This window comes from Falco punctatus (genome assembly GCF_963210335.1).
Source record: "Falco punctatus genome assembly, chromosome: 1".
NCBI classification, from domain to species: Eukaryota; Metazoa; Chordata; class Aves; order Falconiformes; family Falconidae; genus Falco; species Falco punctatus.
The window spans coordinates 91,904,290-92,018,839 of record NC_137580.1 but is presented as its reverse complement, the minus strand read 5'-3'; the positions used below and the strand labels follow the sequence as shown (position 1 = coordinate 92,018,839).

The following is a 114,550-nucleotide window of genomic DNA, read 5'->3' as shown; positions in this document are numbered from 1 at the left end:
AACCCCATGCCGTGACCTGCAGCCCCACAGTGTCCCTGCAGCCCCACACTGTCCCTCCATCCCCGCAGTCCCCTGCAGCCAGCCCCACGCTGTGACCTGCAGCCCCACACTGGCCCTCCATCCCCGCAGTCACCTGCAGCCCCACTATGTCCCCTGCAGCCCCACGCCGTGACCTGCAGCCCCACGCTGTCCCTGCAGCCCTATGCTGTCACCTGCAGCCCCACGCTGCCCCCTCGTCCCCACACCGTCAGCTGCGTCCCCACACTGTCCCTCCATCCCCGTGCTGTCCCACCAAACTCCCACACGACCCCTAGACACCGGAACGTCCCACCACACACACACACACGGTTCCCTCCGCGTCCCCCCATCCACCCTCCGCGCCTCCCCCCCCCAAACTGTCCCCCACCCCCGCCCGCTGCTCCCCCCCCAACTGCCCCCCTTCCCCGCCCGCCCCCCCGCCCGCTCCCCGCGGCCGAGCGCCGCCCCGCGGGGGATGATGTAACCCCCCCGTCCCCCGCCCTCCGCCGCCCCGGCCCGCCCGCCCGCACACGCCGCGGCACTCGGCGGCGAGCGGCGGCGCAGCCATGTGCCCCTGCGCGCTGCACGGCGGCCCCCCCGCGCCCTGCCCCTGCAGCCCCGGCCGCGCCGCACGGCCCTCGGCCGCCGCCCGCCTGGTCGCCGCCCGCCTGCGCCGCCTGGGCGATGAGCTGGAGCAGCGGGCGGCGCGGCGCAAGGCTCGGGGCCGCGGCCCCTGGGCCGGCCGCCGCCTGGCCGCCGTGCTGTGCCTGCTGTGCGCCCTCACGCCCGCGGCCGCGCTGGCCTGGCTGAGCCGCAGGAGGAGCCTCTAGGCGAGAGGGGCGCTGGCCGGAGCGGGGAGCAGGCGGGACGCGCAACAGGTCGGCACCGCGCCGGGGCACGGGGAGCGGGCGCGGCGGCGGGGCCGGGGGCGGCGGGGCGGCCGGGGGGGGCTCGGCGCGGCGCCCGGGGCCGGCAGCGGGGCCCGGCACGGCGGAGCGCGCTGTCCGCGGTACTCGCCGGGCTGCGGCGGGTGATGGCGGCAGCGCACGGAGCCCCGGGCTGCCGGTACCGCCGGGCTGGCAGCCACATCACCTTTCCCTGCTCCTCTCCTCCTCTCCTCTCTTCTCTCCTTCTCCCCTCTTCTTCTCCCCTCTTCTTCTCCCCTCTCCTTCTCCCCTCTCCTTCTCCCCTCTCCTTCTCCTCTACCTCTCCCCTCTCTCCTTCTCCTTTCCCCTTTCCCAGGACTCCCCAAACGCCCCCTTTCCCCTTCTCCAAACTTTCAGGGCTTCCAGCCCTGTGCCTTTCCTTCACCCCAGTCATCCGTACTCTCAGGGGGCACTTTAAGCTCCATGCCCACACTGAGCAAGCCTACCGTCCCCGTGGGCCAGCGGCAGCAGCATGGGGTGGCCCACAAGGGTTGCAGCAGGTCCAGCGTTGCCCTGACTGCCGGCCCTGGGAGGTGGAGGATGCTTGCCCCACACACCCATGCCTGCCAAGCCTTCTCCAGCCCTCTTGTGAGTGGAGGAACTTCCCCTGTGTCCTGCCATCCCCTGGCAAGCTTTAGACCCATAGGTGCTGTGGGCACCCATCACTAAGGTCCCTGGGTGGTGGGATTTCCCCACAGGACCATCTGGCAGGGCAGGCTGGGGCTTTGGCTGGCTGTGCCTGGTTCTGTGTTTTGGATAATTCCTTACCCAGTGCCGGAGGCTTTTCCCAAGGGGAGTCCCAAGCCACCAGCCAGGGAAAAGCATCCAAGCCCCGTTACTGCTGGTTCTCAGAGCCCCTACTGTGCTCCAGAGACACCGAGCAAACCAGCAGTGGGGAAATGGGATATACCTGGGCCCGCAACCCTTGTTGTCAGCGTGGTGACACCTCCTGGGCTGGTGGGACAGCTCTGCACCTTCAGCTTTGGGAGCATGCAGGGATACTGAGCATATGTGGGGTCAGATCAGGGATTTTGGGCCCTCTGAAGTGCTCTTTGGGACATGAATTTCTCCCCACAGACATGAGGGGCAAGGGCTGCTATTTTGGGTGCTTTAAATGATACCTATGCATGTCCCCTGGTGTTTGTCTGTGTTCAGGGAAGACTTTTAAGTGCCTGTCTAACTTTCAGCATGCACTTGTATCCCGCTAGCTCGGACAGGGTTTAGAAGAGAGCTTAAAGTCAGTTGAAAGATGTCACTGATAGTGCACTGACCTTGCACAATTTCAGCTTAACAGGGCTCTTTGGAACTCTTGGGCCAGACCTTGGCTGTCAGGTATCAGGTCTTACATTGCAAAATGTCTCACGTGCTTTTTAGGTGCATGAAATTCCATTAAATATGTATAGTGGGGAGAAGAAGTATGGTTATCACAAGAGTTTAAAAATAAGGTTTTCCAGCAGGTCTGTGTGTTTGCACTGCATGTGTGTGTGTACACATGGGGGGGGGGGGGGGGGGGAGCATTGTTGTTGTCTGTCTCTCTGAGCTGCAACTGGTGCATCTGTCAGGAGGTTCAGCTGGCTACCTTTGGAAAGGTTTCTTTGAAAACAAAAGCAGAACAAAACTGCTTTTTTGATGAATCAAAGCCTCAATTTCTATAAAATCACCAGCTCAGAGGTATGAGGCTCTGGGATGGTGCCTGCAGAGCTGTGCCCAGCAAAGCCCTGGCAGAGGGTAGTGTGAGTGGTGTGGGGAAGCGGTTATTGCTGTGGGACTGTGGTCAGGAGCAGAGCTTACAGATCTTCTTACCCTTCCTGTCAGTTTGTGGCAAGTTTGATTGCAGTGTTTGGAAGAAAACCCACCTGTTTTCTTGCTTGCCTCTCTGAGCTCAAAAAAAGTCAAAATCCAAGGGGGAACTGCAGTGATCTCCCTTATGTAGTGTCTCAAGTGTCCTTTTCTTTCTTAACACGCTGGGGAATTTCCTGCCTGCCCAGTCTGGGACTTCATCCTGCACAGAGAAGGTGGCAGGTGAGAAGGGCTGACAGAGAGAGCCTGTTCGCTGGCCCCGTGGATCTGTGCACACGTTCAGCCCAGGCAATCCCGTGAGGCCAAAGCTGTTTGGATTTTTAGTTTTTGTGAAGATTTGCATAGCTTTGCTTAGGCAGATATTAAATTTTATTCCCATCTCTTCTGCTGTTGACTCTGTGGAGCCCTCACCTCCATCCTGCTTTCTGCACTTCAGGCCCAACAATAACCAGTTGCTTATAAATTGCTTTGATAAAGACACTGTAGAAGAGGAAAGCATTATCCTCAACACAGCTGAGGCGAGCTCCTTCAGCATGCACAGTCCTTCCTCACAGCTTCAAAGGCTGCCACAGACAGGACATGCTGAGCTGCCTCCAAATGCTCAGGGGCTTCATGGACACAAATACAAATGTAAGTCTCTGAAAAGAAGATCCTTGTGTGTGATGTGAAGCAGTTTCAGGGATAAAGAGGCCAGATGTGGGAGAATAACAAGCTAGGAACAGTCTCCTTGTTGCCTCGATGTGCAGCAGGCTGGCCTGTCTGACTCCTGGCAAGCTTCTGAGGCACAAGTGACCAAGCTGCAGATGAAAATACAGTGCAGCCCCAGAATAATTACTTTCTGGGTTATTTTTGCCATTAGAATCTTTTCTATTATATTTCTATTCATCCTGAATAATAATTTGCTCGCACCAGTTGAGGAACCTGATTATCTGCAGTGTCTCAGAGCCCAAGTGATAGTGCAGTGAGCTGGGTTAGTCTTGGAGATGTGGTAAGACAGCAGTGTTTTATTAACTCAGCAGAGTATTTATGAACAAAAGCTGTCTACCTGCCATCCTCAGAGACGCTCTGCAGTGATAATAACATTGTTCTGCAACAAGATGGAAAGTCCAGGCTCTGAGCACTTGTGAACTTGGGATTTCATAGAACAGCTCATAAGAGGAGAGTAACTTGTACACTTAATAAATGTGCTGCAAAGTCAGCATTTGTCTTGTGATCTGGTGGTTGCAGAAGGAATAGAGGAAAAGGTCGGTTTCGGCCTGGCTTACTACTCAAGTTCCCCTCCTGCTCTTTTCAAGCGGTAGTAGCATTTTGCATCGGCTGCTGTGAGCGTATGTACTACTTCTGAGGAAGAAAGTTGGTAGTTGTTCCCTCAGGTCCTTGTGGCTTTACACAACAATGCAGCTCAGGGAATAATCCTGTGTACCAGGGAACTTCGCCTGCTCTCTCAGCCCCTAGGTGATGGCAGTGAAAGCAGGATTAGGACCGCTGCATGTGACCAACTTGTATCTGTGGACCATGCTTGGGATCTGGGGATGAATGCGTTACAAATGGCAGTTTTATAATATATAATCTGACATCACCTTGAAATATCCAACCAGGGCGTGAAGTATAGTTGTCATGTGCCAGTTTGGCATACAGTGTCACTTGTATTTCGCTCTATTAGTTCAGAAGTGGCAGTGTATTAAAATCAAACCCTACTTGTCCCTGCCAGCTTCGCCAGCCTGGTTCTGTGCCCACTGTGTTGCCAGTAATTTCCCCCACTGTTTGCTGCAAGGTTCATGCAGAGCCACTCTGTCCAAAGCCTCAGTGCAGTTAATTATCTGTATTAAAATTGGGTTGATAAGATTTCTGGAGATGTCACACTGAGCTGTGCAGGAGTGCAAAGAAAATTAAGGACCAGAGGCAGTACAGCTAGCACAGGGCTAAGCTGACTAGCTCAGCAGTGAGTTGCAGTTTTGCATGAGGATAAACATTCAGCATGTTGCACCCTGTATGCATCCCTGACACAAAGAGGCAAACACTGTTGTTTATCCTCCTGGATAACTAAGGAAGGAGGAGTCTGCTCTTCCTGGTGGCAAGCATCCTACTCAAAAATGCCAAAGGTCCCCACCACCCTAGCCCCAGCTTCACAGTTAAATTGCACAAGGAAAACCTTCAACATTAACTTTAATAATAAACAAGCAGCAGAGTTTTAAAAAATAAACAGCAGTCCAGAAACACCTCTTTCTGCAGGTAGGCTATGTCCAAGCAGGCCACTTTCTGGAAAGACTGGAGCCCCAACATATTTCTTTACTGTGTCTGGTTCCTTGATCTTCCTGTGCTAAAATATCCGGGACACACCGTTCTTCCGAGTTCTTCCCTAGTAGTTCTGCTCTTCTTTCATCTTACCTCTTGACCCCCCTGCTAATTGTTTTTTGGTCTTCCAAGTTACCCTTTCATCTCCCACAGAGATGCTAATGAAGTGTGAGTGTACATGGATGCAGGCTGCTTGGGAATTTGACAGGGCTGTTGCCCAGCCCTTGTTTTCTCATTAACCTGCTGCTGCGTGAGGAAGTGACGGTGCCTTGTTTTGTCCCTGCCTCGAGCTTTCCCTTAGCAATCCAAGCACTTGATTTTTTTTTTTCTTTAAATATATCAATAACTGTTATTTTGTTTATTAGGAGTGGAATGTGTGCCAGCTGAATCGCCTGTGTAATCCATTTAAATCAAGAAGTTACATGCTGACATGTTAGCCGTGAGCAGGACTCCTTTTGCCAACTGCTTTAGGGGACATGAGCTCAGATTCTCCTATGGCTTTATGCAGGTGGCACCCGAGCATGGCTTTGCGTCCTGTCTCTGAATAAAGATTAGTCAAAGAAATGCTGAGATGAGACTAGGGACCCCCCTACCTGAGTCATTTCATGTTCATCCTACTTAGTATCCCAGGGAAGAGCAGCTTTCCTTTTGTTGGTAAACGCCAGCCTAGCAAGCGACGTGATAAAACTGTAGGATTTAAGGCTGGAAAGCTCAAGTCAAGATGCCTTATCTATTAAAAGCGATGGGATGTGTCAAGGCTGGCTGAGATGGTTTTGCAAGTATCAGCCAACATCATTTGTCATCTCACAACCTTATGGCTTAATAGGTTCAATGGGTAAGAGCAACTTCCTGAGCAAAATCTGCATCTCCCTCAATGACAAGGAAGAAAGGGATACATCACCAAAGGGAATGTTGGTTTCCATGAAAAATTCCAAAGCAAGTGATTTTTTTTTTCATCACTTCAATCCATGTTTTCAATAGACACCACATTTTCCATATAGGAACTCAGCTATAACTACCTTTTTTTTTTAATAAGTGAATGAAAAATCTTGATAATAGTGGACAATCCCCTCTCCCCGAAGTTTCAACGTTGTACGAATGGCACGTAAAATAAATCATTTTTCAGCAGCTCTACAGAGGGAATATGCTGGCACTCTTTCCAACTTACTATCCACCCCAGTATTACAAATGGGATGTTGTTTGGCTTTCCTCAGCCTTTTTCAGACCCAAATTACCAAATTTTGATCTATCTGCTGAGTGCCTATTGTGGGAAATTTGGAGTAACTCCACTGAAGTCAATTGGGTTGCCCTGGATTTACAGTGCTGTAAATGAGATCAGAATTTGGCTCAAAGTATATTCCATTAATGAGTCAGATACTGGCAATGCAGCCAATATGCACCCAGAAATGGCTTTAACACAGCCTAGGATATTCAAAATTGTTTTATTGAAAGATGGGCTGAAGGCCAGGATTCTGGGGTTCTCTTTTATTCTTTCCATGAAATTCACCTTTATGCAGAAGGCCAGCACGAGACTGATGCAAAACTTAAGAACCATTTAAGCTGTTAGAATAGGGTAGGGCTCGTGAGATGCATGAACATTGTGCTGAGCTCTTTGCCTGCCCCAGAGCAGATTTATCACTCAGAGTTCAAGACATTCCAGGATTTATCAACTTTTACAGGTTTTTATAGATTTTCTATACGTTAAGCGACACAGAGAGACAGTTTGTAAAATATAATGACACCGAGGATGACCTGTTGCAGGCCATAGATGGCACAGTAGGACAAGGGTTCATAGCTGGCGATCGGAAGTACTGCTACAGGAGAAATAATAAATAAGCATTAAATGTTTCTGCTTTGGAGGAAATCCTTTAATCAGCTCCTGAAGTCTTTATTCCGGTGTAACTTGTGTAAATATCTCACCTCTTTGAGTGTGAGCAACCACATCGCAGGCTCTCCCTCCATATCGCCAGCCCGTTTCTCAGTACCCTACACGCCGCTCAGGCTGTGCCCTGCCTTCTCACCCCAACAGCACCCATGTGGTTGATTTTGAAGACCTCTCTGTAAAGCCATCTTGTGTGAGAAGTGCAGATGCCCAGAATCTCCTCCTCGTGGTGTTTCACAAGTCTAGAGAAACCCGTGGCGCTGTCTGTCTGCCTGTGCTTGGCGCTTGCCTAGACCTGAGTGTGCAGTGGTGCTGAGATGCCAGGAGGCCCGTGTAGGAGCGGGGGCTGCGGGGAGGTCTGTCTCCTGTGCAGGCAGGCCAGGAGGCTGAGCGGGGGGGTGCATTTCAACCTCTGGGCTACTTATTGACAGCTGATTACTGACAGTCTGTGCTCTGTTGTCTTTGTGTAGCCGGTATTATGTTCGTACTCTCTCAAGTAGTGAACACCTTTCCTATTTTCCCTCTGCCAAAACACTAAGTCGCTCTGCAAAAAACCTTTGAAAATACCTCCAGTACTTCCAGAGAGCGGGTGCGTCTGTGAAAGTCTGTGTGCATGCAGATACAGAAGCCACAGAAACTGCGTGGCTAGCTAGTAGCCTTGATCACAGCAAGACAAATGAAAACGTGCTTCAAGTCTGGATGATTCATTCTGGCATTAAGTCCTCCAAGCTATTTGCACTGTTGCTCCAGATTCCTCAAAACTAGAAAACAAGACTGTAGACTGAGGGAAGGAGAGGTTGTAATTGCCACATCCTGTGCACAGCAGCAGCTTGAGCAGCTGACAGTAACTGCGATAAAGCAGATACAGTTGCACCTTTTGAGGCTGAACCAGAGACGTTCTAGGTTACTCAGAGTTGGTTGCAGCACCAGAATTTGCCCGCTTTTCTCACAGTGGAGGTTTCGTCTCAGAGGCAGTGCCACTGGACTGTGATAACCTTCACGCTCGCAGGAACAGGGTAGTGCTACAGAAGGAAGGGAAGCAATTCTGGGTTTACATCAGAGTAATGCAGATCAGAATCTGCCCACAAGCTGTTTGCCAGCCCTAATTACACTCTGACTTCATAGCTGATGCAGTTGCATAGTCAGCTACTCCCCCCTCCTTTCTCCCACCCGGGTGAAATCACCTCATCCAGAAGGCCAGCAGAGATTTCTCCACTGAGGTTTTTATAAGATCGCTCATTGTCGCAGTCTCTGCGAACTAGACAACACAGTCTGAAAGATGGGATCTATCCCAGCAAATGCTGGTATCAACAAACCTAGGTATAAATGCGGGAAATGGGAATTTCATAGTAGATGCCCCTTGGGCACATCTCCTGCTAATTTGCACTTAGATAGGTGCCTTTCTCTGAGCACTTTATTAATTAAGGCTTGCAGCCCACCTGTGAGGCAAATAAGTTATTACTGCCCTCATTTTACAGTAGCAACTGAAAGGAGTGGTTTGCCCAAGGCCACAAATGTAATCAGTAGCAGTACCAGGAATGAGTGAGTTCTTCCAGTCTCCTGTGATCCTCAGTGCGCCCCGTTGCATACCTGTAACAAAATTAATGGCTTCTCCAAAAGTTAACATTTTTGTTAACATGATGTAAATGAAGATGGAGCACCCAAAAGAACGAGCCTTGCAAAATGAGAGCTCGCCAGAAATCCTGCGGTAGCACAGGGATAAAGGCGTAATCTCCTGTGTTGAACCACAAAACCATCCTCCCCATAAATTATATACCTCTTCTTGTCAGTAAATTTAGCAGGAGGGTTCAAGCATAAATTTAAAAGAAGCTTTTATTGTAACCAATGCATCAATATAATTAAAACCAAACACAATTCTTTTGCTTTCTTAGGCTGGAGAAAACCCTGTGCCCTTGGAGAAAATTGTTTCCCCTTTTCCTACAGGGAATCCAGAGCCTGAGCAGCAGCTGTGAAGAGTGGAGATAAAGAAAGAAGTGGAAGATGTTGGAAGTGCTTTGGGCAATGTGAAGAAGGATTTGCACGGAAGGAGCTGTTCAAGGGCCCAGCAGCAAAACAGAGACACATACATGCTTATATATAGAAGAATGTAAACCCTCCTGTATGCATACGTTAAAACGTGCATGCCTTGTTGAGAACGTAAGCAACATTCCTTGTAGATGATGGTGGTCTGAGCATTAATGCTCCTGCAGTCTGAGTCAAAAGATTAGTGATGTCCTTGCTGTAATGCTAGCATTTTCTCCACTGCACCTTGTTTATGGCAACATAAACATTCCTTTCAATGCAGCGGGATGAAAAATAATGTATACATCCAGAGTTAAGTAGTATCTTGAGAGACCAAACTTGCTGCCAAATGGGCATGCCCTAGCCGTGGTGGGGGGAACAGGTGCTTAGCAGCTTGGACAACAGACAGTTTGTGTGTGTATATATTAAGCGCTATAGCACCAGGTGAGATAAGCTTTTCTTACGACTTTAGTTTCTCTGGTGCTACATTTAATATTTGTCTGGGGCTAAACTGCCTCTCTGTGGTGCTACAGTTTCCCCAAGAGGATGTTCTGAAACATGGGACAAGGAAAAATCTATTTTGGTTATTAATATTTATACACAAGATGACAAAATTAATACTTCTTGAGAAGGTGCTATTTTTTTTCTTTCTTTCAATCTCTGCATAAATTAAGACAAAACAAATAATCTAGCCCAGAACTTTCTAAAACTAATTTTCTTTGGGGCAGTTCTTTTTCTTTTGATGGTTCGGAGCTTGGGAAGCAGCGTTCCCTGAGGTGGCAAAGACACACCAGCTCTTTTCACTGCAGTGTACATGTCAAAGTCTGCTAGTGCAGAAATTCCTACAGCTCCGGAGCTGGGCATTCTCCTAGATGGTGATTTAAGCAGTCTCGAATCCTATGAACCAGGGAAGAGAACTGTATCTAGGCTAACCAATGGACTGGGGGACAACAGAACTTGTCCTTCGAAGTCAAAGGGCTTTTTTCAGTCTAGTACTGAGCACTTTTTTCCTTGCAGCCAAAACTACCTGTCAGATTTAGGATACCTTCCGGATGCTCTTTACAGTAATTATTATGCACAGTTTTTTAGAAACATTTTTCCCAGCTTCAGATATTTGCACCAGAAAATCGATACCCCACCAAGGGGGGAATGTTAAGAACCAGATTTCCAAAGGAAGTTTGGCTCCTTGTCTTTTTAAAATACTTCCTCACCCTCACCCGGTCAGGGAACAAGCCGAGTGGCCACTGTGTCCCAGTCAAACCTTTCATTTTTCATTACTGCAGGAGAAATGTTTCTAAGCAATCTAAAAGCAAAATTCTCCCTTTATCAAATATTCACCAATGTGTTTTGGGCCCCTGCACACATATATTCATGGGTATTATTGATCCAAGTCAATTCACAAACAGCAGAAAGGGCTATGCTGAAAGAGCAAATTGTTCCTAATGAAGAACCTTGCCCTACTTTATATTATGTGCAGTGTTGGGAGGGATCATGTAGCTAAGTGTAGTTTGTCTGTTGATAGAGTTTGGATGGTCTCAGAACCACAGGGACCGATAAAACAATTTTCCTACAATTTTTGGTCTGATGCTTAATAATAACTCGGCATCTTGTACTCCTTCCTGGCTCAGTCTCTTACTGAAATAAGTAAGAATTCTGTCAAAAGGAGGAGCCTCAGCTGGTTTCAGCAGTGTTGCAAGTGCTGGATTAGTGACTGCTGGATCAGGCATAGCCTTAAAAATACAACTTTCTACAAATTGCTCACATGAGGAAGTGAAATTGTGCGTATGGTATTGCACAAGTCAAATTTGAACAGAAAATAATTGATCAGGAGGACTGGATGCGTAACTTTGCTACACAAGACACGCAGTCCGCAGGTCTTCCCTCCACCCCTATGCTACCTTCCCCCACCCTGTGTGTGTACCCCACATACACAGAGGCAGGCTTGTGAAAACCCGTCCGGCATAGGAGCTGGCTTACATTTCTCGGTGCAAGAGAGAGGGCTCTCCCGCATACTCCTCCCCTTTAGCAATTATTAGCTCCCGAGTTCTGAATGTTTGATAAACTCCTCACCTGGAATAGGCATTATTCCCATCTTCCCTTGCATCTTCTGTGCATGCAGTTTGCACTGTCATCGGTTCTCCTGCCACACCGGCTATTTGGGTCTGCAGCCCTGAGACTTCTCGTAGCATTTTTTCCCAAAGAGGCATTTCCCCTGAAACAGCACAGCAAAGGAAAAGGGAAGAAAGTTCTGTCCTTACCGTAGAGTAAGCCCCTTAAATCAGGGTTCAACCTCAGCAGCAAAGCGATTGGTTGATCTCCCTCAGTCCTAACCCTCCAGGGACAGGCTTTTCTGTCAAAAAAAAACAAAAAGAACTCCCAGGGGACCAGTCTCCTCCTTGGTGGTTCCTAATATTCAGCAAAAATGTTAGAAGACACATGCTGTCCATTGGTATTCTCATGAAACAACAACCAAATCAATCGTGTTTCCCGAGTGTAAACAACAGCAGGTCCAGTACCCCAAATCCTACTTTAGTCCTGATTTACTTCACTTTTGTAGTTCTAAACTGGATGGTTAGTGTAAACCGAGGGTTAAGTTTTGGAGACTTTCATCTATTAGTTGCTGGGTCAAGCAAGCTTTGCTGGAGCAGCAGCTTGCCAGCGCTTTATAGCCAGCATTCACTGTACATAAATCGAATTACTGACTAGAGGATATGTATTTGTCAAAGCCTTACATTTTCTGGTATAATTGCTATTCTTGAATGCCTCCATTTTTGACAAGGGGTGTTTTTATCCTTTTTAAAATACCTGATTTAACCCTGGTTGATGTTTGTATTGGTAAAACATGCTGTATACTCCCCTAGTGCTGTTTGTACTGTATTACAACAGCTGTGTGAGATGGTGGGCGGTTTCCGTACCGTACTAACGGGTAAGAAACCAGCACAGTTCCTCTCTCTCGCTCCTCTTTTTCTTTTTCACAGCAGCCAAGAAGTCATTGATTTTGATTAGCTTCGCAGTTGCGACTCTGTGAAGACTGGGGAGTGCTCTCTAAATGAAAAAAAAAACCCTCATCTTAGGTTTCAGCAGACGGTGCGTGTGCAAGCCAGAGGAGGAGGTTATGAGATCATAGTCTATATAGAACGCCGCATAATGTGGCTGTGAGGAAAGTCTTTATTAATTTTTAAAGCAGCACTCCACCAAGATAGCTCCCATCACATATTGGAACTTCGTATTTCAAGTAAAAAAACAGCCTAGTGTGGACTACTAATCAGCTTCTCTCCTCCTGCCTGTTAAAATAAGTCCTTTGACTTAACTAATTCTAGGATAGCACCGCTGCCTGCATGGAGACAGCTGGTTACACCCAGGACAGAATTTAGCCCGTTAATTCCAGATTCCTTCCTCTTCTCTCTTCAATTTATTTTCAGTACGTAAAAAAATACAGAATGGGAACAAGCCTCCTGTCATACACTTCCATGTGCCCAGGAGAGGCATCACCCAATAATAACATACAGCAAATCACCAAAATCAATGAGTTGTCAGTGATGAGGAATGAGAAACCCACCATACTTCTGGTTTAGAGCATGTAGGCATGCAGAAATTGCCCTAATTTAGCTAAGCCCATTACTAAAGCAATTTACTTAAATCAGAAACTCTTGTTAAATCAGTTTAATCTGATTTGTGAATTTGCTTTGTCTCTATACCACGCTAAAATTATAAGGGTCTTAAATGCACTGCAAAAGCAGAAGCAATCCTTTCTAATGGAATTTATTATGAACACATTTGGGTAAAGTGGTGTCATTTCTATGTCCATGTACCCCTTGGAATCAGGCACTTTTCCCTGCTGCCTCCTAAGATGAAACAGTTTGGTTAAATGCTGCTATTGCTGTAATCTCGTAGGTTGAGCAGGGAGAGGAGAATCTCACTTGGAGGTGGTGAGGACACAGGACACGGGAGAATGGGGAGGCAAGACAGAAGGAGGTATTTCCCTTCTGAAAAACTGCGCTACCATGTACAAAGTGGTTCATTATGTGGACAGAATAGTACGTCTGGTTTAATATTTAATTTTAATTTTCCTACAAATGGTTTTAAAACATCTGCCCGTGATCTTGACAGAAGTCTGAGATATATGTAATAAACTATCTGTGGCTCCAAATTAAATCCTGGACCCACAGGTTTTGTCCATGTCAAAACCTCCTGGCTATATTCTACCACCACAACAGGTGAACAATATCTCCACAACTTTTCTTAGAGCGGCTTTGCTTGCAGCAAATTTAATTTTGAATCCAAGCTTCCAAATCAGCCTCATTCTTGTGTAACACTTTGCAAGCCACTGGTTGCTGTGTGCTGAGCTGAACTTGTTCGGCTCGGTACAGAAGGTCAGGAGACACGGGCTGTGTTAATTCAAACTCCAGAAGCCTAGGGAAGTCTGAGTAACATGGGACTTGAACTCCCTTAGGAAAACACTAGTATATCAGCTAGTCTGAACAGAAGAGAGGAATTCTCGCATGCTGGTTCTCCTAATTCTGTCCTGGGCTGAATGCACAAGCCCTTTCATCCCAAAAGCTATCTTTGCCCCGAGTACAGGTATATATCCCTGTTCCCAGCGTAAGACACTCCTGTGCTTCTTCCCTCTGCCAATCCTGCTGGCTTGAACCACGCGCCATCTGCGTAACAGGAATCTCCATCAGCACATACCCAAACACACTCCCCCACTCAGGTCTTCCAAACAACAGCTCTGCCCTTAGCAGTTGCGGGAAAAAGCTGACTGTTCCAGTTAAAGCTGCAGAATTTCCATTCCCCATCTGCAAGAGAAACTTAAAAACTCCAAAATACAACACAAGTGAATATTTTTTTCTGACAAGATTTGAATACAAGAGTGAATTTTCATGTAACTCCGATGAGACTTTGTCAGTGTTCACTACATGAATACTTGAGTACTTGAATTTCACAAGTTTTTTTAATATTTACAGAAAGTTACTTTGGAGCTTGATAAATATTCACTGAAAGCATCTGGGTATTGAACTGCCATTTTTAGTTACATCCATTATTAGTTACAGATGCCACCTAAGTAGAGAGCAAAACCAACTACAATGGGATTTAGTTTTCATGGGTATTCACAGCATAACCTTTCCAATCAATTCACAGTTTATCACAAGAAAAAATCTTCCCATCACCTTTAGTCCTTAGGACTAAATTTTCCAGTCTGCTCCCAGATGCATTGCTAACAGAATAAAACAGATGAAATGCAGTGAACACACAATTCCTTGCACATTACTGATTTAGTACTATTTGGATGTAAACTCTTGCAGAGTCGCTGTGCAAGTTTCCACCCTCACCAAAGCAAGAGCAAAGCATACGCTCACTGCTGATATGAGTTCATGAAGGCTCCTGTTTATGGTTGGATGTGGCTTCTCTCTTTTGTAAAAGGAATTTCATATGCTGAGACTCTTTGTACATATTTATAATGACTTTATTAAAAAAAAGAAAAATAACTGTTCAATGGTGAAAAAAGGCTCCGGTTTTTATTTCCTTTCTGAAATTCGAAAGAATAATTTCTTTGCACAACCCTAGCTGTTTTCCCATGGAAACCCACAGAAGTTTCTCATCAGTTGTCATTAGAACTGGAATTTCCCCTGCATGTTTTCTGGCCCAAATGTCATGTTCTAGGAGAGGGTAGCACTGTCCTGCCTCACAAAGCCATCACTGTACCATACCCGAGGAGGATGGGTGGGACAGATGGCTCGCAGCACCGAGCTGTTTCTTCCACAGCATCCAGGCCAGAAGAATAGGGACTGAAGGATGTTTTAATTCAACGGCTGTATAATAGCAGCCTGTAGTAAATTCTTTCTCTTGCAGGACTGAAGATGATCTTTGTTATGCTTCCAGTTGAATAAATATCCACAGCATAAAATTTCACCTTCTCTTTAGCACTAATTAGCAATAACAGAGAAGTGTGGCACGGGATGGCCCACCAAATCCGAGGCACCCATGCCCTCTCAGATAAAAGGCTGTGCCTGCAGTGAAGGCCTTCGCGTATGGATTGCAGTGCTGCATTTTGTCACTGAGGGATCTGAGTAGCATGTCACGCTGCCAACTCGTAAAGAACTTTTGATAAAGAAAAAAAGAAAAAAAAAGGACTATAAGAACATAACAAATACTCCCCATACTTTCCCTTTGACTGCCTTCCTTCCTTATAACCAAATTAAAAAAGAAATAATTGTGAAACAGTGTATCTTAATGCTAGCTGTAGTGTTAGGCTCATGTTGACCTTTTCATATACTTCTCCATAGGTATTTTCCAGGAGCATTTAGAAAAACAATCAGGAGTGGCTTTTCAAACATTCTGAAAGCAGATACAACTAACCCTTTAATCAATTGGCATTGCACTGAAAACTGATACTGAAACCCTTCATAAATTGCCTGCCCACAGAATCAGTAATTTTCCCTTTTCCTGGAGAATATACCAGACTATTTTTAGCACATACAACATTTTTACGCCCACTGAAAACCTTGCTTCCTTCCTTACTGAACTGCCTTCCCCCATCCCAAAATGGCTATTCCCATTGGAGATAGCCACTGGATTCCTTGGCTTAGTTCTCCACTTTCATGGGATCCATTTGACAAGAATCAAGTCACTTTGTTCTGGAAAGTAAAGATTTTCCTCCTGTACTTCCCTGTCCCTCTCCAGCCAGATTTGGACTATCTTCCCTGCTCAGGCTCTGCCTCTCATCATTTCTCCTCTAGCCATACTGAACTATTATTTCCAAAGAAATGTTGAGCCTTAATCTTGTTACCATTAGCTCCTGTTTGCTTTAATTCTTCTCCCTGTGGAGTTTCACAGCAGGAGGGGAAGGCGGCAGTCAGTACATACACATAGGCTCATTTCCCCCAGGTACAGTTCTTCCTGATTATCCACTCAAGTGGGATTGTAACCTTACGGCCATTTCCATAGTAATGAGCATGGAAGATGCCACAGTTGCCTAATGAGGCACTTTCTCTGGGTGCACAGCAAAAAGCGGAGGTTGTTTAGTGAAAGAAAAAGCTCCAGAGAACAAACAGCAACTCCATTTGCATGCAAGTGCCTCTGCAGCACCCTCAGCAGAGATGGAAATTGTGGCAATATGAAGTGTGTTAATTCTCCTGTTAGCCATACAAGGTGTCTCCTGGAAGAGATTTTTTGGAAGCAGAAGTGTTACAATAAAGCCTCCACCATCACAGGTGGATTTTCCATTTTGTGTATAAACCAGGCTGGCTCTTCAAGCAATGCAGCTGCTTCTGTGCAATTCTGCCCTCAAGCTGTTAAATCTCACTAAACCCAGGCTCTCCAGGAGGCCCTGTATGCTGATGCCCCACCGTTCCTGTTATCAGCAGTGCTGTCTGGGCTCAGTGCTGAGTGAGCACATTTCTTCTGGTTTTGGATGCAGGCAGGTACTGGATGCTGAGTGGCACTGGTTTTTGAAGCCAGTAAGCCTTGCCTCGAGTGGCTGCACTGAAGAGCATATTGCAGAGGTACCCGAATCTGTGAGATGCTCTTGACTTTTCACCTAGACAAACCAAACCTGACTTTAATCTCTCCCTGCCTCCCACTGTTTTCCCCATATGCTATAAAATCAGAAAGTCTGGTCATGAAAGTTAAAGAGGAAAAACGTTCCCAAGAAAAGCAAGTGTCATTTCCAGCTTCACTATCATGGTCTTTCCCAGGTTCTAGAGATTTTATTAAGATGACAACACATGCAATTTGTGGAATCAATTGCAAAAAAAATGGCTGCTGGGAGATGACATTGCTCCAGCCGCAAATAAACTGCAGGCACGAGGTTCTGAAGCACTGTTCTGGGAGAGTTCTCCAAGGTAGTATAACAGCAACAACATAATTCTATGATGTTACCGATTCAGGGAAGCTAGGGCCATTTAATGTGAAAAATCTCACCAGTGGTCTGAGCCAGAGGAAAACAGCTTTTTTCCAGTGTATCAGGTTATACACATGCAATTCATGGTACACTTGCCTTATACATGCAGTATTTATCTATTCTAAAATGACAGAAAAAAAGGAAACATCTCAAGCAGTTTATAACTATGTAAGTTCAAGAAAAAATCTTGGCTGTAGCTTAGCCATGGAGTTTGCCATAATATAAAACACATCTTTCTTGCCTTTGAGGATAAAGTTTTTGGCTACTAACAATTGTTCTGTTGGCTCCTGCAGAAATAGCACTGGAAGAAAGACTAAGACAACAAATCCACAGGCAACTAAATAGGGGCGTGGGATCACCAGATTTTCCAGCTTTTTCTTCTCTCTGCATGTGTTAATCCATTTGTCAGCATGTATTGGTTTTAATACACCTGGAAATGAGCAGAGGTGGTGCCATCTTTCCAGCAACGCAGGGTTTCTACTGTGACAGAACGACAAAGAGGACAGGTCTTCTCTCTGTCAAACCAGAGGCAGAGGCATTCTTCACAAAACACATGCTGTGGAGAGAAAAGGGCATCATCCTGATGAGGGAAGGAGGTCTAGTCTTGCCACCAAGCGTGCACACTCAATAGGACAGCCATGGGAGCAAGTCACGATTCAAGTTCAGGTGGAGAATGCAGCTGATTAGCAGTACTTATGTGATATGAAATATCCCAGCATCACTAGTATATCAGTTTGCCAAGGCTAATGATATATTACTCTGTCTCTTAATATAGCAATAGAAAGAAACATTAAAAAGGCCTACAACATTTGGGCTAACAAAGTACTTGAGAGGGTTTTCTCTACCATGCTTCCATCCTCAATTCCCTGGGTTATTTTAAAATTCCTTACTTTGCTCAGACAACCCCCTTTCTTCCCCGTACTTTTAACTTCATTTGCTTTTTTCTGCTCACATCACCCAGTCCCAGTCACTAGCTTCAGTGTCCCAGTTTCCCCTTCTCTGTAAATGTCACTTTTCACCCCTTATCTTCTCCTCTTGTTTCTATGCTGAGCCACGACAGGATTCTCCCTCCAGCCTGCCTTGGGTACAAACAGAGATGAGGAAGGACGGCTGCCCAGCACACACCACCATCTAGCCCCAGAATCGAAGAACAGGAATAGGGCAAGAAGGGAATATTAGAAGCCCTAAGAAGCTGAGATGTCCTCAGCACATGTGGAGTCAGCAGAAATGTTACTCATAAAAATCTCAACTCTGATCAGCACATACAAAGATAGCTTCTCTGGGGCTTACAGCTTGGTAGTACCTGCACAGATGTTCACAGGCATAGTAAAAGGCACTTTTGATGCGTAGGTGACATACTTGCTTTAATTTGATAACCCTGTTACAAAGCACGGGAATGTTAAGGCTCTCCAAAAAAAGGCTCTCGAGCTTTATTTTGATATCACAAGAGATTATATATCCCACCAATTCCCACAATTATTCTGCCTAAGGTTTTCCTGCACGCACCCGCATATCAGCCAGAGACAGTCTCCAGGATTTCAACCACAACAGACAAAGCTTGACCCAAGTTACAAGCAACTAAAGAGAAAATCTTGATGCAGCATCACCAGCCTTGCTACAAGGCAATGCCTTCAGCTGGCCTCTGATAGATATAGCAACAGAACCCATGGCAGTGTGGCATGTTAGGATCTACCGCACTGCTTGGAGCATGCTGTTCTTAAGCTCTAGGTTTTGCCAGTGTTTGCCAAATGAGAAACAGGACAATTCCCAGTGACTGGCAGTGGTGACCAACTCTGACATGCAGAACTACTTTTATTCCTGGCCAGGTGTTCAGAGGCCAGACCTTGATTACATGGTGCTGCACCAGTCTTCACGCACCCTGTCAGGCTCATTCTGGACCCATGCCCCTCTCACAGCACTTGCTCGTGATTCGGTTGGCCTATTGACTAGCCAGTCTCCCCAGGGGTCAGATAAAAATGTCTCGCATTCTAGATTCAAGATCTGGACTGCCAACTGGCAGTCCGTGAACTACAGGGCTGGTCTTTTCCATCTTAATAGCTGTGACCAGCCCCTGAAGGGTGGCTCAGCTATCATGAATCACTGGCTATCTGGAAGAAAGCCATAAATATCCACTAGGACCTAGATCAAGACCCAGCAAAGGATTTTAGAAGTACCTAGGCTAACTGTGCCTCTTCCCAGCTGCAGAAGTTAACCAAATGAATGCCAGTGGGGGAATCTGGCGTGGTCTTACCTGGCACATAAGGATCAAAGGTTCCCTGAATTCTGCTTGGCAAATGGCACAGATGTCACCTGCCTCACTGCACTGCTGGCTGGTAGCACGAACACCATACGTCTGTTAAGTAGAGATGGAAAAAACCCCCAGTGTCAAAGGTTTGAAGATACTCTAGTTTGTGGCTAAGCATGCATACAGACACTTTTTCACACCCAGATTCCCTGCACGGCCTGGGAAGGACAGTAGTATTATGTCACTGTGTATGGGGAAGGGAGATTTGGGCACCTGCACACAGAACAGAGGGAGTCTGGAGCTGTGTTCTCTGTTTTGTTTTACCCTCGAGCTGACTCCATCTTTTAGTGCCTCCACTTGTGGAGCAATGATAATGAAATTTAATGAGCTCAACAGGGAGCTGAAAGGATTAATTCAGCATCATTTGAAGAGGTGTTTAGATAGTGGGAGGTATTATTATTAGCAACTTAGACAATAGAAGAAAGAATAACAGCAGCAGCACCCACAGGCTTCCCAGTTTTCTTTTTAAATATGTGGAAGGTAAATGTTGCTTCTCCTATTATAAGAGTAATAGGGGAAATGGAAACATGCTGAGGAAAAATGACCCGCCCAAGCCCACAGAATAAGCAAGGCAAGCTCTAACAGACTTCTATGATGATATGTTCCTTTCCTCTACAGTCGTTGATTTTATCATTTTACAATATAAGTCACAGTATTTCATTGCAACAGATCTAACTATCAGTACTGTATAATGCTGTATCTGGGATAATTTCTGTGCACTGTAGGGTGTCTTTCAATGTCACTGCACATCAGGCACTACATACTTCTATTTAAAGTCTTTTCACACTCTGTACTACAAAGTTTTGTCAGCTTCTTGCTGTTTTGGCCTCAATGGATTAGTGCATATTACACAGGGCTTCCAATCAGACAAAACAATCCAGACTAGCAACAATCTCTTACCATAGCTGGGACAGGGCAGACATCAGAAAAGGTTCCTAACATCCCTGACAAGGGACACCAGCTTGCCCAGCCATGGAACAACACATTTTATTCTGTGATCCTGATACACTGAGGAACTTCCAACTCCATCATTCAATAGTAACAAGATTCCACCTATGAAACTGCTGTAATATGTATGGCTACTTACCTGTGGGGTGCAAAGGACCTTCAGTGCCTTCCGGACACTTCCCAAACGACCACAGATATCAAAAGACTGCAATAAAGACACTCCATTTTACATATTTTTCACAAAATGTGTGTGTGTATGCATGTGCCAGAAACTGAGGAAACGGTGTCTCCAAATGGATAGTTGGAGGAAACAAGGATCCTACGTAACAATTGTGCCAAAAAAGATTTCATGGAGATCATGAAATATGTAATAAATGTGAATTGACAGTGGAAAAGGGCAGCCAAAAAAGCTCTAGTAACAATGGACTGCAAACCAGGGACTTTACAGGACAGAAAGAGGAGCAGACATCAAGGGGTTGTGGTAGGGTAATTCCCCAGCCCCACTACATTGGAAAGGGCTAAAATGGACCCATTCCCACCCTGAGAACCAAGTGCATGAGATCATCAGACGTGAGGTTAGAAAACACTGTGGCCAGCTTGAGAAAGGGGGAAGGGCAGTCTTTTCACATGGGAGAGGCAGAAAACAGGTTTCCTCAGCCTCTGGGGAAAAGGGGGATTTCCGGGTCTGTGTGGCTCTGTCACACAGCTTTACACTTCAGAGCCCAGACGGTATTATGAAAGAAGGAGTGGGAATTGCCTGTCCGGCTGCAGAGAGTGATTTAACAGAGTTCAGTGATTAAATGCTACTGAGAAGAACGGCCTGAGGACTCAGAAGCAGGACTGCGGCCAGGTTGCTCCCATCTGTCTGAAGCGTGGGGAACTTCACATGCCATGAAGGGAGTGAGTTTTCAGCACTTGGTACTTTGCAGATGCCCAAAAATGGCCAACAGCAGGGGCAACACCAGGTCCTTTTCTTCCCCGCTTCTCCCTATTGCCCAGCAATCATGATGTAACTGCATCTGGTGAGCAGCACTCATTCTGGGCTCCTCATTAAAGACTAAAAGCAGTTCAGAGAAGGGCAGAATACGAGCCTGCAGAAAATGATTTCTGAAAAGAGGCTAAAAGACATAAATATTTACAGCTTGGCTGAGCAGAATACAAAAGTGGGGGGAAAAGATGATAAACTGCCTACAAATATCAAGGGACTGAGCAAGAGAGGAGACACTCAGCATTCTTAAAGTGAAGACAGAGTACTACTAATAAAAGAGAAAACATCTTGAAAACCTAATTTGGTTCACCTTCTCTATTTTCTGGTAGAACACAGGGAAAAAAACCACTATGAACTAGACAAGATATGAAGAAATGATTGTGCAAAGAACAGCCCTGCATTAGCTGGGAGAAGGGCCAGATGACATAACAGGACCTTTCCATTTCTAACCCATCTAAGTGAGAAGCAGCTAGGAGGGCAGGGCAAGATGTGATGCGAAATATGCAGAGCTGCAGTGGACAATTGGTACAAAGGCACCAGAATGCCTGGAGTTGGCTTTCTTTTTTTTTTTTTTTTGGTTAGCATGATTAAGTGGGCTCACTGCAGGGAATGCCAATGAGATCATCGTGCAATAGATGTGGAATCAAATGAAGGCACCAATAATGCTTCCAGTCAGCACGTAAAAAGGCTCCCAGGGTCCTTCCAGTAATGCTTCCAGTCAGCAACTAGCACTTGAGGTTGCCGACTACTACAGACTTTTTATCTTCTCATAAGGATAGAGATCAGCTCTTTTCCACAGTCCAATTCACAGCTTTCCCTGGTTGCTTTGCTTACAGTGTAACTTGTAATGCATTTGCTCTGGCTTTGATGTCTCCTCTTCTCCCACCGTGTTGATTTCCCCCCTTCAATTTCGCTTACTCTGGAGTTTCCTGTACCCCCAAAAGATATATGTTTCAGTAGACTAACATCCATTTGTCACCCCATGCACTGAAGTCTACATTGCATCAGTCATCTTTCTAGCAATATGATTGCAACAACTGGGTTCACAGACAGTGAGTGCTTCTGTTCAGGATAGGGAAAAAAATAGGACCTGGATGCCCTTATTGATGAAAATCTGGGATTTCTTTGCCAAAATCAGAGGTTCATGTTTATGAAGTCCAGAGACAGCAAGATGGCTCCCATCAGCTGCACTATATACAACCTTCTGAAAGTGGAGCCTGCCCTTTGTGTAGAGAAAGGGGATGCAGCCCTAGCTGAGCCCTGGATTTTTTCCAGGAGCACAGAAGGCCTGAGTGCCAAATTGGCTTCTGTGGTTTTTCTAATGTGGTTTGTGGCTTTGCTAATGTGGACTCCTTTGGGTATATTTTCAGTGTCTCACGCAAGGAATTAGACCTGCAGCTCTTGTGATCGTAAATGGGATGCACACACCTAGTATTTCATGAACTGTACTGAAACAGTGTGCTCCCACTTCCGTACAAAGTCTCTAGCATGCAGAGGTCTAATCCTAACCTGGACACATCTGAGATACTAAGTAGTTGCCACACAATGACCTGGGACATGTTCCTGAGCCTATCACCCTTCAGCTGGCCTGTCCCTCCATTTACACCTCTGATGAACTAGATGAATTAAAGAAAGAAACATGTATGTTGAAGGTACAGGCTGGAGCCAAGGTACTTTCACAAAAGTATGCCCCAGTCCTGGTCCTAAGTTATACTCAAGGTCAGTAAATAGCGGTCCTCTTCTCATGGAACTTCTAAATAACAGATAAACAGAACTTTTCAAAACATGCTTGCTTTTCTAATCTAGATCATCATCACAACACTACCTATAAAGATACTAAACTTCATAGTACAGAAATGTCAAGTTAACCCAGAAAGAACTGCTTGCAGCTGTATGTCAGGGCTCCAAGTACATTAATAGGCCTTCATGGTCCTGATGAGCCTCACCTGGGGTCTCTACCCACAATCTGTGCCCATGGGCCCAGGAACTCTATTTATACTCAGCTGTGGAGGCCTCTTGTTTCTGAGCTGTACTATACAATCGCTGGTTTCCAGTTTGGTCACAGCCATGCTTGTGCCTAGCTATAGATCCTACTGATACAGATACCCCAGTGCATGGAGTGACCTCCTACTCTTGCCTTGAGCCTGTCTCACTATGGCTATACTCTGCAACTGTTAGGCTGTGTTTGGCCCTGGCTGCCTTCATGAGACTTGGTTGTGACCTGTGGATTGATGTTCTGGCTTTATCTTGGACCTGCCTCGCCACCTGAGGATCTGGACTCTTTGAACCTGGCTACTGCCTCCAGACTCGCCCTGCTTGCCTTGTTTGGGTGCTGCAGGGCTGGGCACTGCTAGCTGTGTTTTTGTGCTTGGCTCCCCTTCCTCCAAGGAGCAGACAGCCCCACTGCTTCCCCATGCTCTGAGGACTTGTCCAGATGTAAGAAATGGCATGTGGAACTGCAAGTGAGCATCCCTTTTCCAGGTGTTCAGTAACTTTTGTAAGAAGGGATACTAGAAAGATCACTTGAAATCTGTCCTTGTAATAGTGATCTGTATACCTGACCTCCAAAGCCAGAAGGGCGTGGAAGGGTTGGATACTGTTGTCTAGAGCAGATCCAGACAATGATGTCTCTGAAAGGGGCAACAATTCTCTCCCACAGCAAAGAGCAGGAAACATACAGCTGAGAGAATGGATGGGTGTGCAGGGAACTATACTGGTCTCATATGCCTTCTAACCTGGCACCGTTTGCTCTATTTCTGGCTTGATGACAGACCTGCTGTGACCAAGTCATTTCACTTCCCGTGACCTCCTCTGCCTATCTTGCTTGAAAAAAAGCCTGTAAATTCCTTGACAGCAGGGGTTGTATTGCCCCGTTTCTATATAACATACAGCTGCAACTGCAGCCATGTGTCACATAAGAGCTATAGTTTAGCATTGCTCAGCAATCCATTAGCCCCTTTCAGCTGTTTTCAGCTCGGATATATTCTCTTCCCTGTTTTTCAGTCTGCTTCTGCAAAGCCATAGCCCCTTTCTCCTAGGTAGAGACAAGTATCAGGGCTGCAGCAAGCTTGACTTGCTTGGCCTTCCTTGGAGGGATGGATAACATGGGTGGATCATTGTTTACTTCAGCTACTACTCTGCCCCTAGGCAGGGTTCAATACACACTATTAGAAGTTCAACTATTTCTAGATCTCAGACTTGGGACTCTTCTAATTAAGTCATAGATATTCATTTACAATTGTACAGGCAGACTTTGTGCTCTTAACACTCTTATTTTTGAGTAAACATTAATTATTCCTGTCTCTACCACTGAGATCCTGGACTTGTATCAGCCAGACCAGGACCTAGGATAGGGCCAGAACTAACCTGTTTTATCTAGGCAGGACTTGGGATGACCTTCTTTCCCCCTGCTGCACTCAGTACTGTGAGTGACAGAGTACCTACCCTGCCTTGAAAGACAGAAGAAGGCTGAGAGAAACACTCTGCTGTCTGCAACCTTCCTTTCAGTGCTGCATCTAGAAGTCTGGAGACAGCTAACATCTCTTCCCAGTACTGGTCCCCCAAGACTCCACTCCAATTCTCCTCTAGCCCTTACAGAAAGGTATTAAAAAGCAGCAATGACCTCATAAACCTGATGCAACACTACATGAGTAGTCACAGATCTTCCTCTAGCTCATTAATGCAACATACTGGTGAAGCAAAATGCTTCTGGCAACTAAAGCACATGGTGTCCCCAGCTGCTGCAGCTTCCCTTCCTGGGTAGTGATAGCAACAATCAAAAAGTGTATTTGTTCCCTTCAGCTGTGCTTCTTCCTCTGCTGTTGCTACAGCTCCATTAGAGGTTACTGAATGAGGTGGTACTTGCCTTGCAAAGACTATACAGGATGATCAGGATGCCACCTAGGAAGTAGCTGCTGGATGGATCATCTCCCATGATGTATTTATACCATAGCTGGATGGGCACAAGGGAGCGGAACAGCTGGCTCAGCTCCTCAATAACCAGATAGAACTTTCCCTGTAGAACAACCAAATAAGCAATACGTGATTACTGTCAGGAAATCAAAAGAAGAGGACTTAATGGGTGCAGGGCATGAAGCTTATAGGGCTTGTGTTCGCTGTCCACCTGCGCACTCTGTTAAATGGTGCAAAGACCAATATTCATGAGACACAGCTTTCTTTGCAGCCATTTACCTTGGTACCTTGAAAGCATAATTATCGCTTTGCTTCATAGTGTTCCTCATGCTCTGTCACTTATCCAGGTATTCTACACTTCTGTATCTTGAACTTTTAGAGCAGGTTATAGATTACACCTTGTTGCATATCTGGAGAATGCTACAGGACACTAGCAGCAGCGGTTAAGGCTTACTGAGGTTAATATGATGTAAATTGTAGATACTATTAATAATGAGAAAAGGAATGCAAGGTAGGTCTCTGATTTTATACCCCTTCTGAAGGTACAGGGATTAAATGTAAGGTGACATTGGTCTTCCTGACAACTTTCTAGATAATCCCAAAGAATCAAATTAATTATCTATTTGACAGTATCCCCCTCCTTCCACTCAGGTGTGTGTTGGCTCTTGTACAGTACAGATAAAAAGACTGGTGCTGGAAAAATAAAAGAAAACCCTCAAGGCATTTGAAACTCAAAGATACCAAACCTTCCTGAGGAGGCTAAGGAAGGGAAGGGAAGGGAAGGGGGGAAGCATGCTGGTTGAAACACTTCTCTCTCAAAAGAGACTCAAAGAATGGGCAACATCCTTTGTAAACCTTCACCAAAGCTGCCCTTGCCATTCTGGTATTTATTCCAATGAGAAAGTTTTCCTTCATTGAAGGACACCTGCAAGGTAACAAACTCTCTCCTGGCTTACTACAACCATGGAGTGCAACAACTGAAATTTCTACTTTAAAGCACCTGAGACTAGGGAAGCTGGCTAAAGGCAGCTATCTAATTTAGCTCCCTTCTTAACGAGGACCTGTTTGTGTTCTGTCCTGCCCTGTTTGGAAGGGAGAAGTGGTGACAGGGCACTAGGTCAGGGCAAGCTGTGAGCCCAGAGCTATGCTTAATCTGCAACAGCATTATCTGGACTGAAAGATTTGTTTTACACATGTCAAAATTCTTTTATTTGATAAGATCATGGAGACAGGGAAATTCCCCTGGAATTTTGCTGTGCTGTCCCAGTTAGCTTTGTCATCAGTGATGTCATCACAGGTCAATCGTTAATTGGTGAGATTTGGAGTGGGGATTAAGTTCTCTGCAGTCCATGAGGCTAGCAGCAGCTAGTGCCCTTCCCTAGGGTCTCAGAGATGAGATCACTCGGCAGGCCATCCTGCCGTACCGAACAAATCGAATCCTTCAGAGAGCTCTGGCATTCTCATGATCTCATATCCCCCCTGGGACAAGGAGTGAGGTCACACCAGCAGTTGCTAACAGACCTGGGCTGCTTTCTTCCTCTCCCCCCATTCCCTCCTCCTTGTTAATCCCAGGTGGCATCACATAGCAAAAATGTAACAGCAACAATCTGGGGTCCTAAATGCAAGCAATTTATTAAATTAGCACAGAGGTCTCTATCCTGCCTCATGCTTCAATACAATCATCATTTATTTCAGGAGCCCCCGTGACAGAGGGTCGCAGTCTGCTAATGACTATGCTGTCACTTCCTTCCCCTCTCTGCCTCCCCCTCCTCAGCAAGCTCTGATGAAAGCTACCAGTAAGCTAAGGGCAGCAAACTGTTTGCTTTTCCTCGACTTGTTCCTCCCACCAGGCTCCTGCTCATCTTCTTTTATTTAGCCTTGCTTCCCTAGCAGGCTGAGCTGGGACAGGTCATTGCTTGCTTTCTCATTGCATCAGATGAAACTTCTGGATCCAGCATTTGGGACATCAGAGCTGAAATTCTTCTACAACAGATGCTTTTGAGGCACTAAAACACTAGAGCCCACAGCAAAACATAAGGAAAGATGGGTCCCAAACAGCTCTAGAGGTCCAGACAGGTTGTGAAATTGGAAGTGGCAGAGTGGCTCTAAAATGAACATGCAGCAAGTGACAAATCTCAATTTTCTAACCACAGTATCTCAATCGTTTACAAATCTTTCAGTACTCCTTTACCTAATGTAAATCTTCATTTTTCAATGGTAACTGCAGGGTATTAAGATTTCTTAGCAGCTAGATACTTGTTAACACCCTCACAAGAGTGAAGTTTTAAATGGATGCATCTCTTCATCCAGCCCACTAACACCACCCACTTGACCATTTAAGAGAGCCCTGTTGATGAGCTTAGAGTGATTACAGCTGGGAGGAGGAAAGCAATACAAGGACAGCTGAGCATCATTTAGAAGAGAACTAGCGCTACAGTAAATGCTTACAGAAATAAGTTTTGTCAGGCATCTCAGTACAACACACCAGCCGTTTTTTAAACTAGGAAAAGTGCCTATAAAATAAGAAATTTGATTAAGGGCTGCAGAAGTGGGGGTCTTCCTTCTGAGCCAGAATCTTAGAAAACAAGGATTGTTCCCTACAATTTCAGCACTAAAATTTAGCCTTCTGATAACAGTAATTTACTGCAGACAGCACCTATCACTTGTAAGCACACTCAACATACCTGTCTTCTGCTTTTCAGCTTTGTTATACCTTTCAAAGCCTAATATTTGTCTGAAGCTATATTTTTTCTGAAAACTTCAGCTAAAGTATTGCAGCTATGTCTCATCAAGATTAGGAAGAACTGTGTTTTATGTTAAGCACAAATGCAATCATTTTTCCTGTGCATCTTTCTGGGAACAACAGCCTGAAATAAAGCAAGGCCTGTCTCTCTTAGGTGACTCTTCCTATTTCATAAAAACCCAATGTAGATCTGGGAACCTTTTTATGAATATGCTCTATAGGGATCGACAGCTTTCTAAGATCAGCAAAAGCTGATGAGCCTGTAAGCCAGCCCCAGTACATGACTGGGCTGTGCAGAAGCCAGCCCTCCAGAGCAAGCATATCTACCTTGCTGGACTGCAGAGGTTATATAGGATATTACCTGAAATTATGGCTCCTGGTTAGGGTAGAATCAGCTACCAGAAAAAGAGTCTCTGCTCTGCTTTCATCAAGCCCTTGCAACAGGTTGTAGTTAAGCCTGATTAAAAAGTTAGTACCTTGTTTAAGCTGCTTCCTCTGTAGGGTCAGTTACTGTAAAAACTGACGGTCTACTACTACTGTTATCAAACACCTCATTAGCAAAAGCGGCAAAGGACTGTGCTGTGGATCTAATTACAGCAACTCTGCTGATGAGCCTTGTGATACCACATGGTGAAATTTTGATATTTCTCTTCCTCCAGAATGCTTTGTCAATGACTCATATACAACCCTCCATTTTCCTCTACCTCTTTCAACATGCAGAGAGACCATTTTTATACTTTAAATCAAGCACTTATTTTGAAAGCACAGAATTCAAGATTTTCTTACAATTGCAGTCTTCCTTCTGTACATGCAGTATGATACAGTCTGTAATAATGTGAACACATACTATTTTTTCACAGAGGGTGGGTGGTACTCATTGAGCATGTAACTTTTTAGTATTTTGTTATATCCTCATTACTTGATGGCAGTTCTGCATCCTATCACTTCATGTTAATTGAGCTCTGCCCAGAAAATTACTAAAACCCCTTCAGTCTCTTTATGACATCACCACTAAAATAAAAACACTTTAAAAAGCCCCTTATTTTCACATTGCTGGCTGACATAAGGGACAGCTGTTCTCTGCTTTTTCTAAATGAAAACGTGAGACACAGAAAGACTAAGGTGAAGGTAAGGTGGCTTTGATGACCAAGGTGAAATGACTGGGATTAGACTCTTTATAAAACACTTAATTTTATTGATCACATTACCATTAAAAGCTAAACTGCTGGCTTCAGTTTGCAGCTGCACATGACATTTCTAGAATCACATAGGAATTATTTGGCAAAATGAAGGATGGGATTTAATTCTCCAGTGTAGTATTTAACTTAAACCTGTAGAACATTCTTCACCCAATGGTCTCTTTGTTCTTTATGCACTTCCCAGGTTCTACAACAGCTTCTTTCAATACCTCGCCTTGCTTCATTTGTGGGGCACAGTATACGCTGCTGATGGATGGAAGAAGTCTTACAGAAAAATAACATGGAATCATATAATTAAAAATTGAATCACAATATATACACACCAAAACAGGAATATTACAGCTGCAGAAGCAATGCTAATTCTCACATAGCCTAACCAAGCATTGACTTTGTAGTTTCTTTTGACATAAGGTTTTGTATAAGTGTGCATGTGTGCTTCCACAGAAGAAAACAGAAAGGCATATAAAGGTTTTACACAGTGGAATTAAAATGGGATGTAAGAGAACTGAGAGAAGTTGCAATGAGGCAACTGTAAGTTGTGATTAGCACTCAAGGGAAGTTCCAAGTCTCACTTATTCTGTTGCCAGCAGCATTAGGACATATTCTGAAACAGGAAGATGCTAGAAAAAACTTTTGAGACCTGCTGGCAATTTGGATCAGAGGAGAGCAGGCTCTGCTGAGATTTCTGGTCATATTGCCAATATAAGAGTGTTGGGTAGGAGCATAAACAGGATTGTGGCACAGAGGACGCTGGTGAAAATCCATGCAATAATAATGAGGAGTAATTCCAAGGTGGGACTAGAGGGGAAAATGAGATATTTCTTTTGTCAGTGAACAGCATTTCTGAAAGACACATCTTGGATATCTTAAACTGGAAAGTTGAAACTTGAAAGGCACTTAAAAGCAATGATGCCTTTGAAGCTTAGTAGCAGTGACTTTCAAAGTGTGTTAAGGAGAGGGACAGAAAAGAGTCCCAGTTCCTCAGCACCTAGTCTTATGCTTTAGTTAGTCTTTTAAAGCAGTAAATCCTGCACTGCTGACTCTGGAACACCACATGTGTTCCAGGCTGCAATAGGGAAAAGCCTTTGCAGAACCATCACATAGCTCCTGTGACTCTAGAGGATCAAAGCTCAGATTGTTGTCCGAGAAGAGTGAATCTGAATGGGTTCCCCCAAACAGTATCAAAGATCCTCAAGGCAAGGGTAATGAAGGATAGGCTAGCACCTATCTGAAAACACCACTTTAGCCACACTATTAGAGAAACACTAGGATTAGCTTGCTTATCACACAGACAAGGAATGGGAAGATCTTAACCCAGATTTTTTTGGTAACATCGTCTATATGTTTGCTCCCAGGACTTGTTTTAATGCTTCCATGGTTTTTTGATCAGCATCTAGAGGGCTCAAATGCTCCAAGAGACCTTGTTTTTCTCAGGACAAAAAGAAATGTACACATACTTCATGTTAAATGATTGATAAATATCTGGCCCCCTGATGAAAGAGAGGCTGCAGGGACATTAGAAGGCTGCTGCCGTTACCATCACAATTAATAAAACTTCCCTCTAGCACCTTCTCTCCTAATGTGAGCCTTCTGGATGAGGCTGTGGCTTAGAGAAAATGCTTTGGCAGGAGGAAACTGTTCCAACTTGCCCCCTTTCCCCCAGTGCAGAAGGATGGACATTGTTTTATGCCATGGGTTGTTCTACATGAATGACTAGTGCAAGAAGGAGCTTGCTGCTCAAGCAGCATAAAATGTCTGCACATGCAAGTCATTTGTGCAACTAATCACGGGATAGAGCAAGGGTCAGCCTGCCCAGTGAGGCTGGGAACCAGGATTTTGGACCATGGTATCACACAAGATGGAGGCAGGGTGCAGAATAAATTTAATCATAAGGTAAGTGCTTGTTTTCCTTAAAATAACTGTTTAATTATACATGGCTGTGCACAGAAACAGGCGGTGGCATGACAACCAGAGCAACCATGGACATGTTTGTGCTCCATTGAACATGGAAGACCATTAGGGCTACTCAAAATCAAGTCTTACTGGCTTCAAACTCACAAAATACACAGATCAGCTGACACTGTAACATGTCACCTTTAGATAATTTGCTTCAGTTGAATGATCCAAATCAAACTACTTTGTGCAAAAGATATTCTAATATTTTTATGTCCAAGGTGCAGCTTCAGAAGGAATATGGGAAGCTTAATGTGCCAGTGTACATGGCAGAGCTGCAACCATCTATACTAGGAAACGTGGTATGCACCTGAAAAAAGGTACCTGGTCCAAAGTCCAAGTGCAAAACTATGTAAAGAATGGCTGCCACACACAGGTCAAGTTTTCTCCAACCAGGTTTGATGGGATAATATTTTAAAAAAACCAACAAAATAAAAAGAGCCCAACTAACCACTACCATAAAAGCACCAAAAAAAAAAAAAAATCAACAAAAAAACCCACCAAGCAAATATTTTGAAAGCTGCAGCGAGGACACTGCAGTGCTAGTGTGGACTAGTATTTGTACACTTGCCACTGACACCATTTAAACAGCATAAAGCAAAAACTTCACAGGTAATGCCAGTCTTGCCACAAAAAGCTCATTTGCAATGTCTAGATCCAGCTTTCAAACAAAACTGACAAGTATTTACTCAATTGTTTCAATGCTATGTTTTCAACAAACAAATGTTAGTTTCCCTTTTCAATTTTCAGTCTTCTGGAAATGCAGCCTCTGTTAACTTGGCTGCACATCTGTACCGAGCATGCAAAGAAAATTCTTACTTGGGGCCTTTCTTATACGCCAGTCATTAAGACTGTTGGCAAAAAAGTGTCCTTGGTATCTTTCTCCCCTATAGAGATAAGTATCTCTCTCTCTCTCTAAAAGAACCTGGGATACCAGTTTGTTACAATTCCTTGGTTTGGTTTTCTTTCTTCCCCCCTCCCCCAAATGCTTTAGTCCATGCTCCAGGATACCAGCTTAGATTGCTGACAACAGCATGAGGAGGGGATGGGAGACTTGCAGGCACCTGGGATTTCCTGAACGAAATCTTTGGCAACTGTGTCTTTTTATTATTTATTTCCTGATTTTTAATTCCACCCCCCTCAAGCTGTCATTCCTTAGCAGTGAAAATGAAAAGCTGCCATTTATGTGTGTACAACAATGAAGGCCTCGGCAGGCCACATGGCTCCTGCAGTTTAATTTACTTTAATTCATTTTATATTGAACCAAATGATCTTATCTGCCTTTTTAAATGGAGAGCCTTCAGCATGCAGGGTGGGAGCCAAGCCCCCCTTCCAAAGAAATTATGAGCCCAGCTGCTATTAAAACTTGTACTAAGCTTGATGTGCCCATCACAGCTCATGGGGGAGGAAGGGACATCTTTAGCTACAGGTATGCTCCTTCTCCCACAAACTCCCCCTAATTACTGAGGTGTAAGACTGGAGTCTGATGTTGAGGTTCTCTTCCTTTTTTTCTGCTTCTCTCCTACTTACAAGCTCTCCTTTCCCTGCCTTCCAGCCTGATTGTAGACTCACAGCCTCTCTTGGCACCTTTGTTTTCTGGGCTGGTTTGTAACCTGGGAAAGTGTGGGACCATTTTGTCAAATTTTCAGTTTTCCCCTCATTCTTTGGAGGGGTTTCTTGCAGAGATGTTCCACTTCTGCGTTATTCAAGCTTGGAGTACTGTGGCTAGTTGTATCCTGGCAAGTCCACATGCTTCACATTTCAAGCACTCACGACCATGTTTACTGCCTCTGTATTCTGATTGCAAAGACAAACAACTTTTTCTGCCTTTTAATTCTTGTTTTCTTTTTCTCAGTTAAATCATGAACTGATTCCATAAATCCAACATGGTTCTTGACATCATCTTAAACCAAATATTGCCCTTCCTGTGATGGGGTCATCCTAGGAATACATGACCCAGGTACTTCACATTGGGAGAACTGAGTGCTCTAGCCCAAATTTTTAATGTGTTTACTACCAAAATGAAAAGATGCATCCAAGGTAAGCAGTTTTGTACCGTTCACTATTTTCATTAATGATCTTGATGTACAGAGTAGGCTTATCAAATATCCACTTGACACTAAACTGGGAAAGGCTGTAAACATGCCAGAAAGAATTATAATCCAAATTAATCTTGACAAACTGGAGAAATGGTCTGGTAAACAGGGAACTGAAGACAGCCTAGAAGAGAATAATAAGATCTGGAATGAATGATCTCTGAGAAAAGACTTAAAAATGGTATTCTTCAGTTTACAGAGAAGACTAAGGAGAGATGAAGACTGTGTAAAAAAAACCCCAATCATCCGCTCTTGCTCCAATCAAATGATATGGAGAAGTAAGTCTTAAAAGAAGGACATTCAGAGGAGATGCCTTGTACTAGAAAGGCTATGCATCAGTGTAAACAACATAGTATTTAGAGAAGACTAGAATCTCAAGGAGCCATGTAAAAAGCCAGACTAGCCTTGGAAGTGCCTTTGAATTTCCAAAATGAAGAAAATCTGAAGAGCCTGCTCAGAGGTTGAGTGCAGAATGATCAAAGTTCCTGATATCCCATCCATGGGCAAGTTTTATAATCTCTTACTGACTGCCAGCAAGAAGATACTGCAAGGAAGCTCAAGATTAAATACCTCTATCCCATTCACAGCTGTGCTGAACTCATCCCTGACAGTGAAGCAATCTCCACTTCAGGTCCTGTATCATGGAGAGCTAGAGACTGCTGTTCTGACTAGTTATATAGGCAGAAAAATTCTCAGTCTATATATATCCTGAAAAAGTCTTCTAGCTCTACTCTGTGAGTTTATATTTTTCCAGCAGCTTCCTACCTGCTACCATCAACAACCGTCCAGAAGTTCATAAACTACAAGCTAGGCTTCAAGCAGAAACACTACTACAAGCATATAGGGAGGAAGAGAGTAACTTTCTTTTTGGCAAGTATTAAGACAAGCAGAGAGCAAATAACTTGGTAAGAATTTGGTCAATGGAACTGTTCTAAATCAGGAAAAGCTTATATTTTTTTTAAAACCCAACAACTTATCTGCAAAATTAAGACATGTAGCACTGTGCTGGCCTGTAGAAGTAAGCTGGGTCATCAAGCTCAGGGAAAGAGCTCAGCTATGTGGTTACCAATTACACTTTCTACAGCATCCTGCAGTTCTCTTGGAGCTATCCCATCCCGGTTTGATCTTGCTTAATTTGTTACACCAGATCTTATCCCTGGTTGGCTTAACGGATGCAGTGTAGAGTGGGGGATAAAAATAAATCCAGATCCATAGTGGTAGGTAATAGCAGCCTCAGATGTCAAGGGACAGTGAGACTATCAACAACACCCTAAGACAAAAAGGGACTTTAAAAAAGTGAGAAATATTGCTATCCAGAAAAAGGTATTAAAAATGAAGCATCTGTGCTCTGAGTCATTATAGGCCCTTGACAGATGTGATCTTACCAGCCTCCCACTGTAGCTGCAAATAAAGACCCCTTCTCTTTCTTCTCTCCCGACAAGGATTAATGAGTACTTGGGATAGCTCTCAGACAAGCAAGCAAAGGCTGTGAACCTTTTCCAACACTGCAATTTATCTTGGAAAGACTATTCACATCACTTTTCCCTCCCTCCCCAGGCTGGATTATGCTCTGACCTAGCACATTAATCTCCCAAAATACAATAATAATAATAGAAGAAGGAAAAAAAAAGCTGGACAATTGCCAGAAATAAATTAATAACTATCTCAAATAGCCCTGCTGTGCAGGAAAAAACTGCCCAACTCCCCTGTCACCCATGTCATTTCTAAGCAAAACTATTCTCAGTTTAGAGATCCCCTTAAGTGCCCTGCCTGAGACTTTCAGCGATTAGTGATAGTATCTTGCAACTATATGGTACCTTTCATCCCAACAGATGCCAGAAAGTTTCTTTACCAAATGCAAATAATACACATTACTACATTTGCCACTGAAACGTAGACACTAGTAAGTGGAGGAAGAGGCAGCATGACAGACTTGTAAAAGTAAAAAAGAAAATATAAAAAGGTATTTCAAGAGAATCTAGTGAGAAAGTTTCAAAAGTTAGGCCCAGTATACATATGATTTCATCAACGTTTAAGTTTGTTAACCATTTAGTCAAAATCTTCACCCATGGTTAGAACCGGTGCTGCCTTTTGTGGTAGCAGTAGCTTCAATTTAATACTGTTATTACTTTGACCCAAGTGAAACTCCAAAGAGAGAAATACTTGCAATTTCTTTCCATTAAATGAAGACATTTCTGCTTCAGAAATATCTATTTACAGAGATTACTCAAAAAACAAGACTTAGAACAAAATCAACCAGGAAAGCAGTTATCTTACTGCTAGTACCTAGTCCTCAAGCAATGCTTATCCCTCTCTTTCTGGACTTGACCTGATGGTCTTACCAAACCCTTGCTCAGGCCTGTGATGGCTCAAAACCCAAAAAACCTCACTACCCAGGTGACTTTCAGCCAACCTTTTATCAGATTTTTATGATTTCCTATACTTCTACCCATATTTCATGCTGCAAACATGTTGTAAAGGTATCAGATTATCAAAGACAAACATCTGTAGATCAAGAAGAGAGGCTCTTACCTTTGACTTGATGGCTAGGATGATCTTAGGCAAGGCAACAATTAGGCATTTCAACGCAATGGTGAGGTACTTCAGCACAAAGTCTGCAATCCCTACAATCCACATCAGGTCGAAGAAGTCCAGCCTCTCAAGGTTGGGTTTCAGAAATATAAGGCTGAAAGGCATGACACCAAGGATCAAATACCAATGAGAAGAACTTCACTTAAGCTTCTTGATACCAGCTGTATCCGTTGCTGACTAGAGAAAGCCTAGAAACTCCGTTGAACTTTGGTGAAGTTCTCAAGGGTCATAGGAATCAGACATGCAAATTAGTCCCATGGTTCCTCTGAGACTCTCCAGTCTGTCTGTTCTTGCCCATTTCTACTGAGGTCAGCAGGTTTGCCCACCGTCAGAAAACAGGACCCTACCATATACAAAATCTCTTTTGGAAGACTGCGATTTCCATAACCTGCAAATCCACACTGTAAAAGAGCCTTTGGTCTAATGACAGTGCCTTTAGTTCACAGGCTTGCTTTATCAGATCTGATTGAAAAAGCTTATCCTTTGAAGTCCAAGTGAGCAGTAGTTACGATTCCTTGGGGAAGTCATGGCCAAGTCAAGACCACTATGTCTTCTGAGGCTGGCTTGCCACAGGGTAGAACTATTGCAGGGGCAGCAGTTTCTAAAGCTACTTGCGCATGTGAAACAAACTGGTGACAAAGAAAGTACTGTATTAGACAAGTCAGAAAGGTCAGAACTTCAGGTGTGTCATGCTCTGACAGTGGCTTGCCACTGTCTGAAGCAGAACAAGAGCTGGGCTGTGTCAATTAGCAACTCTTACCTAAAACAAAGATCCAAAAACTTAGTGCCCCTTAAATGTCATTGACTGGGCTGAACATTTGCCCTTTAAAGGAGGGGAGTCCAGGACAGCAGAACTTCATATAGCAATGGGCAGGAGCTACTGATGTGACAGCAATGAAGACTGGACCCTACTCAGACTGCAAAATCAGGATTTGTCTTCAGGATATTTAGCTACTAAAGCCTCATGGTAGAAAGCAAAAACTTAACAAAAAGAAACAACAAAAAAAGAAGCAAAAGTAAAATAACCAACCCAGAATTAAAAGCCTGAACATGAATTTAAAATACTCACAACATTGGCACAGCACAACAGGTAAAATTACACCCTAAAAACAGAAACAGAATCAGATACTTTACTACTATTCATGCACTAGAAACAGGCAAAAAGTAAATAAATCAGGAAATGAAAAATAAGCCAGAAAGGAAGAAAACCAAACCAGCTATTTCTAATTTTACAAGCCTGCCTGTGAACAGTCACCAGTCCCCACACAGCAAGCAATAGATACAGTAGCCCAAGCATGACAGCAGGTACCACTGCAATACTCGCAGGAATAAGGCTCTTCAGTTAAGCTGTTGCCCAGTCTACTCGCTGTTAATAAACCACACCCTAAACTGTGTAGGATGGCCCCGGTTTGCCAAAACCCCTTTATTTTAGATGATCTATCCTTTATTTTAAATTAGTCCTATTCATGCGTCTAAGCTTATCCTTCTTAGAGACACACTGTTGCTCTGAGATGCAAACAAATTTATTAATGCTTTCACATCTTTCTGCCACACCTGCTTCTTATCTTCCATTCCTTCCCACAAGCCCTACACAGAGTATCCCATGGTTTCCCATGTCACATTTGAACCCACACATACAAGACTTCTCATCTCTCCCCCTTTCTAGAAGCATTTTCATACACAGCTGTCCAATGATCAAACCCAAATACATCAGGCTAATTCCAAATGATACCAGGGTTGTGGTAGACCTTGACTCTTCCACTGCATAGATAGTATTGGCAGGAAGAAGCAAGAAAGCAGTGAAATAAAAGACAGAAAAAACATACCCAAGAGCCATCTAGCCATAACCCAACTGATGCATGTTACACACATTGTATTTTCAGTCTGAAGTTCTAAGTCCCCTTCAGTGGGACAAATCAAATTTTCATTGGGAAAACAGTTTGTATGGTTTTAGCTACTAATATCAAAACTACTTTCTCAAGTAACTAGGTTTGGTATTGCTCCATTTCTTCCTATTTGTTCTACGAACATCCCCTTGCTTAAGTTCTGCATTTGCTTCCTGTCATTTAATCCCTGCTTTATAATAAGCAGACATAGTACTGAACCAAATCCACGCGTACTAACTTTTCTGTATTTGAGAACCGCTTTAGTCAGAATTTGAAATTGGAGGCTATCTTAATTACCTCAGATCCAAATGCCTCCAAGCCCTGAGGACACTGAAATAAAACACTACTATTTCATCTCCATTTTATCTCCTGTAATAGACTCAAAGCTTGATTGACTGAAGAGAAAAGAAAACATAGGAAGAGGAAAATCAGTAGGTCAATTTTGTATCTGTTTCCAACACCTGCTCTTCATGTTCAGCCACAGCAGTCAAAATGGAAATTCAGAAGCTCCACTATAAGAAGGTATCCACTCTGCTTCAATATATAAGAAAATTGCAAGTGTACATGTTTCAAGCAGTAACACTGTAGTATATCATCACTGGCCTGATTCACTAACCCTGGCCCATTTAGACCCTGGTTATTGTAATTTATTGACAGGAGCATAGTCCACTGGTAGAAGCAATGCACATATTCTTTTCCTCCATTGAAAGGTTATCACAAAGATACAACAAAGATAGCAAATACCTTAGGTATGCACACTTCCTCCCAAAGTGTGGGTAAAAGTGGGCTTCCCTCTTTTCCTCCCTGGCAATTATCACCTGCTTCTATCATGTACAATGGAAATTTTACCCACCTGTTGTAAAGCTGCTGAGAGCTGAACGTGTAAAGCAAGTACAAGGTGTTTCCAGTGAGGAAGGCCAGAATCCAGAAGACAACCAACACTGATCTCTTCTCCTGAGCAAGAAAAAGAAGCAGAGACGATAAATTCAAAGTCCCAAGGGTTGCACTGAGCCTTTGACTGCTGAAAAATGCAAGACCATCTCAGGGGACACAAATATGCAACCAAGTGTTCAGTAATTAGTTTATTTACATAGGACTGAGACTCAGAAATAGGCTGCTAGGTAAAGACGTATGAACACAAACAGAAATGGCTCTCACCCAGCTAACCTTTTCAAATAAAGTAACTTTAGAGAAATTAATCGAAAAATGCTGGTGAAAATGACAGCCTTACTTGAAGAACACAAGTTTCAAAGCTGGGATCTTAGGATGTTTAAATTCTCCTGATATTTAAAATGCAGTTCAACAAGCGATTAAAAAAAAGTCAGTTCCATATATTGTCCTATAATTCTGGACTGTCACCTGTTTGGAATGACACTTCATCAAAGGGGTGTTTTACAAATAGATCCAAAGTCACTTAGAATAAGGCTTAGCTAAATCAAATATAACATAACCCATCACTACATGCAGCACATATGAATGTTATCTGAATGCACGGAGGTTCTAGAAGGTGCATTTTTGACTGAAGAAGTAATTAAAGGTCAAAAGACATGCAAATTTTGCATTTCAAAAGACATGGAACATTATAGACAGAAGCTGGATGGCATAAGATCTTGTCCTGGGTCTTGGCCTTGTATAATTTTGGAGAGTAAATTTTACTCCTGGGAGTGAAAAAACACAGCATTTTTCTTGTGAGCTGATTTATTAACAAAATAGCTCTCTGTAGCTATTCAACAGCCAGGGACGTTAGGTTGAGATTTAAAGCAGGCAGATTAAGGGGCACACTGCTGGAAAGACAGAGGTACAAAGTGCAAGGCACCAGCAATGTATTACATGATTGTGCAATTTATCTGTTCATTCAGTATTGTATCACTTTTATTCCACTGCTGCTGGTAGATATAAGTATACACTTGTGCCACCCATGTAATTTTTACAAAAAAGCAATTCTAGTCTTGTGCTTTTAGTGCTGTTGAAGTATTCTGCTGACACTGAAGATCATAAGACCTGAAAAGATCTGCTGGTTTCTTTATATTCTAAGCATATTATTAACAGAGCATTATAAGATACTAACAAGTGGTACATCTACAAAATCCTTCAGCTGAACATCCCAAAACATCAATAAATGCTAATAAATTAAATCTCATTATTAACTAGTGAAATAAATAGGTTCCATTGTACATAATGGGAAACTAAGTTGCAGAGAAGTGCTTGAAGATGCACTGCCAGTCAATGGCAGAGTCAGAAGCAGATTACAGTATCCCTGACCTTTCCTCTCTTCGTTTTATTATGCCACAGTTTCACAATAAAGCAGGATAAAAACTGTGGGAGAGCATCAATGGGGAGAAGTAAGAAAAGGAAGTGAGGATTACGGCACGGCATTCTTATTCTGACCAATCTGCATGCATATAACGGCATTCAGCCCTACACTGCAAAACACGGTTTGGCGTAGACATTGTTTTGTATAGAAAGGGTGATGTTGCTTGGGAATGTGAGTGAGTAAGATGCCGTACTCACCTTCAGAGCAACCTGTTCTCTGAGTGTTGAGTTGGCGTATGCAAATGTGCTGGCCATACCAATGCACACAGCAATCCCTGCAGGGAAAGACACTGTCAAAGCATGTAGGGCTGAGCAGGAGGATCTTCAGTCCTAAGCCATTTGATGTCAGCATCTCAAGTTTAGAAAAAAATTTACTGGGTGATACTCTGGATGCACTGGGAATTAAAATATATAGGCAACTAAAACAGGGCAGTCTGGACTCATATAAAGTTGAAATCCAATCTGCATGAAAATGAAACTAGTGCAGTGAGCACTTGCCACCCAGCCCAATACCGACACTCTGTCCTAATGTCAGGTTCTGTGCTGCAGGACAGCAGAGTGCTGCAAGTTGTGGATGCATTGTGCAAAAAAAATTCAGCTAGGTGACAGTATTACAATAGCAGTTCAGCAGCTCATGGAGGACAGGGTACGCAATCAAAACCATATAGGGTATCAGGTCGAAAGAGCAAGATGTTGCGGACATGAATCAATACCTGGTTTTGGGAATACTGGCAGAGCTGTAAGTGGACTAAACCCAAGCATTATTGGCTTCCCTGTGATGATAAACTCAGCATAGTACTCCCAGAATGACTGAAGATCCTCAGGCATACCACACATGATTTCTTAGTAAGAGGAGGATGAGATGAACAGATTTTACATAATCACTGAGGGGCTGAAATACTTAGGTACCATCAAGAAACCTGGATGGAGGTATTCTTTAGGGAACTTTTAATATCTTAACTACAAGATGTAACTGCTGTTGCTGTTTGGCTTGATTTCAGAACTACCATCCTTCCAGCTGTACTACAGCCTTATCCCTCTGAACCCTTCTGCATTACACAGAAGCCTTTGCTAGTGACTAATGTAAGCTCCCCCCATCTCTCCTGGAGAGAAGGCTGAGGGAGAAGCCTCGGTAACATCCTCAACCTGTACAGGAATATCAAGGAGAGATTAGGAAAAGGAACAGAAGTGGTCTCCCATAGGTCAGGACAGGAAACAGATGGGACTGACACAGATGAAAACAGCTTGGACTGAAAGTAGGGTGAATTTATCAGATGCATTATCCCACACATTTGAATGTGTTCCCTTCATGCTAGACCACCTCTAGACACTGTCACGCAGATAAATGTATCAGACACCACAGCATGATAAAGCTTCCTAACCACTCTCTAATGCTTACAATCCAAAAAAAGATAGATGCTTACCAAGCTTGTGCTGGAAACAAACTTTAGCCAGGAGGATCAAGATGAAGGGAAGTCCCTTCTGCAGCCAACCGATGACAGCTTTTAATTCTGAAAGAGCTGGGGCTGGAGTTCCAGCTTGTTCATCACTGCCTTCCTCAGCATGCCCGTGGCGATCCCCTCCTGCCATGTGCAGTAGAGATGAGCCCCGGTGATGGCCATGGTGGAAATGATGGGATGATTGCCGGTGGTGAAACGGGGCTCCTTCTGTACGACTGGTCCCTTCCTCCCTTGGGGCTGGCATCTGAATGAAAACTTCCCCACCTCCTGCTGAAGAGCCCAGAACCAAACCTGACTGGAACGGCGTGGCTGTGATGGTGCCTGACGGGATACCTGCCAGGCCTGAGAACAGCTGTTGTGGTGAGGAAGCTTCAGCCTTTAGACTTTCGAAAACTCCACTTTCATCCACGCTAGTTTCAGAACTGACTGTTTGGCTCCGGTTTCTGCAGCAGAGATTAGAGCAAAGTGATTAAACAAAAAGAAGTGCTACAGAACTTTTCGGTCTTCTAGCCTAATCTTGACTGTAGTCATTTAACAGCTCCTCACACACTACCAGAATTTGTAGGTCTCCAGATGACAGATGCTTTTCCCACTATTGGCTGCTGGAAAGTCACAGCTGCAGAACTAGAGGCCAGTAACCAGACTTCTAAGATAAGATCAGAATACTTTTAAAGAACTGGCCAAAATGCACCAGTTCCTTCATCTAAGGAACAGAGTTCCCAAACACACCCTTTACTTTTGGAGGACCCAAAGAAATAACACATCCAATAGCAAATTCAACATCTATAATGGTTGTAATATTCAAAGACAAGCATACAAAACCCTGTGTAACTTGACACAGCACAACCAAGACAGGTCACATTATATACAAACAAATTAATCAAGCTAGCTCAAAGAAATGACCTACCCCCAGAATCTTCTCTCTTTATTAAGGGATGATTACTACTTGATCATGGATGAATAACACCAACAAGAGACAAAGTCAGCTGGAGAAGAGAAGCGCTGAGAGCTGCTTGTGTGTCCCTGACCCAACAGATATTGTAAGTGAAGGATGTGCTCATGGGTCAAGATAAATTGTTTTATTTTTGTATTCTCAGCAAATTCGACATGGATGTACCAAAATTACTGGGCACTGGACAGAATTAGATCTGGCACTGATTCTTTCCTGGGCTTGCTGGATTATAGCCAGATTCCAAAAAGAAAGTCTTAAATATCCTTATCCTAATCCCAAAAGAAAATAGGCTTTCTGCACCTGAACTCAATACTGTGGTACTGAAATAAACTCAAAGTTTAGATGACAGGGAACAATACAGGTAACAAGTAGAACAATCATTAGGCAGTAAACCGTTGGCAAACAGCAAATACCTCTCTAACTTGCAAAAAGAGAGTAAAGAATAAATAAAGCTTAGCAAGAGGCAAAGCCCTGAAATAAGGCATGTTGCAGAGCTTTGGTCTCTCCTGATTTTAATCCTTGGAGATCTCTAACTTTAGAAATAGTGGTCACAAGCTGAGAGAGCACATGCAGGCACATACAGGGTCCTTAACCCTCTCTCTCCCATGGGTTCAAAAGCCTCCCCAGGCATCTTACAGAGCACAGAGCACTGCCTTTCATCTCACTCTTGAGACAGCTTCAAACCTCTCTGGGCATACCTACCCACTAAGTAAACTCCTAATAAGGCTTTTTATAGCTACACCTCATTCCCAGTGTCTCTCCACAGGCTCCACCAAGGAATCAAGTCAACAAGACATTGCACACCTCTTTTTGGATCAAAATATTTGTCAATCAGACCTTGGATTTTACACCTAACATTACAGTTCAGGGATGTATACACAAGACAGGGACATGTGACGGTCCTTACGTCTGGAACGTAACAGACAAACTGGGTGGAACCCAGTGTTACAGATAATGACACAACTATTGTTTGGAACAATACTACCAGGATACATAACTATGCTTTCAGCAGGAAGGAATTAATCGGGGACATATTTAAAAACAAATAAACAAGGATGAAATCGTGAGTCTTCTGAAGTTAACAGAAGTGAAGACCAGTGGCAACAGTGTTTCATTCTACAGTTAAAAAAACTTTCAGCCTATGTTACTGACAACATGTATTTACCCCGTTAAAAACCAGAAGCATCTATAAAAACTAACTGACATTACTCTGCTTATCTTTTGCACTCAATAATAGACACCTATCTTGAATAATTTTCAACCATTCAAATAGATCCTGAAGTGCCTTACAAGGTTGTACAGACTCAGAGAGCTCTACGCTATAGATGAGAGGGCCCATACAACATCTTATGGGCCACTCAAGCCCCAGCCTTGCTTGCTGATATAAAATCTACAGACTGCACTGAGGCTTGGGCAGCATCATTCAAACAAAAGTTGAAGATGACTTTCTTTTCCCCTGAAATTAAGAAAGGTACCAAGCTAAAAGTGGTCATGACATCAAGCTTCACCTCTACTTGCAAAACCACTATGAAATACTTAGTAATGATGTTTCGCTTACAATCTGAGCTCAGCCAGAGCAATGAAATTCGTAAGTTCCATCCTTGTCTTAGAGTAATTAGATTAGTTTCTTCTTTAGAAAAAAAAAATATGTCAAGCTCTAGCTCTGGGAAAGCACAAGGGAATATTTAGTAGCAGAACAACAACAGTGGCAAGTCTCCCTTCCTGATGTTATAATTACAGAAATGAATTGAGGTATTCACATACATGAAGCTACATACAGATTCTGGAATGATGTAAAGGCTCACCCAAACTCTTTACAGAATACTAAGTCATAGTAGTTGGGAGCTTCAGACCAGCAGACTTTGTAAAAACCTAATGACAGAAGTATAATTAGCCTCTGTTCATACAGACTGATCCTTTCAGATTGGTGGTGCTCAGGATCCCCACAGGACTGTGCCATGAATCGCTCTTCAAGAGCTCAGAAACATCCTGCCTGTGCTAAGCCAACTGTCTCCATATGTGCCATACTGGATCATGCAACGTGAAACACTGTAGTTGGCAGCAGTCAGTAACTGACATGAAGGAGAAAAGTAAATCTTCGTAAACCCTCTAAACTTGAGCAGAAAGTCTGGCCACACTACATGCACAGGAAGTATATGCCTTTCTCAGTCTTGAGCTTTCAGCTTCTAAAACACACAATACACTTAAATCATAACATAGACCTCTGGAGAGGAAAACAGAGGAAAAAAGAAGGGAAAATATTTACCTTTCAGGAGGAACGTTATCAGTGTTGCTGCTATGCCGTCTCTGCATTTTCCTCAAAACCTTAAAACACAACACGCTCAACATTAACGTTGTAGGTCAACAAATCCCGGTGAGACTACTAACAAAGGCCCACAGAGTCAGAGGGTAGTGAAACCCATTCAGCTGGTGACATGGCTGGCATAAATCATTTGCTTCTCTGAAAAAGCACCTCAAGCTTGCATTTTTTTCTTAGTACACTTGCGAAGAAACTGGCAAATGGAAGCACACATACACAGGTCTCCAAGCAGGGCAGGAACTAGTCAGATCCCCTTTTGCAGTCTGTGGTAGTCACAAGGAGTGTACAGCTGTGTGATGACATGTTCTGATAAAGAACTTGAGGACAACTAAGAGATTAGCTCTCAGTGTGACATGTGATTCAACATACGCTCTTTGGAAATGAAATCCCTTCTTCTTCTGAAGAAGAAACTTGCTTTGTAAAGCAAAACTGAGAGGGAGGAAAAAAAGAAAATGTCTAAACATCCCTTATGAAAAAATACAATCAAGCCATCACAATATTCTTTTAAATAAGCAACCCATTCCTTTTAACCCACATAAATGTCATTAGCAAACTCTGCACAATGGTCACAAATAATACACACATATGCAAAAGATCTCATGTTTCTACTCCACTCATTCTAGAATTGTCAGCACAAATAAAGTAAGGTTTGGTGTGGGAAATGAAAAGACATTGAAATTGTATTAACTTCAGGAACTTTTTCTAGAACAAGGAGATAAGCTATCTATTTATTTATCTATCTACTCTGCTTTCAAGCATCTAATTTTAAGGGAACAACCTCAAACACACTACACTTTTTAAGAATGCTTAATTCAAAACCAAAGAAGAACACAACCTTCATCATCATCAAGGCACAGCACAGAGTACCTGGCAAATAGTCTTATACTGCTTACTGTTACATTAGTTATACAAAACCTGAGGAATAGGCTACTTTTACAAGTGGTTTGTCCAGGTTCTCACAGGCATTTCATAAAAGATTTAGAGAGACATCCTTTAAATACTAAAGTCTGATCCTACTCAGCCCTAGACCAGCATAGCTACTGAATAAAATGTAAAAGGCTCTAAATACTTTTGAGTATCAAAACTTTAACATTATTTATAACATTTCATACTGCATGAATATATGTAAATAGATATGTAGCCCTATATCTGTATTCTGTAAAGGCACAATGGCTCCGAGAACATTTCCTAGCTGTCTGTAAGCAGAGGTATGGAAGCTGAGAAGTAGAAAATACAGAATTTTCTTCCCCCCTATATTTTCACTTTTTCATTCATATTCTTTACTTTCAGTGACCCAACAGCCCATGAGAAATTGCATTAAATTCAATTTTTATCCCTTAATAAAGTCCAAAATCATACAGTTCACAACACATGAACAGTTGTGTTTAGCACATACATTGCAATAAAAATACATGTAGTTTGCCCAGCCCTGAAAGTTATGAAACAGTGAAAGAAGAAAGGGTGTTTCAGTTAAATCACACAGGTAAGGGTATCAAATTTGTAATGAGGTAACAAAAAAAAAAAGTTATCATTTAAAAAACCAGAGACAGACTCTTGGTTTGTAACATCCACTCTTGAAGAACCCCACCAGCCAGGCTGAGACAACATTGAGAGAACACAGAGGTTTTAATATGAGATGCCAACTTTGGACACTCCCTTGAAATATAAATACAGACATATCTATGTAAATAAAATTTGGCATTATCACATATGGCAGGAAAAAAACAGCTTTTAACACAGTTTATGGACTGGATGCAGGAAGCCATCATGAGTACCAGAAATGTAATTTTGAGTTTTCTGATACCCTGAGTTACCAACATTTTCTTAAGTACAAATTTTGATCTTGTAACTCCCTGCAGTTTTTTATTTCTAGCTATACATCTCAGTTTGCATTGTGTTTTCAGGGCCAAAATTAATTTTATAAGGATCTGCAAGTTTTATACAGTAAAAAATACAAATTAAAGTTATGGGGGTTTCCCCAGAATTTTTAAAGCTGCATTTGTAATAACAACATTTAGTACTTCAGGAATCTTTTATGCTTTCCCTGCAGTAAATGTTGTTTAATCCTAACCTGACAGTATCTCTGTCAACTTAATATATAATGTTACCCTACTTTAAGCCTAAACAGTAATTAAGATATGATGAAAAGGCCAAGACAGGCTGACCCACGCAGGGAGAGCTGTCCTACCTGTGAACAGCTTTGGGGTCACTGCTTATAAAGAAATCTGTCCATCTTCCGATGCCACAAGCTGAGCTAGAGTCAGTGTGGAGATAACTCTGATACTGGAAAATCCTTTGCTCTCTTCTAGACCATTAGAAGTCTACTAGATTGTAGTGTGCGGTGAAATCATGTTCCAAAATGACACGCAGTTCTATGTAGAGACACTTTCTCTTTTGGCATCAGCCATGAAGGAGACAGTGACATGCATGCTAAGAACTGAGGACACAGAACTTCATGAGATTTAATCCCCTGTTCTGCCCAGAGTCCTAAAGATTTAAGATCAGATAGAATTTAAATGGACTTTGTTCCAAAAGGCACACAGCTTCAATACTGATTGGTCCTGCCTTTTCTGGATTAGGGGTTTTCATTTTGCAACACTTGGACATTTTTTTAACGGTACCTGAACAACAGGTTTAATCAGAGATGCAAGCTGCCACAGTTGAAGAGAGGTAAGCTCAAGATGGTGCAGACATCTTACACATGGAGTCCTTCAGGTAATCCAAGACGGTCCAAATTTCAAACTCATCACAAGTCCTTCAAGCCGGATGATTTGTAGAGCACCTGGATCACAGTGCTCAAACAGGCGTATCTGTAAGAAGCACATGCACAGAGTCATTTTCACTGTAGCACAGTGAATTTCACCTCTCCACCTCCTTGAGGAAGACACAGGAGTGTGAACCCTTGGTGCTTCAACCCCTACGCTAGCACAGGATTCAACAAGGCCATTTTCCCCTGGGAATGGCACCTGCAGTGCACAGGCATTCCCGGGCACCTGCTGGGCTGTGCTCCATTACACACACACACGAGTGTAATAAATAAATATATACATAAATGTATTTATAGATAAACACACGTATATACAAATATATACATACATACATATGTATACACACAGAGAGTCACGGGTGAGGCCTTGTTTCCCCAGTTAGGTCGGGGAAGGAGATTCCCGCTGGAATACGTGGCCAAGCGCCCCAGCGCGGGCGGCAGCCGCCCGGATGCAGGAGCAGCAGGCCGGGCCCGCAGGCCGGCGCGCCCCGTACCTACCGTGCGGGCCGCGGTACCGGCACCGCCCCCCGCGCCGCACGCACCGCCGCGGCTTCCGCCTCCCCCGCCCCGCGGCCGGCGGAAGCGGCTGGGCTGCGCTCGCTGCGGGAGGCCGGGTCCACCGGCAGCGCCCGGGGCGGCTGCGCCGAGGCTCCTTCCCTCCCTCCGCCGCAGCCGGTGATGCCGGCCCTGGGGCAGCGCTGCCCCCGCCGTTCCTCTCCCTCCCTGCGGCGGGCGAGCGCGGCGGCGGGGGGCTGAGGGCCCAGCCCGCGGCCCCGGGGCCGCGCCGCCATGGTGCCCTGGGGAGCGGTGCTGTGGCGGCGGCTGCTGAGGAAGCGCTGGGTCCTCGGCGTCGTCTTTGGGCTCTCCCTCGTCTACTTCCTCACCAGCACCTTCAAGCAGGTCAGTGTCCCCCGAGCCCCCGGCCCGCTGGGGGAGGTGCGGGCCCGGGCCCCCCACGGCGCGGGGTGGGTTAAAACATCCCGAATCCCGGGGTGACTTCTGGTCTTCAAGCGCTGACCCTGAGCTCCTGGGATATGTTGCCGTAAAATTTACATCGTAATTGTCAAATTAAAACAGGGAGTTAAAAAAGTAATGTCTGGGACAGCATTTGACAGCGATAGTGGTTTGAACCAGACCTTGAGGGGGGGAAAAACTAATCTTGGAGGGACTCGATTATTCTGTTGTAATATCTCTAGTAAATTGAGCTAACAACACAATATCTCCTGTGAACTTTCCATTAACAAAGAACTTGGAAAAGTGAAATGTGTGCACCTATGGTTATTTAATATAATCGATGCTGCTTCTGTGGTTGTAGTAACCGAGTTGAGCTGTGTTAGCTGATCCTTCGGCGAAATCCCACACCCCCAAACACCAACACAGTTTTACAGGACTGTGTTGCTTTTATGCTGTGTCTAGCAAAAAGTAAGCCACTGCAAGTATTATGTTGCTTATTCCATTGACACTTGAGTTTCCTGTGCTGTGGAATTTACAACTACTAGGTGTTTTAATTGTGGGAGAAGCACATGGATTGGAAAGGCAGAAGGCATTTGTATTTGGTTGCATTACTGTCTTGCCTTGCAGGAAGAGAGGACAGTGAGAGACCGGAATCTTCTCCAAGTGCAAGAGCATGAGCAGCCGATCATGTGGAAGGTGAAGTTCAGTTCGGGAAACAGCAGTCAGCTGAGTAACCAGTGCAGGAATTCTGTGCAGGGGAAGCTCCTCATTACAGATGAACTGGGTATACCTGATACTAAGAACTTATTCTGCATATTGCAGTGCTGAATGCTGCTTTGCCTGTCTGGTCATTGATGGCACTTCCAAGTAACAACTGCTCCTTATTAAGGCATTCTTACTGCACAACCTCAGCTGTTGGTATTTCATCCTCAGACAATTAATTTTGCCGTGGCTGCAGACACTGCTGACTTGACTGTGTGCACAGCTCAGGCACAGTACCTTATGAGTGCAGCTGTGCTGTTTCCAGGGCCACTGTAGGTTCAAAGAACTCCGGTTTACCTTTGAGCAGAACCCAGACATTGAGTTCTGCTCAATTTAGAGTGGTTGCTTGCAGAGCTGTTTGCATCTCCCTGCAGCATATTCCTACTGTCAGATATATTAGGGAATGTAATCAGGGAAACCTGACTGACCTTGTATGGAGGCAGCTGAGGACAGGTATAATTAGTGCTCAGTCACTGTTAACAAGCTCATCTGGCCCTTGTAAACCCAAGAATATTAACCAATTGTTTTAAGTGTATGGAACCTTTTCTGCCCTGCACACATGCTCCCCCAGTGTGCTTGTTGCTCAGGTACTGAACCTCTCTTGACTAGAGATCAAGGCTGTAGAAACCCCCCCACATCTTCTGTGATTTGCATCAGTATTTAGCACTTTCTGAATTATGCTTACCACTGATTCACTAAGGTCTCTAAAATCAGATATCTTTCAGTCTAACACTGTAGTAGTACAGTTTCCATAAGGACATATACTGTGGTTCTATACTATTAAGGATTCCACTCAACTATGACAGCTATCCTGCATGGATAGATCTATATCTCTTCGTATTGAACTGTAAAGAAAGTTATCCAGAGATAGACCAGTTGAAAGAACATAAGTTGTATTTTTTCCAGTACAGTCATCGCCAATCACCTTTCCCCTTCCAATCACAACAGTGAATTATGCCAAAAGGAAATCAGAACTTAAATATTCTGCATTTAAATACTCATACTGTATGCAGCATATTAGAGTAGGTACTTAATAATTGCGCAGATAACACCAGGCTGTTGTGAAACTCAGCTCTATGTCCAAGTGTTATTTCAAAGAATTGCTAGTTAGGACTTGTCAATTTGAGTGGGGTCATAATCTACTACCTGATAAACCTGTTGTTAAGTAATGTGTTACTGTAGATTTCTATAGAACATACAAAGGAGTACATCTTGCCAGTTGTTACTACTGGTTTTGTTTTTTCAGGCTACATCTGTGAGAGGAAGGACCTACTGGTAAATGGCTGTTGTAATGTCAACGTGGCCAGCACAAAGCTGTACAGCTGTGACAGCTGCCTTCCCAATGGCTGCTGCAGTGTGTACGAGTACTGTGTCTCCTGTTGCCTGCAGCCCAGCAAGGTGCATAGACTTTCTCCTGCTTTTCAGATGTTCTCAGCTGCTCAGGTTTCTCTGTGGCTAAAAGTACTTGTTGTGAGGAGCTTCTTCCTTAGAGGGGACAGTTCCTTTTCTTGGAAGGATGAGGAAAGCCTGCAAGGACTATGTGACAAGCTATAAATAAAGCTTTAAAAAAGAAATCCATCCTTCCCAACTTTTAAGAGAAAATATTGGGAACCTTGCAGAATGTTTCAGCTTCAGTGGAATTCCATTTGCTGAAGGGAAATGATTGCCCAAAAGCTATTCCAGCCAGCATCAGTTTTGCAATTAGCACTTCCCTGTGTTCTATTAGTTCTCTAGATTATCTTCTTACTGCTGGGGTTTGTGATGTGTTAACCTTTCAGTGCTTGCTAGAAATTCTAAGTGGAGTTGCTTACTATTCCTCTGATACTTGAGCTGTGTATGTTAAGGTGGGCTTTGACTAGTTCTTGTTGAACTACTGTGTGTGTGGTTTTGTTTTTTTTTTTGTTTGTTTGTTTTGTCATCTCTTTTGCTAAACACTTTAGCAACATCTTCTGGAACGTTTCTTGAACCGGGCAGCTATTGCTTTCCAAAACCTCTTCATGGCAGTGGAAGATCACTTTGAGTTGTGTCTGGCAAAATGTAGGACTTCATCACAGGTAAGACACAAGTGCATGTCCAGGGCTTGAAAATGGAAAAATATCCGAAAAGTGCCTTTGGAAAATGGGGCTTGGGCCTATGAATGGCTTGTCTGTTGTGCTTGCATGCATGTGGGCATTTTCATAAATTCTCAAGCTGTGGCTGAGAGCTAATTTGAAGGCAGTCCTCTGATTTGTAAGATGAAGTAATAACATCAGTCAGTGAAGGGCAAAGTGCATATTTAGAGCAGGGTGAGTTGTAGATGCTTTTTAGAAAAGGGGTACTGAACTAAAAAGAGACTAGCTAAGGTCAGTGACTGGTGAAGTTCTCTGTTGGGTTCTGAGGAACGTCTCATAAGCATGAGAACAGTGAGAGTTGTTCCCAGTAGCTTCAGAATGGTTTACTTTATGGTACAGTTTTAGACTTCTATATACTGACAATCGTCTGCATTGTAACTCAAAAAGTATGTTGTAGTTTTTTTATTTTTAAGAACAGAGGTGAACTTGTGTTACCCATGTGATTTTATTAGAAGTTTTGACCTAAGCAAACATTGGCTCTCTTAGAAAGTCCTTGGAGATGTCATGCAGCTTGAGTATTTAATATAGCAATGGGGTGGACTACAGACAAAGGACATATTTCCCAATGTCTCCAGAGTTGGTTGTTGGTGGTTTGTTTGTTTGGGTTTTTTTACTCATAGTGTCTGAGCCCTGGCCTTATCAAGAAACATGCACAAATCTCAAGTGGCAATTTTATTATGCCTTGCTTGCTTAGGACACTTGGTGATACTACCTAAGCATATGTAATATTATTTTTTTATATTGAATCTGTTCCCACCAACTTGGGTAGTCCCCTGAAAAGGAGGTTCTGAGTACAGTCGAATATCAAAGTGCTTTAATATAGTAACTGTCTTTTATATGTTGGGAGTGCGGTGGTGTTTGTCTCCAGGTGATATTCTAATGTGTAGAAGAATTTGAGAAACCTTTTGCATATGTACAAATGCTCTGGGTTTCGGCCCTAAGTGAAGGGATGTATTGTTTCAATATGTGTTTATTGTTAAAGCTTCTCCTCCTCTTCCTGACAGAGTGTGCAGCATGAAAACACCTATAGAGATCCAATTGCAAAATACTGCTACGGTGAATATCCCCCAGAGCTTCTGCCTGTTTGAAAGCTGCATGATCTAAGCAACAAAGGGAAGGAACTGGAGACTAGAATCCAAAAGAGCAAGACAACAGCTGTTGCTTTACAAGAGCCTCAGTGTAAATGGTTTATGTTGTTTCTGGGGACAAACCCAGAGGTGTACAGTGTAAGCGAGGGACTTAAGTTCTCTGGGATTGAATCTTGCTTTCTTCAGTTTATTATGCACCTGCTTTAGAGTACTAGTACATTCTTTGAATGCTTCCTCCAAACTTTAGGATGTATGGAGACAATCCAGGCTATAAAACATCGTAAGAAAAATATCTAATGTAGCTTTGCAGCTGTACTTGGAGGTTCAGCTGTGTGTCTGCAGTCCAGACGCTTTCCACAGTGACAGTAATAATTTTTGCGTTTAGAGAGTAAAGCGTGCCTGTTGTGCTTATCTCTGGAGCACTTCTTGAGATGCATGGTGTACGCTACATATGTAATTATGAATTATTTATTCATTTTATATGGATTACTAGCTGAAAGTATTGATGCTTTGCATAGCTAGTTGTTGATGCCTTTCAGTCCCTAGGTTTTTTTGTGTCAGGTAGAAAGGATATTTTAGGTCCTGACTAAAATTGGTTGGTTTTCTTCCTCCTTAGTCTAAAGGAATTGTGTTGAGATTTGTCACTATAGTGCTTATGTTCCTCTTAGTGAGTTTAAAGCATTCAGAACTCCAATGGAGTTGTTATTTCGTCAAAGTCCCATAGCATTAGAGAAAAGCAGGGATCTGCCTAGGATGGGATGTTTATTGTCTGTAAACTCTTTCCTTGTTACTCTGCAACAGTTTCCTCGAAGAGGAGTCTTAGTTCTGTAAACAGCTCTCTGCTAGTCCATTTTCTGACAGGGAGCACTGAAGATTTGTTTGCTTGAACTTCTTCAGGCCTTGGTAATTCAAATGTACTTCACTCCTGGTTGTGCAGGAGGCAAATGGGTGGAGTTGTTCTAGGATTTCAGTTTAATGATGTCCTTGTGCATAAAGTAATTAGAATGTCAGAACACGGCACAAGCCCTCCTCTGAGGACAACTGTGTTGCATGAGTTCGCTTGAACAGTCATGATGTTTTTGATTTGCTGTTTGATAATACTTGCTACTCTGGAATTTTGGTCTGATCAGAATGGCACTGGAGCAGGGTTGGTTCTACAATTTTTCCTAGCTCTCTGAAGCTGCAATTTAAATTGTTTCCCTCTTAAGGCCACACAACACAGAAAAGATGGGTAGAGAACCTGTTAAATGCTGACTAAATTTGTGCTCCCCCTGCATACCACTGGGCAAAGTCCAAGTGCTAGACAGTTGGGCTGTTCTTTTCTATATGCAGAGCCTGTTTCTCTTGTCTTTACCCTATCCCATCTCCCCTGTGATTTTGACTTTGTGTATGCTTGTTTAAACTGATACTTCCTATTCTCTGACTAAAATAAAACAATCTACCAAGGCTTTAAAAAAAAAAGCAGCAGCACATTGCTGGAGTATCCTGGTGCAAAAGGTCTGTAGAATGCTATTGCAATTGCATATGATATAAAGAAGTAGTGTTACCAGCCATCTGATAAAATCCACTTGCGTTGTTTTCATTGTTCTTTCCCAGAAGTCATCAAGTGAGATAATGGTTCCGTCAGCAGATTCTCTTGAAAATCTTGTTTTTCCAAAAGCTTAAAAGCTTTAGCATTAGCAGTTTATCCAGCTGAAAATCTGTCACCCCTTTGCTGCCATCCTATGGCAACTTGCTGCAGCACACATGATACAGTGTGAAGATGCAGTGTGAAATCCTGTCTTCAGAGGGTAGCAGAGGTTACTTCTCTTTTTGGTGTTAAACAGGTTCTTCACCCCTGTTCCAGCACTTCATAACTGCTTTCTTCAGGGAAAGCCATCAGGTCGGTCTATTATATCATTCCTGCTGAGATGTATTCCAGCACTTCATGTTTTTGCAGCGTGACTGGTGAGATCAAGATACTGATGGCTCGCTTTTGCTTACTTTTCCAACGTGGTATTAATTCCTGTAGTAGGTGATACCACTGCTTGGAGCAGTAACTCTTAAGAAAGCTAAAGAACCAACCTAATTTGGACAACATTCGCAGGAATTCCTGGCCTCTTTCTCTCCTAGAAAAACAGGATGTGACCATTGTCCATTCAATGGGACAGAAACTGCATCCTTCCTCCCTGGTTGTTGAGCTGGTCAACTAGTGTCTATGCTATATGTCAAATCATTAAAAATATATCTGTGTTCCAAAACACCGCCTGTTCTCATGTCTTTCCTTGAACTACAAGGCAACTGTACCAAAATAAGTTTGAAGAATGCAGTGCAGCAGAGAGGGATGTTAACTTGAATATGTGTAATAAAGGCAAGCAAGTAGAGGCAAACAGGAAATCTGTTTCATTTCAGCCGAGGGAAAGACTATGCTTTTCTCAATGGTGTGCAGAAAGATCTGGGCCCTTTGCAAAAGTGAAATGAGCAGGGAAAAGAAATGCAAATGATTGCTTCATGTGGTGGAGATACAGTAAGAAATGTTAAGTCTATGCTTCCTGGTAATACTTCTGTGTAGTTTAAGTGATGTCTGTCCCTCTAGCAAAAAAATCCTGGTGATTCTGTGGTTGTTGGTGGCTGCCTGATACCTCCTTTCTATTTGTCAGCTAAGAGACTGGGGTTGTTGACTTGTGTTTGGCAGCAGATTTAATGAGAGCACTTGATGGAGCTCTGCTTATCTGCACTGAGGTCAATGATAGGGATAATTGAATAGGTCTGTGCTCCTTGATTCCTGTAGTTTACAAGAATATTAATGCTAGTGAAAAATGGTAGCAGTTGACAATGAGGAACAGGTATAGTATTTAGTTGTACTGATTTGGAAACTAATCTATGGTGGAAGGGCAAAACATTAACTGCTGTCTTCATTGAATTTAAACTTGAGCCACTGGCCTTGAAAGAACCTGATGTACTGCTCCATTGGGATGGTACATGGAGAGCTGGATAAAAATTCTTATTGTGATGGGCTGGAGTTTGGAAAGGCAAAAGCACATTTTGGGATTGAGGCCAACACTAAACAGTTGATGAGTTGGGGTCATGCTTTCCGCATTCTCAGAATCTTGTTGTAGTGGCAATTCTTCACTCTCCCCTGTGTGTGTTCAGGCTCTAATCACTTGCAGAGCTTTCTAACAAACTATATTAGGACTCAATTTCTGAATAAAAAGCACTAAGCACAGCAAATCCTAAATATGAGTCTTTGTTCTGGTAATGCTTTTAAAAAGCAAATGCTTTTTTTACTTCCCTTGTCATTTAGCTGGACAGGCTTGAGCTTTAGGATTTGTTTTGTCTTGTGCTAGTCACTTAAACTGCAAACACACCAGATCCTTTTACCTAGCACCATAATGTGATATTTGTTCTTCAGTTATTATAGTCAAGGAGAGGTGGGGGAGGAGGTGAAAAGGAATTTTCTAACTCAGCAAGTTCCACAAAAGATGGAGTTCAGCAAATTATTGGTGCTTTAATAACAGCCCTCTGCATTTCTTTACAACCCGAGGCAAACAACTAACTAAACTATATGCAGAGGGAGGAAAAATGCCAACTTCAAAACCTGCAGGGAATGATGGGAAAGTACTTAGTCCTTCATTTTTTGATCCATGTCTAATTAAACAGGCAGGTCTATCTAATATTTTTGGTGAAATAAGGTCTGACTTGTAGCAACATGCATATTGTCTACATGTTTTTCATTTTTGAGGCAGTCATAGGGCCACAAATTTTTCTTAGAAATCATGATTCCTAGTAGACTAAAAGTATAGGTCTTAAGCAAGAATTCTCAGGATGCCTTAACATTGAAGCATATTTGTTGCTGTGGTCTGCTGTTTTGCCTATGGTGAAATAACAGGAAGTTGCAGAGTAGAGAAAATTAAGAAATTAATTCTGGCTAACAGCTTGCCTCATAGAAGCTTTTCTAGTATGTATTTCCATTAAGGGAATAGAAGAACACAAGCTATAGTTGCAAATGGATTGGGAGGCAAATCGTATTTTTTCCATAGAATACAATTAATCTGTTTCTGCTGTATAATAGTTGAAATGAGGGCTAGCACATAATTTCTTACCAATTTAAAGGAAGCTTCTAATAAAATCCAGTTTTCATTTATCATGTATGTTTTCTGTCTCCGCATGCAACTACAGAGTAAGGCACAATATAGGAATCAAGGTGAATGGGAAACATATGTCAACTGTCTGCATTCTGTTCCTGTCTTGCACAAAAATTGTTCAGATTTTAAACTCTCAGAGCAAAAAAAGTTCTATAGTTGTAATTCCTATGACTTCTCACCTTGCCTCACCTGGACCCTTTAATGGACCTGTTGGTATGAATAATACCTGTTTTACACAGATATGAAATATTGCCATTTGAAGAAATGGGATAAGGTTCGGTATGTCACAGGTGTAATGTTTATTTTAACAACAAAAAAAGTAGCAGCTTAAGCTATTGATGTTATGGTATGCATAAAAATGCATGTATCAGCTGTGTAAGATGACACTGGGTATGCTGTAGCCAATCTACAAACTGAAAAATGTAGATTAGTTGCAAACTACAGTTACAGACCTGCTTAGTAATAAAAGTTCTGCAGTCTGAGGAAATAAACATGTTCACACGTGGATGAACGGGTGTCCTAATTTATCTAAATCGCTGATGCCGTAAAAATACACGTTAAATAAAAAAAACTCCACAATCCTCTGTAGTAGCAAATGCATACAGAAGTATGAGTAAGCAAATGTGATATACCTCTTCTGATGTCTTTTTGTCTGCTCAACATCCCGTGTCAGCCCACAAGCATGCTTCCAGTAGCGTGTCCGGAGCGGTGTAACAGCGAGGAGAAGCCAGCAGAGGTTGCCACAGCATTTGGATAAGAGCTGCTCTCCTCCCTGCCTCGCCAAGCTGGCAGATGGCCCTTGGAGCTGAATTTTGCCATCAAAAGGCAGTCAAACCTGCAAGTACAGAAGGCAATTCTTTACGCTGCTCTGGGAAAATACACGGAGTGTCGGGTTGGAATTACTCCTGCACCTTTGGCCTAGCCACCCAAACCCACAAGATAAACTTACCTCTGAGGGCTGCCTGGGTTTTTCAACCTGTTCAGCAGTTACGGGTGCTGTGTGAAAATAGCCATGGGACTGGGGCAAGTTGATTGGCAACTGTTGTACTGAAATAATAATTACAAACCCCTGAGCCTCACAGCAGGGGGAGAAACGGGAGAGATTAGCCCAACTGCTGCTGTGTGCTGCTCCATCATGGTGACTTTCCTCATGCCGCAGGGGGGCTGTGCTGCGGCAACGCAGTGACAAAGGGTCATCAGCGCGGGGCTGCAGAGGGGAGAAGGGGCGGCTCTGCGGCCAGGGCCGGGTTTCTCCAGGGCCCGGGCTTGCTGAGGGGGCTGGTCAGGGGCAGGGTGAGCCCTTGCGCCGCCTGCCGGCCGGCTCTGCCCCGTTTCCCGCCTTTTTTACCCTCACGCTACACCCCCCCTCCCCCTCCCTTCGCCATTAGCTGCCTGAGGCGAGGGAAGCCCAGAGCTGAGGCGACCACTGTGGTGACGAACCAGGCCCTGGGACAAGGCTTTCGGACAGGACGGGGTTTCGTCACTCTCAGATTGCTCTCCTGCTGTTCGTGGAGCTCCATAATGGTGTCCGGTCCGTGGCCTTCGGCTGGAGCGTCCTCTCCCCAGTTGTGGTGGCTCTGACAGGGAAAAACGAGGTAAGGCAACGGCTTGGCCCGTGAGGTGTTGTGGTGAGGCCCATCGGTGAGGTGCTGCTTTGTTTCAGCAGTAGTTTTGTTGATACCTGCTTAGAAGCTTCCCCTGACTGACTACAGCCACATGAGCCTGCTGTGGTATGGTTTTTTTTTGTTGTTGTTGTTTCTTTTTGTTTGTTTTTTTACACACAAGGCCATATTTTAATGTGTAATTTAGTCTTAACCTCACTGCTACCCCATTGTTTCTCTGGTACTTAGAGGCTGTGGCTGCTTGCTGTGTGAGGTGTGGGACAGCAGAGCAGTTCAGCCCCTCAGAGCCATGTTGTCCTTTTTCCAGCCTCTCACCACAGAACGTGTGGTTCTGCTTTTTAACCTCCCGCCACCCCTAAACCTGCTTTTAATTTTCTTCTCAGCTCCCTGACTGCTCTGGTCCCATCCACCCACCCCCTTTCTCAAGCCCTTATGTCTTTTCTCCCATCCCCTGCTTTGCCTTGGATCTCTCAGCTGCAGTTAATGGAGATTGAAATAGGATAGTGGGAGTTCTTCCTCCTAGAGGAAGTGTTGCTTTTTAAAGTAGGGAGAGGTAGTGTAACGCTCCCCCTTGCTTTTCAGGTAAGAGGGCATGTCTCTGCTCTTTTCTCCCCTTTTTAATCTCTCTTCACTCCCACTTTAATCTGGTGCTAGCTATAGCATTCGATTGTCTCAATCCACCTTCGCTTTGAGTATTTATGCAAAATTTCGTACTATCACGGTTGCAGTGTGTGTTAAAAGGCATACAAATCCAAAGTTTCTGGAGAGAAAACCAGTGTTTCTTGGCACCTGTGCTGTCAGTTGGGTTAGGAAGCAGAGTATGAATTTTCCCGTTTACACTGCATTTGTCACGAAGAACTCAGATCTTGGACCTGGATACCTCTAGTCAGATGCATCTTAAATATATGAGTTTTGCTTTGATAATCATACATTTAGAACTCTTGTTGCTGAAAAAGTAAATCTCTTCGAAAGTTACTGAAAACCTCTAGGATGCCGAAGAAAGCATTTGTCCTAATTACAATATCCTAGCTTGCTGCCAACCACAGAGAAGGCTTGCAGGAGAAAGATGGCGTATGAAAAAGAAAGGGGTGCTATCTGTTCTCAATCTTTCCTTGTGAAAAGTTTATATTTAGAATTTGTTGTAATACCAAAATAGCACCAGCATCAGTTAAACTTTTTTTTTTTAGTAGTTACTTGAAAGTTTGTTATGTCAAAATGATCCCACATGAGTTGTGCTCGTGAACCTTCATTTTGCTGTATAGAAACCCAGCCCTGTGCTGAAAAGTAACTAAAAAAAAGATATGAACAGTGATCTCTTCCTTTGCTTAGTGACACATGGGAAGACTAGTTCTCAGTGTTCAACATGCTTTTTTCCTGCCCTGCTAGTTTGTAAATTCAAGCTGGTTTCTACCTCTGTCATACATATTCCTATCTATAAAGGCTTTGCCAGTTGGAAGTGAGATGATTTATTGATGCTACATGAACCCTAGCAGCAGTGTTGAATGCTGAGAGTTCTAACTCTAAGTGTTCAGCAATCACAAGTCAGGTCCACTTCTAACACCTTAATAAATTTAAAAATCAGAACTGTGCTTGTTTATCATCTGAAGATGGACTAATGAAGTTTCAAAGTTCCGAGTTCCTCTCTTACAGCTGTAGAGATTATTTTTTTTTCTTTCTTGTGTAAAAACTGAGGTTTCTATGTGGCCACCTTACTCTAGCACCTGCAACTGGAAGAAAAGCAACAAATAGTATGAGACCCATGAAAACATTGTGGGAGTTGGCAACAGACAGCCCTGTTATTTCTGCAAGATGAGTGAAATAAAAATCCAAATTCACCCTATAAGGACTTAGTTGCCTCTATATAAAATGGAAATTCATTTAGGGTCTTTTTGGTACACAAGTAATACTCAGCTACAGAAGATCTGTGAAGGAGCTGTAACTTCTATAAAGTCAACTCTTCTGATCCCAAGTCCTACAACTAAAAAAAAATTGTGGTAATGGGGGTGGAATGCCATTGGAATTTATTAAGTGCTGTAAGCTGGGTAAAGACTGAGGGCTTTGAACCTCATTGGGATTCTCCCTGGCTTCCTGCCAGCTGGCTTTCAGGTAGGTTCCCTATAAAGAGCTGATATATTCTGTCCTCAAAACCACAGTTTGCAGTGGAAATGCTGCAAGGGACGAGGCTATTAAAACAAATTAAGCTATCTATTTGTGAGCATCAGTGAAACATTTTGTGATGTTACACTATATGCACTTGTCACAGTCCTGCCACATCAAGGTTAGAGTGAGAAGGTGACTAGCTGGCAGTCACTTAATCAAACGGAGATGCTGATTTCTCAGGTAACCCAGGCAGGGTGAGGCTTGCATGCTCTGTTGCTTTTAACAGCCAGATAATGAATATGCTTTCCAGAATTCGTGTTTCTCATAGTGGAAGCAGCAGCTGCATGTGATCTGTGTCGCTGTCAAAGGGAAGTGAGATGTAGTTAATTCAGGTCTACACAACAAAGACATATTGATCAGGGCTGTTCTTGTTATGGTTGGATATCTGCAATAACAATGACTAGGACAATGCAGCAAGCCAGGATGGCAAAACCAAATATCCTTTGTCTTAATCCAAAAAGTAAGAGGGCTTACCACCTAGATTCACTGAGCAATTCTGCTCCAGTCTTCGAATGGTCAGTAAGATACTGAAATCAAGTGAAAAGGGCACGTCTTGTTCACGTCATTATAAATACACTGGGTTTTATAGCTATAAGGTTAAGATAATGGATTCAGTACAAACAGCTTGCAGTGGATTAGTTCCACATGATTTAAAAAAACCCCTCTGTTTGTGGTATCTGGATAAAGTCATACTGAGCTGCTTATGGAGGTACTGAATGTTGCAAGAATTATATAGAGAGGGTGTATACATTATGTTTCCTCTGTTCCTTCTCTACTAGTAGTACTTGGATGTGGATGATTACATGCCATGTATTTAGTAGAGTATTGCAGTGTATTTTTTTAGTGCTAAGCTAAAAATCCTCATATACTTTTTTGTAATAAAAAATGTAATTATTATTTTTATTTCTGCAGAGGTACCCAACTCATTGTCTCTCTTCCCATTTTTCCTTGCTGTCAGTTTCCCTTAATAGCTGTGGCTGCTTTTCTTTTGTTCATGTGTTGTGCAGAAGAAAAATGGGCACTAACAGGTTTGCTAATTACTATAAAATTCTTCCCAGCCTTGTTCTGTTCAGATCATTCTATTAGCTAAAGTAATGGAGTGCAGTGGCACGATGGCTCTCACACTTTTCATTATATAAGGTCGGTCTTGTGCAATATATTACTGGGATTGTCTTCTGGGGCTGTCACCAATAGCTGTTGATTTTCGACACCTGCTGTTTTCTTTTATCTCAACATTCCTTTTTTGCTACTACATTAATCCTCATTATCTTTCGTAAATGACTTTTAGGGGCACAGGACTGTTAGCCTCCTGCTTCTTCTGTTTTTGCTAGGAACTAGCAAAGCTGAGAACTGGCATGCTCAGTATCTTGCCAGACAGTCCTCTGATCAGTGTCAGTACATTCACATCAGTGCAACAGTTCTGTCAGTTTTTAAGTTTTACTACTATACTTAAAGGCAAGGTCTTTACCCTCACTGCATCATTTTCCTACTGATACCTATTTTTCCTTACCTATCAGTATTGTCAATGTCTTCTTCTTCAGCAGTGTTTATGGCAGCAGACTTTTGTCTCATCACTGATTATATTAGCTCCAGTGATTGTACTTTCACCTCATTACTGAAATAAAGTTAACATTAATGAGAGTCGTGCAGCTAAACCTCTGCTCACCTCTCTGGAAATTTATTCTAATGATCAAAAGGAGATGCATGTGGATCTATGTAAAAGCAAGCTAGCTTTTTTCCCCACCCCCACCTAGCCACCTACCAAATTCACTGCTAAATAAAGTCTTTTGTTATTAAGAGCTGATGATGCAAAAAAAATATTAAAAAAATAATCCAAATATATTATACAATATTAACAGGGACAAATGATGTTGGTTAAACACTGATCTATGTACCAGTCTGCTACAGTGTTCCCTTATGACCCAAATTTCTGTGTTGCTGCTGCTTCTGGAAAGGGTTTCTCATGTTTGACTCTCACAATAAATCAGCCATAAAGCACTTGAAAGTCCTAGGGGGTATGCTAGGAAAGCGCAAGATATTATCAAGTGTAGCAGTAATCACACCTATAAATGAGAGAAAACGTAGAGAGAGATGGGGAAATTGTTTACAGAAGACACAGCAAGGCTATGAGCTGAAAAAAGAAATATAATTCAGATAAGCAAAGTTAATGAGATAAAACAAATGTACATGGTGCATGTGCCAAGCAAAGAGGCTCAAGAGATCTTTTACTCTTCAGAATTTGGATTTACAGTAAAAGCAGTTATTTTGTTGCCAGTCACTGCTAGGGAAGCCATACCAGTGAGAGGTGGTTGGGGGCGGGAGGTGGGGTGGGGAGTCGGGGGTTTGGTTGTTAGTGAAAGGTTAGAGAGTAAGAATTCTCTTTTTATTAAATCTTCTTACAAGCGGTTACCATGATGTGGCCTCAGTTCTGTGTGAGGCCACTGTCTGCTATAACAACACAGGTTAACTAGAAGGATAGTAATACTGACTAAAAGGAATACATCCTCTGAGTCAACCTTATTGTTTGATATTTTCCTTAAATGTTACCGCTTCATGTATGAAACTAGAGTGAGCCGGGGTAGTTTAAGAGGTCCAAAATGATTCTTGCTACAGTTGTGCATATATTTCAAAGAGCTTTTGTAAAAAAAGGTTAAAAAAATTAAAAAAGTTCATCTCACAATGTTGTGAGCAAACTAACCTTCTTTGTGTTCAAGAATATAAAGATATGTCTTACTAAAAAATGCCACTGTCCTGTACAGTAAGTGGAATGATTTAGACCCTAAGTATTCTAAAATGCTTGCTTTAGGCTTTCAAAGAAAAAAGTGATCCAAGGATTACCAAAGTGTGGTTGACTCAGAAGAGGGAGTGAAATATTACTGTAATGATAGTTGCTTTGATCTATTTTGGATTCTGGGGTGTAGAATTCTTTTTCCCTTGTGCAGGTTTGTGATTTTGACCACAGAGTTCACAAGGAAGAATATGTAGACTTGTCACCAAAAGAAAAGCTTTCTAATAGGAAGACTGTTTAAGTTAGCCTTTTCAAATGTCAAAATCCTAAACAAAGTAGATGAAGTTGGATAAAGGTAACCCTTTACAAAGGTTGCTGAAATAACATTATTGCCCTTGGGCAGAGGGAGAAATTGAAACGCAGTGTTTAGGAGATACCAGTCTTGTCATATGACGCAGCAGGAACAGGCTGGGGCATAGCATCTAAAACTGCCCCCTGGACTGCTGTCCTGCTCTGCCTTCTGGAGATTTCTACCGTCTCTTTCTGAGATTGCTGCAGTTGCGCCTGAAGATAGCACTGACTCATGTCTATTGTCACTCAGTATGTCAGGTTGAAATGTGCCTTATGAAGTAATTCATATTATGTTTAATTTAAGGTATTTTTACAAGCCTCTGTCCTAAGGCAGCTTTTCTTATAGATGCAGACAAAATGAAATACTGTTTATATAAGCAATGTGAAGGAAATGATTTTCAGCTCATGTTTCATGACTATTCCTACCACTCCTGTAAGCACTGTTTTGAAAATAGTCTCTATCAGCACTGTTTTGAAAATAGTCTCTATCAGCTACAGGTATTTACTTCACAGTTTGTTCTTTTTCCTTTACGTGCACATCCCCTCTTTTCCCACCTGCTTCCCAGCTTGGCTTTTTCCTTATCAAGGTGCCCAGGAAATGCCAGTGTCTAGTTGAATGAGCTCTGCTATAAATCAAAGTGTCATCACTTAGCTGGTAGAAGTGATTTAATTAATGTGTCATGCCATCCCCAGAGCCTCTCCCCACCTGACTGCTAATCAGCCTTCATCAGCAGGAGGAAAACGTAGCCCTTCTTAGACCTGTTCAGGAGAGACTGAAGAAAAGACAGTTAACTGCAGCTGCAGAGATCAGCCTTGTCACTTGTCTCTAATCTGTTTGCTTCTTGAAATACTGCTGTCCTGGTCTCTTACAAGCCATGCTTAACTTCATTCATGCAGAAATTATCTAGTATCATATCAGGAATCACTTTCTGTCAGAAAATGTATTTGGCAGATGACACGTTTAAAAGCAGCCTATTGTACACATGAGTATTATAGCAACTTTTACAGCCTGAGTACTCTTTTAATGGGAACAAACAGTTTATAGATAAACGTTTCTGCACACTGTGGGTGCCCTTCATAGGTGGTGCTGTGCAGTTAACAACCAAAACTGGTTGTGCCAGTATGGAAGTATAGGGCAGATATTGTTAGCAAGTGGTACCTTTTGTCAGCTGGTGAATAAATAGTTGGTGATTTTTATCTCAGCTATGTATGTATCAGAATGATAACTTCTGTGCAAGCCAGAGTACTTGTCCATTGCCATTTGGTGGCTTCTACCACTTAGGGCAGGATCTGTGCTAATGGGAGTCTCGACCTCCATCTGTTGGATAACTTCAGCATAAGAAGAATGTAGGGAGTGTTGTATTTGTTAGCTATTTATAGTTATATAGGCAATCAAGATAAATATGGAAAATAGCACCTGTGCGAAGCAGGTTTTTTCTGGTAGCTAGAACAGAAAAATGAGAGTCAGGATTTTGTGCTTTCCAGGCTTGACCACTCCCAAGTTGCCAGATGACCATGAGAAAGACACTTGACTAGTTTTTATCTAAGTATGCCCCAACTATAGTGCTTGCTAAAGAAGGACAAATTGTAGTTATGACAGAACACACTCTGCTTGCTCTCTAAATAACCCCAGTGCTACTGAAGCAGATGGGCCTGCATTGCCTTCTGTGGAGATCAGTGGGACTCATCAGTGAGAACAGCAGGGCACCCATAGTTGCTTCAAGGTCCACAGGCTGTTGGGATGACAGAAGTGCAATAATGATAATTTCAGCCTTAATGCTGCAGGTATTAGGGGAGTACCTTTCTGCTTTTGGAGCCTAAGATGGTGTCTCAATGTGGCTTTTGGGTGAACTTCAGAGGGTGGCGGGAGAAGAACTTGGCCCCCACTAGCTCTCAGTGTGGGCTAAAATCTGCCACAAGCTGTAGGATGTATGAGCTGGGCCACAATGGGTCACTCCTGACACACCACACCACCTTATGATGGTGCCACCTGGCCTATATCAAGCACACTCCTGGCCTTTAACCATTCCTGGGAGGGCCTGCCACACAGTGAGGCGAACACACTGCTTCATCCTGTTCCTCAACTTGTCTTGTGACAATATGGTTGAGTCAGCTACAAGCTCCGTGCAATGACACTAATTCAGTTCCATATCTGTGTCATTGCGTCTTGCACGAGACAGGTGCCTTGAGCCACAGCCTCAAGGTTGGGTGCTCTGCAATCTGACCACGGTAATTACCATTACGGTTAAGCAGCTGTTTCCTTTGTAAGTCCATAATTTTGAGGGTTCATTACATGGACATAAAAGTCCTCTCCAGGCAGAGATTTGGCAGACAAAGCCCAGCCAGGGAGCTGTTTAATCATTTGCTGGTTTGTTTACTTTTGCATCTGTTGGGCAATTCTTTTGCATACAAGGCAGCAAAAGATACAACTGCAGTGGTTTTCAGTTGCTTACCATTAAGGTCTTCATTGATCTTTATTTTGCTGTTGGTCACTTATGATTTATTTGAGGAAATCAATTTGTATTACTATATTGAAGGTGTTTACTGTGCAGTATTCGAAAAACAGCTTTTTCTGACTCTTCACCAGTTTCCTTGTTTAATCTGTGTGCTTTGTGTCCCACAAACTCTGCTACTCTGCAATTGCTTATTACTGGTTCTGTTGTTTTATACTAGGGTACTCTGTAGAGTATTAGACAGTGCTCACTGTATAGCTTTGCTGCTATTTTTATTCTTTCTGCAGCTTTTTTTGATAGAACTGAAAATTTGGAACCAAGCTACATAAATCTCTCTCTTTTTGGTGATTTAAATTGAGGAGAACTTTTAAGATAGTGGAATTACTGTGATTTTATCCCAATGCAACTAGTAACAGAGTTTGTGCCTACTGAGGGATTCTTTTTTAGGAAATGCTGTCAAATATAACATCTGTAAATTTGATATCTGAAGAAAACTCTGTCTTCAGGCTTTCTAAAATTCCACAACATCCTTTATTTTTACTGTTTAAACCACACCTGAGCTAATTTAAAAGCAAGATGCACTGATACCCATAGCACCCAATGCCAAGTGAAACTGTCTTCCTTTGTAGGATTTTGCTTGGGGCACAAGGCTGAATAGCTGGCCTTGTAAGGATTATGCTGCAGGTGAGTGAATGGAGCCATTCTTTAGCCGATAGCTGGATACTAGTGTATCTTGTTGCTGGCAAGATGCTGAGCTTCTAAGTGCTACACCTGTGGTTATTTCCTTTTTAAGAAGCCTTGACAGTATCTGGTGACTTAAATCTGAGTTGTCATCTGGCCAGTTTTCATCTTGCATTGAAAAATATTTTAATGAACTCCTTCACAGAGGGGAAAGGAGCTGTGAGTATGTTTTCATTTCACACTTCTAGTTCATTTTAGCACTCTTTTAACAGTCCTGTGTGCACTGAGTAGGTCACAGAATCAGGAGATATATACTATGCCACCCTCTAAACTGGGAATATCATCTTTTGTGAGCCTGGACAATGTCATAAGGAAAGTTTGTACTTTCTGTCCAAGTGCTAGGTGCTGAGAAGAGGAAAAGTTAGTAATTCTTGTACATCCTTACCCTTACTGTCTTTAGACAGGAACAGTGTGACTAGACTTGTGTGACCAGAGGACAGTGTGTGAAGGATTGCAGAGCTGCGGGTATGCGTGCCTCAGCCTTCTGCATGCTGTCAGACCTCTTCAGCTGGGTCTGGTCCTCCTCTGCTAACACCTCGTGAAAATTGGCTGCTACATGGGAGAGCAGAGCTTGTGTTTCTAGAACAGGCAGACCAAAATTCTGTTAGTGCTATCATGACAAATACAGTGTTAGCCAGGAAGTTCATAAGGACTTACTAATTCATTTTGTTTTATGTAAAAATGTATCATCAAAAGCTTTCTGTCCTTCTTTCCCCAAAGAAAATTACCTTTTGATGAAATGAAAATGGTAAAAGAAAAAGTCAGTTTTAGTTGAAGAGTATTAATTTCAGGGGGGGAAAGGGTAGCCAGATGTTTCCATTTTGGTTTAATTAGAAACCTAAACTTTTAGAATATTTGGTATTTTTTTCTTCAGAGTTTTACATGATACTTTTTTTTTTTACTTACCCTGAATAAAAAACAAACATAAGAGAATAAGTCCTTTTCAATGAAAAAGATTCAGTTAAATGAGTAACGCGAAATTGACAAAGGATTGGATTGGGACCCTGGTGAGAAAGCTACCTTTTTTGTTGGGAATGGAGGAGGACTGTCGTTTCTGAAAGTATCAGGAATGCAAGTTTTTGTATTCTCTTCTGTGTTCTGCCTCTCATTCTCATTTTTGCATGTGTATTAAGTGGCTCTTGCTGAGCTGTGCATTGAGATGTGTCACTGTGATAAATCACTTTTACTAGAGATTATATTTTGCCTCCAAATGAAGCTGCCAGCAAGACACACTGTAACTGCTGCAAGTGACTGCAATGTTTTCTGTCACCTTTTCTCTCTCTCTCTCTCTCTCCCCTCAAAATATTATTAAAAAATTTCTGACTAAATTCTGTTGAGGACCATGTTTTCTAATGGGAGGGAAAAAAATCACAGAGGTGGCAATTAACAGCTGTCAGCACTGGTCAAGCGTCTTTATACATGTAAGTAAATCTCATTTTCTCCCACATTTCTTACACTCAAGTATTAAGATTAAGTCACTTGGTAGAATGAATGGTGTTGCTGCTCAAGCTGCACAAGCAATATGGACAAATGGGATACAAGTTTTTCAGTCTCCTCAGCTGGTTTCCCTCTCTTGGGACTTCTGTGCTTGTTGACATGCATTTTCTTTGCTCTGAAATTTTTTAACTCACTCCCATTTTTGTTTTCTCTCCAATTTTTCCTTTCAGATGAATTCCACATCATTTTGCCTTTGATTGCAATTTGTAGAAACTGGTTGTGAGTGAAAAATCTGTGATACCATATTCCTTTGTGTAAGTCAGTTTCAGAGTGTTAGTACTTCATTCTATTCTCCCTTCCTTTTAAACTTTACATTGCTGGTGGATACTCAAAAGCCATCTTGATTTATGATTTTCTGTGGGATTTTTTTTTTTTCTTGGAAGAGATCTGAGAAAACACCAATGTTACAATAGGGCCCATAGAACCTTCTTTCCTGCATATGACCTGGACAGGCATGCTGTTCTGTTTTTCTAGCTGAAGCTTTCATCTTTCAGAAGTGAATTTCTTTAGAAAAGGAGGGAGAAATAGGCTGTATTTTGAAAGCTGATTTCCAAATATTAAATGCCAAATTGCGAATGCCAAACCCCTTTATTTTGTCATCATTCTATAAAATTCAGTCATATCTTAGAAAAATCTGACTGTAAACCAGTGTCTTGGATAACTACTAAAACAGTTGTAGCAAAGATAACAGGTAGATGTATTATATAGTCCCACAATGATGCATAGTGCAGCTTGGTCATGGAGGAGAACGCTGTTCCTCTGCGGTTACTTGATAAACGCTTTTAATTATCAGCAATGTCATTTGCATAATGGAATTGTACAGCTGGTAACATGCAGCGCAAGGAGTTACCACATGCTCTGTCAGTACTCATGTACAGGAAGAATTGCTGGAAGAATGCAAGCTCTGAGCAGAGGGAAGTAAATAATTGTGCATCACAAATATAGGGACTGCCTGCATAGGAAGATGGTTAACTGTGCTAGATTATGGAACTCCTTGGCAGCTTGAGCAGTATTCAGAAAGGCAGCAGTTTTCTGGCCTGTATCAAGAACCACTTTCTGTTGGTTGTAGGAAGCTACTTTAAGATAAACTGTTTTTTTTGTTTTTTTTTTTTTTTTCTGGTCATGATTCAAAGCTGTAAGCCTATGGAACAGCTTTTTGACAGAGATCCAAGCATCTCGATGTAATGGTCAGCTGCACTTTGATATCCTGTGGTTTTGGCTTTGGCTTGACTGTAGCATACATGACTAGACACTGCTGTTCATATTCTCATGTACTAGTGTACGCTGAAATAAGAACAGGCTGTGAGAAAAGATGGATGACTGCTTTACCTTGAAGGCTATAAACACAGCTGTGTAGATCAGCAGATGGCAGACTACTGCTAGCGATGGGCCACAAACAATATGAACTGTTCCTCTTCCCTGTACTGTTCCAGATGGGAGGCCTCTAAAGGGAAAATGGAATATGCTTGTTTTGTGGTGGTCTTTCCAATTCTGCCTTCCGTGCACTTGCTTTGCTCTTTTCTTCTGAGGGACACTTTCTCCCCAGTGACACACGATTCAAGATGAGCACAGCCAGCCTCATCTATTGTATTGTTTTATGATTCTCTTTGACCTTGTAACATATATAACCCTACTCTTTAAGCTATCACCAATCTTAAATGTAGAATGAGTTTTAATAAATAAGATAGTTTCTGACACTTGATGGAGTTACAAGTGAAGCTTTTGGACTGCAGAGCCATGGTCAGTGAATGACATTCAGAGAGGAGGAATGCATCAAAAGTAATCTGCTCCACCTGGGGCAGCGGGAGCTTGGCTGCCAGTGCAGTAAGAGTAAATGGGATTGCATCTTTCAGAATGACATAGTATTTGGCATAAATAAGTTTTAATTTTATCCCATTGCTGAGGTAGTTAACCCTGTCCATCAGCAAAAACTGTACCTTAGGTGCTGTTGTTCTGTGTGAATGGGAAGTTGTAGAATACCTGTGCATGGGGCAGCTTAAGATGATGGAGTGTAAGAGAATTAAATTAATTTTTTTATTATAAAAATTGACCATTTACTGTTGTCTTCATGGCATCAGATACCAAGAATTTCCCAGTGGGAATCACTTTCTCAGTGAAGCAAAGAAAGAGAAGTACTGTCTGTCAGCATGTGCTAACCTCTGCCATCAACAGGCCAAGAGTGCTCTGTGAAACATCTTGGTAATATCCTGCTAGTAGTGTTGCTAGTAATGTAATGAGTTGTCTGAATGTCTTCAGTTTCTGACTAAGGGCTCACAGATATGAATCGTAAACTCTGAGGAAGGATTTGGGAAGTCAGTCATCTCAACAACAAATCTCTTTCCCAAAGAGCTGCTGTTATTTTCCAGGTACAACATTTTTATAGGACTATCAGAGCATTGTACAGAAAAAAATTCCTCTCTTGCACATGAAATAGTAGGAATTGGTTTTGGTTTACATATTTTTCTCTGCTTCCCAAGTGCTTAGTAAATGAAACAAGCAGCAGAGGATGAATATTCTCATCAATCATCTTTTGTTTGTATATGCTAGTCAAGACCTCAAAATCCTCTTGGAGGGAAAGAGGAAAAACTCTGAAGAAGGCTTTCTTTTATGTTACTTCAAAAGTAAATGCTTTCAGTTAAAGCCCCAAACCCCATAAAGTAACTTTTTCAACTGGCTGCATGGTAACATGAAGCCAGGAGAGTCTGCCCGTGTGGAAGGTTGTCTCTTCCATGGCCAACTAGGTTCATAATTCTGACTTTGCAGCATGGACTGACCCCAGCAGACATTCAGTTCAGGGCTCTCTTACGAATTTCGGAGGGAACACTAAGCATCCACTCAGAGTTGTTTAGAGTTTTTTATGTCACGTAAGCAATTGCAAACATCCTATTTCTAACCACAGCCAACGAAGACGCTTTGGTGTAAGAATGCTACAGCAAACCACTCAATGTATTACTTTCCATAGAAAATTTCATGCTAACCCTCCCTTGCTAGATAAAACCCACAGTTTATCATGGTTTTCTTTTCATTAAATGATTTCCAAGTTTGACCAGCAGCAATTTTTTGTGAACACATCTTCAGATGACCTCTTGGAGCCAGAATGACAACAAATAGTGAGGATGACTCTTTAACACTAATTTACATATTATCTGGAATCTTCACTGTTTTGATGCAGATAACACCTTGATGCAGATAGTACTTAGAACAGGAGGTTAAATCTGTGCTTTCCACGCAAAACGTAGTAATAAGGAAAATGGTTGTTAGGAATGACTCTGTCTTGCACTGAAACAAAAATAATAATTAAGCATTCTAGGGTTTGCTGTTGAGATTGACATCTTAACTTTATTAATGACCTGGAAAAAATAGACCATAATCTTTCAAGATTTGTGGATAAAAGCTGTGGAGCTTGTAAAGTCCATGCTAAGATAAGTAAATCACTGGGACAATCATTATTACAGTAGATGAAATTTCATTTGGCTACATGTCAAGTACTACATGCAGGCCAAAATAATCTAGACATTTGCTGTGTAGTATTCTGATGGACTTCAAGCTTCCCATATCCTCTAAGGAAATATTGGGCATTCTGTGTAAATATTTAATTCAGAAAGATGTCTACCCAATGAGCAGAAACTGTAGCAAAACAGTTAGGACACCTAGGAGCGTGGTACATGGGACAGGGTGAAAGAGAACAGGTGGATAGCGTATTGCCATATCAAGTGTTCATTTTTATCTTCTGTGACCTATAGTTTCCCATAAGTCTGGCGTTTGCCTCTGTCTTACTCAGCCTGCGTATCAGAGCATTATTGCTCTGCCTACTATCTCATCTTTTACATTACTAATGCTTTTGGCACCTAAGTAGCTATAAATGCTACAAAAATTTAAGTTTCCAGTGGGCAAAAGGATGTATCACAACAAATGGATGTTTGCTGTGTGCATTTGTGACCTTCAGTTCCTGCCTTGTGTATAAAAAGCAGCCATGTATCTACTGACAGCATCTTACTGCCTTGCTGTGTTGATTTCCCAGGTTCACTAGCAGAGCTCAAGGTCTCTTCCTCCTATTCAACATGGCTGATGTTATGCTTCAGCTGCTGGGCGTCACCTTTATAGGATCATAGAATCTCACTGCCCCAGTGGTATACAGCTGTTCTAGAATTATATAGGAGAAGCAGCTTTCCCAGGAGCTGGCAAAACCCAGATTTGTTCCTGGTGAGATGATGACTCTGAACTTTCAGTTTCTTAGAACACAGTAAAAAAATGGTTTACATTGCTCAATTTGTCATCAGTTGCTCATCCATACTGTCACATCCATGCTTAGTTTTCTCTTTTTCCCTTACATGCTGCTGAAACTCTGGCATTTTAGCCTTTTAGGGACATGGGAATTGCACAAGATGCAAGTGTACCAGTTAACTCTGCATTAAATACAAACTTACAACATAGTGGATGTTCCATAGACTGTATAAAATTTCTAGTGAGCACAGAAGTTGTCCTTTCATTTCTATAACTTCCTTTTTTTTTCTGTTGTGTTATTCTTAGGTTACTTTATGGCTGATGAAATATGTTTCAGAAAATGTATTTGTGTACCAATATCACAAACCACTAAGGCTTCATAACTTGTGATCTACTTGTGAATAAGTATTTAAGCAGAGCTCTCAAAACTCTGTAAAAGTTTGTTCCTTCTTCATTTCCCTTAGTCTGTGCCACCCTGGCTTAAAGCAGTTTCTTTTTTGGTGGTATCTCAGATGAACAGTGATACCAGTGCCCCAGGGTAACAGGCACTGAGCTATACTAAAGTTGCAAGCATGGGAAGTGCTCAAATCACTAAACAGCTATGATCTATGCCATCTAGGGAGGCAGACTCAGAAATATTTCCATGCCTCTCTAGCATTTATTTGTTTAATCAGAGAAGAAATGCAAATTTTTCTGTGTTCATTTGGAAAATGATCTGTAATGACTACCTTAGATCACAAAAAGGAACCCATGAGAAGTGATTGGTATGTGCCTAAAGATATTGCTATCGAGGAGTAGATGGTGGAAAGAAAAGCAGAAAACATGGATACACTTTAATATTGTTTCATTTTGCAAAGATGAACATCAAATAAAGGTGACATCAGAAGATCAGGAAGGAGTCTTAAACAGGAACACACATTCTTATCGCTAAATTCACCTTGCAATAAGCATGGCAGTAGTAGTCCTACAAATTTAGACTCACTGTTATAAATCCATACTTTTGCACTTAGAAAGACAATTCTTCAAACACTAAGATTCAGAAATACTTATAAAAAATAGCATGCAAGACACTAATGAAACCTGCAGGTGTTGCCCAAGCATGCCAGACAATATCCTTTTAAAGTATTGAACTAGCTAATGATGATATAACACAATACATGACAGCAAGGGTGAGGCATTCCTAGGGCAAAGACTGCTTTAAAGGTATATAAGCTATTCTTAAAAAACTGAGCTTGCTTTGCAATGCCTGCAGCTTGACCATTGATTTGCAGGACCCAGAAATATAATATAAAATGGGATTAATTTTAATTTCTGTAAATAAGCTGACTTTGGAAAGTTAATTGAGGGACTTGGCTTGAAGTTTTATAGCTGCACTTCTCTAAAAGAAAATGAGCAACTTACAGCTAGCCAGATGTGGTTTAGGGATCTGGAGATCTGTAGGTTTAGCTACAGGCATACTGATTTTGGGGAAGATCCCAAATGAGTTCATTGCTATAGGGATTCCGGCCTAGGCCATAGCTGATGGCAGGGCACCATCCGAAAGTTTCCTACCAGCTGGCAGCCTGAAGCTGAAACAGCTTCTCTGTTGAGCAGCCAGCTGCCTGCAGCCAGAAAGGAGGTCTCTCTCCCTAGCAGGCAGGTAGCACATTGTGGAATGAGATCTGCTCTCATTATCAGTTAGCACTTGTGATGTTCAGACCATTAGTCCCTGCAAACAGCTGCAACTTCACCTAGTTAAAAAGTCTTCCTCCAGAAATCCCTACCCAGGCACTGCAGAAGAGTTGATATTGCTCTAAGTGTGTTTATTATGAACCTAAGGCTTAGCTTTCTAAGCAATCTTCACCTCCCTCATTCACCCAGCAGGCAAGCACATAATTTCCCCATACAGAATCTTAACACCAGTTAATCCAGTGTCCTCGGTTATTTTATGCTGCTTGACTTCAAGTGCTCTTGGCTTTACTGAACATGTCTATACCGTTTTAAGTGTCTGCATAGTACGAAGGCTAAATTCCAAAAGCTGTTTTGCTGTGCCTGCTGCAAACGCTTGGATATGTTCCAAGTCCTAGTCTGGCATTGAAAAGGGATTTTCCAGGATGTTACAATTCATCCAGCACTATAACTGTGCCAATCCAAAAGCTTTGCTGCCTTCAAAGATACACTACTGCATGTAGTAAAAGTGTGTTCCAAGGCACACAAAAGCATTAAAAACACCAGCTCAGCCAATGGCTTTATTGGTGTAAACATTAAACTACCCAGAAATGCTTTCTCTAGGCTACTTTCAGGCTGTGTGAGCTATTCAAAGTTTCAGTGCTGCTGTTTATGTAGAAGTTTATGTGACAAAGCATATTCCTGTGTCTGCTCCCACATGTATGTGGCCTGCCTGGAGAATTTCACACAAGGGAGGAATGCCCACTTCCTTTTTTTCCCAGTCAATCACAACATCCAAACCCAAACATACAGATCCTCCCCACTGCTTCCACAGAAGAGAGTGGCACAGAAAATGTGGCATTACAGGGAGCAGCTCTTTGAGGAAAAGGTGGGTCCGTTTATTATGAAAGTGGGAAAGTGGGGTGTCCATAGTAGCTGTAGCATCACATTGTTAAAAACTGAACTACTGAATGTTTAAAAAAAAGGGTGAATGTGAGAAAATATTTTTAGGAATTAATAATTTAAGTAGTCATGCCCTGGACTGCGTGCTTTACTGTGTCTAATTTAAACTGAATCATTTGTAATGAACAGATTGACCCTATCTCTATGTATAGGACAAAACTGTGCCAAAAGTGAAGTGAAATAGTTACTGTTGAAAAGCTTATACAAACCAAATCAGAATAATTGTGCAAAACAACACATATGTTTTAAACTGCATTGTTGCAGCCGCTGAAAAATTAATGTTATTTGAATGAAGTTGCCTTGTACTGATTCTCAAGATCCCAAAGCTGACACTTTGTTATGAATCTATAAGCTACCAGCCTTTCTGGAAAGATGTGCTTTAGCCAAATGCAAGTTACTAGGATCAAATATAAGGCAAGTGGCTGAGATACAGCTGTCTGATTTTAAAAGGTCAGATAAAGCTACTTAAAGATATATACTGGCCTTAAACTACATTAATTTTGGTAAGCCTGAATGTTTTAAACATGCAAGCCTATGTGTGTATGTATTGGTGTGAATACAATTTCCAGCTTAACAGTCGGGGGGGGGAGAATTTTGCCTGGCTAGCTGAGCGTTTACCTGAACTGAAGGTTCAGGTCCCAGCTGCCACTGTTATTAAGGAATGCTGAAGGTGGCTGCAGAGACCAGACCTCATGCTCCGTTTGGATGGCACAGCTCTAGCTTCCAGGAGGCTGCAGTCCATCCTGAGCTGATTTGCTGTTGCATTTACTGCTTATATAATGTTAAGCTACAAGTGTTCCATGTCCTAATAAGAACAGCAACATAGAGAGCAGTAGTTTGTCAGGAAAGATGATCCAGTTCTCTAGGATATAATTAAGTGCTGATAAGCTCAGACATAAGACACATGTAATAAATTAGTTATAGTACCTGACTAAGAAGGATGAACTCTGCCGCAAAGGCAATTATATAGAATTTCAGCCTTGGGACCATTTCCACACATTCATGTGTGTTGGGAAATCACATATAAATTTTATGTGTCTTCAGAAAAACTGAGAAATTATTAACATAAACAGTTATAGATTTTAAAGTCCAAGTGAAGTCTAGGAAGGTTGTTGCATTAGCACCTGTTTTTGAAAGTGTTGTCATTCTTCTGGCTTTAAAAGAAAAGCAGGAAGTGTGGAAATGCTCTTAATCTGCTCCTATATAAAACAACTAGACTCTTTACTACTGGTCTGATACTTAAAAAACTCAGCAATCTGCTATTAAAAAACTGCCAGACCTGGATTTCACAAAATTGCTTCTTCAGAGGTGCTAAACATTCTGGCTGTATTCACGTGGTTTTCAAGCTCTGCAATCACCACAGGAGATATTTTAAGTTATATTTGCTAGTTCCCCATTTTCCCACTTGCTCTTATTCTAAATTGTTTCTTTGTCGTCCCTTCTGGTCACATTCAACTTGTATTTAACACATCTGTGTGTTTATGTTGGAGGATAATTTTGCTCATGCAAGCAAGACAAATTATTGGATTTTTATATCTTCTGTTTTAAAATCCATTTCATGGAGGGTGGAGCGAGGTGGGAAGGGCCCTAAAAGAGGTGCTGTCCCTTTAAAGAAGAGTTATCATTTCACTAGCTATAACTTGCAACTTGTCTCCTGAAAGGAATTGCCTGCTATGCTTCAAATAAAGAGGAGCAGTTTTATTTGCTTTCATATAAGCTGCTGAACTGCTAAGATACCAAATAATTTATTTTTTCTTATTATACAAGGTCTGGAGCTATTTTCCATATTGGCTTGCACTGTAGTTTAGTTTGGATTATTGGAGTTAAAGTAAGAAAGCTATGTAAACGGTAGAGATCTGAAAGACCTGAAAGAACAGGCATAGAAGATGTGTCAAGAATAGCAGTGTATCATATTTGATAGTGTCACTGAAGTGCACCAATGTCTAGGGGGAAGAAGGTGATGATGGAACTAGCATGCTATGAATGTTATCCATGGGCAGAATCTTAATCAAGAATTTTGAGCAAGTAGCTATTTGAAATTAAATGTCCTGTTGGATCTTCAATATCAGAGCAGATGGGGCTTTAGCTTTTCAAATCCCAGCCAAATAATATATAAGCTAAGCAAAAGTGTAAGTGGCAGAGAAGATTCAAGATGGAGAAAGATAATATCAAATACAAAGCACATCTTTGTAAACCTGAGCCATCCACATTTTGACTGAGGAAAAACAATGATGTAATCAAAATTAAGTGGAGTCCATGACATTATTAGAATTAACATCTCCATTGATTAAATGAATTGCTGACAGCAGCAGCAGCATTGCTGGACTATCAGTCTTGCACACTCGTTTGACATTTTAAAAGAAAATGATGAATGTCACTAAGTTTTTTTGCTATTATTTGTATGATGTAAGAGTTTGCCTGATGGATTTCAGATCTCCTAGTTCAGTGGGATCTTGAGCACATCAAAATATTTACCACTTACCTTACTTGGAGGCAAGTTCAATTTGTTTCTTCTACTGTGCTGTCAAAAGCAATGGCTTTTCTACTTACACCTTGAACTAAATTAACGAAAACCTGTTTTGATTTATTCTGACAATTATTTCAATGCAAGTCTGTGCATACATACCTCCTTTGGCTGTAGTATCTTAAAACTGACTTAATCCTAGTTAGTGTGTAAAATGAGCTTTAATTGCCATCTTCCACAGTGCTTTTCTAACACTACATGTTTTTCATACATTTTGAAGGCAGTGCAGCTGGACACTTGGCTGTAGCTCGCCTTTCAGGAAGTGATCTTCTGTTTTGTGTCTGGCATAATGATGCTTCTTCTGGTGCCAAAGAGTAGACAGCGGCCCCTCTCTGCTGCATCCTGGCAGAGGCGCAGGGCACAGATTGTTAGTGACCTCTTGTGGAATCGAATAATTGTGATGGAGCTGATCCAGTCATACAAGGGCACACTCCATCCCCCCTTGGTCCTGGCACTTCTAAGCTGTTCTAAAACCTCTTGAAAAGAAAATATTTAGCTGAAAATGAAGACAGGTACACTACCTCTAATTTGGCCCGGTTTGCCACACTTCCAGTATGGCAAGTACCCTGTGATCCTTAACAATTACAAGAAATTAGGATTTACTAAAGTTGGTACTGACAACAGCAGCTCAGTTTGGAAGTGCCTTAGTATCCTTAGGGGTTTCTGTTGAAGAATACCTGCTTAACTACTGGGAAACAACAGCATCCTCACAGATGTCAGTATGTTGCAAAAAGTCTCTGGAGTATGCTTCATACTCGCTTTCCATTATATATCAATGTTGCTTGCGTTCTGTGCCAGCAGAATGATGAGAGGCTTGTCCTAATTGCTCCTGCTTTTCCAGGCTTAGGTGGAGGGTCTGATTATGGGGTTCATGAGAAGCAGGAAAATAGGTTTCAACATGAACCAAGTCCTTTACATTCAGTGCGTGTAAATATCAATCACCTGTCTAATGGAATTTAGAGGTAGGATAAACAAATAGAAATTACAGCATTGTGTACATACGTTCCCTAAAGACTGATTTGAAGTTAAGAGTCTGTGCCCAACTGACCACTCAAGCGCTGGATCACTGCTTCCTCTCTCTTGTGGTATTGTCTTCAGCCTTCTTAACTGTACCTAATTCTTCTGGCCCATTCTGGCCCATAGAGGCCCTTCTTTAAAATCCTTAAATTCTTTAAATCTTAAAAAAAAAAGACAAGACATTCTGCTGGAGACAGTCCATAACCAAAGGTTAAGAGAACTCAGGCCACCCTTCCCTCAGTCTCCCTTTTTCCTGCTAAGTAGTCACAGAAATATTGCTTCTGACAGAGGCGCTCCATGTAAGGCTGCTTCTGCAGCCTGCTAGCCCTGGTCCACACAGTCCTGTCAGAAAAGCAGGACTTGCAACAGCGAAGTGACATGTGGGTAGTGCCTTTTTCCCGAGGCTGAGGATGTGGTGGTATTATCACTAATGCTTTTAACTGCTTTGCTTTGCTTAGGCCACAAGCTGTTGTTTTGTCCAGAGACCTCAAAAGCCACGTGGGAAGCAAAAATGTATTTCTAAAGATGGGAGCGTTGCATCACTAGAGGGCATCCCACACCTCGTCACAGCCAGCAGCAAATCCCAGGGTGGCGGAGGGGCAGGCAAGCAGGGGGTTCCTCAGCTCCATTCTGCTTCTTGGGCTTTGTTTGCATGGAGGTTTTCTGTAGGTAAAACTGATTTAATAAGGGTGTGATTTGCCTTATAAAATAGTAGTACATGTATTCAGTCTGTACTGTAAATGCTATTGTACCGGAACTGAAGTATTACAGACTGTTTCTGTTCAGGAACAGCTGTTAGTCTAAATCTTCAGTATTATACCAATGGAAGTAGCTCTATGTACATGTACACATGCATAGGTGGGTAGGAATGTTGGCATTTTATGTGGATTAGAGTAAATAAAGCAATATAATATATGGTATCTACAAAAGAGCACTCAAAATAAAAGCATCCAGAACAGCAGGGGTTTTCTCCCCTGCTTTTACTCAGTTTACTAAGACTTAAAAGACTGGAATTCGTAAGTTAAGGAGAACCCTTTCTGATTCCAGCTTTCTGTAAAAGAAGTCAGGTGCACACTGCCTGCGTCCTGAGTGCAGGTCTCAAGCACTGTGGCAAAGAACACAGTGAAATGTTCTAAGTGTAGCACTCAAAAAAAAAGCAACCAAAAATAGATACCAGTAATGCAGCAAGAGAGAAGGGGGAGGGTGAAGACAGCTTCATTTTACAAATGTCTTTGTTGAGACAGTAACTGGATACAGAAATCCAAGTCACAGTGGGATTCCAAGAGTGCACATCTGCCTTCCAGCCCTTGTGTTTCCCAGAGCAGTGGTGGTTAGCTGAGATCTTTAGAAGGTGGTTATATGTATCTGCCTCTGAAGGAAGATTTTAAGGTCCACTTTTGGGAGCCCAAAAGATAATGAATGCAATGTCTGTTTGCTGATATTGAGCAGACTACTGTCCAATATGGACCTGTTTCCGTATCTTGCTGTTCTCCTAGAAGAGGGATACTAAATTAACCGTTGCCACATAATTTTACTCAGGCCTGCTCTACAAAGAAGCAGTGTACAGCTCTGGCTCCAGTGAGACAGCCAGGTGGGGCCCACTGGCAGTGATAACAGCTACTCAGTGGAAGAATTGTAAAAATAGAGGATCTTCAGCAGAAATTCATGAAACAACATACTTTGTGTCCCACTGAGGCCCAGGCAAAACTTATCCATGGACTGGTCTTAGACTGAAACCTGTTAGTTGAATAGCCTGCCTGTGGGAAACCATTGATGCTAATATTCTGGGCTCTCCAGAATTTCTTTGCTGTAAATTCCTGCAAAATCTAATCCTTTTCTTTCCTACCATATAACTGTACGTTATCATGCCAAGGCTTCTCTTACATACGATTTTTCTTTTAACAAGATCTAGCCAAATGGCAAGGCTGTTTTCCAATAGTCATATATGGGTTCCTATGTCACATCACAGGTTTCCATTAAAGAAAAAAGTTGCAGCAGGCAAACTTGTTTTTGTGTGAGGTTTCACACAGGCTTGGTTCTCACATGAAGCCTCACCATAACAATATTTGCTTTCTTTCTTTTCTGTCTTTGCATCAGGGTCAAAAGACTGTATTAAAGGAATCTAGACAACCTGCTGCTTTCCCATCCTGTTAATTGACTCCATATCTGTTGTGTATCCTATTTGCTGTGTACCCTTTCCATTGGTACTCTGATCCTCGGGGCTTCTCTGTAGCATCTTCTATTCACAAATAGGGGCCAAGTCCGCTTTTGCGTAGCTGAGCATCAAGGTTTTCCAGTCTTGGAATCTATTGCTTTTGCATCCTCTGGTATGCTGTTCTCCAGATCATGTAGATCAACTCCATTTATTTCAAGACCCACAGCAAGCCTGAGCAAAGGCAAAGGCTGGAGCTCTGTGGCAGTTCTTGGCAGGAAGCTCTTTGCATAAAGCCCATTAGGGCAGCAACAGCTGAGCTTCCCCCTTAACAACTTGCAGAAGCAGATTGGAACATATTGTTCCTGTGGTTTGTGTTGTCTTTTTTTAAATACATATTTTGAGAGTAAAGTTTAGTGCATGCACGCACACACTCACTACTTGAATCGTTTTAGAATAGGAACAGAAAAAACCAGATGCAAATAGAGGTCAAAGAGATGCTAAAAAAGAGGGACATATCCTTCTGTCTGTTTGATGGTTTTGAATGCAAGGAAGAGCAGGCAGTGCCCAGATTAAGAAACATCAGTATTCTTTTCTAATCTAGTGCTAAAGGTCCAAGGTCCAAAACTGATTCTGGGAGATTTTAAACATGCAAAGGGGAGCAAAGTGCTCATGTTCTCTTTTGAACTCTGTAGGATTTCAATTCTCACTTGTGCCTCTGGAAGTCTCCTTCTCCATGTCTCTGGCAAGCAATAAAATTCTAAGAAAAGCTTTGGGGACTCATAGGGATTATTAGACAAGGATGCTTCTGAAGCAGCACTGGCACTACACAAGGCGTCCTGTTGCATGCCTGTGCGTCTCCCCTGGTTAATAGAAATATGTGTAAATCTGAATCCTGAGATGCAGGTATATCCCGTATTCATAGGTATTTTCTTTTTAATTTTATATATTTAACCTTGCTACATAATTTTTCACTTTATAGATATGGAAACGGATAGGTAAAAATTAAGTGATTCCTTGAAAGATTTTTTTTTTTTATATAAAGGCAGATAAGTCATTTACACAGGCCAGAGCTCAGGCATGCTATATATCTCCTGTATGTCTGGGAAAGTGTAACATTTCATAGATTGCATGTGTCTCCGGTGAGATTTCTTGCTTTTCTAACTGTTTAAAATTGCAGGTAAGTGTATTCAGACTCTGGCTTCCTAGCAGATTGCCGGTGTAGTCCTGTTCATGTGAATAGGTAGATCACTACAGTAAATGAGGAAGGCATTTGAAACAAGGGCCCTGTGTAAATGATTGTATAAACCAGCATATCCCATTAGGACCAAAAAATCCAGAATATGACATGTTCTGATGTAGTGGCTAAGGGCTTTGGAGAAGTTAATTCCTTCCATGCTAGAATGGTGGAAGGCCACATCCAGTGAATATATTATAACTAACATGGCAACAAGCAGTATAGGATAATAAATGTGTTCTGCTGTCCAGACACATTCCATACACAGTGCATCAAAAGGGTTAAATATAGTTATTCTCAACAGTGTTTGGCCTGGCTGAGGATTACAGTTTATTTTAGCTGTTCTTCCTAAACATAGCAAAGGTCACGAGGGAACAAGCTTTGTTGCTGGGTCTTATTGGCCTTGTTCCTTGTAGGGGTTTTGCAGGAGGACAGGATTGTCTCACTTACAAGGATAATAGATGACAAGCCTGGTGCTGATTAACCTAATTTTAATTGATAATTAATTTTAAACCCTATTTACTTTCCCTGGAACAGCTGAGACTTCAAGGAAATCACAACAGAGGTGAACAAGAACTGAAATCTTCCCAAAGGAAATTATACAGGCGGGAAGGAGAAAGGCAAAAATAGATGCATATTCAGATTGTCAGTTTGGATCTTCATTAGATTTATTGCTTCTGAAACTGAGGGTCTCTCACCTTTTGCTAGCTATTGTATGTGCTTCCTCTGCTAAGGCATCCTAGTCTTGCTCTGCAAAGACCTCTGCACTCTAAATTCAGGGTCATTCCTCAGCCTTGCTTGCCAGTTAGTCTTCTTTTTGCTTTATTAGAACTCCTTTTGCCTCATTTCTGAGCCTGGGAAATCGATGGAGTGGCCCGCTGCTGTTTGAGAGCATGAATACTCCTTTTACACTTGAAATATATGTGGTGCTCCATAGTTTTACAGTAGTAAAAGCTTGAATATGTGTGTAAAAGGTCATTTTTATTCATAACCCAACTCTCTGCACATTCTGGACTTAGTTCTGGAAATCAGTCTTCCAGAACTAACAGCTGCATTAAGTTTCCTTACAGTGCATTCCTGCAGGAGCTTTCCTTATCATAGTTAAAATCTATTGAAAGCCATAATGACTACAGTATTACGTCTGCTCTTCTACAGCACTATCTAGAGAGGGTTCTCAAATAATTTTATAATCATTAAGGAGTTAATTCTTTAAACGCCTTTGAGATGCATGTCATCCTAATGGTAAAGGCTGATAAACTGGAAGTCTGAGTAATTTATTTAGCGTCTTGTAACATGCACAGCAGAGGCAGCAGCTTCTCCTGGTGCTAGGAACTGCTCTAAACTTATTTCCAGGGCAATGTTACAACACGAGCCACATTCTAAATTACCTTTTATATCAAGATTGCATTTCATCTTTCTGTAATAGTTATGGCATTGCAAAATATCCACCCAGTGGAATTACTTACTCCAGTTATTACTAACTCTGCTGGTTATGTTTGTAGCCTAGTTATTCAGTACCTTCATCCTACATCATAGGGCCTTTTAAAATAATGCAGATAATTTAGTCTAAATTTACATAGTCTCACTTGATCATTATGTATAATCAAGGTATGTTCTCACAGTATCATTCTGAGATATTCACACACAACGAATATAAAAAGCCACCTGTGACATATTCCCCTGCCTTTACTGATCAGAGTACCTCTCATTCAGGTAACAGGAAGAAAAAAAGCTTTTCTGAGCCCTGACCTGAGTTCCCAGAGTGATTGAGGTCTTAACACTGGGCAGTTCTACAAGGATGATTCCTTGGGGCAGCTTCATACTGTATTGTCATTAGAGCAAGAAGGTTAGAAAACGTAGCTCCTATTTAATCAGATGGAACTAGAAATGCTTTTCTAAAGGGCACCTGACACTGCAGGCAGTTTAACCCTTTATAACTAATACCAGCTGATCCCACTTCTGCCGTTCTTGTTTTAATGAATGGTAGAACATTCATCATAATGGATACTTCTCTTTTGAAAATTAACAGTTTGTTTTTCATTATCTGTATCTTGTTAGATAGACAGTTAGACTTACAGATTCCAGGTTTGTTTCAGTGACTGTGGATCAGCTTCATTTCATTGACAGGTTAAAAACAAATCCCTAGGTGCAGTCCTGCAGATTTAAAAGGAAATCTTGAAAGACAAGGTGGGTTTCCTCTGGCTGCTTCATCACTAGCAGCAATAAACACTCTGCCAGTTGTTCCTTCTGTTATAGAATATTTCTAGTCCCATGCCAAATCAGGAATAGAGCCCATCTCATAGGGCAGGTTTGGAGATGCACAGGCTGCTTGCAGAACTTCCCATTGCTAATAGTTTTTCCAAATGGGTCCTGCCAAGAGGAGAATTGTTTGAAAATGTGGCCATAGTTTTAAGAGTAATTTTGAAGTTCTTGACTTCATAACTGCTTTGCTCTTTTTTGCCCACTAACATATTCAACTGTGGGTCTCAGCAAAATACTGGCAGCTCATGGGATGAACTTAGTATGATGAAACAGGAGCTAGCACTCCTGATTACGTGTTCTAGCCCCAACATTGTGAGTCTCTGGCATCTGTCACCTTATAAAATGGGGATATGTTTTCTGCTGTCAGTTCTTATGGTAAAGCTTAGTGTTTGTTTATAAAGGACACTGAGATACATGCACAGAAGGAACGTGGAAATTCTATTAATGAAAGCAATTTAGTTTTAATAGCTGCTATGTGAGTGCTGGATCTCCTCAAGCAGAGATAAGCTATTAAAGGTGATAGTACAATGATGATTAGAGCAAGGCCCCAGCTACACTCTTTCCCACATTTAAGGTCATTTCAAGAATCAGGATCTTTCTTTTATGACTGGCAGCACAGGCAACTTACCTGCTTACATACTCACACGTAGGATTTCCCCAAGCTAGATGTTCTATGTATTTTTTGGTAATGCATTCTTTCCTTCCTTCCTCCCCACCCCTTTGCACTGGAAAGAGGAAGGTATTTCCCTTTTTTTTTTTTTTTCCTTCCTAAAGGCTACTATGTATATTTTTAGTTGCTCAGGATGTCTCCAAATAACACACTGACTCTGAACTTGCATTGTCAGCCTTCCCTGTAAAGCCCCTCTTGGGAGGTTTATGGCTCACTCTCTACAGCTTTGCTGATGCAGCATGTAATGTTTATACCTGCAATCAAGCATTGGCTGAGCTGCAGCCCAATGCTGGCAGCTTTTTTCTTTCTCCCTCTGCCCCCTGCCTCCTTCCTTTGCAACTCTGGTCTGGTGATACTAGATTGATATAGTACATACAGTGGTGATTACCTATAGAAAAGTAAAAAAAAAAAAAAGGCATTACTCAGTAGCCAGAAAAACTTGTATGTGCTCTTCCCAGCAAGAATGAGATGGACTCAGGGTCTATATTTCTTCTTCTAGATGATTTATAATGCCTTCCTCCCCTGCACTGCTGTTTTCCAAGCCAGTTCATGGATTTGGAGATTTACCAGATAAGAGCTTCATCAACAGTTTATAAAATGTTTTAAACAGAACACAAAGGTTAGTTTCTTTCTTTGGGTACTTAACTGATCTTTTCCTCAAATATCTAGTGGTCTGCAGTTGTCTCAGACCTGCTCAACAGGATTTTTACCAACCCACAAAACTACCTTGCACCTGACAAACAAAAAGCACCCTTGGAACAGGGGACTTGTCTAGATGGGAAAGCGAGGCTAATTCAATCGGAGCAGAGTTTTAAACTAGCTTTGCTTAAGCATTCACAATGCAGACAACTTTATTTCAGTTTCAGAGGATCTTACTCATATTTAGCTTTGGTTTACTGTGTATTCCCAGTCCATGTTAGCTAAACCAAAATAAACAGATCTTACAGACTTTTGCCAGCATTTGTCTAAATCAGTTTGAAGTCATTCTTTACTTAAATCAGTTCAGCTGTTGGTGAAAATAACACCAAATGCATCCAGTTATCTTAAAGACAGTGCCAACAAACGCATGAAGAAAGGCATCATGTTCTTTTTTCATGTTTAATGTAATTGCAAGTTCTCAGTTACTAGCATACAGATGCAAGTGAAGTTAAGTTTCAAATGCCATGGAGTTAAGGATGTCATTGTTGTGTGCATTTGTATTTATTTTAGTAGTCTCTGTGCAGTACATACGTACTTTATATGGATGATGTTTGGTCACAGTTTGTCTGTGTTCAGTATAAACAGGAAGTTGTAGTTGCCATGCAGCTGTACATTCAGATCTTTGAGAGTCTTCTGTCAGCTATACTAAAACAAAACGTGAGGAAGAGTGTATTTAAGAATGTGGGTTCTGCTAACAGGTGACTTGTGATGCTTTGAGTGGGGGTTTTGACTTGAAGACATACTTCAGGTCTATATAAATCTCTTGCAAGATCTCAAGAACCTCTTCTGACCAATGCTGTGATGCCACCAAGAACCCCTCTGCAAGTATCTCACTAGGTATAAGGAGATATATAATATTTCAAGCATTGGAACAGGCTGCCCAGGGAGGTGATGGAATTGCAACCCTGAAAGCGTTTAAAAAATGTGTAGATGTGGTGCTTAGGGACATTGTTTAGTGATGGACTTGGCAGTCCTGAGTTAACAGTTGGACTTGATGATCTTAAAGGTCTTTTGCAACCTAAATAATTCTGTGATTCTATGAGATTAGCCACCTATCAATGGAGCTCACTATGTAGTTAAAAAGCTACTCCAAACTGAGCTAAGTTTGTTCGTTTTTCCTTGAGGATTCTTGCTTAATTAAAATGGCTCTGAGGGAAGTAAGACTATCTTAATTTTATCTTTTACCAGAGAAAATGGTTGAAGGCCATGATTTTATGCAGATCTAGGCTTTATTTATATTAACAGAAGATATTGCTGGTTGCCCAGATCTTTTTAGGCTGGTAGCTGGGATTCTTTTGCCACTTCATTAAATTTACAAAGTAGCAGTAGAGGTATTGAATTGCATAGGCATCACTGGTAGATGAGAAGAGAAAAAAAAGAAAAAATAATACGTCTTCATAATAGAGTTCAATCAGTTTTCTGTTTTTAAGCTTCAAAGTCAGTATACCTGCTGTTTCTAGAGCTTAAATCAACATACAAAGGAGTTTTTTCATCCTTCTCCACTCATAGAAGTTTCTGTCTTACCTCTGACTTGGGCTTCCACAGTACAGTCAGCTTCTAAAGTTCCCATTTATTTTTTGTAGCAATAACTCAATTGAAATATGCATGCTTTAGTTTCTTGGATCTAAGCCTGCTATTTAGCTGGTCCTAACTAGGATAGATCATTAAATGTTGCTACTTCACAACTGTAACAAACGAGTCCACTACCTACCTATTTCCTCTTTCATCCCTCTTGAGAGCAGACCTACTGACTTGGTCACCAGACTCTGTCATCCACTTTGGACTTAAGTAGGGCTCAGGGTACATCTTTACCCAATAGGGAGGATATAATTATGTGGTTTCTCAAATTATAATGTAGTATTGTGCTAAGTTTCCTAGTAGTGCTGGAGCAGTTGTTCTTGTCGCTGAAGTTGCTTTGCAGTATGATGAGTGTTTTTTATCAGTCGCTCTATTTTAAATATGCAACAGACAGATACATGGTTTTAGTTCAGAAATACTCATTAGAAAGCTTCCTTCTAATCTAAGGTTAAATAGTAATAAAACTTCTGAGAGAGTTCAGTGTATGTGTGTTTTAGAACAGGCTCTAACAGCAGTGAAAATGAAATAGCTACTTCTCTAGCAGACTTTTGGAGTAAAATTAGCTATTCAAAACACACAAAAAGCTCGTAGATTGTTTTCTTACTTATCAACATCAGAATAATGGATTAGTAGCCTATATTTGTGTGTTTGAAAAGCAAGGCCTTGAAGAAAGAACTTTCCTCCCCCAAAATGCTACTTTCAAGTAAGACAAAAGCTGTGATAAAGCAACTTATCTTTTGTGCACATTTGCAAACAATTACTTTGGTTTTTTTATTTGTTCCTATTCAATTTTTCAGTAATATGGCCTATATATTTTGAAAGATATTTTAATTACATTAAGATTTATTCCCAATGCTATATAGCTTCCTTAGAGTTGACAATTTGGAGAGAAACTTGAAGATCAATAGTGGTTGCAGGTAGTCCTTTTGAATTTGCCTTTGGGAATGAAAGGTATGTGCTGTTTACGTCCTGACTGTCTCAAATATTATGTTGGTGCATCATGAAGTTACGAAAATCTTTCAAACAGCAGCTGCTCAGTTAGTGATGTTCTGTTGTGAGTAGCAGGAGGTATGGGCAAAATGTCAGAGCTGTGGCTTGCTGTGCCCTCCTTGCCTTCAAGCACTGAAGCTTCATTATGTGACTCACTTGTTACGTGTGCTGCTGCTCACTTCAAAGCTGCTTACAAAAACCACACAACACTGTCTAAAACTCCCAGTTCCTGGCAAACTAATTGGCAGGTGTGTATGAGACGTATTCTGAAGGTGAACCCTTTTTTTAGTTAGGAGGTGCTGTACAGCAATCCAGACATTTTGGTCTTAAGCTTCAGAAAGAAGAGAAGGTGCTGCCAAAGAAGGAGCCTTTCAAACTCTTACTTTGTAGAAGTAAGGGTAGAAGTGTCAGCTGTAGGAACCTATATCAAATTTAATCTCATCCATGTGTCAGACTGGACACACTTTGAGATGCTGCATGGAGTGTGTCCCACCATCAGCTCTATTCTTGCTTCCATCAAACTTCCATCAGTTAAAACAGCAGAACATGTGGCACACTCAGAAAAATTAGCAATCTTATCTTCTTTGTGTGGTTGCAGACAGAAAAATTTAGGCAAATAGTGAGATAAGTTGTACCCGTTCCTGCCCATATTTTGCAATCATGTGGACACGTTGATCAGGGCCAAGACTCACTTCCTTCCTAGGATTTGGCTTTAACAAAATACAGAGTAAAAAACCAAACTCCTCTTGCAACACATGTGCTGATGGCACAATACCACGTGGTAATCTGAAACGGATTCCCTCCGTGCAGGCTGGCTACCTCTGCATACTCACTGTGTGTGTGTGGCTGGATTTCGAAAATTGCTCAACAAAAAACATGCTGATGGGCTCTTACATGCAAGGCAGTTTTTAAGTGATGGCCATTTATATGTGGGAGCTGAGCTGCTTGAAAATCTGTCTGTAGCTGTCAGTGTTCAGACAGGCTGACAATTCCAGCCTCTTATTCACATCTACATTATCAATCTCTGCACAGATGATTGAATAAACTGGCTGAAGCCTGCAGGCTCCCTTCAGGAAGATCTAGCTTGCAACACAATTGGCCCCATCACAAGACAGCTCAAATTTTTTTTTGTGTAACAAAATGTTGATAGCTTTCTTCAAAAATAGAAAAGCTGCTTTGCTTTTTTTTTTTTTTTTTCTTTTTCCTTAAAATGAAGAAAGAAATTCGTCAACTGATGGCAATAATCACAAAGCTGATTGATCTGGCAAGCTGCAGTCTCAGCAGAGACTGGCCATATCACTATAGATTTCCCACTTCTTTGATTTCTTCTTTATAAAAAATAATATCAAAACTATGTGTCTGTGGAAGGATATTCAGGGAGGGAGTCAGGGAATAAAGCTAAATAATGTTTTTAATTGTGTTTGCTTCTGTAGTTTTATGAGTGTTTATATGTGGGCTTGGCTAAGAGATGTGAGGCCAGATTTTATGCTTAAACTACTGTAAATTTAAAACTTTTTGCTAAAACCCAGGAGTGACTCCAGATTTGCCTCACTGTAAATTATGCACAATCACACCCATAGTGTTATAAGAACCAGCTAGGCTAAGGCATTGTTCTGAGCAAAAGTTGAAATAACAAAATGCCTACCTCAAATTTTAAATTTCAGATTGCACCCAATCAAGCCTGCATATCATAGATGCCATAGTTTGGATTTTGGTCTCCAAGATACTTTAACATAGCAAGGACAAAGCCCATTAATCCAAAGATAGCACAGTGTTAAAACAAAGATGAGATGTAATCCTGAAGATTATAGTTTCAAGAGAAAGATTTAATGTCATCTCAGGGTGGTTGCCTTTTTTTTTTTTTTTTTTTTTTTTGGGTTCTGTTTTGTTTTCAGGCAAACTTCAAAGTGCTTCATTAGATGCCTTCAGAAGTCATGAAGATGAAATAAATAAGAAGTGATTCAGGCAAATTGTTGACTCTGGAGAAGGGTTTTAAAAAACAACAACACAAAAGCAAAACCCCTAGGGATAACTGTAATTGCATATCTGAAGAGTATTTCAGCCCTGGTCTGCCAGCCCCACTTAGCTGAGGCACCTTTTCTTCATCCTGAGAAGGCTGAGCCTTTTTGTCCTGGCTTCTTAAACATCAGTCTAAATTTTCCTTGACTGTCTAAATTTCCCTTGACTGTGTCATAGTGATTGAGCCTCACAGACTTCCTGTGGGGAATGCTTTATGCTACAGAGTAAATTTGCTGAGGATAGATATATACAGGGTATGTTTTTTAAAGGAATCCAGACAATTTGATAGCTGCAGAGGAAAAATGATTTTTTTTTTAAAGTTCTGTTTGTTACTTTAGACAGTCCTGGGATAGGATGAGAGAAAGAAAAGGAACAGAATAGAAAGATTCTCTCTGATAGATGCTTTTCATATTGTTAGGAGTTAAATCCTTAGGTCATGCGAAACAGTGAACATTGTGCCTTGGGAGCACGTGCTTTGCTCTCTCAGGTTCAACTGAGCTTGGCCCTCCTTGGCATGCCTATTCTTTGTAAAACCGCAGATAACCACAGAAGATCTCTGCTGTATGACCCTGTTGCTTGAAACAAGTGTGGACCCATGCTTGCTGTGTCAGCAGGTGGTATGTCTTTGCCCTGCTAGCTGCTGAAATAAAACTAGTGAGGAAGGAGTTCCCAAGCCAGGCTTTTTTTGGGACATGGGACTTAGCAATGCTGGAATGCTACTCTAGCTGACCTGCAAATTTCCGGATGATGCTGATCTCACTCAAGCAGGGAGACAGACACCAAAGGTTGAGTGGAACAAGCTTCGTGGCTCTTACCAGCATTCCCTGACTTTGTGTGTCTCACTTCCAAAGGAGTGAGAAGGGGTGTGGTGGAAATAAGAGGGCAGATGAGTGCCTCCTCCATTTCTTGTCCTGGATAGACTGGCACCCAGCTGCATTTCTCCTTCCTTACCACCTTGGTTACTGTGATGACAGCTCCCCCTTTTTCTTTTACATCTGCTGTCTGGCCAGTGCCTTTGAATCTTTGAAACATAATGAGCAGAAGAAAAGTAGGGAAGCTGGTACGGTTGTTTTAATTGTTTTTTCTTTTTCTTTTTCTTTTTTTTTTCCCCCTTGGTGCAGTCACCTTTGTCATATGTACAAGGAGTATGTGAAATTCAACATTGGCTAAGAACAGAAGTTCTGCTCATCACACACAATTTTTTCTAAACTTCTTTATTTTTTAGTAGAAAAGTAATTGTACTCTAGTTACAATGATCAATGGGAATAAAACCAGGCAAGTTTAACAGGGAGAGGGTAATACCTTTTATTACACTAACTGATACAGTTGAAAAAAACCAGACAAGCTTTCAGGCTCCAGAGTTCCTTTTTGGGTTACTCGCTTCATCTTGTGTTTGTGGGTGTAGGCCAGAGAAGTGCCACTACCAGCGACGGCCAGACGGTGCTGCTCTGGCCCTTGTGTTATAGGGGAAAGTGCAGGAGAGAGAACAGTGGAAAACAGGCACTAGGGAAAGAACGATTTGTTCCAAAAAATTTGCTTTGTGATAGGGTCATCTATAAATTCTGGGATTTCCTGTTCGCTGAACGGCAGACTTTCTTTTTTCAGGTTACAGACTGGAATAATTTCGTTACAGGTCATTGTAAGCTTCTTTCCTTTCCAAGTCCAGATTTACAGCCTTTGCACAGAAATTTCCCAGCTTTCTTGGGTTTTAAGTTGTATCCTTCAGTGCTGTCCTCTTGAGCTGTGCTTTAATTTCCTTTGGGTTTTGCAAGTGGTGAGATCATGGTAGTTTTAGGGGGAAAGTGTTAGCCATATTAATGGGTTCTTTTCATGCTGATGTATGTTTGTTCTGGATACCAGGGAAGTAAAACTTACATAAAAAATTCTGGAAAAAAATAGTAATTCTAAGCACAGGGAGTCTGATCCTACATCTTGTATATCTTGTGAATTCATTGACTTCACTGGATGTTGTCAGCGTTCAGGAAATAAAAATTTTAGGCTACAGCTAGCTGGTCAGGATGTTGGGTTTTGTTTTGGTGGGTTTTTTTTAGAGGTTTGTTTCAGAAAACATCCATTAATGGGTCCTCTTTGTCAAAAATGTGGTTGGGGAACACTGGCAGGGTAGTCCCTCAGGTCCAGATCCTTCTAGCTAAAACAAGAGAGACCTGTCCCAGAATATTGTCTGATAATGATAATACCCTTATGTTGGGAGAATTTAGCTGCACTGTTAATGATCTAGGTCAGGTCACAGGTCTGAAGCAGGCAGTGGCAATTTTCCACATGAGTGCCTTGAGTACCTGGGTATCTTAACCTCTTGCTGTTTCATGGAAAGAGTGGGAAATGATCAAAAAATGCATCCTTTGAGAGCTGATGATAAATGAGGAGAGGAAGAGAATTGTGACGGCAAGTTTTGTGAGATAGCTAGGCAGAAAACAGTTTTCTTATAGCATGAGATACACTCTGTGATCTGTTAACACTGGTGAGTTGAGCCGTCAAAGTGGTACTACCGTCTTTGACTGAAGCAGTTGTATATGGCTGACACTACACTGTATAGGACTTCAGTCAGTGAGACATCCTCTTCTCTGGCCTAGGGAGCATTTACTGATCAGATTTATAATGCGGGAAGATTAATTTTTTGTAACTGGGGAGCAAATCTTATGCTAAATCAGCTTAAGTTTTTATCAATGGTATAAGGTTTTAGAAACTCTGAATGCATGACTTCAAAGATGTCTGTTGTTGAACATGCTGGGAGCATTTTGTCTTTTTGCTGAGTTTAGCAAATGAGATTCTAGCCCTTGACTGGCATTATTAAGCGCTATTGTAACAATAATGAAAAGAAGATGATTAAAATCTGCCTACTAGTGGTGGGGGATGAAGTTACTATATAGCAATATAAGATGGCATTCTGAGCTTGGTGCATTCTCTGCTGATATAAGCACAGTATTATTTGTATATTTCTCTGTTGTAAGGTAAATTGGAATTTTCAGAAGAGGTAAAGTGTGTAACTGCTGTTTTTATTTTAACTGATGAAAAACTAACTTCTTTTCACATGGAACTGATGCTTTCCATGGAAATTTTGTCTGTGTTAACTTTGGTGAAAGCTTCATACTATTTTTGGCAGCAATTAAAAGCATTCACGAGATGCCTGTCACTTCAGCTCACATATTTCCACAGGGTACTTTATTTGTGTTTTATGAAAGAAATAGAAAACACAGCAATATAGCTTCTGCTTAACTTTAACTATCTCGGATCTTGTGGCAGCGAGTGACAAGCAATTTTTCTTCATTGGAAGCTGTTCTTCCAGATATCACAGCATGGAGTTGCTGATAGGATTTTCACAAGAAAAATAATAACATCTAGCATTCACTAACACCTGCTGTCCAGCAATCTTAAAAGTGCTTTTGAGAAATATTTATTAGGATTCATGACTATGAAATTGGTAAAATTTCATTGAACTGGGATTACAGATTAGAAAGTTGATCATTGTTTCTCTAATACTCAAAAGTACCACTAATTCAAAATATCAGCATTTTTAAAGGCTTAATTTGAGGGAATGGCGCCCTGAGGTTCAGAGCATATACTTCCCACTTTCTTCAGGAAGGGTTAATTGCTCAGAAATTGAAGAGTCAGGCTCACAGTTTTCCAAAAATAAGTATAAGCTGAGGTGATACTGCTGCAGAAAATTTATGTCTAGTAATTGCTCAAAGGGACAGCAGGCTTGTATAGTAGATAAGCTGAGAATAAAACCATGTTCTATTTTATTTACAGGATCCTCTTCTCATTCAAATATTTATAAAGCTTGTTGAATACATCTCTGTGGATTATGTGGGAGGAAGTATGAAATGTATGTGTGGTATCTCTATGATAAAATTTAGCTTGCTGTGTGGGTATAATCTAAAAAAAACATTAGATCAAGGGTCCAACTGTGTTGAGCTCATCTGATGTATGATATACTCAGCTTCTAAAAGTGGTTGTAGTGCAACAGCTAATACTTCGAGCTTCCGCCAAAATTCTTCCTATCTCTGCATTCTGTTTTTTAAAACCTTCAATGTAGTTATATGACAACACTCACTAACACGGTGTTGACCCACCTGAAATCACAAGAGCAATGATTCTTCCAGCACACTGTAGAGCTACTTCTGAGCAATCAACGCTGACTGCATGCAATGCCCCCATCACACTTGCACATAGACAGACGTTATATACTATTGCACTTCTCGGCTGAGTTAAAAGTCACTAAATGTAATGTGTAGCCATATTTGCAGCTAGACAGCTCTGTGTTGTTTCCTACTATGCACTAGTGGAGAAACGGGGGGGGGGGGCGAGAAATACGGTGTGATTTTTAGGAATCCCTCACCAACACTGTATTAAAAGCATCAGTGTATACAACTGGCCAAAATGTCAGGCACCAAGGCTGCTGTACAGGATGAGGGTGCAATTGTGTGGGCTACGGATGATAACAGGGAGGTAACTGATGTTGAGGAGGGAAATTGTAATGTGAGTAGAGATGGGATATTGACTTAACAGCTTCTTCCCTTACAGTTCAGGGCTTGTTTGGGACACAGTCAGTTAAGACTCTTCTGTAGAGGAATGAGCTGGATGCTGGGATTATATTTCTACCATCCTTAGAACCTCAGTTTGTGTATATGGTGCTGGGACTACGGTTGGGATGGGCAGTATATAGTTAAAATTCTTCCTTGCTACATTGCTAGGCTTTGTGTTACTACAGGACACCCCAGTGTTCCACTACTGAAGGGTGTATTACTCCTGCAGTAATGTATTAGATGCATTACAGCAACTCTAAAGTCCTATGCACAGACCAGACCCAGTTTCCCTAGACAGTGTCTGAACAGAGGAAAAAATCACCCCAAGACAATTCCTATCTTCAGTTCTTTTTTGTTGTTTGGAATCACATTGCTACTAATCCAGACTATGGGAAGGATAAAAATATCCCAAGAGGAAATCGTTCATCTCTGAGCAGGGAAATTCTTTTAAATACAATTACAACTGGATGCCAGAGTTTGGAATAAGGTCCCCTGCATGGCAAGGCTGTGTGCCAGTTTTTGTAAAATATGTAAGTGTAATTTATGCAGTATTTCTGTTAATCATGCTTTCTGCTTAAGATATCCATTAAAGTACATCATATTAATTTAATTGAAAAATTCTGTGGGAATTGTATTAGATATTTTCCCCATTAAATTAATATTAAAGCTTTTAAATCAAATTTCTGGGCACCCATTGTTGTTTGCAGGATTATTATGCAAAATTGCTATCTGCTATCTGTGTTTTTTTGGATCTGACCACTGTAACTTTTTTTTTTCTTTTGCCTCCTGTCTACTCCCTCCTCCCTAGCCTACTTATAATTATCCTCTTCATTTTGATTTCTGTGGTCATGAACATGATGCTTTTGGGGGCTTGTCACCATTCGTTTTTTTGTCTGTCAGTTTGGGCCTCTCTGAATTAATCTGTTATTAATTAAGGTATGGGGACGGTGAAATGAAATTCCCCAGGTAGCAGCCTGGCCTTACGGTAAGGGAAAGGGCAACTCACTTCTCAGTGGCTGGGGAGAGGTGAAATGAGATTAAGGTTGTTCAAGACTGACCTTTAATCAGCCAATTTGGAGGCAGAGAACACTGTGCCCAGAGCTTGAGTGGTGTCTTTGCGCGGATCTATTACCTGGATACCAAGATGCTCGGTGGGTTTAGCGCAGCTACAGCATATGCCATGTAGAAACCAAACTGTGTGCACTACCTGCATCAGCTTTTAAAGAAAGACACAGTGAGCCACTGTCCTTCCCCCTCTTCACCCAGCTGACAGATCAGAGGGCTGTGCATTTCCATGTGAATTGCTACCCTTTTTGGAACCTAGGGTACCTTGACAAATGCTGTCATGTAGTGGAAGCCTCGGTGTGGGTCACATTCAGATCAACAAACCCTTGCAATTCTTATACACGTTACCTAAATAAGCCAATTCCTTTTTTCCCCATGAGCTCTCAGCTTCCCCCATTTTTCTGTTGGTGTGTTGTGCTTTTTACCTTCTCCCAGACTAAAGCTTTTCTTGGAGCTGTTTCTGTACGGGGCGATTCTGAGTTAACCAGCAGCAATGGAGCTGGAGACCTTTAAGAAGCTGGGGTATTATCCAAGTAGCTGCTGAATCTGACAGTCCTGACTCGTATGTGCTGGAGCGCTGAGGGAACAGCTTGTGCTCACATTCAGAGGAACAGGTGCCACCGCACAACTGGGGACGCCGTGGACACAGGCACAAAGAAACAGCAGCTTTTTCAGCACCGGTTTGATATTGTTCCATAACCTCATACAGGCAATGGGCTGCAGTATGGGGCTGTGTTTATTAGCTGTCCACCTGCATGACACCCTCCCCCATCCTTTCCTAATTAAACAGTGAGCTCAGGTTTCCCAGTTTGGTTCAACAAAATCAGGAGAGGAGATGGCTCAGGCTCAGCGTCTCGTCACCCAGACACAGCCTAAAAAGAGCAGGACAGCACTCAGCACAGACTCTGGCCCAGCATAAGAGAAGTGCATGAAGTAGCATTTCATCTAATCAGATAGCATTAGGATTCTGTTGTTGAGTTTGTGAGTCAATGTCTTTTTGTTTTCTCTAAAAAAGTGCAAGTCCATGGTTATTTTTGCATAACAGCTGTGTTTCCGGTGAGCAGCTGGGGGAGCTGCCTGACTCAGCAAATCTCCTGCCTTTAACAGTCAAAAAGTGCACTCAAGCAAGACTAGGAATGCTGCAGGCAAAACGGTGGGTCCTATCCTCTACCTCACAACCAGCGAAGAGAAAGATGCTTGTTTGCATGGATAGAGGTGTTTAGCTCTAAGTGACATGAATCATTTGCTTTGGGGATTATGCCCACAAAGAAGGAACAAATACATGGTCTTTATTTCAAAAATATATTGTGTGTGTAAGTTGTTAATGTCTGTAAAAGTACTCAATCATGTAGAAAGGACCTGATACAAGGTGCTGTAGGGAAAGAGAGCCTCTTTCAATAGGAGTGGAGACATTCAGTGCTTGCCAGGTTAACCTTTCAGAACAAACTGAGCCATTTTTATACTTCAGTCCTATGACAATATGCAATGTCTCCTAAGTATCTTGAGTCACTTTTTCCAGACAGGTTCATCATAGCCTTTGCATGGGGTAGCATTTGACCTTTCCACATGTGTTACTGATTTGTAGGATGTTTACACACTGCAGTTGGGGGGATTTTAGAGAGTGGATAGGAACTGGTGAGAGGAGGCTAGGAAGACACTTTTGCCTAGTGGTTTGAGTAACAGAGTAAGAATATTACCAGTTCTGCTTTTGACCTTGGACAAATAAACTCTCCCTGCCTCTCTCAGTTTTCAGCCCTTTGTCTGCATTGTCTGTTTTGACTGTAATTCTTTGTTATAAAGTGATCCATCTTCATGTGGTTGTATAGTGTCTAACAGTCAAAAACTGAGTTGACGGAGAACTTTTCAGTACTACTATGCTGCAAGTAAGTAATAAAACCAATGTAAAACAAATCTGTTTTGTAAAACACAGTGGGAATTGCATGAACAGCAAAATACCAGTTAGAGTGAGGAGGAATTAAACGTCTGGTGTAATTTGAGTCCACTGTAATAAGCAAACTAAAATTCCAGTTGCAGTGAGGTTGTTGGGGGCAGCAGGAAAGGAACGTCCCTTGTAAGCGTGAGCATTTGACTGTTTCACAGGATGTTTTCTCATTTGCCTGTTTAGGAGGAAAAAGTTCTTTAATTGACTAGATTTTCTGGTAGCACCCTTGTTTGGAATTGAGTCTTGGGGCAGCTCCCAAGCTTGTAGTTGATGGAGAAGAGTGAGAAAACTCTTCTTCTCCCTTGGGAGCACACAAGCCTTCCCTGACCTATGTAGCTCCCAAGCTTGTAGTTGATGGAGAAGAGTGAGAAAACTCTTTTTCTCCCTTGGGAGCACACAAGCCTTCCCTGACCTATGTAGCTGTTTGGTTTTAGGTATTCTGCCTGTTGCAGAGGCAAGGTGTACTTCCCATTCTAGGCAGAACAGGCTGAATTATGAATCTGACATAGAAGCATCATTGTGTGTCCTAATGCAAGCACTGAAACTGTTGAGTGTCTTCCCTAGTCTTGCCTCAGAACCAGGCACAGGAGTCATCAGGGCTGGCTGCCTAAGACAGCAGCCCAGTTGTGTAGTCTTGCAGTTGTTCAAGCCAGTCTGCAGTTAGCACCGGGCTTGGGAAGTACTGTATCCTCACTAAGAGTCCATCTTGAGATCTTACTTCACTAAGTGCCTGAAGACAGCTCTTTTGATCCTCACAGCCCTGCTATTATAACAAGTCAGATAGTGGTCATGACACAGTGCTCCCTTGGAAAGCTTCAGCTTCATATCCCACATATAAGGCATCAGATACGGCATCCCTCATCCCAGGCTGTCTGATACAATCAGGATTTCACAGCAATAAGAGCTAATATTTGTTTACTTCTTTTTCTGTTTGTAACAAATGCATCTTTCTGAAGACAGGAGCGGGGGATGGGGGCGGAAAAAGAAGTTGAGGGTTCAATATGATTCACTTCAGGCAGCTTCAGAATAACATCTACCTCTGTGGGTAGCAGTGACTCCTTACACACTTGATTGCTCCATTTCCTTCCTACCCTCTCAGCAGATTTTTTTAATGCCAACTCATACAGAACTTACAGGAGCACAGGAAGCCTTTTGCTAGCTAAGAAGGACTTGAGCCCTTTCACATGCTCTCATATCATTTGTGAAATGAGATGCACATGTAGCCTTAGTACTAAGTGTGCTGATCCTCTGTTGAAAAAAAGGTTATTCAAAAGCAAAACCACTGTAGTCAGTCCATATGTGTGTGTATGCTTCTCTCTGTGTGTGTGTGTGTGCAGAGCGAGAGTGCTTTGTCGTGATTTGGGTCGACTCAGTGGAATTTGCAACCAATATTACTTCTCACAGTGCTGCTAAGACAGAGATTTTAATGTATGAATAAATAACCAATATGATCTGCTACACTTGCTGAACCCTGTCCCATGGACATACTAATGGTATTAAGAACAAAGGTTTCAGGGGGTCTTCTGGATTCGTCTGCTCTAGTCCTCTGCTGTCACAGGCATCTGCATCTCATACATCTGTTAACACAGGGAACAAGGTCTCATCTGAAAGCTGAACACTTTCTTTTGCCCTTATTTTGTGAGGAAGAATAAAGAGCCTCTTCTCTGACCTCATGTGCACACAGGACTGGTAGGTGGCTCTTAAGTTCTTAAAAAGTGTCATAAGTACTACACCATCTCACTGTCTGAGAAGACTCACTGGTTGTCATCCACCTTGATAAAGTAATGCTCTGAACAACAGGCCATCCTTTAAGCTTAGTCTTGTTTATTGAAGGAGTAGAAACTTGTCTAGGGTTTTGTTTCATATGTTATAAATGTCATGGCTTTTCTGCAGATTGTGAGTACAAAAATATTAGCATAGATTTTTAGATTAACCATTTAGATGTTGCATACTTAAAAATAATTTTAACTAAGTAGTTAATTTGACTGCTTAACTACTATATAGAAAAAGTTCAACACCTCCACAGCTGAGACTGCAGTTTAGAAAATCAGTCAAGTTTACTCTCCATCTTCAACCTGAGTCTTCCAGGAATGACTAGTTTGTGGGTGCTTTATAGCACAGGCAATTTAGGTACAAAAACCAAACCAGTCTGTCTGGGTTGAGCAGAAAGACATGGAGGGAAGCAGCTGACTTCTGTGTGAGAGAATGGCAAGTCTTAAGTCAGCAAGATGATTTAATGGGACTATTCTTGTGTTCTTCTCTTCAATTAACAGGAAGGTGTTAGAAACTTGGCTCCTAGTCAAGAAAGGTATCTTCCTTTCTCTGCCTTTCTACCCTGTTAAGGAGAGGAGACTTCCTTTACATCTTATATAAGTTTGCATGTGTATGTGTGCATCACTGGTCATGTTGAAGCATCCTGCGTATAGGATTTCTAAAACCTACATTTACAGAAACTTCTGCATTCTTAAACCTGTTCATAAATGCAGTTAATGTGAAATTTAAGTCATCCTTCCTTTTCCTGAAGTTCTGGCTACTTCAGATCAAAGCCAGTGTTTGGATTTGGATACATACTCTATATACTCTTTTCTGTAGGATCTCCCACCTCCTTTCTTCCTTGATGCAAGAATGAATCCTACCACTCAGTTAGTCAATAAAATGCACTTAACCCTTTCCCAGAAGGTTCAGCACCTACTGCTGCATAGCATTTTAGTTAAACACTTAAAAGCCCTTTTTGCTTTCCCTGTTGTCTCGTTTTTCTGCAATCCTTTGCTTCTTATTAACGCACTGGCTGTCCTGGGATTGTTTTAACTGCATGAATAACATTTCCCTCTGCCAGAGCCCTGCCTGTCAGTGAAAGAGCTCACCAGCCCTTTAATACAAGGCAGTCATACATAAAAGAAAAGGTGGAGAAGGTACAAGGATTCACACCAGTGGAAACAAAGGCAGGTGATAGGTGCTGGAACTGTGTGCCTGCTGTGTGATCTACCTTGCCCGCCTGCCTTGAGCGTAGTGGCTTTAGCAACATCGTTGTCCTCTGAAAGCCTTACCCTGCATAACACAATAAATAATGCCTTAGAGCAATGTGACCTGTGGCAAGCAGTAAGTGATGACATTGTCAGACATACACAACTGTTGAAACAACCAGACTGTAATCATCATGCTGTACCCATGGAAAGACATTTGGCAAATGAGATTCCATTTTCACATTGGTTTGTGCCGAGCATGTAAATTTCCAGCGGGACAACCAGCATTAGGTATGTGTAATTGATTGTCTGAATTATAATAAACAAGCTGTGACAGTTGATCATCCATCATATTCCTGCTGCATGTTCCAGCACCACTGTGAGACAGAGAGGGAGAGCTGGAACATGAACAAGGAAAATGAAAAGTCAGATTCATAGAGAAATAGAGAAGAGGGGTAATAGAAAAAGGGATCACGGTGGAAGTGAGAGGGGACTGCAACCATGAGAAAAACCCACAGATACAGAAGGCTAATTACCTTTTTGTGACTTGTTAAAAATTTTATTGAATGAAAAAGTCCTTTCTACTATTACTGCCGTTGAGAGCTGGAGGGTTTGCTGCAGTGGCTGGTATTCAGAGCTAGGCTCCTAAGAAATACAGGGGAAAGCTTAAAGGAGGAACTGCGGTTAGAGCAGAGCCATTTACAAAAAAGTGCATGTGTGTGTATATGTGTGAGAAAATGAGGACTCAACAGCTTTGCCTTCTTGTTCAGGCTGAGACGCTTTGGTCCATGATTGAATGGTCAAAAACAGTATCAGTTTTTTATGATCATGATGCAGGGAATGCTTTTTGTCATGCGTTGATGTTGTAAAAGCCTGTGGTTTGCAGTGATGCTGTTTCAGAATCAAAGTAATCTGAATGCTGGTTCTTTCCTAAGGAAGGGGGATGGGGGTCTAGAGCATTTTGGCTCTTTTGTTTCTCAGACCAGCCTTTCCAGGGAGGAAATTACTGGTCTTGAAAAAGAGCATGAAGACATGTTGAAAAAAAAATACAGGGAAATAGTGTCTCTGGGTAGATTGGAAAGTGGTATTTTCCTGAATATTTACAAGCATGCCTCATGCAAATTAGAGTGTGGGGCTTCCTCACCCTCTGTACTGAAGAGGACTAGGCAACTATGGGAGCCTTATAAGCTCTTAAGCTCCCTTAGTATACGCAGTTGCCTTTGTTTAACTTGTTGTCTATGTAGTATGAATGATCAGACTTTTTTTCTTTTTTTTTTTTTCCGAATTTGTGATATTTTGGATTTCTCAGACTTGCTTATGGACAGTTTTATGCCATTATTTGACAATCACCCAAACTGTAATTGTCACTGTATTGTTTGTGTTTGTTCAGACATTTACCCTACAGGCTTTTGCCCATCAACGTTTGAAATTTACTCTCTGCAAACATTCTGTCACCAGAATTTGTGGTATAAATGCTTATGTTAAATGAATGTGAATACAAGTGGTGCAAATTTACCTAAACTGGGTAGAAGAATAAAGTAAACAGGGTAAAAATTCTTAAAGATACTGTGAATTTTTTAAGAAAATTATATCAAAATCTTTAAAAGGTGGAGTATTTTTTAACTTGTTCAAATAGCGGTTGAAACAGGTTTCTTACTGTGGCTTAAGCTTTAAGATAAGGAATCTTTCCAGAAGGTAAAAATAATTCCATTTTTTTTGTGTAATGACTGCCTTTGGTGATCTGTCTCTTACTGAGACTTCTTTGTCCAGATGTCAAATTTTGGTCCTGTCTAACCGAAATCCTGAAGCAGTGGCCATTTGTTGCTGGAATTCTTTAGCAGGAATTTGATTTGGGCATCCAAGTTCTCTATGTGAACAGAAGTGGTGGAGGGGAAGGCACAATGTAAACCACTAGTTTCTGAAACTGGGAACAAATCCTCTCTTAAGAAGTAGACATGAGGGTGGGAATGGAAAAGCTTGTTAGTGAAGCAGGATGTGTTCTGGGCAGAGACCTCCTGGATCTGACAGAGTATTTACCTTCTCACCATTTTCTTTTCTGATAGTTATTTTGTGAGTCAAGGAAAACATGGGAAGGGGTGCAGTTGGAGACAAAGTGAGAAATCTCTAAGGAGGCTTTATCTATTAAGGGAAATGGGACATGGTTTGGACTGGGAAGCTGCAGAGTGCTGTGATGCCTGGTGTTTGAATAAGTAACTGCTGCTGGCACAGTGGGGGTTTATTTTGGCCCAGACCTGCCCTGGGAACAGCAGAGAAGCTAACACTCTTGGAATTCTCTCCCTTTACGATTCACTCAGCAACTTGGCTTCAAAAGAGTATTTAAAAAAAAAAAAAAGGCAGGAAATGTATCCAAATATTGAAGCCAAGGTTTGTATGTGAAACTGTGAGGCGGAGATTGAAGACCCAACAACCCTAATCTCCCTGACTAGAAAATTTAAAGGGGGCTGGAAGGAAGGGCTTGTGTACAGATGGAGGGAGATGAACATTTGCGGGCAGTGGCTTCAATTCTGAAGAGCTTGTTCAGCCCTGTGTGAAATATGCTTGTGATCTCTGGAAAGGGAGTAACCCCCTTCCTGAGTGAACACAGAAAATTTGCAGTATCTGTGGCTGGGAGAGGAAAGGACTGAGAGGCTGTAGGGAAGGAAGCAGCAAAAGCTTTTTTTTGTTTGTGTGTTTCTGATCAGGCAGATTTTTGTTGTTTCCATTAGTGTTGCTGCTCTTTCCCCGGGGCTGCCCTCTTGCTTCCTTTTCCAGAGGCTGTGGTGTCCTTGGTCTTTATGTTTGTCTCGCATGTAGGAGGTGAACCACAGTGTAGTGAGGCAGCAATGAATCTAGCAATGGCGTGAACAAAGCACACTGTAGGATGAAAGTCACACGGTGCATAATGATTAAACCTGATTCAGGTTAAAACATCAGACTCAGGATTGTTTCTTCTTTTTTTTTTTTTTTAATTGCTGCAAAGCTGTTCAGTCAGTTCACATGGGACACAGTTTAGTCCATGTGAAAGGAATGTAAAATATAATTTTCAGTATGGGTGTTATTTGTTGCTTTATGTATTTTTAGCCTAGAGGATGAATTATATATCTTAAATACCTGTTTCAGCATATTACCAATTAATTCACAAACCTGTGGCAAATACTGGAACCTTCAAGTTATGTACAAACCAAACTGGATAGATTTTGTTACTGTTGTAGTGGGTTATGAAAAGGTAACATAATAGCTTCCATTGAGAAACATTACTATAAACAGCATTATTTGCAATTCTAGACCTCCTTGCAAATATGGTCTTTTTATTTTTTTTCTTTCCTTTGTCCCAAGCCAGATCATCTGCTAAGATGGACATGACAATATTTTTCACCTCTTTTTTAAAATGTAAACAGAACTGAACACAGAGTAGAAATTGTCTGCAGCCTTAAGATATCCAGTTTTTCACTTGACCTTTATAAAAAGTCAATTTGTGCTTTTTTTCTTTCACATGAAATCTAAAATGCCCTCCAGTCCCTTCCTTACAGTATTCATTTTTGACCATGAGCAAAGCAATTCTGCCTTTGCTCTTTTCAGGAACTACTAATGCTCAGGAGACAGGGGATTCATTTCTGCTTTTTGTTTATACTAGAGAGTTCAGGTTGCAAAGATCTGCTGTCACCGCCATAATATCATTCACTTGCTTTTAACACTGTGTGTTGCAAAATGTCAATGCAAGCTCAATTTGAGAGACCGAATGGATAACTGTAGCTTGAATATGGACTGAAACCCCAGAGTTCTGATTTTTGCATCTGTTGCTGACAAAAACAAGTTAGGCAAGTTACTTAGGCCAAAAGTGGCAGCTCAGATAGGGTGACTCACACTTTGGAGATCCCCCACCAAGACACAATGAGTCTGAATTTTTGGAACAGGGAAATACCTACATTTCCAGATGGTGGGTCACAGGTTCTGCTTCGGTCTGCAGAACTCCTTTGTTATATGGGACACGTTTAAAAAGAGTGTGTATGGAATGTCCTCTGCTTACATTTTGCAAAAAATCACAAAAAGTTTTTTTTTTGTAGCATTTTAGGTGTTCTGTCTCTAGAGGTTCAGTGGGAGATTCAAACCCAGTGATTTTTTGTGCCTTTAAAAATCTCTATCTAAGTACATCTCATTAACAACTTGGTAGTCAGTCAGTGACTTCCAAAGTCATGTGGTATGGAAAACCCTTTTAAAAGAGTGCTACCCCAGTGGGTCTCACCAGGTAGGTACACCTGCACTGTAAGAGTACTTTCCAGCTAGTACCTAGGCTTGAAGGCACATGTCCCTTGACCTTGTTCCTTGTACCGCACCCAGAGTGCATATTTTTGGACACAAGTATGCGTGCCGTATCATGCCAGCTGTTGCCCAAGTATTCACATGAAACTCAGTGTTTCCAAAGAAGATGCTGCAGTCTATAAATGTTGGTGAAGAATGACAGATTCCTGTCAATACAAGGCACTCAGTTTATTGCTGGGTTATATTTAAATACAATAACATCAGTAGTATGTGGCACTAGGCTGAAAAACCCATCATGGTGTGGCTGATCATACCAGTGGCATTTCTTCTCTGGCTGAACCAATGTTTGTAATTTACATGCTTCCTGGATGCCTTAGAAAGGCTGGAAGGTCAGCAGAACTGCATGAATTGAATATTATCTTGAACAGACTTTTTTCATATAACCATGATTAAATCAAGGATTGTATTTTTGGAAATTCAAATACTGTATAGTATCCCCTAATTGTCTAGTGTTCAAAAAATAAAGTTAACACAAAAAATCAGCCATACAGAATAAATTTAGTGTCTCCTCTTTTCAAACTTTCTGATCTGTGATAATAAAATCTTTGCTTGTAAGATATTTTATGTATTTTCTGACAGTATGAGGCACTTAAATTAGGACCTCAAATTGCTTTATGAACACAGAGTTGTTAAGTCTTCCAAGACTAAGTGAAGAGAGTGTTACTGCACTGGAAGCCTACGATATAGTTGGAAGGAGAAAAAAGTCTAGGCCTCTGGATTCTGTGAATCCTTTACTTTAACCACAAGATCTTCCTTTCACATCTGTGATTCAAAAAAAGAAGTGATTTTTCTTCATTGTAATGAGATGTAGTAATTAGAATATGGAAACAATCTGTGTCCTCTGAAACTGTACAGATGTCACTACTGCATTTTATAGTCACTTGGGGCTTTGTGGTTAACTGGAGATAGAATCTGAACTGTTCTGTTCCAAAAGCAAAGGCTCTTAACATTTGGGCTAAAAAAAGACTGCACTGGCTCTTTGCTATAAAGGGCTTATGATGTTCACGTGATAAGATATGATTCTGACCATTTAAAACAATAGTACATCATTTATGTGTGCATATGAAGGATACAGCAGTAAGAGTTCCTTGACAGTTTTTTAGTAGCTCTCAATATCTGATTTATTAATCAGCCAATTCATTTAATGCAGTTTAGTGTGCAGAGTGATATGGCTCTATGTTGTATAATTTATTTCCCTTGTACAAAAGACTCATTGTCCTGGTTTGCCAGTGAGGCCTTGTAAATTGTGTGTGTGTGTGTTGCTCAAGCAGCTTCTTTTTTTCCACTCTGTGCTTTGGTTCCTGCTTTTAGCCATCTGCTTGACATTACTGTTTGCCTTTTGTGCCTACGGAACTTCCCAAGCCATTGCAAACTGCTGTCCAACTCTTTTATTCTGTCAACCTCTTCATTCCAATGTCACCCACCCATCGTGCCAGGGAATAATAACACACAGAGGTGTTAAAAAGTATCTTCATTTACATGCTTTCAAAACTGCCTTTGTGTTTGATCATAAGGATGATGTCTAAAAATTAATCAGATCTGGAAACCAGTATTTTAGAGTTCATTAGAAATTGGTTGACTGTGTTGTTGCTGGTCACGGCTGTAGACCAGGAGGACATTATGCTCCTTAAGACTTTTAAAAAGAAGTTAACGCTGACAGACTGCCTTTGCTACCAGATCTAAAGAGAAGAGTGAGTTACCTGTGTTTTTGTTAGGCTGGGTGATGGAGCTGATCTTCCTGGCCTTGTCCACATAGAAATTTCTATTGACCTACCTACCCACAGAGGTGCAATTCCAGTGCTCTGGCTACCCCAGCATATCTTAACCATATGCATACACTTGTTCCAATGTAAAAACACCTACCCAGGGAGGTACATTATTACAGCAGTAAGTCTATATACATATCCTTGAGGACATAAGTCTTAAAGTACTGAAAGCTTTAGGAAAGAAACAGTGGTGGCCAGTGAAGGGAAAGAGAAATTCTGTTGCTCTAAGGAAAATTGCGTTCCTGTATTTGACCTTGCCTAAGCTAAGTAGTAACTAATATTGCCTCCTCACCTTAAGACAGCCAGCCACCTAGGTGTGTCATCTTGGCTATGTCTTCCCCCCCCGCCCCCCTCCAAAACTATATTATTTGGATGGTATTTGATTTGAGGATTTTATCCATTTGCTTGGATTTCGAGCAGTCCAGCAGTTAGTACAGTGAGTGCGCTGCAAGCAAGCTACAGAGATCTTACACATTGCAGATATGGTAAGCTCACTGTGCATGTGTTACTGAGCACAAGCATGTTATTTTTACTCAGGATTTCCCCAAAGCAAATATGGCTTCCTACCCTCTTTTGAACTCAGATGAACTTTGCTGATGCCCAGAGGCTGCAGCCACACATAAAACTAGAGTTGTTCATAGGTGGAAAAAAGCAGGATTCCTGAGTTTCTCAATCATTATGTGAGCAGGAAGTTTTGTTCAGCTAGCACCAGTGGCTAAAATGAAGTGCTCTGTGACTGCTTTGTTTCTCCGTTCTCAGGAATTATGCCTTTCCCTGGACTTGTCAGCAGTAGGACAGTTTTTTACAGCATGCATATCCAGCCCTTGAGGATTAAAGCAGTAGACCTTTAAACTTAACATTAATGCAAGAATGGCTACTATCCATCTTGCACTTTGGACCTGTGTAACTAGAGAAAGAGAAAGGAAAGGAAAACAGTCTTCTGGCACTTTTCCCCATTCTATATTTCAAGTAGCAACTGTTTTTTAGACTGTTTCTGGAGTCTGGAATAGGATAAATCCTCGGAGAAGAGGGTTAGTGTACAGAACATAGGTGAGGGGGCCAGGGAAAAATGAAAAATATGATTTATTTTCTGTTTTTACAGTTTATCATGCTACCATTTTATATGTGTACTTTATAAAATACCATTGTATTTATTGTTAGCTGCTGTATGTATAAGTGCTATTCATTTATATAGCTCAATAAAGGCCTGCCACAGTTCTTAAAATAGCCAGACATATTCTTGCTCCAAAGAGTTCACTATTTCTAGCTACAAAATTAGTTTTCATTACTTCCTATATCTCTATTGTGGCTTCCTAGTCATTTTAGTCTGACTCTGTTCCTTTGTCATGGATAGGTTCCAGACAATCAAACCAGAGCAGCTCAGGGAAGGCTGGGTATCACTTCTCTGTTACAGCCTGAAGTGTTTCTACTGTTGGCCTTACATGGGGATGGCTAAAAGGGAAATCCCTCCATGCAGAAACCTTCAGGTGAGAACTCAGGAGGAGAAGGAAGACATCACATTATGATTTTTTGTACATACTATACTGTGCCAAGAATATTAGAGATAAAATATACCCATCAGCAGGTAATAAGTCAGCACAACCACTTCCATCTGAGAACATTTTATGAAGCCCCTGGTTCTTCCAGCTTCAATAGGGAGTCAGCCGTCTCCCAACAGAGGCTTTTTGGGGAGAGAAATGTTCATGTCTGCGTCAGTCATTGTCTCTTGAAACAACCTCAGCATCAACGTATTAAGAGTTCAACTATTACTCAGACTGCCTGATTTCAAAATGGTACAGTCTTCTCCAATCTGAAGTACCTTCTGTTTCCACTTGTTTGTAAAAGTGTGCAGCCTTTTAATAGAAAGAGCTTTCATATCCACTTGCAGTAAAGAGCAGGGGTGGCTAAGCAGCAAGGGGAAAGGAGTACATCCTGTGTTCATGGAGGGTAGACAATTTTGTTGTCTATTACCAAGCTACACTGACATAATTTTCAAAACAACAGCCTTCTGTTTTTAACAGCTATAATCATCACCAGGAGAAGATGTGAAGTAGAGAACCTCACTGCACTCTCTTGAAGCTATTTCTTTTCTTTTCCAAGGAGTCATAGAAAACTGAGATGATTCATGTTCTGGAAGGAAAATATTTCTCTTTTGCCCCTTTCTTTTCTGTAAGAGAAGACACGAACCCATTCACATTCCTCTATATCTGTAACAACAGTGAGGTTCCATAACCTTCATAAAATAAATCATGTTTCTTAGCTATAGAAGATTAGGACATAGTTACAAAGCTTCATTATAATCTGAGAGTGTCTTCATTAAGTGGTTATTGGGTATTAATTGCCTATTGATACTGACAAATATTTTATAAGCAAGTTTCTTTTCTGTCTAAAGTTAAATCATTGGTGCATTTGCAGAGACCACTAACTATTAGAGCTAATGCCTGTGTGGCCAGTACTACAAAGTATATTGTGGTATTGTGTTACAGTAGAGAGATGTAATTTGAGGGCATTTATATACAAGAATCATCACTTTTGATCAGGCAAGGCAAAGATGGACAGCACAGTGGCAGGTTGCAAAACGCCAAGGAGGTGACAGTGGGCTGGAGGCTCTCTGTCCGTATCAAGTGGGGGGACCTGTCCATGTGGCATGGGCTAGCGACATATCAGTTAATTGCAAATTAATTTGCCTCTGGATCTGGGAGAACCCTTACAGGGAAAGTAGTTTCATTTAAAGAAAGCTGTTGGTAATAAGCAGAATTGGGTTTTAATGGGGTTCATGCACATAGATCAGAAATAAAATTTGAGTCTATTGGCATACACAAGATGGAAAGAGAAGCAGGAAGCACAGAGCAGCAGTGGCTATCTTGAGCTGAGAGGCTCAGCAAGCAGTGTTTAGGCAGCCACTCTCCATTAAAATCCTATCCATAATGCATGAGGTTTGGAAACCCAGGGGACTGTCCAACAAAAAAGGAAGAATTCTCCAAACTACCCTTCAGAAAGTGATGGGTACACTGTCCCAGAAGGGCCCATCTAGAGAGCACTTTTAGTAAGTAATGGTTCACTTTGGCAGCAGAGGTGATAGAGCACTAATGCACTACAAACCAAGTGCTGGCTTCCCTTCTTTTGCACTCAAATGCTCTGCTGTTTAAGGATCACTGGAGAGAAACCATGCTTTTTTATTTCAGCAAGATTACTGTTATTTTTATTTTATTTTGATAATCCATGCCTTAAATTTTCTCTCGGTTCAGGAATACCAGTGTCCTCCTGATTACTTAGTTAAATGCTTAAACCTTTAAATGTTAACTCTTCATTACTCTGGTGTGGGTCTAAAAAAAAAATAGGTGTCTATTTCAATAATTCTGAGGTTTAGAAGAACTCGCGTTAAGAGTTTTGAAGTATTTCAAAAACCATTGACGTATTAGAACAGAGTAGCTAGCCTGAAAATGTGGATTTGGACTTCTCTTGAGACACTGTGGTTTGGTCCTCACAAATTTGCATGCCTTTTCAGCTGAAGTTATGGGCCAGATCTACTGTCAATCACTGCATTCCTGTTTCTCATTTCTGATTTTTGGGGTCTGTGGTATTTTTGAGCATTCTACTTATGTTTCATACCTACATAAAAAAAAAATAATCCGTACTTCGAGCATTTCTAACTTCTTTTCAACATAAATGCACTATTGAAAGAGAAGAATTGTTAACATAAGTCTCTTCCTTATTAAAGTTAGTTCTGCTAGAATGAAGCTGCAACATGCAGTGATTGGCGTGTCTGAGAAGGAAGTGAGAAGGTGTTTCTCAGCTATCCACATTTTATCTTCTCTGTGGCCTTTACACTATACAGTAGCATAGACCTGAGACTGGCCTCCAGGATCTTGACAAGGACTGTGGTATGTGACCTTTTATATCTAAGAGAAGAGGGAGGATCTGTCAGTTCATACATGTCCAATTCATTTGCAGCAGACAACAGAATTCTGGAGTATATATAGCCTATGTCCCGGACACCAGAAATTTTCCAGCACTTTGTTTCTGAAAACCTTACACTTTGGCAGGCAAGTGAGGGAACAGCTGAAACAGTAGGGATCAAAGTTGTAGTACCTTAAACAGCTTTGTCTCCACTGGTATCAAACTCAGCAAAGTATAATGGTGAATTTGCTTCTCGGGCCTGAGAGGTGTCAAATCCTTCTCTCCCAGCAAGGCCTCCTGCATCCTATGTGGGATTCAATTGGACAAGTAAGATTTGTAGAGATCTTTGTGGTCTTGAGCTGATGGACTGTGCTGTAGGGTAAGACAAGGAGAAGGCAACTGAATGTTCAGAGTACTAGTGGAGATTTATAACTCAGTAACTTGAAAGGGACTCTGCCAATAGTGTTGTTCCTTTTTCTGAAGCAAAAGCAGAAAGATAGTTCTTTATCCAACTGTAAAAGGTAACTGGTATTAGTTTTCAAGTACATAAATGGCTGATGTAAAGAGGGAGGGGATCTATTTTTCTTCAATTCATGGTGGATAGAACAACAAAAGACAGTTGGTCAAGGAAGCCTCAGGTTTTCAGAAACGTTTTTTAATGATAGTGGTAATAAAGCACTGACATAGATTTCTTAGGGAAGTTGAAGGATTTTAGAAGAATTTGTAGAAGCACAAATTGATCTTGCTGCAGAGCAGGGAGAAGGACTAGATGACAAAGCTCTTCCAGGTTACAATTCCATGATTTTATATTAGGTTATACCTCTGGGCAAAGCCCACTCATGGTGCATAATTTGTTCTGCCCTCTTTCTATCCATCTTCCATAGACAGAATGGGAGAAGGCCAGGAAAGTGTATTCTTGTGCATCTGTCCATTTAAGACACAAACAGATATATCACTCCAACCTGAAATCCAAAGCACAACTCAATGAGATTGAGATGACTGAAATTTAGAAAGGGCTTTTTCTAAACTACTCAGATTACGCATTTGGCAGGTTCTCATATCAACACATGCTTCTGTATGGATCCTATGAAGCCAAAGCAAATGTTGAGCAAGTCTTTCTCAACCTTTATGCCGATACATGGGAGTCTGACAGTAGTCTTCAATGAAGCACCATACATTCAGTTGTGCTAGATTGCCTGCATATGCCAGGTATTTCAAGCTGCACTCTACACAGCACTTGTCTGAATGAAGTTAATACAGAAATTAGTGGTGGACTTAATTATACTTCCTTTTAGGTACAATTTATTTCTTATTGCGTGGTGGTCAGTGGCATAGACCCTAGGTCTGAAGAATATATGACTTACGGGTTTATGTTTGGCCCATAAAAATGATAGACTCTTTCTACCTATTTACATACCTGTGGAGTCCTATATGGCTTTTGGTTCATCTGGGCAGTAGTTTGATATTTTTTTGTGTTGAGGCAGCTTCATTTCATATATTAAAGGAAAAGCTCCTCAGTTTTTGCTGGTTGCAGTTCTGTCTTTCTAATGACTTTCTCAGCTGTGCTGTGCACATTTGCAGAGATTGTGCTATTTTCACTTCACAAGAGCAGAAGGTCATCCTGTAGGAGCAGCCACTACAGTCAGTGGACACTGACATGCCAGATGGCGTTAATATTAGGGAAGTTAGTAACATTCCTAAACCATACTCTTTTACTGCATGCGTGTCTGTTATAAAGCCACTTAAACCAGTGACAGACAATACAGACCATTTTCAGAACATTCCTGATGTATGTAGAGGTTCACTGAACATGGATGACCTTCAGATTATCATTGAGAGACCTGAAGTCAAATTCTGTTTTTCTTCAAGTCCAAAATATTTTCTAGACTTTCCTAGAAAAGCATCGGAAAGCTGACTTCTGATGATGTCTGTTAAGGAGATGAAAGAAAATAAATAATTTAATTTTAAAAGACGCCTTAAAATAATTTACTTTTCATTTTATGTCTGTCTGCAGTCTTCCAGTAATGCTTCATGCCATCCTTAAAAATGTGTATGTGTCAGGCCTGGATTTTGATTTGAACAGAATGCGTTAGGTCTGTTTGCCATTATTATAACCTTTGTCTCCAGACATCTGTGGCGCTCTGATTTTGTAGCTACTGGAAGCTTTTCTGTTACTATTGATGGTTGTATCTGGCAGTGACCGCTCTTTCAATGTGACATGACAATTTTTACTTTTACCATCTCTGCGTACTGCCATTTGCAAACAGACCACATAGGAGGAACAGATGTGAGTTTTAAGTGATGCGAGGTGTTAATTGATTCTTTTGAGCTTTCTCTTCTCTTATTTATCCACAAGGTTGTCTACATTTTGCCATAGATACTGAGAGAGCATCCTAACAGGTTTGTGTTCAGATCTTTTGTTCCACAGTCTTTTACTTCAGTGTTGCTGATACTGACCTGACAAACTCCAAGGAGGGCTGTTGGTGTATTCACAGTATTAGGAAGGTTTGAGTAGAAGGTGACCTACTGTGAGATGGAAGGTCAGTGCTTCTTGCATAGTCATGTCAGTAGATTCCCAAACATTTATGCAGGCAGTCCTGGAGGAATTGGTCTTGCAGTTGTAGATGGCAGTTCTATGAAGGATCATGAAGAATAGTAGAAATAAACCCAGAGTTTTTTAAAGCACGAGTATGGGATCCTGTGATTACTCCAGACATGATTTTGCAGAAAACCCAGTGTTCAGCTTGTTTTGAAAGCAGAGAGATACTTGTCAGCAATTATTGCTGAGCTAGGGAAAGGACAGTTAAGACAGATAAACTTGTCAGCTGTGTCAACTGTGATGATGGAAGAGCAGAATGGCCAGCTGTAAGGTTGAAAAAGACTTTTGTATTTTAGATGCAGATAGTGAGGTTGTTCTTGCATAATGCTGCAAAATGGTTGAGAGTATCCTTGTTTTTATATACAGTAATTCCACAATTATTACAGAAAAAAAGAGCCATGAATGATGGGCTAAGAGGGTTGTATTATCACCAGGAATCATGTTTGCTGTTGACAACATTTTTTGTAGGCCTGCGTGACGGAATCTTTCAATTTGGGCTCTCATTGCTACTCATGGGATTAATACATCTCCGCCTTCTACACACTATTGGTTTGCTTATTGTCCATCTTTCATCCTTATCTCTTCAAAATTGTAACTGCTGCTGATTTTCTCCAAAGGATCTTCATAGTCTTGGCTGATAGCTATGTCAAATGTACTCTTTTTCTTGTAAAAGTCTGACAGTGTAAGACTCACTATGACATCAAACTTGAGACTGGCAATGAATACGAAGTGTTGACTGTTGGGCTGCTAGACTTTGGCTGCCTACATGGCGGGTTAGAACTCCTGAAGAGTGCCTTGGAAGGCCCAGGGAGATTACAACGTTCAAACCTGCAAAATGCATAAATACAGTGTATCCAGAACTGTTTTAATGTGTCAGGAATTTCCTTTGAATGCTACTATTTTTTTTATATAAAAGTAATAGTAAACACTGTGTTTTTGTAGGACCTGAACAAAATATTATCTTCTGCTCTGATGCCTGAGAGCCAGCAGAGGGAGTGAAAGTTAACTACTAAACCACCTTGGGCAACGCTGAACTGAGATACCGAGGAAAAACCCTGTGTGCAAAAAAACCTGCACATTATATTCCTTTCAAGTCCCACTAGAAACAGAGACTAAATAATCAGCCTCCCAAACACAAAACTGTGATAGTAGTAACAAAAATATTTTAATTCCATGCTTCTAAGTGGATACTAGCAACAATAACATTAAACAAAATTAAACCATAAAAAATACTCAAGAGTACTGTATTCATAGTCAGCATATAGAGCCTGATGAGACTTCTGATATGTTCTCTCTGTTACAGATGCTAGTGTGAAGGAAGTGAAAAATCTGTGTGTTGCCCTTGGCTTGTGCAGATTGTTGTGGCTTGTGCAGACTGTTGTTGTGTTTATTTCCACAATACTACTCTTCCCCCGCATGCCGCCCCCCCCCCTCCCCAACTTCTGGGTTTCAAACACTGTTTTGCTCAGTCACAGTGAAAGGTGTTTAATGCATCTTTATTAATATACATGAAATGCTGTGACCACTTTCTGCTGAGGAGGTAACTGTGGCTTTTCCATCTTAGGTCTCAGCTCTGTGTGTGAGAGTGAGAGAGACAA

General features: G+C 41.7%; 2 protein-coding genes across 10 annotated transcripts; one reads left to right on the top strand and one right to left on the bottom strand.

The window, feature by feature from the left end:
• Window positions 1–17,126: 17,126 nt before the first annotated feature.
• RNFT2 (ring finger protein, transmembrane 2) lies at window positions 17,127–114,321 on the bottom strand. 9 transcript variants are annotated; one of them, XM_080366180.1, is made up of 12 exons: window positions 56,952–114,321; window positions 47,135–47,323; window positions 44,730–44,942; window positions 44,460–44,518; window positions 41,206–41,684; window positions 39,980–40,056; window positions 38,322–38,422; window positions 35,523–35,676; window positions 24,953–25,102; window positions 20,239–20,304; window positions 19,098–19,199; window positions 17,127–17,402 (listed from the first exon to the last, which is right to left on the bottom strand). In XM_080366180.1, exons 4-12 carry the CDS (start codon window positions 44,504–44,506, stop codon window positions 17,268–17,270), a joined length of 1,311 nt encoding a protein of 436 aa, XP_080222306.1. In that variant the 5' UTR covers window positions 44,507–44,518; window positions 44,730–44,942; window positions 47,135–47,323; window positions 56,952–114,321; the 3' UTR covers window positions 17,127–17,267. The 9 variants fall into 9 exon arrangements, with proteins under 9 accessions (XP_080222306.1, XP_080222304.1, XP_080222307.1 ...); XM_080366178.1 differs by lacking the exon at window positions 56,952–114,321 and adding an exon at window positions 47,779–47,913 and having other exon boundaries at window positions 44,460–44,942; XM_080366181.1 differs by lacking the exons at window positions 44,730–44,942; window positions 56,952–114,321 and adding an exon at window positions 47,614–47,784 and having other exon boundaries at window positions 47,213–47,323.
• SPRING1 (SREBF pathway regulator in golgi 1) lies at window positions 47,868–56,826 on the top strand. Its single transcript, XM_080366603.1, has 5 exons — window positions 47,868–48,180; window positions 48,862–49,018; window positions 50,243–50,394; window positions 50,937–51,050; window positions 52,112–56,826. The coding sequence occupies exons 1-5, from the start codon at window positions 48,070–48,072 to the stop codon at window positions 52,193–52,195; spliced, it is 618 nt and encodes a 205-aa protein (XP_080222729.1). The 5' UTR covers window positions 47,868–48,069; the 3' UTR covers window positions 52,196–56,826.
• Window positions 114,322–114,550: the final 229 nt, after the last annotated feature.

Coding starts and splice junctions, on each gene's coding strand:
- SPRING1 (XM_080366603.1), top strand. CDS start 48,070: ATGGTGCCCTGGGGAGCGGTGCTGTGGCGGCGGCTGCTGAGGAAGCGC. Junction 49,019..50,242: donor CCTCATTACAGATGAACTGG/GTATACCTGATA, acceptor TTGTTTTTTCAG/GCTACATCTGTGAGAGGAAG. Junction 50,395..50,936: donor GTTGCCTGCAGCCCAGCAAG/GTGCATAGACTT, acceptor TAAACACTTTAG/CAACATCTTCTGGAACGTTT.
- RNFT2 (XM_080366178.1), bottom strand. CDS start 44,542: ATGTTGAGCGTGTTGTGTTTTAAGGTTTTGAGGAAAATGCAGAGACGG. Junction 20,305..24,952: donor TCCTGTATAGTCTTTGCAAG/GCAAGTACCACC, acceptor TCTTTATTGCAG/TCTTTTGATATCTGTGGTCG. Junction 19,200..20,238: donor AGGTCCTTTGCACCCCACAG/GTAAGTAGCCAT, acceptor TCTACTTAACAG/ACGTATGGTGTTCGTGCTAC.